Raw genomic sequence first — 111,013 nt, 5'->3', positions numbered from 1 at the left:
AAATACAAAAATGGGCTGGGGATGTGGCTCAGTAGTTAAGAAACCCTGAGTTCAATCCTCGATACCAAAAAACAAAATAAAACAAAAAACTAAACACAAAATAAAACATTACCTTACATTTTTTCTTTGTGTTAGCCCTTTGGGTCAATTGAACAGCAGGGAGTTTGGGGATATACTTCCCAAACTACATATGCTTCATTGGTGATTTCATATAGGTCACACTGATGTAGGACAGATGAGGCCTGAGTCCCAAGGAATTTGCAAGATGCAGGTTGATTAGCTTTAGCGGTCCAGAGGAACTAAGGCTGGAAAATCTCTGATCCAGGGTTGACAAATCCTTTGAGATTCAGTGGGTAATTACATGACAGTGGGTGGTTACATAGCAGTAAGTCTTTGTCCCATATTTTCAGGACAGACAGGTTTCATAGGTTTTTCCAAGGAAAACATTATTTGTTTGTATAGCAAGCTCTCTTGAGACAGGGTCTGTTACAACAAACCTGGCATTTACAAGAAAGATAAAGCTTTTGGGGTTACATTAGCACTTTGATAATCATCTGGATAATATTCAGGATATATTGGTTTATGTCATTACAATCAATTTCACCTGTTTTAATTTTTTAATGTGAATATTAGGAAATTTTAAGTGACCCTTGTGCTTCACATAGGATTTTCATTGGCCATTGCTGCCTTACGGGATTGCTTCCCAGGCCAAGCTGCAGACTCACACGACGAGAGAGCAGGAAAGTTAAATGAAATTGCACAGTAATTGTCATTATATTATTTCCACTCGTGAATATTATGCAGACATATAAGGTGAAGTCACCTTGTATGCCAGGTTCATCGCACATGTCCTCTGGCAGTGCTAGATCACTCTTCTAAGAGGAAACTTTGCCTTTGATTAGCTGTAGCCTTAGGCCCTCTTGTCCAATTCGCAGATCTGCGGAGGAAAAGTAAAAGCTGTCACCAGGAACCTGTCATTCTGGCCTCACTGATTCCTAGGGCTCTCTGGGCTCAGCCTGCGGGGCGGGTCTGCAGCACTGTGCAGTGGAGAGCACTCGGGGAGAACCGTCCAATCCCGGCACAGCCGGGGCAGCTTCCGCGTCTGGCCGGGCCCTTTCCTTCTGAGCCGCCCTTCTCGCGATTCCGGCTTCCGTCGCCAGCCCTGGGGTCTGGCTGGCTTTGCCCTGTGGGTGCTGAAGATCCCTGGTGGCCGCCTGGCTCCCGAGCGCAGGAAATGGTGAGTGTGGCGGGGCCTCTTGAGCCCGGGGAAGGAGGTCGCTGGAACCGCGGGACTGGCTGCGGTGGGGCCAGGAGCTGCTGGGGACTCTGGGGTCCGCGGCCTGAGCCCTCCTCCTGGCAGCGTCCCCTCAGTCCCCCTGGCCAGCCAGGTGGGGAGCGTGTCGGCAGCGGAGCTCCTGCCCAGCCTGCTGCACCCCTCAGATGGCCCTAGAGCGCCAGCAGCCCGGTCTTCCCAGGTGGGTGGTGATTGACAGGTGGACAGCGGTCTGGGAAGTCTCTCCACGTGGGATTTTCCTGCAGGAGAGGAGCCGTGGCTCCGGGGCCTCGCTGCTGCCGTCCTCCTAAGCTAGCTGGCTGTCTTGCTTTTTCTCCCTCCTTCCCAACCTTCCTTCCGCAGGGTGCTTTACAGGAGCTCCATCCCTGGTTCTGATGTAGGGCGGAGGGGGCGGCACCTGAGGAATTCGCGGGCAGCAGGTTTACTTAAGTTGCAGCCTCCAGAGGGAGTAATGCGGTGACCCTGGTAGGGAACTTCTCTGAGATTTATAGTCAGTGTGTGGTTACAGGGCAGCTACTCCTTGTCCCATATTTGAAGGTGACACAGGTTGTTACCAAGGGAAACAAAAGCGAAGCTTCTGTTCAGCAACTCCCTGAGAAGTCTCTGACATCTGTCTGCAAACTTGGCTTTTACAAGAAAGAGCAAGCTCAACCCACAGTGAGCGCTCTGGAGGAAAAATACTGCTGACATTCTTTGTAACAATCTTGCTGACAAGAAGAGAAGCTTAATTTTGCTAGTGGTTGTTTTGGGGCTACATGAGTACTTTTTGTTTTTTATTTTGAGACAGGGTGTAGCTAAGTTGCTGAGACTGGCCTACGTATGGTCGAATTTATACAGACGATTCTATTGAACTTAAGAATACAAATTTCAGCCAGGTGTGGTGGGGTGGTGCATACCTATAATCCCAGCGGCCCGGGAGGCTGAGACTGGAGGATTGGGAATTCAAAGTCAGCCTCAGAAACTTAGCGAGGCCCTAAGCAACTCAGTGAGACCGTATCTTTAAATGAAATACAAAAAAAAAAAAAAGGCTGGAGATGTGGCTCAGTGGTTAATCGCCCCTGCGTTTAATCATATATATATATATTCATCTGCATAGTTTGTTTATACTCTGATTCTTTGATCATTATGGTAATATTATAGTTTCATAATATACACTGCCTAGTAATGATAGCTACTTCTTTTGCTCTTATAATTAAAAGGTTTCTTGGCTAAGTTAACATATATTAAACCTTGTGGATAAATTTTATAAACTAATTCTTGGTTCCTTATTCCATTAAAAATAAAGCATTCTGGGGCTGGGGTTGTGGAACAAGTGGTAGTGTGCTCACCTAGCATGTGTGAGGCACTGGGTTTGATTCTCAGCACCACGTAAAAATAAAATAAAGATATTGTGTCCTAAAACTAAAAAATAAATATAAAAAATAAATAATTCTGAATTTTTATTAGTACATTATAGATATATATCGTGTTGGGATTCATTAGACATAATCATACAAGCATGAGTATAATTTGCTTCATTTCAGTAGTATTTCCCCTTTCCCTTTCCTCCTAGCTTCCCATTCCCCCTCCTCTCCTGGTCTTCCTTCTATTTATTTATAGTTTTAAACTACTGCTTTATAGATAAACAAAGAGGTGAAATTCATTGTGATATATTTATATATGAACATAGCAGTTTTGATGAGATAATATTATAGATTAATTTGGGGGAAATGGTTATTCTTGTAATGATGACTTTTGTCATCTGCACATTGGGGTGTGTAATTGAGCCTTTCTTTAAAATACTTTTTTTTCAGTTGTTGATAGACCTTTATTTTATTTATATGTGGTACTGGCAATCGAACCCAGTGCCTCACACATGCCATTTAGTTGCATTATCACTGAGCCCCAGCCCCAGCCTTATAATTGAGTCTTTTATGGACTACTGTATATTTTAGTTTCTCATAAATCCTACACATTTCTCTTAATGAACATGTTCCCATGTGAAATACAACATTCGTGTAAATCTGTTTGAAACTCATGTGGTGCTGGGCTCAGTGGCCCTGAGTTTGTTACAACAGTTTGTAATTCCAGTGGCTCAGGAGGCTGAGGCAGGAGCATCCTGAGATCCATCAACCTCAGCAACTTAGCAAGGCCCTAAGCAACTCAGTGAGACCCTGTGTCTAAATAAAATACAAAAAAAAAAAAAAAAAGTTGGGGATGTGGCTCAGGGGTTGAGTGCCCCTGGGTTTAAATCCCTGGGTTTAATCCCTGAAGACAATCTCACATGGTGTAAACTTGTGTGTGTCTGTCCTAACCTTGTCAAAATGACTTTCCCCTATGTAGACTTTATGACACTGGATTCTCATTATCCCCTCTGATATTTTCCTGATCCCATGTTTCAGAATTGCTTGATGCGAGGATCCCACAGCTGGCCTAAGTTCTCTTGGAGTGTCCCATGAACATCAGTACCTGGGTCTTAACCTATTAGAAAGCTGTCTGAATTTAGGGGTGTAGTCTCTCAGGAGTAGCTGAGTGTCCTGCAGGTGGGAGGAATCTCCTGGTGCACCCTTTATCCAAAAGACACTTATTTCCTTACCTTGGCTACTGTGTATACTGCCAAGTGAAGATGAGTATGAAGTCTTTTATTAACAGAGGGATTCCAGTTCCTTTGACTGTGTACCCAGTAGTTCTATATTTAGGTTTTAAATAGCTTTCATGCTACTGGTCACAATGTCTTCAGTCTCTATGTGACAACTCCTAGGACTGTACCTTGCTTCTCATTCATATAGAGTCTTAACACCTTTTTGGGTCAGGCAGGCCCAGGGCAGGGGCCTCCTGTCATGAGGCTTTGTTTTAACCTCCCAAAGGCAGCCTTGTCTTTCTGGTGTACAATCATGTTTAATTTCTGTTCCTTTTTGTTCTTCATACAGACATTTAGCTATTTATTTAAAATTAGGGACCCAAATATGGCAGAACCATGACATTCTCAGGAATAACCTGTCTCTTGTTCCTGACTTCATAATATAGCCTGCTTCCAATCTGACATCAAACTCAGGTTCATTTGCTAATTTAATATTTCAGACAGGTGACTTTTTTACAAAACTGAGCCTTAGTAGTGGACACCTCATTTCCACATGAGGTGAGCTTGTTTAGTGCAGCAGTAATATTTCAGAGGAGGTGTTCTTGGTTGTGGTTGGCTCTAAGCAGGTCATCCATATTTTGTGGCATGTTAGAAATAAATCACTTGGTCAGTCTTGAAGTAGGACATGGGACTTTATTTGTTGGTGAGTCAGAATTGCAGAAGGCAAGTCACTTCTGCAACCTTTGTCATATTGCAGAGGTAGTGTGCACTCTTATAGCAAGAAACTGTAAGTCAAAACCATAGGGAGTAGGTCAGAATGACCTGGTACACTCAGGTACATTGCCCCCCCAAAAGGAGAGCAATTTTACATTGTAAAAGAAGAAAAGAAACATTTTCTTTTTTAAAAAAAATTTTTATTTTTTAATTGTAGTTGGACACAATACCTTTATTTCACTTATTTATTTTTATGTGGTGCTGAGGATGGAACCCAGGGTCTCATATGTGTGAGGCAAGCGCTCTACTGCTGAACCAAACCCCAGCCCTAAAAGAAACATTTTCTAAGGCTGTGTGTTTCTAAGCAGGGTGTGCTAAGCTGAATCACGTTCGCAGAGGCAGAGTTTTCTCATGGGAGAAGCATTTCCTATATGAAATGGAGTCTCAGGGTAAAATGGAGTTTGTCTGGTGAAGGCATGTATATACTGGCCCATAACACACACATTTCCAAAGGAGTCCTTTATCCAGCCTTAACCCTAACAGCTAACACTTTTGTTAGACACTCATTCAACAAAATAGAAGAGATTTTAAATCCCTGAGGTAAGACACTCTGGTGATACTGGATATGTTAATTGTATTGAAGTTCTCTCAATCAAAAGCAAACTGTAATTAGGAATTCCTTTTGAGGGGGATACAAAAGAATTCATCTTTTCACTGTATTGTTTTGAACCAGCCATAGTTACCTGGCATTGCAATTAGCAGGGTGTATGAATTAGGTCCTGTGGGCTGAATATCCCAAGTAATGTTAGTTTTAGTTCTTAGGCCCTTTGAAAAAATTGGTGTGCATTAGTGTGAAGTATTGTTGTTGTTGTTTGTTTTAATCAAGCAGGGCTGGAGTACTACAAGGTATTTGACAAAGCCAATTCCATGCCTGTTTTAAGAATTTGTCCACAAGAGGCTGGATCCTTATCAGCACTTCTCTTAAGGGAGTACTGTTTCTTCCTGGGCAGGTGACCTCCTTAAACAGTATTGTGTTTGTGATGACATTGTTCACCTCCTCAGTGTCCCTTTGGCCCTCACAGACTTACTCTCATTTTAGCTGACCTTCAGCCCAGCAGTCTGTCTCCTTTCCTGGATGGCAATGGAGACTGGATCAGGACATGTTCTGGTGTCACTTGCAAGTGGAGTTATGGCTTTTTTTTTTTTTTTTTGGATGAGAAGGTTATCTTTTTATGGTGAAATTGCAGTAAATCACTGGGTCAGTCTTGAAGCAGGTCGTAAGACGTTTATTCACCAACTGGCAGTCCGGATTCACCAGCTGGTGGGGCAGAAGGCAGACTGCAAGCCTACATTCTCTGACTCTTCCAGAAGTTAGAGCAAACCTTTTAAACCACAAGTAAAGTATGTCAGTATATTAATCTTAAGTGGCTGTTGCTATGACTTAAGATAATAAATAAAAGTCATGAGATCTAAAATCATAAGCACAAGGGGAAATAGGTCATTCTGAGTACAAGTTAAAAATGGTTACTAATGTCTACACAAACATTAACATTCTATGTGGTTAGGGTACATTGCCCCCTCCTCCCCAATGGAAACCAAAAAGAGAACAATTTCACATTGTATAAGAATTGCCATTTTGTGTTGCCAAACGTGTTATGCTAAGCAACAATTGATGGGCACAGAAGTGGGGTGTTCCCATGGGAGAAGCATTTCATACATGACATCGAGTCTCAGGGTAAAATGGAATCCATTTGGTCATTGCCAATATGGCCAGGCCCATTACAATTTGAGTACTTATTACAATTTGAGCAGATCTCATCCAGGAGCTGCGTTGGACAACCTGGCATGTACAAATCTCTGCCTTTGTCTTCATTTCCCTGGTGGCATTCTAGGGGTTGGAGCACAGGGTCTGGTTGAGACTGACTGGTCCCTGTTATCATTATCACAATGTCATCAACTTCAGGTGAGTCCCCACTGTCAGTTGTACCCAGGGGTCCTGCTGGGCCTGTTCTCAGTGTGGGCATGTTTTCCATGGAGGCAGGCCCTTCTCATGCTGTCTTTAAGCTCCCTTGATGACCTCTTTGTGGAGGCTGCCAACACAACATGAGGTGGCTTTAGTTTCTGTTCTTTGCAGGCCTTACCTTAAAGACAATGTCAGTTAGCTGTGGGTGGTTTAGGTCAGTTTGCCCCCTCCACCCACTACATTTTTTTTCTCAATGTCCAGGCTACTTTGTCCAGTGAAGGTCACATTAAGCACAGAGACATTTTTGTTGTTGTTGTTGTTATTTATTTATTTATTTAACCAGGGATTGAACCGGGGGTCCTTTAACCACTGAGCCACATTCCCAGCCCTTTTTATTGTTTTATTCTCAGACAGGGTCTCATGAGTTGTTCAGAGCCTTGCTAAGTTCCTTAGGGCCTTGCTAAATTACTGAGGCTGGCCTCAAATGTGCAATCCTTCTCCACCATCCTCCCAAATCACTGGGATTATAAGTGATTTTTTAAAAAAAATAATGTTAGTTGTTTATGGACACACAATATCTTTATTTATTTTTGTGTGGTGCTGAGGATCAAACCCAGTGTGAGGCAAGCACTTTCCCACTGAGCTACAGCCCCAGCCCCATACAGAGATTCTTTAGGGTTCAAGAATTAGGTGCCTGCGTACAGGGGTAAATAGCTCAGGGATTCAAGACACAAGGTGGGGAGCTTGCACTGGAGGCCTTGCCTCTCCTCAGCTGCTCTGGCCTCAGGTGACAGTGCCTGGGAGGTTGGACCTTGGCTCTGAGGCCAGCAGGCTGGTTTTGATTTATTGCCACATGGTACTGGGCCCTGTGCTTGTGGTATGGCTGAGGTGCAGCCTGGGGAGCCCTGGCCTTTGGCCTTTTTGCTAGAACTTAGCTGGTTCTTCTTTTGTCCAGAGCCCATGAGGTTGTAGATCTCTCTCTATTGTAGCCATCTGCTTTCATCCACAGCTGCTTTTCCTTTCTGCAGTTATTTATCCCTTCCATCTTCCTGTACATTTAGGCTGATGGGATACTGTCTTAGGAACAATTGCTCTGCCTCTGTGCTGAGTGTCCCTTGAGCAAATGGAGTGTCCTGTAAATCTTAAACAGGAGATCATCCCTGTCCCCAAGTCATAATCTAGTGGTTCTAACACCCATTGCCATTGTCCTTTTATGTCTCTTTCCCCAGCTTGGGCAAAAGAGGTAGAAGACATTTACTTTTCTAAACCCCAGCAGCTTTTCTGGGATTTTCTTCTGACATAAATAAGGCTGGTTTTCCTGACCCACAGTGGGATCTTCTGAAGCTGCCTGGGACTGGGCTGAGAAACAGTGCTGGGCACACTTCTGTTTTCTGGTGCCTTGCTATCCTTGCACACCATGAACTTTGTCTTTTTACATCATGAACTTCATCTCAGGCCAGTCGGACTCCTTATGCAACTGTGTGGATACCTGCCCAGGTAGGATTTCTTCCACTCACCTACCTCTGACAGACCAATTCCAGTAGCAAGATTATATAACAATTCAGAAAGTGAGTCCCTGGCACGTCTCTTCTCTAGGGCAGCAGCCTATTTTCTGTTTGCCCTCTCTTCCACCTAAGTGTGTGCTACCACCCCATGGAAGATTTGGTGGATATGGACATGAGCCCCTGAGACCCCAGAACTATCTTGTTGACTACTACCATTCTGAGGAGTTTTTAAGTGCATCAAACCTTAATTGTGAAACTCTGTGCCTGACTTTGAAGTTGTGAGCTAAAGGCTGACAAGAAGTGATTCAGTGGATTGATAGAGTAAAACATCAGCTTTTCCTTAGACATATCTATTTAAGGACCTGTTAGCCAGGATTGTTCCCAAGAGATAAATGTAGGATTGCCCACGTGTTAAGGGGCCAGCAACATTTAATAAAAAACCCACAGACTACCAGAGTGAATCCCTCAAACCAGGGCCAACAGAAGAGCTCCTTTAAAACAGACCAGTTGGGGAAACACCTCTTAAGTCCCCTACTACCATGTAAGCACAACTCTGACAGCGATGGTGCTACAGATGTCCAGACAGAGGTACCTGATGCTCCCTTGTAGAGGACCTGATGTGGGGAATCAAGGGTCTCAATGTGCACACAGGAGGAACTTTCCAGATGTCCATGTTGGCATGACTTCACTGCATTCAGTTTCCTTTTTCCTTTTCCTTTTTCACACCATTCAGGGAGAGCAAGAGGCCCCGGAAGCCAAGGGGCTTTGGCAGCTGCTGGGAAGGCCCTCTCAGACTCTCCCTTTACTTACTGGAACAGCTCCTCCAGGACAACCCAAGGCAACTCACCTGTCTGCTAATTCTCCAGGCTCAGCTGTCAGTGAGCTCAGCTGTCAGTGAGCTCAGCTGTCAGTGAGCTCATCAGCCAGCTTGCTCCTCAGTGTGGAAGTGGGGTTGCTCAGAGTGCCAGACCTGCCCAAAAGGGCTGGAGCAGGGCACTCTCAGTTTTCTACCTGGTGACCAAATTTGATCCTGAAAGTTTGATCCTTGACCCCAGTAGTGATCTAATAATAATAACATGGTGTTGAGAAAAAGGAAAATTAAGTTTTATTGCTTGGCTACCAAAAGAGAAACACAGGGAACTCCTGTTTCAGAGGCTGTGATTCTAATTGCTAGTGAACAGAGGGCCTTTAAAATGGTGACTCAAAAACTACCCTCCAGCTGTGCCCTGTCCAGAGTCATAATTCCCTTGTAGCCTCAAGAGAGCTCTTTCTAAAAACTTCTTGTGCAAGCTCTAATGTCTGGATTTCTTGGTTCCTGTGGTGCATGAGCTGAAGGACATGTAACATGACTTAAGTCCTGACTTAATATAGGAAGAAGTTAATCTAATTTTCCCCATGGTTAGGGAGGCATAGAGGGAAAGGTAAAGGATAAAACAAGTCAGTTTTAAGATAAGCCACAGTGGTAGAGCAGCAAGGAGTATGTTCAAAGCATGAAGTGGACCCTGTTACATTTCTAGGGAGAAGCAAATAGAACACCTGGCAGATGGGAATGGGTGGGATTGATGAAGAATAGAAAATTCAGATCCAGCTGGGCATCATGATGGATGCCAGTAATCCCAGAGATTCAGACAGAGGCAAGAAGGTCACAAGTTTAAGGTCAGCCTGGGCAACTTAGTGAAACCAGGAAAGATCAAAACTACAGAAAGAACTGGGGATATAGCTAAGTTGTGAAGTACCTCTGGGTTCAGTCTCCAGGACCATGAAAAAAAAAATCAGAGGTAAGATCAAAGAATCCTTTACCATGCAGCCCACATGTACTTAGGAGGGGACAGGAAAAGTGTATGTGTTGGCTGAGGCTGAGGTGCGTCAGACTCCATGAGGCTTTAGGCAGGAGGAAAATTTAGGCCAATTTTTAGTTAGCAAATATTTTGTGTGGGCCACTAAAAGCAAACTGTTCAGTTCAGTGTTTATGAATGTTTGGATTGTTATAGTTAGTTCAGGAGGACCATCAAAGTCATAATGGGAAGGGTGACTTTTTTCTTTTTTCTTTTTTTTTTCCCCTTTGGATACCAGGGATTGAGCCCAGTTGTGCTTAAACACTGAGCCACACCCCTGGCTTTTAAAACATATTTTATTTATAGAGTCAGGGTTTCACTGAGCTGCTTAGGGCCTTGCTAATTTGCTAAGCCTGGATTTGATCCTGCTGCCTCAGCCTCCCAACCTGCTGGGATTTCAGGTATGTGCCACCATGCCCGGCTTGGGAAGGGTGACTCTTTAGTAAACTGCTATAGAAGAACACTAAGGATGGGACCATATTTTCACTCAGCTCTTCCCTAGGATTACCTGCCTGCTGCATCTTTTTCTGCCACATTCCATACTCTGTCCATCTTTTCTGTGTTAACTTCCTGAGTTATGAGAAGCTGGTATGCATAGTCAGTGTTTTCCTTTATTCTGAGTAGTTATGTCAAATTATTCAACATATTAGGGAGTACTAGGGTTCCTCAACTTATAGGAAATTGATAAGAACTATAGATAATATCCTGGGGCTTGTAACTGGATTCCCAGGAAGATGAAATACTGCAGGTTTGAGCCCCAAGTAAAAATGACATCATCAATATAATCCAAACATAAACTTGAAACAATACAAGATCCACGAAGTAGAGCAATGAGGGGGAACCACTTGGGTAGAACAAAGCCCTGGACGGCAGCACAGCAGTGTTCAAGAGACACAGGCAAATAAATGGTTAAAAAAGGAAAAAAAATACTTTTAACATAATCCTTATGGAATAGTAATGATAACAATAAGTTACAGAAAACTCAAAAGTAACATAACCAAGGAAAACAATGATTCTTACTCTATGATCTTTCTGTTTTGGAATGAGACTACCATGGTCTGAGTCCTCAGAAACTGTGAGCTAAAGTAAATGTTTCTACTTCTAGGTTGTGACTTTTAGCTATTTAGTTCCCAGAAATGAAATGCTCACTACAACAGAAAACTTACTAGTTGGAATGTCCTCTTCCAGTGTCCTATTTTTTCCCTGGTGCTGGATTTCAGAACTGCCTGGGATGACACTTGGTACCCACAGGGGTATTTCTCATAGAATGTCTGAGGACTATCAGCCTCCTGGTCATCTCTTCCTAGAGGACAGACTGAGGATTGGGGTGGAGACTTGGGGTAATAATGGTTGTCCTGGGGCTTAAAGGTGTCTCCTTTTTTTCCATTTCACTGACATTTATAACCCCTTAGAAGACGAATATTTTTCTTATAACCTCCATTTCATGAAGATTTTTGGTGACCTAAAAATTGAATCATGGTGTCAAGGGAGAAATAAGAATTCATTCTCCTCTCTGCATTTTCTCTGAGTTGTGAATAAAAGGAGGATATCCAAAAGTTCAAGGAAAACCCACACCTTTCAAGGTTTACAAAAATCCACACTGTACTTCAGTAAGAATGGGGTGGGAGAAGGTCCAAGGTGTCAGGATGCCTTGACTCTAACGTTGGGTCTGACCTGTCTGTTTTACAGTCAGCTCTGCTCTTCCTGGGCTTGTCACCTTAAAAAGATTTCTTTATTTACTTCAGCTTCAGCTTTTCCCTAACTGTAAAATATGTTTTACTAGTAAAGCTTCAAACATAAGAAAATATATCCAAAGTTACAGGATACAGTTAAATTTTAGAAAAGGAAGTCAGAGTTATGTTACTTTATTTAAATATTTTATTTGCCTTTCTTCTTCTCAGGAATGTTCTCTATGGGATTCTCATGTGCTCTATATTTTGATGGGTGATTTCAAGTGGAATTCCAGGGCTTAGCTTTGGAAATTCTACCAGAAACAATAAACAGGGAAAATCTATCTTCCATTATGGCTGCAGAAAAATGCAGTTTTTAAAAATTGAGTGATAGCTGCCTAGGCAAATTTCAGATTTACCAAGTCATCATCTCCTCATCCATGAAAGCCTGTGACAGTCAATAAGTCATACATCTTATCATCTGGGTATTGAAGCTTAATGCTAAATCATGTGTTTTAAGTTTTGGCAAATCCTAGAATTATTCACATGATATATGTTTTAGCAAATGATTTATTATCATGGTGATAACAACCAAATATTACTTTTATTTTTTTTAAAAAGATGAATGCTTTTGCTTTTCCTCTTGAGGTATGAATGTAAGTACTTTACACATTTGTTGCCTCCTGTGGACATAAACACTGAGTTTGGCCAAGCATGGTGGGTGGTGCGTGCCTGGGATGCCAGCTACTCAGGAGGCTAGTGCAGGAGGATTGAAAGTTTGAGATCAGTCTTGGCAGCTTGGGGAGACCATGTCTCAAAATAAAAAGTAAAAAGGGCTATGGATGTTGTTCAGAGGTAATTCTGCAAACAGATCCTGAATCCAGTCCCTACTACAAAACAAAATCCTACTGAATGAGAATACTTTTACCCAATAAGTTATGGGTCCTTTCTCATTTAAAACTAAATGAATGAAATTGGGAAGCAGAGAGGTTTTTGCTCAATTAATCTTGAGCCTACAATAGAAGGTCCTTTTGCTTCTTGAGACCCGTGTTTTCCAGGAATGGGTTTGAATTGCCCACACTCACTCCTAGAAGAAAGCCTAGAGGAGGAGGAGGTGGAGGTGGTTTCCAGGTGTGTGGCGCATGTCACTGGCAGCTTTGAATTTTCCTCCCACTGCCTTCTATTGGAACATGCAGATCTTTACTTCTCAGCCATTCAGGTTCATGCTTAACATGTGAGCACTTTGCTTCCTTTTCTTCTCACAACCATAAAATTGAACTCTTTAAACACGTGTGCATGTGTATCTTCCCTATCTCAGAAGCCTTCTCTGTTTACACTTTCATCTAACCAGGCCAGCCCTACGTGACCTGTAGGATTGAAAAGATTTTCTTTGTGATAAATGGACATTGGAATGTCTTGGTATCCTGGAGTCCCATTGGAGATGTTTTGGGGTCATTGGATGTTGTTGAAGAAGTGACCTATGCTTTGTTGACTTTCACCTGGATGCTCCATCACCTATAAATACACAAGAGTCAATAAGATGCACATCTGTTGCCCCTAAGAACTTTGTCCTGAAAGAACATAATGATTAGAAGAGACTTAATCTCTAGAACGCTAAGGAAATTCTACTGAAACACCCTATTATGTCATTTGGTTTTGATTTGGCCAGTGTTATCACAGCACTGATTATATGTCCTTTCATGTTGATTGACACTTTGACAACTTGTTCTATTACAGCTGTTGTAAATTTACTTGCTTGGTGTAAATGCTGTCTGCCAGATTTTCCCTATAATGCTATTTTTTTTTCTCCTTGTCTTTAGGCATCTTGGTAGGATTTTCTAAGTAATCTACATAAACATTCCTATTTGATATAGAAACGCTTCTTTCTTAGTGGTTTTTCTTTGTGCTTGCTTTGGGGAATGCAGCCTCTGCCTTTGGTTTGCCAAATTTACTCCTGGACATTGCCTTTACCCCTGGAGCTCCTGAAGCTGACCAAGCCCTGGAGGCTTTCAGTTCATCCCATCTGCAGCTCACAGACATAACCTCATAACCTCCTTGCATTTTCCGTGAAAGAAACAAGCATCACATCTTTCCAAGAGTCTTAAAATTATAAAGTGTACCTCAAAATAAATTTGGAATAACAGGGAAAAAATCAGGACTGTAAAAGCCGAAGTAACTGTGGCTCTTATTTTATTCGCTGTCCTTAAATGTGTGAATCACAATAGTGTCTTCTAAAATAGCATCCAGCCCAAATTGATATATGTGTTTTACAAATGGAATATATGACTCATTTGCATGAAAAACTGTCTACTGTTTCGATGTATAAAGTTGACATTTCTATGTGTGAATACATAAAACACAAATATCATTTGATCAATTTCATCTTGTATATTCTTAATATGTTCCCATTAGTCTTCTCATTTATAATCACTGCCTTGCTCTGAAAATTGATCTAACATGCAAATTTTATCTTGACTTTAATGCACCCTTTCCCCACCCCTGAATTACATGTCAAAAACTTGGGTAAAAATCGCCTCTACCATTTACTGGGTGTTGACAAAATGTCATAAAATATGAAGACCACTACTGCTGTCACTTTCTTTTGATTTTCTGCACTAAGATATGAAAAGCTCTGTTGGAGTCCAGCTCCAACAGGGGATCTCAGGAGACAAATGGATGGTGAGGAGTCGGTGAAAGGGGGTGGAGAAATAACACACAAAAGTGAAGGTGCTGAATCCCGATCTTTACTTGTGAAGTTAATCATATATACTTTTCATTTTGGCAGACTCACAGTACTTTGTAGTTACAAAACAGGAATCATTATTAAAAGAAACAAAATATTACATAGCTACAATTAGATAAGAATGTATCTTGGCTTATGCATAAGCAAGCATTTTTACTTTCAGTTCGCGTTTTGCTTTGAGCTGTTTCTGCTTAGTTAGCTTTTAATAATATTTAGAAATGTCCCAGACTATTGGCCTATACCTTGACTATTCTTTCTTGACTTACTGACTAGAACTGGTGCCACGGTTATGGCAAGTGGTGAACTTGAAAAGAGAGGCTACTAATTTTAATCAAACAAGAGTAAGAGCACAAACTATTGTGCACAGGAGCAAGAACAAGTTGCCCAGTACTAAGCACTAATCTGTCTTCTTAACATTAATTCTTCTTCTCTAGATTTTAATTTAATTTCTCAAAAACTTCCTTGACTGTTTTTCCTACAGGGGGTTTTTCATTAAACATTAACAATTTACGTCCCACAGCTGAATCATTGCATTTAGAGCAAACAGATTTATTCTTTAGAAGTAGTTGAATTAATTGGGAAAGTCATGTTTTTTCCTTCATACTTAATGGTCATATGAGAAGTCGCAACTATACTTATTAAAGGAATACAAAAACAAACCAGCCCATTCCCAGAAACATACTGCGCTCCTCCAGAGGATGGACACCTTGCACCATCCACCTCAGTAGGGCCTTGCCATTGCCTGAGTCAGGGGAGGGGCACAGCAAAGCTCTTAGAGTGAGAAGTATGTATTTTGAAATGGTCAAAAAGGATTGTTGTTTAGTTGCTGTTTTAATAAAAGTGCATAAATACCTTAAAAATTGAACTCAAATTCATCAGTGTTTTTTTCCCTATGGTGGACTATCTCATTGCTGTTCAAGAGTTTCTCTTGGACCACTGCCAGTAGGATCCCTAGATTGGAATCACTGCTACATATCCAGAAAACCAGGTCACAGTTTAGTAAATCTCTGATTCATGGTTGTGCATTTAAAAATTTTAGAATCATCCTTCTTACTCACTATAACTTTCTCCTCTGAAAAAATTGACATTTTATCTTAAATAAAAAATCACAATTAAAATATATATTCTTATGTTGATGCCTTAATTTTACATATTATTTCATAAAAGTGGATCTATACACTTTTTTTGGACATGTGACACTCTTACCTCTGAGTTAGATAATAGAGAATGTCACTGTGTTACAAAGTATTTTCTTGAATAATTAAAGTGACTTACTTCAGAGCAGTTCTACTAACTCTCATTTCATCTTCAGTAGGCTTTCAAGCTCTGTGAATGATCAAATGGTCAATGTGCTGTTAATTGACCTATTCTTATTTCAGGAACTGTTGACATTCAGGGACGTGGCCATTGATTTCTCTCAAGAGGAATGGGAATGCCTGGAGCCTGCTCAGCGGAATTTATACAGAGATGTGATGCTAGAGACCTACAAAAACCTGGTCATCCTGGGTGAGCAGAGCCTCCCTCCAGAATTCCTAATTAATCAGAATTGCTAACTATGTAATTTCCTTCCCCTGCAGAATATCTTTGGGAGCTTCTGCTCTTCATGAATGAATTTCAGATTCTTGCTTTCAAGAAAAAAGCTTGGGCGGCTTTTGTTACTGAGAAGAAATTGTTTTTTTATTAGTTGTTCAAAACATTACATAGCTCTTGACATATCATATTTCATACATTTGATTCATGTGGGTTATGAACTCCCATTTTTTCCCCATATACAGATTGCAGAATCACATCGGTTACACATCCATGTTTTTACATACTGCCATACTAGTGTCTGTTGTATTCTATTGCCCTTCCTATCCTCTACTATCCCCCCTTCGCTCCCCTCCCCTCCAATCTTTTCTCTCTACCCCATCTACTGTAATTCATTTCTCTCTCTTGTTTTTTCCCCTTTCCCCTCACTTCCTCTTATATGTAATTTTGTATAACTATGAGGGTCTCCTTCCATTTCCATGCAATTTCCCTTCTCTCTCCCTTTCCCTCCCACCTCTCGTCCTTGTTTAATGTTAATCTTCTTCTCATGCTCTTCCTCCCTGCTCTGTTCTTAGTTGCTCTCCTTATATCAAAGAAGACATTTGGCATTTTTTTTTTAGGGATTGACTAGCTTCACTTAGCATAATTTGTTCTAGTGCCATCCATTTCCCGGCAAATGCCATGATTTTGCCATTTTTTAGTGCTGAGTAATACTCCATTGTGTATAAATGCCACATTTTTTAAATCAATTCATCTATTGAAGGGCATCTAGGTTGGTTCCACAGTCTAGCTATTGTGAATTGTGCTGCTATGAACATCGATGTAGCAGTATCCCTATAGTACGCTCTTTTAAGGTCTTTAGGGAATAGTCTGAGAAGGGGAATAGCTGGGTCAAATGGTGGTTCCATTCCCAGCTTTCCAAGGAATCTCCATACTGCTTTCCAAATTGGCTGCACCAATTTGCAGTCCCACCAGCAATGTACAAGTGTACTCTTTTCCCCACATCCTCGCCAGCACTTGTTGTTGTTTGACTTCATAATGGCTGCCAATCTTACTGGAGTGAGATGGTATCTTAGGGTGGTTTTGATTTGCATTTCTCTGACTGCTAGAGATGGTGAGCATTTTTTCATGTACTTGTTGATTGATTGAATGTCCTCCTCTGAGAAGTGTCTGTTCAGGTCCTTGGCCCATTTATTGATTGGGTTATTTGTTTTCTTATTGTTTAATTTTTTTGAGTTCTTTGTATACTCTGGATATTAGGGCTCTACCTGAAGTGTGAGGGGTAAAAATTTGTTCCCAGGATGTAGGCTCCCTATTTACCTCTCTTATTGTTTCTCTTGCTGAGAAAAAAATTTTTAGTTTGAGTAAGTCCCATTTGTTGATTCTAGTTTTTAACTCTTGTGCTATGGGTGTCCTATTAAAGAATTTGGAGCCCGACCCCACAGTATGTAGATCAGAGCCAACTTTTTCTTCTATCAGATGCCATGTCTCTGATTTGATATCAAGCTCCTTGATTCATTTTGAGTTAACTTTTGTGCATGGCTAAAGAAAGGGATTCAGTTTCATTTTGTTGCATATGGATTTCTAGTTTTCCCAGCACCATTTGTTGAAGATGCTATCCTTCATCCATTGCATGCTTTTAGCCCCTTTGTCAAAAATAAGATAGTTGTAATTTCGTGGATTGGTCTCTGTGTCCTCTATTCTGTACCATTGGTCCATCCGCCTGTTTTGGTACCAGTACCATGCTGTTTTTGTTACTATTGCTCTGTAGTATAGTTTGAAGTCTGGTATCGCTATACCGCCTGATTCACTCTTCCTGCTTAGAATTGCTTTTGCTATTCTGGATCTTTTATTTTTCCATATGAATTTCATGATTGCTTTATCTATTTCTACAAGAAATGCCATTGGGATTTTGATTGGCATTGCATTAAACCTATAGAGAACTTTTGGTAAAATCGCCATTTTGATGATGTTAGTTCTGCCTATCCATGAACAGGGTATATTTTTCCATCTTCTAACAGAAGAAACTGTTAATGCCATTCTTTTAAGTTAAGCCTCTCCCTTTCTTGAGGTGATATATACCCTTCACTTTATATTAGTGGTACTTACAGTAATTCAGTGATATGGAATGATGTGACCTACATGTCAAAATCCAATTTCTTTTTTTTATGTTACCAGAATAGATATAGTTTTCCTCACATCAGAATAGAAACATCAGTAGTCACAGGGAGAATCCCAAGATTTCATTTTCCAATAAACGCATTGTCTCTAAGCTGTGTTTGAACACCTTCCTCTGGTGCAAAGGAGAGAGCCCTGAGCCATGTATCTAGGTGGATAGAAATTCATGAAGCCAAGGACACAGTTGAGAGGTCCAAAGGTCAAGGAGGAAGCCAAACTTTCAATAGTTGGGGGAGAAGTTGATATGCCACAGAAGTGGTTTTCCAGAAGCTTAGGTTATTTCTCTTGCTGTCCTAAAAGAGCAAGTACTGCCCTATATTTAGCATGGTTTCCTCTTCTTTAGTCTCCTCCTTCTCCTGCAAGATGTTTCAGTACATTGAAATTAATAGCCCAAGTACTCCCCTTTGCTTGTGAGGGTCAGCATGATCTGGTAGCATTTCCATCATTTGGGGGCATCTCAGAAATCTGTGTACATTTCTTGAGACCTCTAGGTGCAACCACTGTAATATATCAGTATCATAAAGAAGTTTCTCTAATATCACTTATGTTTATTCATTGAAATTCTCGTATCAGATCTAATTATAAATACTTACAATGGATTTTCTGTGGAATTTCTTCTGCCATAGTGAATGTCAGTGATTCACAGTGGCTGGTCATTTTGGATGTATAGAAACAGGAGAAAATTGTAGTGATATCAAAGTGTTTGTAAAAATAATACATCCATGGTTATTCAGAAATTTGTTGGTTGAATTTCCCTTTTTTTCCTTTTCTGTATTTTATTTTATAGAGTGAATTTTATCTTGTAGTATAGGTTTCCTCACATCAGTTAATAATATTTTTATTTTTTAGCCTACATTTTATGATTATATGGCATTTTCCAGTATTTCACAGATTAGGGAAATATAAGATGAAAATAAGCTATGCCTGATCCTGTTTCCATTGCCAATCAAATTATATTTGCTTCTACTTTTTTGATTTATTTTTCATTTTTGTTTCTATTGCTAATAAAATAAAATTTGATAAAATAGATGGTAATGCATATAATTTTTTAAAGAATGTTATTCTTATGGTAATTTTTGCCACCCATCTTCTGGTCACTTTTTTATGTAATATCCTTACTTTTTTTTTTTTTGCCTTTATGTTTCTTCCTTAGATTTAGAGTTTCCAGTAGACTGCATACAGTTGTATTTTGTATAAGTTTTCTTTTCTTCTTATATTTCTTTTACTTTCTATTCTTATTACTTTAACTTGTGGTTCACTCATTTTATTCTTTGATTCCTCTTTTGCTTTCATTCATTGTATGTGTATTTTGTCATTTACTTTGGTATTTTCTAAAAATAATTTTAAGCTTAGAATATATCTTAAACTGGCAAGAAATTAATTTTAATTTTAAAACAAAATTCAGTATATTTACATATCTTTTTTAAAGAGAGAGAGAATTTTTTAATATTTATTTTTTAGTTTTCTGTGGACACAACATCTTTATTTTTCTATGTGGTGCTTAGGATCGAACCCAGAGCCGCGCACATGCCAGGCAAGCGCACTACCGCTTGAGCCACATCCCCAGCCCCTATATATATCTTTTTAAAAGTATGTCATTGATGGCACAGTTATTTTTGTATTACATACTCTTTAAGAGGTTTATGGTGATTTTTATGTTTTTGTCTTCTAAATTTAATGAAAAAGTGTTTTATAACTCATCATTCCAGTAAATTGAAATCTATATTGGTATATTACTTTTTCTTATCACATGACTTGTGTTGCTATGCACATTTATTTAATTTTCAGTATGGAGGATCTACTTTAGTATTTTTTGAAGGACAGGTCAAGTAGTTATGTTTGGGTGCATTTATATATATTTAAAATCTTTATGTTTCCTCACCTTTGAAGGTTAGTATTTCTGGTTACAGTATTCTTAGTTGATTCTTTGAACCCTTTGACACTATTGCTTAGTTCCTTTCTGTATTGCAAGGCTTCTACTAAGAAATTGACAATTATATTCAAGTTCTTTTCTCAGTTGCACAGTTTTCTTTTGGTGCTCTCAAGATTCTCTCTTTGTATCCAGGTTCGGTGGCACAGGATGGCGAGTTCAAAGCCAGCGTCAGAAATGGTGAGGTGCTAAGCAACTCAGTGAGATCCTGTCTCTAAATGAAATACAAAATTGGGCTGGGGATGTGGCTCAGTGGTTGACTGCCCCTGAATTCAGTCTGTGGTACCAAAACTGGTTCTCTCTTTGTTAATATTGAAAAATGAAGTAAACTGTACTTTAAGTCTTTTTTTTTTTTTTTTTCTACTTGGAGCTAATTGAGCTTCTTTAATCTTGACTTCTGTTTTTTTTTGCTCATTTATAATTTCTTAGATTTTTTTCAATTGATACTGGGGATTGAACTCAGCTGTTTTCCATGGCCTTTTGCCTCAATCCTTTTCATTTTCAATTTTTGACAGTCTCACTATATTGCTGAGGCTGACCTCAACTTGTGACTCTACTGTCTCGTCCAGTGAGGAGGTCCATAGAACAGTGCAGAGGAGACTGTGGCTGCGGAGTTGCTATTTCAAGCATGTGGCACAGTGCTTCCTGTTTTTCAGGCCTTTACTAACGTCCTATTGTTTTTCAAAATGACTACTAATCTACTATTGTCTGGCTTTTATATGGACAAATCTAAAAGAGTACAGGACACAAGAAAAACGGACACTTGACTAATCAATGGAACAAAATGCAACACTAGGAACTGAACATTAAGAAAGAAGAGTTATGAATTACCCAAAGAACCTAAATAAACATTTGAAATAAGTTTAGTTTAGTGAACTAAACCAGAACACAGAAAACTGAATAAAATTCAAACAAAAATCATTACTAGAACCAAGCAACAATTGTGTACTTGAAGAATTACTTAAGAATAATGTCTGAGAGAGTTGGGAGGGGTGTTATGCACAGCTGTAATCCTAGCAACTTGGGAGTAAAGATGAGAAAAACGGGAACAGCAAGCAAGCAGCTGAAACATCTGGGTGGAAGCCCCTGAGTCAGTCTCACCCTCGCTTAGTGGCAGAATCCTCCTGAGCACTAGGGTCTGCAGTGTCCGCAGTTTGGCATTCCATACAAATGGTTAAAGCAGTCCTGAAATCTTCTTGCAAGGCAGAGGTTGTCTTCACATCTGAGGATGTTGAGGCTGGGGTAGGTTAAGTGCATGGGCTTTCTCTCGTCCAGTGAGGAGGTCCATGGAACAGGGTAGAGGAGAGTGTGGCTGTGGAGTTGCTATTTAAGACCTCCAAAGACCAGGCTGGAAGCAGGTTTGATTTTATTATGCAGTTACCATGTGAATATACTCGGGCAGTAGCTAAGCAGATTACAGGCAGCCACCAATGCAATTTCTTGCCATCTGTCCTGGCAGAGACCAGCTGAGAGCAGGCTGTGGAGCAAGCAGCGGGACAGCAACACCTGGCCTCACACAGAGGACTGTGCCTAAGGGGTAAGGCCTGCCACTCAGGCGCGTAGCAGAGGAGTGGCCTGCACCTCAGGCACCCTTACCAGTCTGCCATGTATGCAGTACTCCATGCACTTGTCCCCACAGTTAAATATGGCTGCAAGTGGTGCAGCCATAGCTCAAGTCTTGTTCCAGGTAGCTCCAAGTCTCCTACACTTACTATGCTGCTTCTTAGGGACAATAATAAAAACAATTGCAGGTTTTGTTTGAACTTCTATGAGAGCATATAACCAGGGAGTGGTGCATTTATCATAGCTTTATAGAGATATAATACATGTAGCATTTAATTCACCCATTAAACTATTTAATTTAGTGCTTAGTATATTTGTACCACTACAATCAATTGTAGAGCATTTTTATCATCCTCAGAAGAAAGCCTATTCCCTTAAAATGAACTCATACTCATTTTCCTGCAGCTCACTCAGCTCCAGACAATTGCTCATCTACTTCCCATCTCTGTGCATTTGCCTGTTTTGGAAATTTCACATAAATGGAGTCGTACAGTGCATGGTGATGGAGTGACTACAACAGGACATTCCAGAAACATTCCTGCTCTATTTTGTATTAACAAGTGAGTTCCTTCTCAGTGGAGACTGGTACATTTCCCTCCACCCTGTGACCACTGCTTACTTCAACCCTCCTCCTTGCCACTGCCCTTGGTAAGGTCTGCACTTTGGGCACCTAGTGGGTATTTTTAGCACTTCATCATTTATCTGTCTTTCTCACTAGTCTAAACCTTTGAAGTCAGAGAAATTGTGTTGTTGATACTTCAGGTACCCAGCATGTGATCTGGCACTAGTAAGCCTTTCAGTTTTTGCTGTGAAAGTCCTCCTGCCTGGTCTTTCGGACCACCTGCTGCTGGTGACTGCCTCCTTGCCCCTGCTTTTATCTTAGGTGCACACATGCCTGCCTCTCCCGGATTCCTCCTTGGCCATCTTCATGTGGATTTGCTGATTGAACTGCTCTCTCCCCACTCTTGCTGTTCTTTCCTGATCTGGTCTTTAACTTGTCTCCTGAGTAGGCCAGGGCTTTAGGCCATGGTAGAATCAAGAAGGTAGTCTAGTTCTGGCAGCTGTGTCCTTGTCACAGAGGTCTGAAAATAAGCGTGTCTCTCTTGGACTGAGATACCAGAGAGTACCTTCTTCCTCACTTGTTGTTGACTGACGCAGTGTGGAAAGAGCATTGGATTTGGCATCAGAAGAGTCTTGGTGAGAGACAGAACTTCCCTACTACTTAGCTCTGTAGCCTTTACAAATTCATTAGTTGATTCTCTTCAACTAGTTTAAAGTAGGACTAGTTTCCTCTTCCATCCCCATAGGGATTTGATGAGGTTCATTTAGGCTGAAGTGTATTGAAATGCTGCCCTCAGTTCTGGTCCTTTTTACACCATTTTACAAACATTTCTGATATATTGACAGAAAGGTCATGTGGCACATTTGCAAATGAGCCTTGCAGGGAATGTGTGCTATAGATCAATGTGGAGCTAGGAGAAGGGAAAGGGTGCTGGATATTTTGAGGACTCTTTATTTAAGGTGTGTTAGGTTTCAGGGAAGCATTTGCTACTGGTGCTTTGATATGTATCGGCAGTATGTTTTCTCTTTAAAGTCGGCCACCCCCATAACATATATGTTCCATTTTTGCTTTTTATTTAGAATTTTTAAATGTGAATAGCCATTTTGGCAGAACTTCAGGAGAGGCATATAAAATAATTGTTCTGTATAACAGGTTTGAATCACAGTATTTTAGAAATATTAAATTGGAACATCACGGGAAGTGTTGATGTTAAAAGCCCATCTCTCCAAGTTGTTTTTTTTAAAGGCCTAAATTATGTCTCATTTCAAATTTTTTTTTCTTGAGTTATTTTTAGAGGACAGTCTTATTACAGGAATGAAGAATTACCACCTTGTTGGGATCTCTAGCAGTTAGTGGACCGAGCAGTGAGCATTCTCTGTATATAAAGTGCAGATTTGTTTATTACCATCCATCATGGAGACCTGGATTGAGAAGAAGGTTTTCCTCAGAGGCACAAGGTTGGGAGGAATGAGAGCAAGAGGACAGCAGTTTGAAAAAGTAAGTTGGAAGCAATCAGATGCAGATTAACAATGCTGTATTATCCACCAAGGTGTCCCTGAGTGTTTTTGGAGCCTAGGAGTTATTTTGAGTTGCTTTTTTCTCCCTCACTCCTCACACCCATTTGTTCATCATCAGGCAGTATTCCCACGGATCTTCATCTCTTTATCCCACGGTAGCCAGAATCACTGCTAGCCTTCTTTTTGCCTATAATAATGGTTTTCAATTTTTTTTAACTAAGACCCACAGTAAGAGGTAGCATTTTATTTGATAGCCTAATCCACCGAAACTTACAAACTGTGTCGCAGTTTTTATAAGCAATATTTGATATTTCAAGCATAATGATCTCCGATATTTTCCTATTTCTGTTGCATTTTATCCACTCCCCTCTTATTACTTTTTTTAAAAAGGAGGGAAATGAAATCCACTAAGTGGATTTTATGACACACAAATAACAACAGTAGCTAGAAAAGCAACCCTTGGCCTGCATAGGAACAGAAAGTCATGAGGTCTTCCCATTAGAGTCTGTTTGTATTGCATGTTGGAAAGTTAGATTAGAGGGACAGCTCTGCTGCTTACTCTCCTGTGTGACTTTGCATAGTTATTTTGCTTTCAAGTTTGGTATCCCTGTTTATGGGGATTATTTAAGGAACAAGTAAAAAAATGCTTAGTAAACCATGCATTTAAAATATTAATAGTATGAGATGGACTTCCTAGGCCCTTGCTCAGAGGTGACATGATCCTCTTGGATTTCCTCAATAGCAACCTCCTGAACTTCCTGAGGACTCAGCATTGTCCACAGCTGTACTGGACAATACATGAAACAAGAAACAAGCATCTTTGCTGGTTTTAATTATTGTATGTGCCATTGTTACATAAAATTATAGGCTAGTCTGTAATAAATTATCAAATAGCAGCAAAAAAACCATTAATAGTATGATTAGTAACATGCATTTTTTTGTTGAGGTATGGTTTACATACAATGTATTGTACCAGTTTTGAGGGTGCAATCTGAATTTTGACGAATATATGCAGTTATGTATATGCTACAGTCATGACAGGAAGCATTTCATCACCCTAGTTGTTTCCTCTATGCTCTTTGCAGTTGGTTCTCCTTATGGCGCTTGACAGTCCCTTTTCTGCACTATAGTTCAGTTTCCAGAATTTCATATAAAGGGGCTCACACAGTATCTTATCTGTATCTGTATCATTACTTGGTAGAACTACCATTGGTTGGGGCTTTTATGAATGTAGTTACTGAGAACATTTTTATTTCAAGGAATTTCTTCTTTATTTCATCTGTGTTGTTGAATTTGTGGACATAAAGGCATTTGTAATATTTCTCTATCTTTTTAACATTTGGTCTGTATTGGTGACCTCTTTTTCAAAGTTGATATAGATACTTTGTGGATTTTAGTTTTTTCTTGTTTTAGCTGACTAGCATCATGTCAATTTTATTGATCTTTCAAAGACCCAGCTAATTAAAAAAAAGATTTTAGTTATAGAAGGACACTTTCTTTTTATTTATTTTTTTATGTGATGCTGAGGATTAAACCCAGAGCCTCGCATGTGCTAGGCAAGTGCTCTACCACTGAGCTACAGCCCCAGCCCCAGCCCCAGATAGCTTTTATTAATTTTATATATAGTTATTTTTTTCCCTTTTATTTATTTTATCTTAATTATTTTATTCCTTCTGGGTTTTTTTTCCTGGAGTTTGAAGATAGAAGCTTTAAACATTGATTTGAACTTCCACTAATGAAGACTTATTGCACAATGTACTTATAGAGAGAGCTGCTGTAGCTTTGTCTCACAAATTATGTGATGTCTTCATTTTTGTTCACTTGAAAATATTTTTTCTGTGATTTCTTCTCTGATCTCTGGTGATATGTTTTGGTGTATATTGTTTTATTCTCAAATATTTGGGATTTTTCTGCTGTCTTTCCTTATCTGTTTGCAGTTCCTTTGTGGTCAGACTGTGATTTGTATGATTTCAGTCCTTCCCAGCATAAGTCTTGCTATATGTCCAGAATGTTGCTTGTCTTGGTTAATGAGCTCTGTGTTTCTGCTTTTGTTGGAATGAATTTGGAGATAATAAAGAGGTCATGATGTTTGGTAGTGTTCACATTTCCTATATTGTTATTGATTTTTTTGTCTCCACTTCTAATTATTATTAAGAGAGCAGGATTAACATCTCCAGCTATAATTTTGCATCTTATTTATGTCTCCTTTCAGTTCTACCAGTTTTTGCTTCATGTATTTTGAAACTTTACAGTGACAAGCATATAGTTGCCCCTTGGTCTCCATGGGGTATTGGTTTTAGGATCCCAAATTGTAAGAGCATAACTAAGGGTGATCCTGGAGGAGGCTGGGCATCCACAGTATTAGGCTAGGGGCTCTGGAGCCTCTCCTCTGGAACATGTGTGGCCAGTAAGCTGCTGGTGCAGAAGCAGGCTTGGCTTGTGCCATTTTCTGGACTTTATGCTACCTGAAGCTCTCCCTGTATAGTACAGAAGTCTGAGTCTCCTGACCATAGGAGAAGAAGCCCAGGCAAGGACCCATGAATGGTGGATTCTAGAGTCCTCCATAATATTATTTTAAAGGACATAAGGAGAGCAAGAGTTCTATTGTACCACATGGTGAGCATTATGTTCTTTATTGGTGTGGTATACCAAGTATTGAACATAGAAGCACTTAGCCACTAAGCCACATCCCGAGCCCTTTTACTATTTTTTATTTTGATACAGGGTCTCACTATGTTACTTTGGCCTCACTAAGTTGCTCAGGCTGGCTTGAGATCCTCCTGCCTCAGCCTCACACATTGTGGGGTTTCAGGGCTTGTACCACTACACTGGAATTTACTGTATTCTTGATGAATGCTAATAGGTAAATGCCATGTTTTCTAAGCACTAAAATGATAATTATATGAAATAATGTATTTGTTCATTAGCTGGATTTAGTCATTTCACCATATATTTATATTTTAAAATACCCTGAAATACTTCATAAATATATAAAATTTGGCAATGAAATGAATCAGTAAGTAACCAAAGTTATAAAAATTATAATGCAAGTAATTTTTCTTGATTGCTGTGTTTTGACTTCATTCAGGTAACACTGACATAGGCTGTGTGTGTGTGTGTGTGTGTTTACCATTAAAAATATTTGTCCATATTTCTCCTTAGAGACCATAGGCTCTTTGCCCCGTTTTGTATATCTGTAATTGTCATCCAAAAATCTGTTATATCAAGGACTCTGCCACAGTAGACAGAAAGTGGTCTTCAGACAGTCCCAAGAAAGCCAGAAATGTTCATATTTTACATTTCCCTTTTCCTAATTAGAGAAAAGAAGGGAGTTGGTGGATTTATTCTGGAGGAGAAAGGCCTGTAGTGGATCAATATAATACACTTTCATTTCCTCTGCTATATCACTCTCCTAATGGTCTATTCCTCTTGGACACTGTGAACTTTCAGATGGTTTGGGTAATTCTAACAAAGTAATTTTGTCTGTCCATTGTTATTTAGCTCATATATTTATGGAGAACTGATGGCCTTGGATGTACTATTCTGCCACCCTGCTGATGTCCTGACTGCTATAATTTCATGTTATATTTGCAAAGTAAATTCCCAGTCTAGAATGTAAAATCATTGTCATTTTCATTTATTTCAGCCATGACCTCTCATCATACTCAGGAAATTTCACCAGAATCTGGCATAGAACATTTATTTTAAAAAGTGATAAAGAGAAGATATGGAAATTGTGACCTCAATTATTTACAACAAAAAAATGGAGACTATGTAGGTAAGAGTGAAGGTCAGAAATCAGGAATCATCTTGTCAGTACAAGACAAATTAGTACTGACTATGCATAATGAAAATTTTACCATGAACATACCTCAAGAACATTTAGTGCCTCAGAAAAGCATTGAACTTATAACTGAAGGACAAGTTTATAAAAGGGATTATTTTGAATGTTTCTTGACAAACTGCAATAAACAAAAAATTTCTTCTTGTGCTCAAATGTACACTTTTAATGATTGTGGGAAGGCCCCTATGTACTCCATACTGCTTAATCAAAATTCAGATATAGATTACTGGAAAGTGTGTAACACACATAATGAAACAAGCAAGACCTTCAGCCAGGTCTCTACTCTAAGCAACCAGTGCACTTAATTGGAGAAAACAATCACAAATGTAGCAAAACACAGAAGAACTCCAGCTCTGGTTCCAATATGAGAGAACATCAGTATGCTCATTGTACACAGAACTTTTACAGAGATGACAAATGTGGGAATGTCTGTCTTTGGTGCTCAAAGCTGATGACCCATCCAAGTACTCAGGGCCAAAAGACGCCTTGCACATGTGAGAAATGTGAGAGAGCTGCTAACTCAGCTGCTAGCCTTCCTCAATACAGTGGAGCTCATCCTGGAAGGGAGTCCCCCAAATTTAAGGAATGTGTCCAAGCATGGAGTTGCTCACCCCTTTCTAAACACCACAAGTACCATAGCAGTGATCAACACTACAAATTCAAAGATTGTGGCAAAACTTTTAATCGAGGACCTCCCCCTGTTAAGCACCACAGAACTCATAGTGGAGAGAAACCCTACAAATGTGACGAATGTGGCAAATCCTTTAAACATCACTCCTTCCTTTCTAAATACCTAAGATGGCACAGCAGTGAGAAAACCTACAAATGTAAGGAATATGAAAATCTTCTTAAGAATTTTTCAATCCTAACTCAAAATCAAAGGATTCATACAGTAGAGAAATTCTACAAATGCGAAAAATGTTGCAAAGGTTTTACTCAAAGAACAGGCCTTACTAAACACCAGGAAATTCATACTGGAGAGAAGCCCTACAAATGTAAGGACTGTAGCAAAGCTTTTAGGTATAATTCATCTTTTTACCAAACACCAGATAATTCATACTGGAGAAAAACCCTACAAATGTGAAGAATGTGGGAAAGGCTTTATTCAAAGAGAACACCTCACTCAAAACCAGAGAATTCACCCTGGAGAGAAGCCCTACAAATGTGAAGAATGTGGTAAAGGTTTTACTCAAAGAACAGGACTTACTCAACACCGGGGAATTCATGCTGTAGAGAAGCCTTACATATGTAATGAATATGTGAAAGCCTTTAGGTATAATTCATGCCTTATAAAACACCAGATAATTCATACTGGAGAAAAGCCCTACAAATGTGCAGAATGTGGGAAAGGGTTTAATCAAAGATCACACCTTGCTGGACACAAGAGAAATCATAATGGGGAGAGATAAATACAAGTGTAAAAACTGTTGCAGACTTGTCAGCAATCACTCAAACATTGTTAATCACTGGAGAATTCACAGTGGAGAGAAACCCCAAACAAGGTAAATACTGGCCAAATCTTTATTCAAATTTCAAATTTTCTTTATCTTTAGAAACCTAGTACCTACAGAAAATGTGGAAAGACATTTGCCTGACATATATGCCTTAAATAACAGCAAAATATCTATCATGAAGAAAACACCATGAGAAATATAAAAAATATAGCAAAGTCCTTGTCTTTACCTCCTATCTTGATGTGTGTGTGAGAGGAAAATGAGGAATTGCCTTTAACTTTTGCTTAAAATTTGTTAAAGATCGTTAGTGTAGAAAACTTGTCTCGGTAAGGATACAAATTTATTGTAAACCAAAGATTTTTCAATATTTTAACTTTTCAAAACTGGAGGAAATAATTCTTAGATCCTTTTATCAGAAGACTTGTTCCTGAGAGCTGTTATTTTTGAGACTTTCCAGTGAATTTTATTCCCATTATGTATGAATTTGTTTATTAAATAAAAGTAAAATTTGTTAATGTGTTAACATTGTTATTTATTGAATCATGGTCATATGTGACAGGTAACACATTGTTCTTCTTTACTAAAGGTTCTACATAAAATATCTCCATTAATCCTTTTAGAACTGTCAACTCACATGGAGAATAGTAGTCCCATCAATCCAATATTTATTTATTCTGTTTGTAATTATGGAGATTTTAAGATAGTTGTAGGTAAGATATAAGAACATGAAATTGAGCCCAGATTTCTCTATCTTGAATTAGTACTTTCAAATTTTACCCTATAGGTGCTGGGCCCAGTGGTGGACACCTTTAATTCCAGGAACTCAGGAGGCTGAGGCAAGAGGATCCCAAAATTGAAGCCACCCTCACTAACTTAGTGAAATCCCAAACAACTTAGTGAGACCTTATCTCAAAAAAAAAAAAAAAAAAAAAAAAAAAAGAACTAGGGATGTGACTCAGTGTTTAAGAACCCCTGGATTTAATCCCTGGTGCAAAATAGAATGACAGTACTCTTAAGGACCTTGCAATTTTGGAGAGCAACACAACTTCCCAGGGATTTTTGAATACCCCAGAAACCAGGAGTCATCAGTGCATATTTTGTGAAAAGGGGGGCCATTGGAGACAGAGATTCCCAATGCTTGCCCAGGAAGCCTTGTGGTCAGCTGGACACTGGCCCATGTGTAGTAGAAAACAAAAAAGGTGAAGACCCAAGCAGTTCTCATGAAGTACCCAAGAGTAGCCCTGAGGAGACTTGGTTCACATCAAAAAGTTTAGAAAAACATTTGCCCAATATCAAAGACCTCTTCAGTCTTGGACACCCAGCAGGGAAGTGTAACCAGAAACAAGTGCCAATAATGAGGGAAAAGACAGAGCCGTACTCAGGGAGCATTTAATGCTCCCACATGATTTATGTAATTATATATCTTTTGGGCTGGGGATGTGGCTCAAGTGGTAGCACGCTTGCCTGGCATGCGTGCGACCTGGGTTCGATCCTCAGCACCACATACAAACAAAGATATTGTGTCTGCCGAGAACTGAAAAATAAATATTAAAAAATTCTCTCTCTCTCTCCCTCTTTCTTTAAAAAAAATCTTTAAAAAAATTATATATCTTTTGACTTTTGACTTTGACTTTGGCTACCTTTTATTCTATGATCTATCATGGTAATTATACATTGAGGATTGAAGGCTAGAGTGAGTATATGGCACAGGCTTCTGAGATTTCTCTGCCACTGAGTCCTTGTGAGATACTCCAGATTACACCTGTCCCTTTTTAGGTCTTAACAGGAACAGGAACACTTGTCACCACACAGAGAGAAAAACAAACATCTTATTCAGAGGAGACACTGGAGTTCCTGCAAGTCATGTTCAGAAGCCAAATAAAAAAGAAAACACAACTATATATATATATATATATTTGTGTGTGTTAGCCCTTTGGATCCAAGGAAGACCCACAATCATTGATTTGATTGAAATTGATTGGGATATGTAACAATTGGAAGGTCATGATCAATTTTAGGCCCAAGAGATGTGGAAGCAGTGCGTGTCTGGAGATCCGGGGGTTTCAGGGTCAGCTACAGTCATCAGCTGCTCTTCATCCCAAGGCTGATTGATTGCTCTACTGTTTCTGCTTGTCTCCACCCCAGGTCGGCTCACACGGGAGACTGCCTGGTTCTGATGACTCACTTAAAAGTTTTCTAAGGCAAGTTAAATTGTAACTTGGGAGTGAATGGGGAGTTACTGCAATTATTAAGAATATTTGCAGTTTTAGGAAGACACAAGGTCTTTATTTTATGTATTTATTATTATTTTTTTTTGTGGTACTGAGGACCAAACCCAGTGCCTCACACATGCTAGGCAAGCGCTCTACCACTGAGTTATACCTGCAGCCCAAGTTATAGCATTTTTGGAATAATTTTCAATTTATGTGTAAGAATTGTTATTATTGAGTCCTGAGGGAAGTTTCAATACATGTACGTATTATATGATCCAATTAATAATTCACAAAGCTTTCACTCACATGTTTTGCATCATTATGGGAAAAACACTGAGAATGTTTCTTCTCATTTTTGAATGCACCACACATTAATACCTATAGTCTCCCTATATATTGGACCCTAGAGCCCTAGGACTTATTTTTTTTCATAAAACTGTGTTTATAGACCCATCATTCATTTTCAACAGATAACCAGAAGTGGGATACCTGATTCACAACCTTATAAATTTTTAAGAAAAGATCAGTCACTCCTAATGGCTTCCTCTTTTTGCATTGGCATGTGTTCCTATCTTAGGCACCATGATTCCAAATGCCACCATATGTGCTCATCAACAAGTCATGACAGCAGGCTTTGAAATGGGAAGTTTATATTTCATTTTTAAATGTGTTGGGTGTATATAGTGTGTTTCATTTATTTGCCTCACTACAATTGTGAGATACAGCATGAGTCCTTCACTTTCTAAACACACACACACACATACAACATACAGTATATTTACAACTCCCCCTAATTTTCCTTGTTTTCATGAAGAATAATCAGTTTCCCAAATGAATTAGAACATACCTACTTCAAGATGGTGAGTCTTGAGCCCAGTTGTCTATGAGAATCTTATAGTTATTCTCCTTTAATAGAGAAGGGAGACTGCTAAGCAGATGGGACAGGTCAAGTGCAATTAGCATGATTACCCTATTTCTGTTTTACCTAGGGTGACACAGAATATTGGTGGTATTTTTTTAAGACCTATGTGTAAAAAAGTATTGCAGTAAAAAGCACTTCATTTTTATTTATTTATATTTATTTATTTTATTACAGAGATTAAACCCATAGCTGATATACCACTGAGCAACGTCTCTGCTCTTCAGTTATTTATTTTGAGAAAGGGACTTGCTAAGTTGCTGAGGCTGGCTTTAGAAAAGCACTTCTCCTGCCTCAGCCTCCTCAGTCACTGGGATTACAGGCATGTGCCACTGTGCCTTGAGGGGAAAAAAAACAGCAGATTTGAAATGTTCAGGGAAAGAAGTTTTCTTATTCACTTGAATTATCACAAACCCCATGAGTTTTAGAGTATTTCTAATACACCCAACAACTTCCTCATGTTTGCCTGTTCTCAAAATGGAATGAATAATAGTCAAAGTAAAACCATCAACTGAATATTAAAATATTTTGGGGGAGGCACTGGGGATTGAACAAAGAGATGCTTGGCCCCTGAGCCACATCTCTAGACCTTTTAATATTTTATTTAGAGACAGTCTCATTGAGTTGCTGAGGCTGGCTTTGAACATGGAATCCTCCTACTTCGGCCTGAGCCACTGGGACTACAGGTGTGCACCACTACACCTGATTTAAATGACCTTAAAGGGAGTCTCACAACACCCTTCCAGCCCAGTAGGCAGAGCAGAGGACTGTAGGTGTTTGTCCATGGGGATGTGTAGGTTACTATCTCAAATGTGACCAAAGGTGTTGCCTTAAGGAAACTTGGAGGTCAGGTAACATCTGCATGACTCCCACAGCATCCCCAGGTGCTTTGCAAAGGAAACTGCTAACAAAGTTTGCTTCACTGACAATCAACTGAGTTGCTGGAGGAAGATCACTTCTCACGAAGTTGAGGACTTATAGGAAGGGAGAGCACCCTGTACTAATGTTTCCCTTTTAACCTTTTTTTTTTTTTTAAAAAAAATAGATTTGATGCCCTTTAGAATCTTCTGTAATATTGGTACTTGCTGTGAATAAGCATGTTATTAATGACTATTTGAAGCACTCACAAAGTAGATAATATATCCTCAAGTGATGCCATTTAGGTTGTGCTAGCAGAGTGGCACTGTTCATTATCTGCTCCCCAGGCACAAGCCCCTCATTCCTGGGCTCCTGTTCCTCACACAGGCTCTGACTTTACTCATTTTTGCATTTGAAACCATCAGCGTTAAGATCCTCAGTCTGCTCCTCTCATCACACTCCGTATAGAGAAGGAACGGGGCAACTGGCCAGAGTTCTCTGCAGTGGAACTGATGAGGGGCATGCAAGCACTCCAGGATTTGTTATTACCATTTCAGACACTCCCAGAAAGTGTGTAGGCCCTGAAGATTCAGAAATCATTCTGGCTTCTTGGGCAAATCTCATTCCACTATAGTTGTGGGTGGACTTGCCCACCTAGGTCTTCTGCAGAGGAAAGGAAATGTCAAGCTGCAGGAAAGATTGGCTTGTATTGGGCACCCCTGAGCTTGTGGGTACCTCTCCAGAGGGCAAGGAACTCCCTGGGTGCCATCTTGGTAATGAGGGTTCATGACTGAGCATGAAGTCAGAGAGGTTCTGTGACAGCCTGGTAGGTGCCCAGGGCTGCAAGGGGGTGCAAAGTGAGCCCAACTGATGGTGCAAGTTGGCATCTCAGTGCAGGCAGGGAAAGCACAGCAAGCATGCTGCAAGGGCTGCATTGTGTGTGCGTCTGACACATGTGCAGTGTATACAAAGGTGTTTAAACTGGATGATTTGGGTGTATTTGGAAGATTCATCTATACACATGCAGAAGAGGGGCCAGCAAGTTCCTTGAGAAAAGAGCTATACTATCTTTAAATTTTAAAAACATTCACAATGTCCAATTTTAACAGCCAAATTAAAGCAAACAACTTAAGTTTTTGGAAATTAATTGCACTTAAATTTCCAAAAGTAAATTTACAAACCTAAACCACATTTTCAAATTTTTATTTTTAAAACATTCAAAACTACAAGTTAACTTTTCACAAAAAAATTGAAACTTCAAAACACATTGTTTTCCTTTTAAAATTGAAATCTATTAGCTTTAAAAGTGAGTAAAAGGTTAACGTTGCTCACTTCTGGATCCTTGAAGAAAACACTATTTTGGTTACGAGAAGTCAGAAATAGATCGAACTCAGGGCTGCACACATGCTAGACAAGTGCTCTACCACTGAGCCACATCCTCAGCCCTCTTTGTTTCAAGATAGAGTCTCATTAATTTGTCCAGGCTTCCCTTGAACTTGTGGTCCTCCTGCCTCAGCCTCTGGAGTCACTGGGATTGCGGGAATGCAGTACTGCACCAAGCAAGGCAATATAGCCTTTTTTATTTTTAATTTTAATTGCCGAGGATGCAGCTTGGTGGTAAAGTACCTGCTTAGCAAATGCAGGAGCCTGGGTTCAATCCCCAGTACACACACACACACACACACACACACACACACACTCATATGACTGTTATCAGCCAAGCTTGGTAGCACATGCCTATCATTCCAGTGACTCAGCCAGCCTATCTCTGTGTGAGTGTGTGTGTGTGTGTGTGTGTGTGTGTGTGTGTGTGTGTGAGTGTGTTTGGTACACATACATATAGTACTGGATATTGAACCCAGTGGTAAACTCACTTTACCATTTAGTGCTCCATCCCTCTATTTTGAGACAAGGTCTTGCTAAATTGCTCAAACTATAAATATATATATTTGCTACAGGGAAATTGACTCAGGATCCCTTAACCACTAAGCCACATCCCCATCCCTGGTTCAGGTTTTATTTTGAGACAGGATGTCACTAATTCCTTAGGGTCTCATTAAGTTGCCCAGGCTACCATTATACTTGTGTCCCCTGCTTCAGCTTCCTGAGCAGCTGGGATTACAGATGTGTGCCAGTGTCCTGGCTAAGGCAATATATTTGATTGATTGATTGATTGATACCAGGGATTAAACCCAGGGGTACTTAACAACAGTGCCACATTCTCAGTCCTTTTTAATGTTTTATTTATTTATTTTGTTTAAGTAAAGTTTATTTTTTTAAAATGTGTTTATTTTTGCAATGCCATGTTTAGGCTTTATGAAGAGGTAATATAATTTCCTTTTCCTTAACCATGGTTTTTTATTTTCAATCTTTTGCACAAAGATTAATGTTTTTGTTAATCTCAAAGTTAATGATATAAAACAAAGATCAGCAAACTTTCTCCAATGGTCTAGATAGTAAATATTTTAGGTTTTATGGCCATGACATGGTCTTTACCATGTGTTCTTTATCTTATAACCTCTGAAAATGTAAAAACCATTTTTAGATTATATCACACTAAAAAAAGATGGCCAAATTTTCCCTGCAGTTGGTAATTTGCTGACTCATGGTATAAAATATCTACTTTGTCTTATCAGAGAAAATGCTCTCTTTAGGCTTCTTCTTCTTCTTTTTTTTTTTGGTGGTGCTGAGGATAGAACCTGGGTCCTGCCCGTGCTAGAGGAGCGCTCTACCGCTGAGCCACAATCCCAGCTCTTCTTTAGGCTTCTTGACAATCTACTATTGCCTGAAGTTAAGTAGAGAAAAGCCTTATTTATAATTAAGTGTGGCTTGTGAAAAAGGTAGAAATGGGGAGTTCTTGCTCACTTTTGACTCTCCCAGGCAGTTTTTCCGTTCATTCATTCAATAGATCTGCAAAGTACCTCAAGTTTTCTAGTATTTCTTTTCTTTAAAAGGACAATTTCTTCAGTTTCTCTAAATCAGGAATTACCAGGTCTTCATACTAGCATTTTTAGGAAAAATTGGGATTAAAATTTGTACTGGCATTCAAGAGAATTCATGATTATAAAAAAACAAATCTAGCTTAACAATACTATGTTGCCCTCAAAATTGACACATCCTTCTTAACATTACAGCCTAAATGAGGAAAATATGTAACTATCTTTACCTAAAAAGATACTTTTTTTCCTCCCATAGGTTGAAACTTTCTTTAAAAAAAAAAAAGATCTCAGATCTTGAACACATTCCAACTAATTTCTTCCCACTTTCCTACTTTGCTGTCATGTAACATAAAATCTGGATTCAGGTAGGGTTCACATTAGTTTTTTGTTTGTTTGTTTGTTTGGCAGCACTGGGGAATGAACTCAGTGGTGCTCTACCACTCAGGTAAGTCTCCAGGCTCCCTACTTTTTTTTTTTTCTTTGGACTGGTCTCACTAAGTTACCCAAGCTGGCCTCAAACTTGTGATCCTCCTGCCTCAGCCTCCCCAGGATCTGGTATTACAGGTGTGCACTGCCCCAACTGGCTCCATATTAGCTTTTTGTGTCATCCACAAAACTATAGATTTACAAGTAAATATTGTCCCTGAAGCAATTTGTACTTGTACCCTTTGTTTCAGAAATGATCATATTTCTTCTCCCAGATGAAAATTCTGTTAGCTTTCTTAATCTTGCTATTTATCCAAGGTGAGGGAAGACATTTTATAAAAGAGAAAAAAAAGGAGCCAAAAGGAGCACAGGGCTTCAATAATTAAAATATAAAGATTGCCCCAACTGCAGCTCTTCGGCACAGACATCAACTGTAATAACCTGATCACCGGCATCACCAAAATATGGCACATGTTGTAATTAGAAGTGGTTGTGATTTTCCTTTTAATCATGTAAACAAAAGGGGAAGTCCTTTGGAAAATCACTGTGCAGTGTTCTCTCATTTCTCTTAAATATACATATGTACAACCAGTTTTCCCTTTCATCAGGTTCTTGAAACAGGGGAAGAACTGAACAGCCCAGGGTCACCACTTTTGCTCTCCTCTCGATGTCCTTTTCTTCACATTCATGCTTGGCTAGTTTTTGTCTCTCCCTCTACAGCTTGCCCTATTCCTTCGTCCTTGGGGGTTCATCCTGAAGGACTTTCTCTCCGATGTCTGGGCATTGAGGACATCTTCCACATTGGTGTTTCGAAACAGACTTATCAGAACCAACGTTCATCTTGTACCTACTAGGAACCCTCTTTCTCATGGGCCTCATCCTCTCCATCTCTTCCATTAGATACCGGGCCAGCAGCTGTTCTGCTTGTCTTCTTCTAATGCCACCATAGGCTTCCCCACAATCTGTGCCTGCTTCTCCATGAGGGTACCAATGGCCTGTATCTCATCTTCTTTTTTCACTTCAGGTGACAACATTCTGAGTTTCAGATGATGGTTCACAATCTCCTTGAGGATATCAAGGAGGGAATCTTCTTCGAGAAAAGCGGATAGGATACCCTGCAGAGTGTCCAACTTCTCTATTCTTCCTCCTCCTGAAGGACACCAAGGATGTAGGAATTGTAAATGGCTTGGACCACTCCCAGCGCCTCCAACCAGCTGTCCAGTCAGGATCCAAAACCCCCACCCTGCTGTCACTTTCCCTAGAGGCTGCCACGGCCACTTCACAGGGTGCCACCATCTAGGGGTTCCTTTTTATGTTTTCTTTTTCTTTTTTATTATGTTTTATTTTGAGACAGGGCCTCACTCAGTTGATTAGGGCCTTGTGCTAAGTTGCTAAGGCTGGCTTTGAACTCCTGATCTTCTTGCCTCAGTATCCGGAGCCAATGGGATTACAGGCTTGGCTACCACATCCAGCTGTTGAGTGAACTCAAATGCAAATAAAAATACAATTGCTTAGGTCTTGGATGATGTAATAGAAGTTAGTGGTAAAATAAGTTTGATTATAGTTATAAATGTGTAAAGTCAAACTTTAAAACTTTTAGAAGAAAACATAGGCAAAAAATCTTTTCATGACCTGGCATTAGGCAAGAATTCTTAGACCATATACCAAAAGAATGATCTAAAAAATTTGAACTTCATCAAAATAAAAAACCTCTTTTCTGCAAAAGACACAATTAAGAAAATGAACAGACAAGCTACAGATGGGGACAAATGTTTGCACATCACACATGTGATAAGGACTCATATCCAGGATATATAAAAAATTCAAGCCAAGCATAGCAGGGATGTCTGTAGTCCCAATGACATGGGAGGCTGAGGCAGGAGGGTCCGAAGTTCACAGCCAGGCTCTGCAACTCAGTTAGATCCTATCCCAAAATAAAAAATAAAAAGGGCTGGGGGTGTGGCTCAATAGTAGAGCATCTCTGGGTTCAACAAAAAAATCAATTCAGTCATAAGACAGGAATCAATAATGACCCACTTAATATATGAGCAAAGTAGGCATTTCACCAAAGAACATGTAAAATGACTAATAAGCTTATATATTATGAGCTAGGCTACATGGGCAATGACAAACAGACTCCATTTTGCCCTGAGACTCCATGTCATGTAAGAAATGCGTCTCCCATGGGAACACCCCACACTGTACCCATAAATAGTTGCTTAGCATAACAAGTTTGGCAACACAAAATGGCAATTCTTATACAATGTAAAATTATTCTCTCTTTGGTTCCCATTTTTCTTGGGCCATGTACCTTGTCAGAGAACAATTGTCTAGATGTTAGAAACCATTCTTTAACTTGTGCTTGACTGGGGTCGTTTTGACCCACTTCCCCTTCTGCTTATTATTTTAGATCTCATGACATTTGTTTATGGTCTTAAATTATAGCAATAGCCACTTATGATTAATATGGTGGGGGCAGAGGGTGTAGACTAGCAGCCTGCCCCTTGGCCTGCCTGCTGGTAGGTCTGGACTGTCGGCTGGTGAATAAAGATGGTTCTGTCTCCTGCTTTAAGAATGGCTCAGGGATTTATTACAATCTTGCCATAACACATATGGGTGATCCACATCATTGGTCAACTTGGAAAAGCAAACTGAAAACACCTTGAGATACTACCACACACAGACTCAAATTTCTAATAATTAAAATAATTCTAGATTTTAAGCCAATTATCCAAATCTCTACTCTGAAAGCGCATTGGGGAACTGGGGAATGGCTATTGAGTAGGCACAAGACTCAGGGGACCTGCTCTGAACAGAACTTGGTCTCATACTCTCCTCCCCTAGATGCTCTAGAGAAGCAGGGACCATGACACATTTTGGTCTCAGGTTATCAGTGTCAGTAGGAGTCGGTGTCCACCCAGGCTCAATGTATTTGGGCATTTTCATTTTCTCAGAGTCCAGTTACCCACGGGAGTGAGCAGAGCTTCCTGGGGAGAGATGGGAGGGACACAGTGTGGGGTCACGTCAGCGCCTAGAAAGCCGCTGCTCCTGGGGGCGAGATAAGGAGGACCTCAAGGCACTAGACCAGGAGGCAAGGAGAGGAGAACTGGCCACTTGCTTGACTCCAGACCTGGACGGGGATCAAGCAGCGCCCTAGGTTGTGCAGTAAAGGGCCTCCTCTAACACCTGAAGAGCTGCCCCTGTGCAGCGGGCACACGCCCTGTTCTGAGTGTCCCCGCTTGCAGGTGCGCTGGGGACCCTTCACTTTGTCCAAGCTCACCGCAGTGGAGGAATGCTGAGTAATAAAGTGTCCAGAGCCTCTGCGTCTAGTCCTCCAAGCTCACAAGACCTTGGTCTTCTGCAGCCCTGGGGTCACAGTCAGGATTCCTTCTGCAGTTGCGGCCTCTTCAATCAGGTTCTGGGTTTGAAACTGACTCTTAGGAATTGGGCAAGGACTGAACTGAGGTGTTGGAGGCGCACTAGCCCAGCCTGTGCAAGCCCTGGGTTCCATCCCCAGCATCTCCCCAACTAGCGGGGAAAGGCGGGCAGGGGGCGTGGCTTCGAGTGGGCGTGGTCAAAGCCGCCCAGGGCCTTTTGGCTGGTTCAGATCCTGCAGACCCTTGCTGGCCACCAGCAGGTGCGCCCCTCGCAGGCCAGGTCCTACCAGCCATCTCTACCAGTCTTTCTTCCTGGCCTGCGAGCTGCGCCTCAGCCTGGCTCACTGGGATCATCATACCCCTGGCTCTTCAGTTAGGTGCTGTCACAGCCTTGGCCACTTAGACCCTGGCCCACTCCTGGCTGAGTCCCTTCTCAGAGGAGAGGAGAGGTCAGGGAGGGAGCAGGAGTGGTGCGCACTTCCCTCAGATCTCACAGCCAGAGAATGAGAGAGGTGGCTTCAGAACCGGACCCCTGGTCCCAGAGAGGCTTTTACCCAGTTCCCATGGCCGCCTGTGAAATCCATAGACGGGAGAGGCTGGGGCTCCACTGCCCCCACGTGGCCACTCTCCAAACTTCATCCTTGTTTGCTCCCAAACTATTCCACTCATTGCGGTGGAAACACCCCCGCCCCCGCCTACCTCAGACAGCAATCCGTGAGCTGGGACAGGATGCTTGTCCTCCTGGGCCTCACCTGCATTCGCTTAAAAATAAGATGATTCCAGGTGAATTGAAATGATGAGGTAAAATAATCCATCTAAATTCCCTTTTACCCCCCTCTGGTACTGGGGATTGATCCTCGGGGTGCTTAACCACTGAACCACATCCCCAGCCCTGTTTTATGTTTTATTTTCAGACAGGATCTCTGTAAGTTGCTTAGGGCCTTGCTAAGTTTCTGAGGCTGGCCTCAAACTTGAGATCCTTCTGCTTCAGCCTCCAGAGTCACTGGGATGAGTGGCCCGTGCCACCGCACCCAGCCCATCTACCTTTCCTGATTGAACTAAGGGCCTATAAATGTTAGCTCTGGTGCTGTCCATCTCAGACCCTTTCTGTCTGAAGCAGGTGGCATTGTTGTCCCCTTACTTTGCCATAATGAGTGAGTCAAAGGCAGCTGCAGATGCCAGGAAGGCTGCCCAGCACCAGGCCACAGCCCTTCCAAGCTTCTTGAGCCAAGTTTTGCACCCCCTTAGCCCAGACGGCATGAGGGTGGAAGGCAGGCATTGCTGAGACAAGAGGGGCCTGGCCCTGCATGTTCCCTACTCAGGCTCAAGACCACTCAGAAGGGACGTCCCTTACCTGACGAGGCTCTGCTGCCACTAAAGTTGGGAGGGCAGAGGGAGTTCCTCAGGGTGGGGGCATGGGAGTGTGTTCCCCAGACCCCTCTTGCCTGGACAGGGGCTGGCACTACCTGAAGTGAGGCTGCCAGGAGCCGTCTGGGACATGTCTGCTCATTGACAGCCAGCTGGCACTCAGGAGGCAGGAGCAAGGCTCCCAGATGAGCTGGGCCAACCTCAGCAGAGGACTGGGCTTGCTCTGGGATTTGTTCCCAGGTCTGGAGATTGCTATGCCTGGTCCTGTGTCACCAGAGCAGCCTCTTAACAGCATGGAGCTGCTTTATGGTGCTGATCCCCAGCCTCACAGAACAAGGAAGGGAACAAGACCCCGCCCTGTACAATCCTCCCTGCACATCCCTCCCTGCACACCCCTCCTTCACACTTCTCCTTGCACCCCCCTCCCTGCACAACCCTTCCCTGCACTCCCCTCCCTGCACACCCCTTCCTGCACCTTCCCTCCCTGCACACCCCTCCCTGCAGAACCATCCCCTGCACACCCTCCTTATACACCCCCTCCCTGCACCTCCCTCCCTGTACCCCCTCCCTGCACAACCCCTCATTACACAACCACCCCCTGCACACCCTCCCTGCACACGTCTTCCTGCACAACCTCCCCAAACACCCCTCCTTGCACACCTCTCCCTGCACACCTCTTCCTGCACACCCTCCTTCCCACCTCTCCTTGCACACCCTCCCTGCACACCCTCCTTCACACCTCTCCTTGCACCCCCCTCCCTGAACAACCCCTCCCTGCACACCCTCCCTGCACACCCCTCCATTGCACACCCTGCCATCACTGAAGCATGTCTTCCACCACAAATGGAAGTGGAGGCTTCTCAGGGTCTGCTGCTCTGGTTCCCAGGAATGAGTCAGCTTGTCATCTTGACAGAAGAGGTGCTATAAGGTCAGCTGGGTGAGGTGCCACATTCCAGTGTCCCTTATGAAGGAGGGCTTCCTGCCTCAAGTATCCCAGTGATCATCTTGGAGACAGCATTCCAATACAGCCTAACCCCACCAGCTTTATTTCCAATCCTGTGAAGAAATTTGTGCAAATTCTTCTCCACTGCATCTGAGGTCTTTGGTGCTTCTTTGAGAATCCGACCCAGAAGTTCCCCGGGGACCACTGTCCTTAGGCCTGCAGGACGCTTCTGAGAGCTTTGACTGCTTGGAATCTGTTGTAGTGAAGGTGAGGCAGACCTTTGGGAGGGGTCAGAGCAAGCACTAGAATAAACCGGGAATGGCCTTCACTTTCAGTTCCTGTCCTATCAGATAACAGCTTGGGTCAGACCACTGGCCACAGGACATGGCTCCAGCAGTAGTGGGACCTGGAGACATGGATTTCTCTCTGCATCACCTGTTAAGTGTTCCCACGGCAGCTGTATGATGGCCTTGGGGGCTGTGGGGAGCACCTGGCACCAGCCACTGACCAGTGGTGTGCCACAAGGTTAGCTGTGAGGGGTTGTCTCGCCACATGGATTCAGACAGGTTGTCACATACACAGGGCACAAAAGCAGTGAGCAGTAAGCATGGTGTCCTCGTCCACATGATGACACAAGCTGGGGTCCAGACACAGATGGCACAGGAGCAGGTGGCTCTGCAGGCAGGGGTTGACCCCCTACTGTGGCCAAGCAGCAGCTTGGACCTCGCTGGAGCTATAGACCATGGTGCAGAGGCAGGCGAGGATCAGAGGGCTGCTGTCTACAAAAGCAGAGGGGACGGAGGAGTAATGGCCTGGGGGCAGCATAAGCTTGGGGCAGCTGGGAGGCCTCCTGGCACGAGGCTGCTCAGCATCCCTGCTGCAGAGGACACTGGGTTCCTCCAGGACTGGGAGGCAGGCTGGCCAAGCTCTGCTTATGCTGCCATGGTGTAAATGGGCAGGTTGCTGGGCATCAAGGCTGAGCAGTTCCCTAAAGTTTGTCTATATCTGTGAAATGGAGTCACCAAGAACACTGATCACAAGGTTTCTTTCTTTCTTTCTTTCTTTCTTTCTTTCTTTCTTTCTTTCCTTCCTTCCTTCCTTCCTTCCTTCCTTCCTTCCTTCCTTCCTTCCTTCCTTCCTTCTTTCTTTCTTTCTTTCTTTCTTTCTTTCTTTCTTTCTTTCTTTCTTTCTTTCTTTCAACTGGGGTTGAACCCAGGGACCTTAACCACTGAGCCACCTCCCCAGCCCATTTGTATTTTTATTTTGAGACAGGGTCTCACTAAGTTGCTTATGGCCTTGGTAAGTTGCTGAGGTTGGCTTTGAACTTACAATTGTCCTGCCTCAGCCTCCCAAGTTGCCAGGATAACAGGCATGTGGTTCCACACCCTGCTTTGTTTTTCATATAAACTTCAGGTAAAGGTCACCATTCCTATTGTGTTGAAGTGTATGACTTGGGGTGCTCAGTATTCTCAGGGAGCTGCAGGACCACTGCTCTTACTCTGGGGCACTTCCTCACCCAAGAGCAGCAAACCCTGTACCCTGGGCAGTCCGTTCTCCCTGCCCTCAGCTGCTGGACACGTTAATCCACTCTCTCTCTCTTTGTGCCTCTGCCTATTCTGGGCAGGTCACTTGAATGGAGTTAATCAGTCTACTATTGGGACTGGCTTCTTGCACTCAGCAGGTTTTAATGCCTTTGTGTCTCAGTGCTGGGGTGGAACCAGGGCCCTCAGGTGCTAGGCAAGTGCTCTGTCCCTGAGCTACACCCCAGCCTTCCCTTAGGGTACTTTCCAGGTGATCCAATTTGCTCTGTGTATCAGGGCTTCCTTTTCAAGATCCAATGCTGTTCCATTTCTTGAATACATCACATTTTTTGATCTTTTTGTCCACTGATGGAGATGTGGGCTGTTCCATCTCTTGGTCATTGTTAATAATGATGCTCTAGACACTGATGCTGAGTTTTGTGTGAAGGTACATTTCCACTTTCCTGGAGGTACCTAGACAGGAATTGCTGGGTCATGTGGTTGTCCTGGTTAATATTTTAAGGCACGGCCACACTGTTTCCACAGAGACTAAGTATACATTTTATCTCAGAATGTGGTTTTTAAGTAATAAAAACCATTCTCAACAAAGCCTGGCCCACAAGACTTATGCTTCCATTCCATGGGTATTTATGGAGAACATACTGTGTGTATTTTTTAAAAAACATGGCAGTGGAATGCATCACAATTCTCATCACACATATAGAACACAATTTTTCATATCTCTGTATATAAAGTATGTTCACACCAATTCATGTCTTCATTCATGTACTTTGGATAATAATGTCCATCACATTCCACTGACATTGCTACCCCCCTGCTCCTCCCTTCCCCTCCCACCCCTCTGCCCTATCTAGAGAAAAACTTTTGAAGGCTAGAGTGAGGTCCTCGATCAGTGAGATCCTAATGGCTTGATAGTGGGAACAGGAGGGTAAGAAATGATCCATTGTAATGGCCTTATGGGATGGGGTTAGCTAGAAGCCCAAATAAGTGGTTGTGGGAAGAGAGAGCTGAACCTTAGAGGGGGAGATGGGATATCCTCATAAGGCCGTGTGGGCTTTACTGTGGTACAGTAAAGGAAGGGACTGCAGAGAAGGAAGGTCAAGCACATACTGGAGGAGGAGTGACAGTGACAATGATAGGTGGAGAGGTCTTGGGCCAAAGATTGTCCAAAAAGGTGGGGGCCATCTCTAAATCCCCGAGGAAGGACTGGCCATGCAAAGTGAGTAGATATCTGGGTATCTGGGTCAGTCCAGGTAAAAGCAAAGAATCTTGGTGTAAGAGAATGGAGGAGGAGACATCCTCAATCTCTAGGACAGAAAAGTGTGTGGTGGAGTCGGGGACGGAGGACCAGTGAGTGCATGGATGTGGAACCATGGGGTGTAAAGGACCACTGCTGCGTTGACTACACGGAGGTCTTGGACCAGATGGAAGGTGCCTGAGGACTTTTTGATGGTGAGAATGGGTGTGTTATGAGGGAAGTCTGCAGGACACAATAGGTCTTTGGCTAGGAGGTCAGAAATGATTGTCTGAGTCCCCTAAGGCTGTTTAGAGGTAGTGAGTATTGGGATTGGGATGGAAAGAGAGATGGGGTTTTGAGTGTGATGTGGATGGGATCTTGGTGTGTGGCTACAGAGGGGTTGTATATGTCCCATGCCTGGAGATTGACCAAGCACCAGGGCAAGGGTACTGATAAAGGGGTAGTTGTAGGTGATAGAAGAAAGAAGAGTGGGAATGAGGATGAGTCTGGGAGAGAGGCCCACATGGGAAAATGATGAGCCGAATTTACTCAGGAGATCTCTGCCTAGCAAGGAAGTGGGGCATTGGGGAATAATGAGGAAAGAGTGGGAGAAAGGGATCTCATGAATGGAACATGTAAGAAGAGGGGTTCTTAGTGGTTGATATAGTTTGCCTTCCACCCCAACAATGGAGGTTGTGGAGGTAGAGGTGGGTCCCCCAAATTGGACAAGTATTGAGAATGTAGCCCAGGTAACCAAAACGAAAGAGATAGGCCTACCTGTTACCACAATGGTTACCTTGAGTTCCAGCCTTGTGATGGTGGTCATTGGGTGCTGGGATCCTGGGCACCGTCAGTCATTTATAGCTAGTCCCAGAAGGTCTGCCTGCAGTGTGGTGGGCTGGATGACCTCCCGCCTCACTGGGCAAGAGGGCAATGAACAGCCCAATGGCCTGTCTGGTGGCATTTAGGACAGGGACCAGGAGGAGGCGAGGATTAGGGCAGGATCCAACCCAATGACCCAACTGACCACACTTGTAGCCTGCTCCAGGAGATCTTCTGAGGGTTGCAAGGGTAGTGATTGGAGTGGCAGGTTGTTGAAATGCTTTGGCTACCATTTGATATTGAGCCTGAGAGGCCTTTTCATCTCTACCAGTGCACACCTCGAAGGCCACCTCAAGCACGGGAGCCTGTGGGGTGAGGGGACCTCGCTCCAACCTTTTAAGTTTAGCTTCAAAATGTCAGGGAAGCTTTGGGAGAAAAAGTAGGTCATGAGTGAGTTTTGACCACCAGGTGACTCAGGATCTAAACTGTGTATTGGAGTAGGGCCTGAGTCAGGCGGTTTAGAAAGGAAGGGGGTTTTCAATTCACTCTAGGATGAAGACAAGGAGGTGCTTCTGGATGCCAAGCTGATGCCAGTGGTCCCTGGGCAGCCAAATTCCAGAACCCTGGAACGCAGCAACCCCACAGAGGTCCAGACCCCAGGGCACTGCTGGCCGCCATGCTGCTCTAGGGAAGTTTAGAAGCCATGTCTAAGAGCCAAGGCTTCAGGTCCTCTCTGAGGATGTTGATTGGGGTGTGCTGGCACCAGGAGGGACACGTGGCAGTCGTGTTACTCTCCTGGCCATCAGGAGGCTCTGAGACCAAGTTCACGCTGGCAGCTTCAGGATGGAGCTGCAGAAGCTGGCAAGGTTACTCTGGGCATGTAGGTGATCTCCTGGGTGCTGAGATAGGAGCTGCAGTCGAGTTGGTCACGGGATTTGGAGTGGGAACTGCTGCTGCTGAGCTCTGTGGTGGGGGCCTGGAGGCTGGATGGAAGAGCCAGCTTCCTTGAGGGCCCTCCGTGAGGACAGCTTCCACCTGGCCCCTGACTGCAGTCTAGGATTAGGCACAGTGCCAGGTGCCCAGTCAGTCCCCTGGGTAGCCCTGGCCCTTTGAGGGGTTGTTTATTATCATATGTGTCATGGAGGAGGAAACTGAAGCACAGAGAGGTGAGGTGACTTTCCCCAGTCGTGGGCTTCCCAGCACTGGGTTTGGGTGTTAGATCCAGCCTGCCCACACTCAGTCTGAGGCTTCTCTGGCCCACCTGGATCCCGGCTCTACTTCCTCCAGCACTTGACCATGATCCTCATGACACCCATGATCCTCAGTCTTCTGGGTGTCACCACATGTTGTGGATGCAGGCTTCAGCTCTTCCGACTGTATAGTTCATGGGTGAGGTCTGTATAGTTCATGGTGAGGCCACTAGGAGATGCACTTAGGCCTCCACAGAACCTGGAAGCTGGTGTTCCAGCCATCACCAGGCTCCAGGTGCAATTCTGAGCCTGGGCTCCAGATTCAGATACTCCAGAGCTGGTTCTGGGGACATCCCACCCTCACTGTCCACAGCCTCACCTCTGGGCTTCACTGAGCTATACTGAGGCCCGGAGGCAGGCACTAAAGTGCTCCTCTGGCAGCGTGCCATGCTGTTGCAGGCCCTCTGCAGCAGCTTGATCAGGAAATCTCTTCAAATTCCTGGGCCTGAGGGTACCAATGGGTGAGCAGGATTCAGTGCAAATACCTCCCTCACTGATTTCCAATGCAGTCATCATAGAGATGATGGGCAGTGCACTGGGCACTCAGAAGTCAAGTTTGATGCATACAGTATTACTGCATCTTTCAGTACAGGTGACTGGTAAACTGCAACCAAATGGATGGGACTCATAACGAGAAAAATCTCTTGGTACTCTGTGGAGTATTGTGCAGATTTACACTGCCTAATAAATCTGAAAGATAATGAAACGCTGGGGTCTGTTTTTCTCTTTCCCACTAAAAGGATATCCTAGACCTCTTATTGAGCTCTTTGGGTGCTGAGGACAATACCTGATCTTTCTGGGAATTTCACTTGGTATTTTTACTGGCCGGCCACAAATTGGTATCATTTAAGTGGGATACAATACAAAAGGCTTCCGGGAATTTGAGTAGCTGTGGTTACTCACTGTTTTGGGGGCACTCTACACCCCTCACTGCCACTTTGAGTTACAAGTCTCCATGATTGAGGGTTTTATTGATGAGAACGTCTGGTGAAGGGAGGCAGCCTCCTCCTGGATGTGCCCTTGGTGGGTGCCACTCATTGCCTGCCTGGCATGGATATCAGTTGGAAAAGCACCTTTCAGCTTGCTGCAGAGCTCTCTTCAAATTGGAACGTCTGAGTTTTGAAAGCCTTTGAAACACCACCATGAGATTCCTATTATTAGGTGGCTCAACTCAGATTCTGTGATTGTCAATGTGAAAAATAAAATGGTACACTCAAGAATGCAGCTGGCCTGTCCTCATAAGCTTCATGCCACCAAAAAATGGCATCTCTATGCTGAAACATCCCCCTCCCATTTGAGCAGTATTAGTGATTTTGTTTCACACTGGGGCCTTCTGGGTAGTTGAGACAGCATGAACATCTCCCTTCAAACACTGATTCTTGTGATCAATTCAGAACTACTTCAAAAATGTTGTGGAGAGTAATAAGCACAAATTTATTAGAAAGGATAGGAAAGGGGGAAGAAGCCACTCTCAAGGGAATATGACTTCTCTGAGAGCTGTTTTTAATTTTTTAGTGCGATTGATAGAAAGTCACAATTACACTTGTGACTCACAATTTGTTTGTGTTGGACATTGTTTGCTGCCTTAGAGAGCAGAAAAATTAAATAAAATTTAAAGTAATGGTTATTATATATTATATAATTTAAATTCATAAAATAAATACACAAATGATTAATAAAGTGATATGATCAAAGTTAATATGAGACATGGTTCAATGCAAATATCTTTCTGGATAGTCTAAATATTGCTATTCAGCAGAACATTAAAACAGCTGCTGTTTGAAGATCTGGATTCAAAGTACAGAACCTCAAATAAAAAGAAAATAGGCATGGTAGGGCATAACTGAAATACCCCGAATTCCAAGTTAGAGGCCAGCCTAGGCAACTTAGAAAGCCCTTATCTCAAAAGAAAAAAAAAAAAAAAAAAGTGAAAGGACTGTGGGTGTCAGTTGCTCAGTGATAAGTGTCCCTGGGCTAAAATCCTACTAGGGGGAGTAAAGAAAACGTCGCCAAGAACTTGCCATTCCGTTCTCATTCATCCTTGGTTGGATGCAATCTACTGTCACTCAGAGCGTTGGCTCAATGGGCTCCGTTTCAGGGGGCGGGCACTGAAGTTCTGTCCAATCAGAGGCGTGACATTGAGATCTGTCCAGCGCAGAGCCCGTGAGGAGGAGGCGGGTTTCTGCCATCCTGGGCGGCTGCTGTACCGATCTGTCTTTACGTTCGCTCCGCTGTGCTCCTGCTGTCCGGGTCACTGTACTACGGAGGCGCTGGGAACCCACAGGAGAGCGCTGCGCTCCCGACCACCGGGAAATGGTGAGTTAGCGCGGCGCGTCTGGAGCCCGGGCCCGCTGCGTGGAACTGGCAGGACTGGCGCGGCGGGAACCTGAGACGGTGGGTGGGACACCCCGTCCTCTCCAGTCTGCAGCCCCGAGTCCTCCTCGGGGCAGCGCCGCCCTCAGCCGCCCTGGCCGTCCTAGCGGAGCGCAGGTCCGCCGCGGCGGGGACCCAGTCCCCTCTCGGGTCACTGTGTGGTCGCCTCAGCCCTAACTGAAGCCCTGTCTGGGCAGCAGCCAGCCAGCAGCCCGGCCTCGCCCCAGCTGTGCGGTGAGACCAGGGACCATCCTCAGGAAGGGTCCAGCTCTGTGCGTTGTGTCCCTGCGTGAGAATAGCTGGGGTCTGCGGGGACCTCAGCTCCCCTACCTCCTGGGCCTTCCGAATTTGCTGGAAGCAGCATGTCCAACCCAGAGGAGCCTGTCCTGCAGCCTGGCTCTTTATAAATGCCTAAGTTATAGATAAACCCCTAGGTTTCTAGCTCCCTGTCCGCATTGCAATGCCGAATTCTCCTCTCCAGGTTGTGAACTATTTGTCTCCCATGAGCACTCTACCGCTGAGCCACAACCCCAGCCCCCAATTTCTTTAAATATGTACCCAGAATTCTTGTTACTGGATCATATGGTAGTTCTATTTTTTTTTTTTAGTTTTTTGAAGAATCTTATTTTATTTATACACACACACACACACACACACACACACACACACAATGAAATTTATATTCTAACCAACATTCTACAAGAGTTTTCTTTTTTCCATATGACTGTACTCTGGAGAACTTGTTGTCTTGCAACTTTTTGATAGTAACCATTTTAATAGCTTAGTTCAGGCTGCAGGGGGTTTGCTATTTGATTGGTGCATTATTAAGTCCCTGATACAAGTTAGATTCCAGTGCTTCCACCACCTGTGGCCAAACTTGTGGTACTGGTGAAGGGCGATGGGGAATTAGGAAAGATTCACACATACAGATTATGAAGATAAATAGTTTGAATCATGTGGAGCACTCCTTTCTGATGGAGAAGCAGACCTAAAGAGTTACACCAGCAATCTTTATTTATATATGTCTCCTTATCAGGTTAAGGAGTATGCAAGCATTATTCTTTGTACTAAGGAAAGTTTCAAAATTAGAAACATCTGCAGCTTTTCTACAGTTTCAATGTGAAATGTTAGGAGCTTTGTGTAGCGCTCAAGGAGGTCCATTGTTTGAAGTTACTGAGCAGCAGAGCTGGTGAAACATTGTGGTTGTCTGGCAGGAGAATTTCTGTATTCCTGGGAGCTATGTTCCTGAGATCAAGGTCAAAGCTGATAAGACTTGCACAGAGCCTCCTTGGGCAGGGCTTTACCATAGCAGCAAGGCATCCTGTGCCTTTGCACAGAAACAATCCCAGGCAGCATATGCACCACAGCCATGAGGTCATCAGAGACCCCCAATGGCAGTCACTGCTCTCCGCAATCTAGCCTGTCAAGTTGCCACTGGAAGAGTGTGCTGTGGCTTTTTCTGAGATCTGTACTTTTGACCCCTTTTCTTCTCTAGTGGTGGGGATTGTGCCCAAGGAAGTACTTGCCCTTCAATATAAAACCACTTGTTTGTGATCTGTGGAGATTTGCACATACTCAGTTACCTTTGTTTGCAGAACTCAGGAGGCTGGGATGGAGACCCAGGAAGAAAGGTGTTGAAGTTGAGGCTCTCAGTGCATGGGCAGACTCCTTCTAGGAAGAGGTGAAGTGGGGGAGAGAGCTCAGGAAGCACCAAACTCCCACTTAGGCTAACAGTGGTGGCCTTTATTTTCCTCTTTAAATTCATGATTCTGGCTAGATAGGAGTTCATTCATCTGCAGCAGCAGTTGGCAGAGAGAGCTGGCAGACCCAGAGCCCTTCTAGGGATAAACTGATACCTATGAGATTTAACCCATTATCTTCCCTGGCCCCAGTTGATGAAGCCAATGGAAGTACTTGCATGTCCATAAAAAATCACTTTTTCCTGTGGTCTTGATACTTGTGTGTTTGTAGTCCCCTCCTCTCTCAGCAGTAGATAAATTAAAATGCGAACCACAGAAGACTTTAGAGTTAGGATATGTAGAGTCCCAATCTTCCTCTCCTAGGTCTCTCAATTTACTTGTGGCATGACTTTGTCTAAGAACTTGAAACATGAGTAGATATTTATTCAGTGTATCTATATATGAAGGGAGAGTCAGGAGTCTCCTATTCTGACGAATTTCCAACATTATCCTCCATTAACATCTGCCTTTTATTGTGGTGCTGGGGTTTGAACCCAGACCTTGCATATTCTGTATGCACCCTCTACCAGTGAGCTGTGCTGCCAGTCCCTGCACCTACCTTTAGATTGGGCTGACCATGCATTGAAGTCTAATGTAATTCTTAATATGCTTGGGTTTACTTTGGCCTTCCTGTTGGTTTTGACAATAGAAAATTCACCTTCATGTGGCTTCACCTATGGATTTTGTGTGTTATGAATCCTTAGTTATTATTAATGTAATATTACAGTTTCATAATATATGTTAGTGGCAGGTAATGATAGCTACTTGTTTTGCTCTTACAAATCAGGGTTTTTTGGCTAATTTTGTATATACTTTACAGATGAGTTGTAGGGTGTTTTGTTTTGCCCCTTCATTCAATAAAAGGAAAGCATCCTGAAATTTTGATGGAAAATGTTACAAATTAACTGGGAGGAAAATCATTGTCTTTGGAAGGATGAGTTTTATCATTGTACACATGGTGTGTGTAATTGAGTCTTTTATTTGCTTCTGTACATTTTAATTTTCTGGTAAATTCTACATATTTCCTTTGAAAAGCATGCATACACATGAAGTATCACAGGGTTGAAATGGCTCTCTAATACTAATCTGATGTTTTCTATGGTTAAACTGAGTGTAATATGACAAAAGATGTGAGTGGGCCCTAGAAACCATTGTTTTCCCACTTTTTTATTTGTGTCTTCTTGAATGTACACCCTCTTTCCCCCCCTTTGGATTTCAGTTGTTTGGACCAATATTGCTGTGTCCTCATGTGTTTTCATGGTTCACACATGCAGTGATTTCTACAAATCTGTGCTGATGGTGTATCGTGTATCTTCATAGATTTCCATAAATATAGAACAACAGCTTACATTTCATCTTTCATTCATTATAATTCATTTTTTCCATATATTTTCAGTATTGTTTAATTTTATCTATCTGATGTTATTTTATTTTACATTTCTCTAATTTCCTAAGATTTGGATTGTTTTCATGATTATTGGCTGTTGAGTTATCTTCTGTGTAAATTGCTCAAGCCTGCTTTTTTTGGTGTCCCTGAATTTTCCTTTGCTATTAAAAAGTTTTGGTTATATGTGAGGGAATTATTTTCTTCCACTGTGTCACTTCTCTTTTTACCTTTTAATGTTAGCATTTGATGAATAAAATTTTTGTTTTAATGTTGCCCAATTTTTTTATTTTTTTAACATGTTGTTTAGTATAACTTTGAAAAGAACTCCTTTTTTTGTGGTTCTTAGAATTGAAACCAAAGGAACCCTCCCACTGAGCTACATTCTGGCCATATTTGAAATTTTATTTTAAGATAGGGTCTCACTAAGTTGCCCAGGCTGGCATAGAAATTTCCATTCTCCTGCCTTAGCTTTCTAGGAAGTTAGTATTGCAGGTGTGTACCACCATGTCCACCCTGTAACTAACTCCCTTTTTATAATAATTTGTGAATGTTTTATGGTTTGCTTTTATCTTTAATTATGTATTACCTCTGACAATGATTTATGATGTGATACTATAACAGCACTTATGGTTCACCCAGATATCCCATTTTCCCAGCAGCTTTCTTTGGAATAGATGCAATTTTTCTATTTTCCTCCAGTGCAAACTTTTGTCATTTATCATTGTCTAAATAGCAGGTGTCTTTTTAAAAGTTCTGTCTTTGTATCAACAGATCTATTTATTCATTTTATTGTGAGGTGTACATAACTACTGTGACTTTATAGCATATGACCATGTGTGGCCTAGTGATTTTTTGGTTGGTGATGGACCGCATGTACAGTGACAGTTATCACAGCCTAGGTGTGTCATAGTGAACCATCAAGGTATCAGTGCTCTGGTGATGACCGCAAAATGAAGAATCACTTTACAGAGATTTACAGCATTATCATCTACACATGGTGTAACTGAGTCTTTTATTATATTTAATTTTAATTTTTTAAATAAATTATATGTATTTCCCTTTGTTTTAGTTGTAGATGGACATAGTACCTTTATTCATTTATTTTTGTGTGATGATTGAACCTAGAGACTTACATGTGTTAGGCAAGCACTACACCATGAGCCACAACCCCAGCCCTACATTTTCCTTTTAAAGTATGCATACACATAATTTACAGAGATTTACAGCTTTTCCCTGAATGTATATCCAACATTAAGTTAGGCATGTATATGTATATTCTAATTTATTTATAATGTTTCCTTCTAAAATATAACCAGAGTTTTTTCTATCTTATTTTTCTTTTAGTAGCATGAACATTTGACATGCTAATACTGTGGAAATGTTCATTTTCAATATCTTTAAATTTTACTCTTTTCCCTAGGACTATCTTTCTATACTCCTAAAATTTGCTTTCTCCAAACTATTGAGATTGATGATTAACTAATGAATTCTTAGGCTCTTTATTAGTTCAACTATTGAACAATGTGTTTTCTTTTTTTACTTCAGCTTTAGATACATCCCATTTTTATAGCTTTATTGTGGGGATATAGCTCAGTTGGTAGAGTACTTGCCTCACATGTACAAGGTCCTGGGTTCAATCCTTGGCACTGCCAGAAAACAAAACAAAACAAAACAATATATATATATATATATATATATATATATATATATATATATATATTGTTTTGTTTTGTTTTGTTTATATATATATATATATATTCATATATGAATATATATATATATATATATATATATATATATATATATATATATTCATTCTCCATCCATGAAACTAGCACCACAGTCAACATAGTTAATATAGCCATTACACTAATGTGCTCCCTGGTCCTCTTTTTTTTTTAATATATTTTTTTTTAAAGAGAGAGAGAGAATTTTTTTTTTTAATATTTATTTTTTAGTTTTCGGCAGACACAACATCTTTGTTTGTATGTGATGCTGAGGATTGAACCCGGGCTGCATGCATGCCAGGCGAGCGTGCTACCGCTTGAGCCACATCCCCAGTGTCCCCCCCCACCCAGGTCCTCTTTTATAATCCTTTTTTTCTGCTCTTCTCCACCACATTTAAAAATTAATTTGATCTTATTGGGCAAAGCCAAAAATAGGATTAGTTTCAAAATTCTATACATCAATGAATTATCACGAATGGGACACCTCATATAGCTACTGTCCTCCTCAATAATCTGAACTTTGCTGGGCATGATGGTACAGACCTGGAATCCCTAGATTCACCTAGAGTCAGGCATTATTGTGTTCAACTCAGCAGTGCCCCCTCCCTGAGTTTGTCAATTTGGAAAAAAATTAAAAATGTTCACTAATTTCAAGCTCAGAATTTCTTAAAGTTACAGGTTGTTTGTTTGTTTTGGGTACTGAAGGAGCTTAACCACTGAAGCCCATTCCTAGCCCTTTTTTGTTTTCTTTAGAGACAGGATCCTTCTGAGTTGCTTAGGGCCTCACTAAGTTGCTGAGGCTGGCCTGCAACTTGTGATCCTCCTGCCTCAGCCTCCCAAGCCACTGGGATTACAGGTATGCACCATGGGCTCATCCAAGCTATGTATTTTATCAATAGAATTTGAAAGGCACAAAAATAATTCCTAAGAGGCAAGATTTAGGTGGGTTTCAGCCAGCATACAAACAAACAAACCAAAACAAAGAAACAAAACGAAACAAAAAGCAAAGAAATTGTATGCTAGGCCAGCTTTTGAGCCCATAAAATGATATTATTCAGGGCCCAATTCTTTCTAAGGAGCCTCCCCTGCTGCTGTCACATCTGCCCCCATCAAGCATAGAAGGGTCTTTTACATTGAGAGCTTCAGAGCACTGGGAAACGGGGGACTCAAGTGCAGTTGTGTTTCTAATGTTGTTGGAATGGAGACTTTAATGGAGACTTTAATTTAACTTTAAATTATACCCCTTTCTGAGGGTATAATTTTTAGTGAGGCTTTTTGTACACTGTCATCTGTGTCAAATTCAGATTTAGGTCGCAAGTAACTTTATTTTAAAGAAGCATTGACAGACTGGGAAAGCAGACATCTATCTCCATGTTGACTAGAGAAGCACTTGTTTTCTGTCCTTGTCCCACTGCTGATCCCATAATAGGACAAGGATTTGAGAAAATGAAAAAAATAGTTTTCTTGCTGTGCTAGTGAAGGAGATACCAAGAGGACTTCTGTCTCAGAGGCTGGGATTCTAACTTCCCTGGGGAACAATGGGCCTTTGGTGATAAGGCTGAGCTCTAGCTGTGCCCTGACAGGAGTTTTCATTTACTTGTATCCTATACAGATAGCCATTTCTTTAATCTCCTGGTGCCAGCCTTGAAGTCTTGATTTTTTCATTTCTATGTGCAAGAGCTGAAGGAGAGATAATTAGCCAAGGACAGGAAGAAGGTTAATCTTCCTCCTCCCATGGTTAGGAAGAGGGAGAGGGAGAAAAGGAAGGCAGGGGGAGTAAGTTTTAAAATAAGTCACAGTGGCAGAGTACTGAGGGTTATTTTCATTTTCCCCACAGTTAATTTTTATGGAAAAATGGGTGACTACATCTCTAAGCTGCTTCCTGTGCAACCTGGGTGATGCCTGTTGTTGTAATGTTTTCTTTTGGATTTTTACTAGAATGGACAGAGAGGCAATTCCAGCCTTGGTGATGACCTGGAAGAAGCACACTCTTGTAGAGAAGTTTCTTTGATTGTTCTACATGGTATTTTAACTAGATTTTGTTGGGGGTGGAATTGCTTTTGACATATTTTCCCCTCTGCCACCATGATAAAAGGAATGGTCCCTAAAATATTGTTTCTTTGTGGGCTCAGTTTAATCTTGCTACTGTGGGTCCCCCTTTGGAGGCATTTGACAGACACCTGTTCTCACTGCAAGAGGGTCTCTTGGCATAATTAGCCACCATCTTTTTAAAGGTGTGGTTTCCCTTTTCTGTTTTCCCTGTACATTGGCGTCACCAAAAAGCATGTAACTTCCCCGTTGGATATACAATGTTTTGCTTACTTGTTGGGCCATTTCTGCAGTGACAAATATTTGGCTGTCACTCTGCATTGAGGAAGGGATGTCTTAGGATCATCTCCTTCCAGGGGACTCTAGTTATTTCTGAAGCTTTTTCTATTCTGGTAGAATAAGCCTAACTCGTACAGAAATGGTGTCTACCAATACAAGCAAATACCTGCAAGTTTCTACCACAGGACATTTCTGTACTGGTGAATCATAGAAAGGTTACATTTTTACATATTGAATTTATGGTAGGCTGCCTCTTAGTCTTTGGATTGTTTGAGTGCAAAAGACACAGTTCTGAATTCCTTGCTGATGAGTCCATTGCAGGCACGACCCTCACTGGTGGGGCTTGAAGAAATTGACCAAGCCACCCTCCCCACAGCGAGCTGTCTTGTGAAAGCGTTTTTATCAAGAGCAGGCCATTGTTTCATGCAGAAGTGTGAACACTGCACTTTGCAGTGTTATCCTAGAAGTCAAGATTTTCTTTACCCCTTATCTTCTCATCAGTATGAAAAGACGTGAATCGGTCTGATTCAAGCTGAGGTTCAAGGCCCCGATAAAGAGTTTGTTCTTTCTTGCCATTTAGGTTGCTCTGTCAGCAGCCTAATTTCTCCTGGTCACTTAGATGTCAATCTTCAGATGACTAGGATAGTGCTTAGTTGCCACCTGCTTTGGTATGACCGTGGTCTATGTTAATGCCAATATTTTCAAGGGCATGCTTAATGCCATTGTTCTTAGCTGCAAGGACTCTTCTTCCCTTCCACATAGTTTCAATGCTTACCTTCTTTCCTTTGACCTGTGAGAGCTCTTGTCAGAGTAATTAGCTTGACTTTCTGGGTTGAAGTTTTAGGAGCAAAGCCTCAGCTTTCAATCTGTCTTATTTCTTGACTGCAGAGTATACAGCTACCCACTGGCCATTGTCCATGAACTTGCTTTTATCACTGAAGAGGCCCATTCTGGCTCAGTGATAGACTATTGAAGAAAAAACACTTTCTGAAGAGTCTCTAAGCTCTCTGAGCAGTCATACCATCTGCTGGCATGAGGGTTGTTTGATTTAAGGTGGGCGTGGTTTCTCTTGAGATTGACATTGAAGGGTCTCAGAGGATAGTCTGGAATCTCCCTATCCTCCCAGCAGTCAGTTGACACCAGTAATTCTGTTCCAGTACTTCTGTTTGAGCCGCATCAGGACTTGATGAGGAACATGTAGAGTAGTGGGTTGTCCTAGAAGGGTTTCTCAACCGCTTGTAGTAAATCACAAACAGCTCTCATGACATGAAGGCAGGAGGACCTTTCTTTTTCTGTGAGGTCAAGTTGTCTTGACAGATAGGCTACTGGTCACAGTATGTCTCCAGTGCCTGTATGAGAACTCCAAGGACTGTACCTTGTTTCTCATTTAGTCTTAACTCCTTTGTGAGTCAGGCAGGCCTAGGGCAGGGCTGTCATGAGGCTTTCTGGTGTACAAGTCAAATGTTTGATTTCTGTTCCTTTTAGAGCTTCCTAAAAGACAGACATTTAGCTATTAGTCTAAAATTACAGACATTTAGCTATTAGTCTAAAATTAGGGACCCAAATGTGGCAGAAACATGACATTCCCAGGAACATATATTTCTGTCTCTTGTTCCTGACTTCTTAATATAGCCTGCTTTTAATCTGACATTCAGGCTCATTTGGAATTCCAGATAGATGACTATTTTACAAAACTGAGCCTTTTTGTGGACACCCCACCACATGAGGTGGGATGGTTTAGTGCAGCAGTAGTATTTGAGAGGCAGTGTTCTTGGTTACGGTTGGCTGTAAGCAGGTCATCCACATAATGCAAAAGGAGTCCTTTGTCCAGCTCTAACTCTCTCAGCTACAACTTATGATAACCTCATTGAACAATATAGAAGAGAGTTTAAATCCCTGTGGTGATGTGTTATTTTCATATTGAATTCCTGTCACTCAAGAGCAAATGGTAATTAGGCATTTCTTTTCAGTGGGATGTAAAGAATTCATCTTTTCATTGTGGTGCTATGAACCAGCCACAGTTACTTGGCATTGCAGTTAGCAATAAATTATGTTCTGTGGGCTGAATATTCTAAACAATGTTAGTTATAGCTCCTAGGTTTTCTTGTACAAGTTGGTATTCATCACTGTGAGTTTTTTTCCCCTTTTGTTTTTTTTTGAACAAGCAGGGCTGGAGTACTACAGGGTATTTGATAAAGCCAATTCCATACTTATTGTAAGAATTTGTCCACAAGAGGCTGGATTCCTATGAGCACTTCTCTTAAGGGGGTACTGTTTCTTCATGGGCAGGTGACCTCCTTCTTCAACAACATCATGTTTGTGATGACTTTGATCATCCTCCTCATTGTCCCTTTGACCTACACAGCCTTACTCTCATTTTAGCTGACTTCCAGCAGAGTAGGCTGTCTCCTTTTCTGGATGGCAAGTGGAGACTGGATCAGGACATGATCTGGTGGCACTTGTAAGTGGAGTCATGGCTTTTTGGGTGAGAAGGTCATCTGAATACTTAATTTACACAGCAGATCTCATCCAGGAACTGCATTGGACAACCTGGCACTGTACAAAACTCTGCCTTAGTCTTCATATCCCAAGTTGCAATCAAGGGATTGGAGCACAGGATGTGGTTGAGCCTGACATGTCACTGTTATGATTATCACAATGTCTTCAATTTCAGACGAGTCCCCACTCTCAGTTGCACCCAGGGGCTCCTGCTGAGCCTCCTCTCAGTATGGACATATTTTCCATGAAGGGAGACCATTCCCATGCTGTCTTTAGGCTCCCTTCATGACCTCTTTGTGGGGGCTGCCAACACAACAATAGCTGGCTTTAGTTTCTGTTTTCCCAGGCCATACCTTAAAGGTAAGATCAATTAGCTGAGACGGGTGTATTCAGTTTGCCCCCTCCACCCATTGGAGATTTTTCTATGGCCAGGGTAGTCTGTCCAATGAAGTTCACTGTTGTTATAAAGAGATTTTTAATTTTTTCTGTACCAGGGATTGACCCAGGTTCCCTTCACCACCGAGTCATGTTGCCAGCTATTTTTATGTTTTGTTTAGAGGCAAGGTATCCCTAGGTTGTTTAGAGCTTATCTAGATTCCATAGGGGCTTGCAGAGTTGCTGAGGCTTGTCTCAAACTTGTAATCCTCCTTCCTTAACCTCCCAACTTTCTGGGATTTCAAACATTCACGACCACACCTAGTCCATACAGAGATGTTTAGGGGCCCCCTTCTATAAAAACCAGCGGAACCAAGAAGCAGGTGCCTGTATTCATAGGGACTCCAGGAGGCCATTATACCTGCTGAGCTCTGAGCAGAAGGTAGGACTCCATTCAGAGCCACCTGCTTTCAAGCAAATGTTCAGAGGTTCAGGACACTAAAGGTGGGGGAGCTTGCACTGGAGGCTTGGTCTCTCCTCAGCTACTCTGACCTTGGTGGACAGTCAGGGCCTGGGTGGTTGGACCTGGCTCTGAGGCCAGACTGGTGCCCTATTTATCTCCACATGGTCATGAGCCCTGCTGGTTGTGGTGCAGCTGCAATGCAGCCTGGGAAGCCCAGGGCCTTTGGCATTTTTAGTCAGAACTTAGCTGCGTTTTTGTCCAGAGCCTGTGAGGTTGCAGATCTCTCATTACTTTGGCCATCTGCTTTTATCCGCAGCTGTTTTTCCTTTTGCAGTTGTTTATCCCCTCCATCTTCCTGTACATTTAGGCTGATAGGATACTGTCTTAGGAACAATTTCTCTGCCCCTGTGCTGAGTGTCCCTGGGCAAATGGGTGTCGTGTAAATCTTAAAAGGAGACCATCCCTTCCTTAAGTCCCAGTCTAGCTGTTCCACCACCAGCTGCCATGTTCTTTGTGGCTCTCTCCAGGTTGGGCAAGGGAAGTGGAAGGCAGGGCAGAGCGGGGTCCTCTTCACTTACCTCTCTAATCCCCAGCAACTTTTCTGGGATTTTCTTCTGACATAGGGCTGGTTTTCCTGACCCACAGTGGGATGATCTGCAGCTGCCTGGGATTGGGCTGAGAAACAGTGCTAGCCCAGCTTTCATTTTCTGGTGTCTTTCTATCCTTGCAAGAAGCAGTGCCTTTTTACACCATCAATTTAGTCTCAGGCCATTTGGGCTCCTCATGCAATTACATGAATATCTGCACATGTAGAATTTCTTCCATTTACCTACCTCTGACACCCGATTCCAATAGCAAGATTATAATAGTTAAGGAAGTCATTCAGTGGCCTGATTGTTACGGTTAAATATCATCTTTTTAAAGACAGACTCATACTTGGCTCTCTTAGCCAGGATTATTCTGAAGAGTCTATAGATGGGATCAATGCAGAATTGCCCATGTGTCAAAGGGCCAGCAACATTCAATAAAAAACAGAGTGAACCAGAGTGGATCCTCCAAACCAGGACCAACTGAAAGGACCCTTTAAAACAGACCAGATGGGGGCACATTTCATAGATCCCCAACTGCTACTTAAGCACAACTCTGACACCAATGGTGCCATAGATGCCCACAGAAAGAGGGACCTGGTGCTCCCCTGTAGCAGACCTGATATGTGGAATCCAGGGTTGCAGTGTGCACACAGGGGGAGCTTGCCAGATGTCCATGTTGGCATGACTTCACTGCATTCCTTTTCCCAGAATAGGCCCATGGTGGAGCCCCACACCATTCAGGGAGAGAAGACAAGAGGTTCTTGAAGCCAAGGGGCCTTGGCAGCTGCTGGGAACGCCCCTCAGACTCTCCCTTTACTTACAGGAACAGCTCCTCCAGGACAACCTGAGACAATCACCTGTCTCCTAATTCTCCAGGCTCAGCTATCAATGAGCTCATCAGCCAGCTTGCTCTTCAGGGTGGAAGTGGGGTTGCTCAGAGCACCAGACCCATCCAAGAGGGCTGGAGCAGGACACTCTCGGTTTTCTTCACAGTGACCAAATTTGGCACTGATAGCTTGGTCCTTGTTCTCAATACTCATCCAATACTGAAATCAAGGTTTTGAAGAAAAGGAAAAGGTAGTTTTGTTGCTTTTCTACCAAAAGAGAAATACAGGGGACTCCGGTCCCAAAGGCTGTGATTCTAATTATAAGGTGAACAGAAGTCCTTTTAAAGTGATAACTCAAAGACTACCCTCCAGCTGAGCCCTGTCCAGCATCATAATTCCCTTGAAGCCTTGAGAGACCTATTTCTTAGATCTTCTTGTGCCATCCCTAAAGTCTGGATTTCTTGATTCCCACAGTGCATGAGCTCAAGGACATATAACCTGGTTTAAGTTCTGACTGAAGACATGAAGAAGGTTAATCTAATTTTCCCCATGGTTAGGGAGGCATAGATGGAAAAGAGAAAGAAAAAAAACAAGTCAGTTGTAAAATAAGCCACAGTGGAACAGCAGCAAGGGTTATGTTCAAACCATGAAATAGATCCTGACACATTCCTAGGGAGAAGCAAATAGAACACCTGCCAGGTGGGAGTGTCTGGGGTTGATGAAGAATAGAAAATTCAGAACCTGCTGATCATTGTGGTAGATGACAGTCTTCATATGGCCTCAGTATGGGGCACTTAGTGAAACCACGAGAGGTCAGAACAACAGAAAGAACTGGGGATGTAGTTCAGTTGTAAAATGCTACTGGGTTCAGTCCCCAGTATCCGCTCCCCCCAAAATGCAGATGTATGATCAAATAATCCTTTACTGAAAAGCCAGCATATACTTAGGAAGGGACAGGAAAAGACTGTGTTTGGGCTGAGGTGGAGGTGGGTCAGACTCCATGGGAGTAGGCAGGAGGGAAATTTCAGCAATTTTACTTAATAAATATTTTATTTATCCTCAAACATTCATGTTTCACATTGGGGAAAAAACAGTGGATTGTGTTTTATGCATGCATTCAGATTTACTAGGAAATGTCAGTGAAATGTGCCAATCATCTGGGCAAGCATGCGTGTTTGTTCCTCATGAACATTTACCCTTACTTATTTTGATGTCATTTTATATTACTTTTGTTGATAATCTATGGCATTGAACACTTTTCTTATGTGGTTTTTAAATCTAAAAATAATTTCCATCATTTTGTTACATTTAATTTTTGTGTTAATAACTTCTTCCTGTTTTACATATTTTACTGAGAATATTCTTCCATTTATATTTCTTTCATACAGATAATTTCTCAGGTAAGATAGTCTCTTTTTGCCCCATGCTACATTCTTATGGACTGCTCTACCTTTTAATGGAGTATAATTTATCAATCTGTCCTTTGGACTTGCTTGATTTTCTTATATAGAATTCTTATCATCCAGGAGCAGGTGTTGAACTCCCAGAGTTAAACCCTTCAATTAAAGCCTCACCTCCAGAAACTGATTATTTCTGGAGATACATATTATCCATCAGTCTGGCTCTAGAGCTTATGAACATGTTTATTCCATTGAAAACAGGTTTTCTTTTTAAAATGTGAGACAACCAAACTCCTCACATGATGTTTGTTTTCTTTCTTTTAACTCTTTTGAAAAAAAATTACTGCTCTGTAACTCTCATTTTAAATGTGTTTAATAATTACATTACTTTTTGGGCACCTTTTGTTTGCTAAGATGTAACAGACTAGGAAAGAATTGTCCAAAGCCTCAGTAATGCAGGCACTAGTCTCCCTGGCTCCCTTCCTGGTGCAGCCAGGCCTGGCTTGTGTGGTTCTCCTGTGCTGAGGGCAGAGTTGGCTTGCTGGAGCCACTGAGTTGTAGTATGACACACACACTGTGGCTCCATGTCTAGGAGGAGTGGGAGTAGCTCAGTAAAGAAAGGGAAACACAAGTCTGCCAGTGCCCAAAGGCCAGAGTGAAACTGCCAAAATGCAAAACTCCCTTATGAGTATGAAACTGGCTGAGAGGAGCTGCAGCCCACAGTGTGTCACTCTGACATCATTCAGCCAGAGTTTGGATGTACCTCCTGGCACTCTATGCCTGTGTGAGGCCTGATAACACTCCCCAGTCATGGATTCTGGGTGGGAACTGCAGTTAGAAAGGAGGGGGTGTCCTTCCACAATTGTATAAGACTTTGTCATGATTCTTGAGCTCTGGAGTGTCTTCTACTTGTGAGGCCCAGGTGGCTTTGCTGGGCTTGTGTCACCCACTGAACTGCAGGTCATGCAAGAACTCTAGGAAGGGTGCTAAAGTACCTAGAATGTGAGAAAATAGAGAAATCTGCAGATTTTAGGCAAAAGGGAGAACCAGCCGTGGAGGGACTTTGTTCTGCCTAAAATTAGCTCCAGTTACAGCTAAGTTTGCTACTGTGGCAATATGGCCCTATCACCCACTGGATGGTGGGGTGGTAGATCAGTCTGCAGCTGGAACCATCATTGGTTACAAAGAGCCACCATTGGACATCTCTGGGTCTCCACAGTTTGTGCAGAGTACACAAAATGTAATCCTGGGAGAAGCCACCTTGGTGGATGTGGTTCCTGTGTAGGAGGTGCCTTGTTGACAGTAGACATCAGCATTTTCTTTCTCCCCAGGGTTATTCATTTTCTGTGCTTCTCCCACAATATGAGAGACAGGATCTCAAAACATAGACCCTGTTCTCTCTATAGCTGCTCACAGGAATGACAACAAATCCTTCATTTTTGAGTTTCCTCCAGATTCAAAAATATCAATTTTCCTTTTACAATTCATAGGATTATTAATATTTTTACCCATGCAATATTTGAAACTGACAGAGTATTTTAATTGTCATATACCCCTAAGTAGTAGATGATGCTTTTGAAAATGCTTGTTTTTAGGAGGTTAATATTTCACATTGGTGGAGAGCAAATTATTACCAGACTCTTTTCAAAACCTTAGTGCCTTCTTTTTTCTTCCTTAGGCACAGTCACCTTATCACCATATTTTTGACAAGTATTGTGGTTTATATCTGGGATGTCTCCAAAATCTCACATGTTGAAATATGGTGCCCAGTTGCATCAAGGTAGAGAGATGGGCTTTTGGGCCATGATTGGATTATGAGGGTTCTGACTTTTGTGGACTAGCCCATTAACAACTGAATAGACTGGGAGGGGAACTAGTTGGAGGAGGTGGGTCATTGGAGCAGCCCTGACCAGGATCATCTTCTCCCAGCATCTTCCTCCTTCTCTGCTGCCTGGCTGCCATGAGCTGAACAGCTTTTCTCCCTGCTCTTCTTCCATGATGTTTCTGTCTTGGAGTGAGACTACCATGGCCTGAGTGCTCTGAAACTGTGAGCTGAAATAAATGTTTCCACTTCTAAGTTGTGACTTTTAGCTATTTATGTCACAGAAATGAAAAGTTCAGTACAAACGTTATTAGGTGGCATGTTCTTACTCAGTTTTTCCATGGTGCTGGATTTCAGAACTATCTGGGTATGACACTTGGTATCCACAGGGGTATTTCTCTTAGAATGTCTGTAGACCATCAGCCTCCTGATTATCTCTTCCCAGAGGACAGACTTATGATTGGAGTGGAGACTTGGGGGAAAACTGGTTGACTTGGGGTTTAGCGGCATCTCATTTTTTCTATTTTGTCTATATCTGTAACCCCTTGGAACTTGAATGTGTTTGCCATAACCTTCATTGCATGAAGATTTTGTTGGCCTACAAATTGGATCATAGTGTTGAGGGGGAAACACAAATTATTCTCCTCTCTGTATTTTCTCTGAGTTGTGAATACAAGGAGAATATCCCAGAGTTCAAAGAACACCACACACTTCAGGGTGTGTAAGAATCCACAGTGTACTTTAGTGTGTAAGAATAGGAAGAATGTCCAAAATGTCAGGATGTTTTGACTTTAACCTTGGGTCTGACATGTCTATATTACAGTCAGCTTTGCAATTCCTGGGCTCATCACCTTCAAAAGATTTCTTACTTCAGCTTCAACTTTTCCCTAGCTTTAAAATGTATTTTATTAGTAGAGCTTCAAACAAGAGAAAATATATTCAAAGCCACAGGATACAGTTGGATTTTAGAAAAGGAGTTCAGCCTTATGTTATTTTAATTAAACGTTTTATTTGCCTTTCTTCTTCTCCCAAAGTGTTCTTTGTGGGTTTCTCATGTGCAAGAAGAGAAGGGGCTGCTCCTCCCAGCAGCCATGTTTCTTATCTCACAGGTTACCTAGCCCGCCATTACCCTGACCACATTGTAACTTAGTATTCCTTTAATCTCGAGTGCTAGCTAACTGAGCTAAGGTCTAGGTTAATACAGTCACAGAGCCCTTTTCTCCAAGAACATCACTATAGAAACTAGATAGTGCGCCTGCATAGTTATCTTAGTAGGTTCAAGGGGAAACTGCTGGGCATTCCAAGTGTGGGAAACAGTTTCCTCGTGAAGAACACTCAGCCAGGCATCCTATGCTTTTGCACAGGCATTTCCTAGTAGCTAGGCATTCATGTCTTTGCACAGAAACTTCCTAGCAGCCAAGCATTTTGTGTCTTTGCACACAAACTACCCAATCACCAAGCATGCCACAATCATGAGGTTTGTTAGAGACCCCAATCCCAAACACAGAACCCTTACATATTTTTTGAAAAAAAAAATGGATGCTTTTGTTATTCCTCTTGAGGTATGAATGTAAGTGCTTTATATATTTGTTGCCTCCTGTAGACATAAATACTAAGTTTGGCCAGCATGGTGGGTGGTACATGCCTGAGATGCCAGCTACTCAGGAGGCTAGTTCAGGAGGATTTTATGTTTGAGATCAGCCTTCACAAATTAGGGACAACATGTATTTTTTTTTTAATTTTTATTGTTGGTTGTTCAAAACATTACATAGTTCTTGATATATCATATTTCACATTTTGATTCAAGTGGGTTATGAACTCCCCTTTTTACCCCGTACACAGATTGGAGAATCACATCGGTTACACATCCACTGATTTACATATTGCCATACTAGTGTCTGTTGTATTCTGCTGCCTTTCCTATCCTCTACTATCCTGCTCCCCTCCCCTCCCCTCTCCTCTCTCTACCCCATCTACTGTAATTCATTTCTCCCCCTTGTTATTTTTTTCCCTTTCCCCTCACTTCCTCTTGTATGTAATTTTGTATAACCCTGAGGGTCTCCTTCCATTTCCATGCAATTTCCCTTCTCTCTCCCTTTCCCTCCCTCCTCTCATCCCTGTTTAATGTTAATCTTCTTCTCATGCTCTTCCTCCCTACTCTGTTCTTAGTTACTCTCCTTATATCAAAGAAGACATTTGGCATTTGTTTTTTAGGGATTGGCTAGCTTCACTTAGCATAATCTGCTCTAATGCCATCCATTTCCCTGCAAATTCTATGATTTTGTCATTTTTTAATGCAGAGTAATACTCCATTGTGTATAAATGCCACATTTTTTTTTTTTTATCCATTCATCCATTGAAGGGCATCTGGGTTGGTTCCACAGTCTAGCTATTGTGAATTGTGCTGCTATGAACATTGATGTGGCAGTATCCCTGTACGCTCTTTTAAGGTCTTCAGGGAATAGTCTGAGAAGGGCAATAGCTGGATCAAATGGTGGTTCCATTCCCAGATTTCCCAGGAATCTCCATACTGCCTTCCAAATTGGCCGAACCAATTTGCAGTCCCACCAGCAATGTACAAGAGTACCCTTTTCCCCACATCCTCGCCAGCACTTGTTGTTGTTTGACTTCCTAATGGCTGCCAATCTTACTGGAGTGAGATGGTATCTTAGGGTGGTTTTGATTTGCATTTCTCTGACTGCTAGAGATGGTGAGCATTTTTTCATGTACTTGTTGATTGATTGTATGTCCTCCTCTGAGAAGTGTCTGTTCAGGTCCTTGGCCCATTTGTTGATTGGGTTATTTGTTTTCTTATTGTCTAATTTTTTGAGTTCTTTGTATACTCTGGATATTAGGGCTGTATCTGAAGTGTGAGGAGTAAAGATTTGTTCCCAGGATGTAGGCTCGCTATTTACCTCTCTTATTGTTTCTTTTGCTGAGAAAAACCTTTTTAGTTTGAGTAAGTCCCATTTGTTGATTCTAGTTATTAACTCTTATGCTATGGGTGTCCTATTGAGGAATTTGGAGCCCGACCCCACAGTATGTAGATCGTAGCCAACTTTTTCTTCTATCAGACGCCGTGTCTCTGATTTGATATCAAGCTCCTTGATCCATTTTGAGTTAACTTTTGTGCATGGCGAGAGAAAGGGATTCAGTTTCATTTTGTTGCATATGGATTTCCAGTTTTCCCAGCACCATTTGTTGAAGATGCTATCCTTCCTCCATTGCACGCTTTTACCCCTTTATCAAATATAAGATAGTTGTAATATTGTGGATTGGTTTCTGTGTCCTCTATTCTGTACCATTGGTCCACCCGCCTGTTTTGGTACCAGTACCATGCTGGTTTTGTTACTATTGCTCTGTAGTATAGTTTGAAGTCTGGTATTGCTATACCGCCTGATTCACACTTCCTGCTTAGAATTATTTTTGCTATTCTGGGTCTTTTATTTTTCCATATGAATTTCATGATTGCTTTATCTATTTCTACAAGAAATGCCATTGGGATTTTGATTGACATTGCATTAAACCTATAGAGAACTTTTGGTAATATCACCATTTTGATGATGTTAGTTCTGCCTATCCATGAACAGGGTATACTTTTCCATCTTCTAAGATCTTCTTCTATTTCTCTCTTTAGGGTTCTGTAGTTTTCATTGTATAAGTCTTTCACCTCTTTTGTTAGGTTGATTCCCAAGTATTTTATTTTTTTTTTTTTGAGGATATTGTCAATGCAGTGGTTGTCCTCATTTCCATTTCAGAGGATTTGTCACTGATATACAGGAATGCCTTTGATTTATGCGTGTTGATTTTATATCCTGCCACTTTGCTGAATTCATTTATTAGCTCTAATAGTTTCTTTGTAGACCCTTTTGGGTCTGCTAGGTATAGAATCATATCATCTGCAAATAGTGATAATTTGAGTTCTTCTTTTCCTATTTTTATGCCTTTAATTTCTTTCGTCTGTCTAATTGCTCTGGCCAGTGATTCGAGAACTATGTTGAACAGAAGTGGTGAGAGAGGGCATCCCTGGCTTGTTCCAGATTTTAGAGGGAATGCCTTCAGTTTTTCTCCATTCAGAATGATGCTAGCCTGAGGCTTAGCATAGATTGCTTTTACAATATTGAGGTATGTTCCTGTTATCCCTAGTTTTTCTAGAGTTTTTAACATAAAGGGATGCTGTACTTTGTTGAATGCTTTTTTGCATCTATGGAGATGATCATATGGTTCTTATCTTTAAGTCTATTGATGTGGTGAATAACATTTATTGATTTCCGTATATTGAACCAGCTTTGCATCCCAGGGATGAATCCTACTTGATCATGGTGCACATTTTTTTTTTTGATATGTTTTTGTATTCAATTCGCCAGAATTTTATTGAGGATTTTTGCATCTAGATTCATTAGAGATATTGGTCTGTAGTTTTCTTTCTTTGAAGTATCTTTGTCTGGTTTAGGAATCAGGGTGATGTTGGCCTCGTAGAATGAATTTGGAAGTTCTCCCTCTTTTTCTATTTCCTGGAATAGCTTGAAAAGTATTGGTGTTAGTTCTTCTTTAAAGGTTTTGTAAAACTCTGCTGTATACCCATCCGGTCCTGGGCTTTTCTTAGTTGGTAGTCTTTTGATGGCTTCTTCTATTTCCTCAATTGATATTGGTCTGTTTAGGTTGTCTATATCCTCCTGACTCCATCTGGGTAGATCATATGACTTAAGAAATTTATCGATGCCTTCACTATCTTCTATTTTATTGGAGGTATAAGGATTCAAAATAATTTCTAATTATCTTCTGTATTTCTGAAGTGTCTGTTGTGATATTGCCTTTTTTCATGCCGTATGCTAGTAATTTGAGCTCTCTCTTCTTCTCTTCGTTAGCATGGCTAAGGGTCTGTCGATCTTATTTATTTTTTCAAAGAACCAACTTTTAGTTTTGTCAATTTTTTCAATTGTTTCTTTTGTTTCTATTTCATTAATTTCAGCTCTGATTTTAATTATTTCTTGCCTTCTACTTCTTTTGCTGTTGTTTTGCTCTTCTTTTTCTAGGATTTTGAGATGAAGTGTGAGATCATTTATTTGTTGGTTTTTCCTTTTTTTAAGGAATGAACTCCACGCAATGAATTTTCCTTTTAGAACTGCTTTCATTGTGTCCCATGGATTCCAATATGTTGTGTCTGTGTTTTCATTTATCTCTAAGAATTTTTAAATTTCCTCCTTGATTTCTTCTATAACCCATTGGTCATTCAGTAACCTATTGTTCATTCTCCAAGTGATGCATGATTTTTCCTTCCTTCTTTTATCGTTGATTTCCAGTTTCATTCCATTATGATCAGATAAGATGCTTGGTGTTATCTCTACTCCTTTATAATGTCTAAGAGTTGCCCTGTGACATAATAAATGATCAATTTTGGGGAAGGATTCATGTGCTGCTGAGAAAAAAGTGTAACTGCTTGATGTTGGGTGGTATATTCTATATATGTCAATTAAGTCTAGGTTATTAATGTATTATTGATTTCTATAGTTTCTTTATTCAACTTTTGTTTGGAAGATCTGTCCAGTGGTGAGAGAGGTGTGTTGAAGTCTCCCATAATTATTGTATGGTGGTCTATTAGACTCTTGAACTTGAGAAGAGTTTGTTTGATGAACATAGCTGCACCATTGTTTGGAGCATATATATTTATGATTGTTATGTCTTGTTGGTGTATGGTTCCCTTGAGCAGTATGTAGTGTCCCTCTTTATCCCTTTTGATTAACTTTGGCTTGAAATCTATTTTATTTGATATGAGTGTGGACACTCCTGCTTGTTTCTGAAGTCCATATGAGTGATATGATTTTTCCCAACCTTTCACCTTCAGTCTATGTATGTCTTTTCCTATCAAATGCGTCTCTTGTAGGCAGCATATTGTTGGATCTTTTTTTTTTTTTTGATCCACTCTACTATCCTGTGTCTCTTAATTGGTGAGTTTAAGCCATTAACATTTAGGGTCATTATTGAGATATGGATTGTTCTTCCAGCCATATTTGTTTATTTATGTTACTTAACATGGTTTGTTTTTCCTCTTTGATTATTTTTTCCCTTTACTGTATTACCTCCCACTGTTGGTTTTCATTGTTATTTTTCATTTCCTCTTCCTGTAATGTTTTGCCGAGGATGTTTTGAAGAGATGGTTTTCTAGCTGCAAATTCTTTTAGCTTTTGTTTATCGTGGAAGGTTTTGATTTCATCTTCCATCCTGAAGCTTAATTTCGCTGGATACACAATGCTTGGTTGGAACCCATTTTCTTTCAGCGTTTGAAATATGTTGTTCCAGAATCTTCTAGCTTTCAGAGTCTGTGTTGAAATTCACCTGTTATCCTGATTGGTTTACCCCTAAATGTAATCTGCTTTTTTTCTCTTGAAGCTTTTAAAATTCTCTCCTTATTCCGTATGTTGGGCATCTTCATTATAATGTGTCTAGGTGTGGATCTCTTATGATTTTGCATGTTCGGCATCCTGTAGGCTTCTAGGATTTGGGATTCTGTCTCATTCTTCAAGTCTGGGAAGTTTTCTCTTATTATTTCGTTGAACAGATTGCTCATTCCTTTGGAATGGACCTCTATACCTTCCTGTATCCCAATGACTCTTAAGTTTGGTCTCTTTATGTTATCCCATATTTCTTGGATGTTCTGCTCAAGGTTTCTTAAGAGTCTCGCTGAGCTGTCTATGTTCTTTTCAAGTTGAAATACTTTGTCTTCATTGTCTGATGTTCTATCTTCTAAGTGTTCTACTCTGCTGGTAGTATTCTCATTTGAGTTTTTAAGTTGGTTTATTGCTTCCTGAATTTCTAGGATTTCTGTTTGTTTGTTTTTTATAACCTGTATCTCCCTGTATAGTTGATCTTTTGCTTCTTGGATTTGTTTATGTAATTCATTGTTGAAGTGATCTTTCATTGTCTGATTTTGCTGTTTAATGTGTTCTTTGAGACTCCAGATCATCTGAAGCATGTAAATCCTGAATTCTTTATCTGACATTCCATCTGCTGCAGCTATTACCTCTTCTAAGGTTGAGTTGACCTGCATTGCTTGTGGTCCTTTCTTTCCTTGTCTTTTCATACTGCTCGCGTTTCTTTCTGCTTGGTGAAACTGTTGTGTTATTGAATTTTCCTCCCTATATATTTATATTGCTCTTGTATTGCAGGGGCAGTCAGCGGCTGTGCTCCTTCTCCAATTGAGGTGATCTATCACGCTGGCGGGCCGCTGGGCCCCTTCTCCAGGTCGCGTGGTCTGCCTACCTTGCGGGCAACGGCTGGGCCCCTCCTCCAATAGGGGTGATCTATCTACCACGCTGGCGGGCCGCTGGGCCTGTTCTCCAGGTTGCAGGTCTGCCTACCTTGCAGGCGCGGTCGGCGGCTCTGCCCCTCCTCCAATTGGGGGTGACATGTCTACCACGCCAGCGGCCTGCTGGGCCTCTTCTGCCGGTCAGTCGTAGGTCTGCCTACCTTGCAGCGTGGGCAGCAGCTCTGCTCTGCCCCTCCTCCAATTGGGGTGATGTGTCTACCACGCCGGCAGGCCGGTGGGCCTGTTCTGCTGGTCAGTCGCAGGTCTGCCTACCTTGCAGTCATGGGCAGTGGGCGGCGGTCTGCTCTGCGCCTCCTCCAATTGGGGTGACGTGTCTACCATGCCGGCAGGCCGCTGATCCTACCATGTCTTAAAATATAAAATAAAATGGGCTATAGATGTTGCTCAGTGGTAAATCTATATATAGTCCCTGGATTCAATCCCTACTGCAAAACAAAATCCCACTGAGTGTGAATACTTTTTCCAATTGAGTTGTGGGTCCTTTCTCATTTAAAACTAAATTAATAAAATTGGGAAGCAGAGAGGTCAAAGGTCAGTGACTTGTTATTAAGTAAATCTTGAGCCTACAAAAGAAGGTCCTTGGGAACCATATTTTTTGTTTCTTGAGACTCATGTTTTCCAGATATGGGTTTGAATTATAGGCAGTCACTTCTGAGAAGGAAGCCTAGAGAAGGAGGAGGAAGATGTAGTTGGTTTCCAGGTGTGTAGCCCAGGTAAGGGATGGCTTTGCCTTTTCCTTTTAAACTACCTTATATTTGGAATGGGTAGACCTTTATATTTCTACATTTCAGGTTTGTGCTTTACATGTTTTAGCTGCTGAGCATTCTTTCTTCTTAGAATAGTCAACTGTAACTCTTTAAATATATATGCCCAGATATACCCCCTAGGCTGGGGCCTTTGTTCTTACATGTTCACCTAAACCAGGCCAGGCATATATGAACTGCAGGATTGACAGGATTTGATAAATGGGTATCAGAATGTTTTGGTGTCCTAGATTCCCACTGAGGATGTATGTATGAGTCATTAGATATTGCTGAAGAAGTGTACCATGCTTTGTTTATGTTCCATCTGGATGCTCCATCATCTATAAATGCACTATAGTTAATGAAACACTCATTCATTATCCCTTAGTACGTCCTGAAAGAACAGAACAATTAAAAGTGACTCAATCATTAGAATGCCAAGGAAAGTCTACTGAAATACCCTATTATATCATTTAGTTTTGATTTGGCCACTAATGATGTGTCCTTTTATGTCGATTGGCACATGGTAACAATTTATTCTATTATAGCTATTTTATCCTTATTTGCTTTGTATAAATGCTATCTGCCTGATTTTCCCCATACAGTAATTTTTGTCTCTTTGTCTTCATGTGTATTGATAGACTTTTTCTTAATAATCTACATAAACCATCATATTTGATACAGAAACTCTACTTTCTTAGTAATTTTTCTTTGTGTTTTGCTTTGGGGAATGCAGCCTCTGCCTTTGGTTTACCAGGGATACTTTATTGCTGGAGGTTCTGAAGTAGACCACAGACTTTCATTTTATTCCACCTGCAGCTGACAGACATGCACCTCATAATCTCCTTGCATTTTCCATAAATGGAAAAAATTATATCTTTCCAAGTGCCTGAAAATTATAAAGTACCTCAAAATAAAATTTGATTCACAGGGAAAAAATGAACATTGTGGATCTTATTTTATTCTCTATCCTTACATATGTGTATCTCAATAGTGTCTTTTAAAATAGCATCCACCCCAAATTGATTTATATTTCACAAGTAACTTATTTTCATTTGCGTGAAAAATTGTCTATTGGTTCAGCGTATAAAGTTGACATTTCTATGTGTCTCTACGTGAAACTTAAATATAATTTGATCAATCTGATCTTGTTTCTTCCTAACATGTTTGCATTACTCTTCTTATTTATGATCATTGCCATACTCTAAAAATTCTTTTAACATTCCCATTTCATCTCAACTTTAATGCTCCCCTGCATTTTTTTTTTCTGAATTGCAACTCAAATAAACGTGGGTAAAAATCAGGATCTACCATTTTTTACCAGTGTTTGGCAAATGTCACAAAAGATTGATACAATTACTGCCATCACATTCTTTTGGTTATCTGCACTAAGACATGGAAAATATTTAGAGTGAGAAGAATATATTTGAAATGTTCAAAAAGGATTGTCATTGATAGTTGTTATTTTAATAAAGAACATAAATCTCTTAAAATACTTGAACTCAGATCCTTCAATGTTTTTTTCTTATAGTGGTCTACCTCACTGCTATTGAAGAGTTTCTCTTAGACCACTGGCACTAGGATCACCAAATTGGAATCATTGCTAAATATTCAGAAAACCATTTCCAGTCTCAGACCCACTGAACTAGGGTCTGTATTTTAGTAAATCTCTGATTTGTGGCTGTGCATTTAAAATTTGAGAACCATCCTTCTTACTCACTATAACTTTCTCTTCTGAGAAATAGATGATTTATCTTATTCTATATAAATTGGAATTAAAGTGTATATTACTATAATATAATGCCTTAATTTTACTTTTTATGTAATTGTAGTATATATACTTTTTAAAAACTTATGACACTCTTTTCTCTGAGTTAGATAATAGAGAATATCACTGTGTTTCAAAGTATTTTCCTGAATAATTAAAGTGACTCAATTATTTGAGAGCCAAGTCTACTAACTCTCATTTCATCTTCAGTCAACTTACAAGCTCTGTGAATTGTCAAATGGTCAATGTGCTGTTAATTTACCTATTCTTATTTCAGGAACTGTTGACATTCAGGGACGTGGCCATTGATTTCTCTGAAGAGGAATGGGAATGCCTGGAGCCTGCTCAGCGGAATTTATACAGAGATGTGATGCTAGAGACCTCCAGAAACCTGGTCTTCCTGGGTGAGCAGAGCTTCCCTTCAGAGTTCCTAATTAATCAGAATTCCTAATTGTACAATTTCCTTCCCTTGATGAATATCTATTGGACACTTCTGTTCTTCATGAATGAGTCTCAGATTCTTGCTTTCAAGATGAAGAAAGGTTTGGGCAGTTTTTGTTACAGAGAAGAAAATGTTAATGCCATTTCTTTCAGTCCTTGGTTTCTCCCTTTCTTGGGTTGATATATACCGTTCACTTTAGATTAGTGGTACTTACGGTAATTCAGTGATATGGAATGATGTGACCTACATGTCGAAGTCCAATTTATTCCCTTTATGGTACCAGAATAGAAGTATCAGTAGTCACATGGAGAATCCCAACAAGTAATCATTTCATTTTCCAATGAACACATCTTATTACTAGATTGTATTTGAGCACCTTCCTCTGGAGCAAAGGAGAGAGCCCTGAGTCATGTACCCAGATGGATAGAAATTCATGAATCAGATGATGTAGTTGAGAGGCCCAAAGATCAAGGAAGAAACCAAACTTCCAAATGTTGGTGGAAAATTATCATGCCACAGAAATGGTTTTCCAGAAGCTTATTTCCTTTTCTGTCCTAGAAGGACAGGTAATGCCCTATTTTTAGCATGTATTCAACTTCTTTAGTCTCCTCCTTCTCCTGTGGTGATATTCCAGTACATTCAAATTAACAACCCAAACACTTTTCCTTGTGAGGGTGAGTGTGATTTGACAGCATTTCCACTATTGGGGGGTGTCTCAAAAATCTGCACATTCATGGAGACCACTAGGTGAAGGCATTGTAATATATTAGTGTCATAAAGCAGTTTCTTTAATATAACTTATATACTTATTCATTGAAATACCCTGTCACAGCCTCGTTTGACTCACATGTGGAAACCAAAAGTTCAGAGTAAGATGGTTACCAGCTACTGCTGTGTTTTGGGGAATGTTGGCCAAAGTCTGCAAAATATTATTTTAATGGGCATCAGAAAGTCAAAAGTTGTTTTGTACTATATAGTGAGTATCATGTATTATATTCTTTTTGGGGGGAGTTACCAAGTATTGAACCCCAAAGCACTACTGAGCCACATCCCCAGCCCTCTTATATTTTTCAGTTTGAAATGGGGTCTTTCTAACTTGCTTATGGCCTCACTCTATTATTGCAGATGGTTTGAAACTTGGGATCCTCCTACTTCAGCCTCCTGAGTTGTGGGAATTCCAGGCTTGTGTCACTATACCAGCTAATGTACTGTATTCTTGACAAAGGGTTATAGAGTGAATGCAGTGTTTTGTAAGCAGTAACATGATAATTATATGAAATAATTATTTTAAATTATTTTTAAAATAATTTAAAAATACCATGAAATACTTGGTAAATAAATGACATTGAATTTGTTAATGAAGTGAATCAGTAAATGAACAAAATTATAAAAATTAAATCAAGTCATTTGTCTTGATCACCATGTAGTAAGTTTATCCAGGTAACACTGACATTGTGTGTGTGTGTGTGTGTTTACCATTAAAAAGGTTTGTCTAAATCTCTAATGAGAGATCAGAGGCTCTTTACCCTCTTTTGAATATTTGTGTTATTGTTATCCAAAATCTCTCTGACATCCAGGTTTGTGTCATGATAATAGAAAGTGGTTTTCAGACAATTCCCAAAAAAAGCCAGAACTGTTCAAGGTTCACATTATCCTTTTTCTATTGAGAGAGAAGAAGGTAGTGGGTGGATTTTTCCTAATTGTACAATGGTATATTCTCAAGGAGAAGACCTGTAGTGTATAAAACTACTACGCTTTTCTTTTCTCTACCACATTATTCTTCTTAATGACATACTCATGATGAATACTGTGAACTCTCACCATGGTTTGGGTAATTCTCACAAAGTAATTTTGTCTATCCATTGTTATTTAGTCTATATATTTACAGAGTAACTGTGGCCTTTAATGTTACTATTCTACCACCCTGCTAATGTCCTGACTGCTATAATTTCATGTTGTATTAGCAAGAGATATTTCAAGTATAATATGTAAACTAATTGTTATTTCTTTCAGCCATGATCTCTCATCATACTCAGGAAATATCACCAGAGCCTGGCTTAGAACATTTATTGAAGAAAGTGATAAAGAGAAGATATGGATATTGTAACCTTGACTATTTACAACAACAAAAAAATGGAGACTATGTAGGTAAGAGTGAAGGTCATAAATCATATTATAAAGGACAAGACGAATTAGTACTGACTATGCATAATGAAAATTTTACCATCAGCAGACCTCAAGAACATTTAACAGCTCAGAAAAATATTCAATGCATAACTGAAGGACAAGTTTCTAAAAGGGATCATTTTGAAAGTTTCTTTATGAACTGTCCATTATTCTGCAATGAACAAAAAGTTCCTTCTTGTTCCCAAACGTACACTTTTAATGATTGTGGGAAGGCCACAATGTACTCATTACCGCTTAATCAAAATTCAGATATAGATTACTGGAAAGTGTGTAACACATGTGATGAAACAAGCAATACCTTCAGCCAGGTCTCTACTCTAATAAACCAGTGTACTTACATTGGAGAAAACAATTACAAATGTAGCAAAACACAGAAGAACTCCAGCTCTGGTTGCAATATGAGAGAACATCAATGTGGCCATTGTGCACAGAACTCTTACAGAGATGACGAATGTGGAAACGCCTTTCCTCAGTGCTCAAAACTGATGACCCATCCAAGTACTCAGGGCCAAGAGGTGCCTTGCAAATGTGAGGAATGTGAGAGAGCTTCTAACCCAGCGGCTAGCCTTCCTCAATACAGTGGAGCTTATCCTGGAAGGGAGCCCCCCAAATTTAAGGAATGTGTCCAAACATGGAGTTGCTCACCCCTTTCTAAACACATGTACCATAGCAGTGATCAACACTGCAAATTTAAAGAATGTGACAAAACTTTTAATCTAAGACCTCCCCCTGTTAAACACCACAGAACTCATAGTGGAGAGAAACCCTACAAATGTGAAGAATGTGGCATATCCTTTAATAATTGCTCAACTCTTTCTAAACACCTGAGATGGCATAGCAATGAGGAAACCTACAAATGTAAAGAATGTGAAAAAGTTTTAAAGAATTTTTCAGTCCTAACTCAACACCAAAGTATTCATACAGGAGAGAAGCCCCACAGGTGTGAACAATGTGGGAAATGTTTTACTCAAAAAGTATACCTTACTGAACACCAGAGAATTCATGCAGGAGAGAAGCCCTACAAATGTCAGGAATGTAACAAAGCTTTCAAGGATCATTCAACCTTTACCAAACACCAGAGAATTCACATAGGAGAGAAGCCCTACAAATGTGAGACATGTGGCAAAGCTTTTACTTTCAGATCAAGCCTTATTAAACATCAGAGACTTCATACTGGAAAGCATCCCTACAAATGTGAAGAATGTGGGAAAGTTTTAACAAAAAGAGGTTACCTTTCTGAACACCAGAGACTTCATACTGGAGAGAAGCCCTACAAATGTGAAGAATGTGGGAAAGGCTTTCATCGAAGAGCACACCTCACTGAACACCGGAGAATTCATACTGGAGAGAAGCCCTACAAATGTAAGAAATGTAGCAAAGCTTTTAATGCTCATTCAGCCTTTTCCACACATCAGAAAATTCACACAGGAGAGAAGCCCTACAAATGTGAAACATGTGGCAAAGCTTTTAATCGAAGAGCACACCTTACTCGACACCAGGGAATTCATCATGGAGAGAAGACCTACAAATGTAAGGAATGTAGCAAAGCTTTTAGGGATCATTCATCCCTTACCAAACACCAGAGAATTCATACCGGAGAGAAGCCCTACAAATGTAATGAGTGTGGGAAAGATTTTACTCAAAGCTCAACCCTTACTCAGCACCAGAGAATTCATACAGGAGAGACACCCTACAAATGTAAAGAATGTGGGAAAAGTTTTGCTCAAAGAACATGCCTTACTCAACACCAGAGAATCCATGCAGGAGAGAAGCCCTACAAATGTGAAGGGTGTGGGAAAGGTTTTACTCAAAGATCACACCTAACTCAGCACCAGAAAATTCATGCAGGAGAGAAGCCCTACAAATGTGAAGAATGTGGGAAAAGTTTTACTCAAAGACCACATCTTACTCAACACCAGAAAATTCACACTGGAGAGAAGCCCTACAAATGTAATGAATGTGGGAAAGGTTTTCCTCAGAGTTCAGGCCTTATTCAACACCAAAGAATTCATGAAGGAGAGAAACTCTACAAATGTAATGAGTGTGGAAAAGGTTTTACTCAAAGCTCACACCGTACTCAACATCAGAGAATTCATGCAGGAGAGAAGCCCTATAAATGTAATGAGTGTGGGAAAGCTTTTAATCTAAGAGCATACCTTACTCAACACCAGAGAATTCATACCGGAGAGAAGCCCTATAAATGTAGTGATTGTGGGAAAAGTTTTACTCAAAGCTCACAACTTACTCGACACCAGAGAATTCATGCAGGAGAGAAACCCTATAAATGTGAAGAATGTGGCAAAGGTTTTAATCAAAGAGCATACTTTACACAACACCAGAGAATCCATACTGGAGAGATGCCCTACAAATGTGAAGAATGTGGAAGAAGTTTTACTCAAAAAACATGCCTTACTCGACACCAGAGAATTCATGCAGGAGAGAAGCCCTACAAATGTAAAGAGTGTGGCAAAGGTTTTACTCAAAGCTCACATCGTACTCAACACCAGAGAATTCATGCAGGTGAGAAGCCCTACAAATGTGAAGAATGTGGGAAAGGTTTTACTCAAAAACCACATCTTACTCAACACCAGAAAATTCATACTGGAGAAAAGCCCTTCAAATGTAATGAATGTGGGAAAAGTTTTACTCAAAGCTCAAACCTTACTCAACATCAGAGAATTCATGCTGGAGAGAAGCCCTACACATGTGAAGAATGTGGAAAAATTTTTACTCAAAGACCACACCTTACTGAACATCAGAAAATTCATACTAGAGAGAAGTCCTACAAATGTTAACATTTTGCTAAAGACTTTAAAAATGGTTCAACTCTTATTACACACTACATGAATAATAGGAGAGTGAAATTATACAAAGATCCAAATGTGACAATGTGTCTATAGTTGTTAATTCCTTACTCACTGAAGCATTGAGTAATGGGGAGAGATAATACAAGTGTAAAAACTGTTGCAGACCTCAGCAATTTCTCAAACATTGCTTATCACTGGAGAATTCATAATGCATAGAAACCCTACAACAATTTAAATACCATGTCCAAGTCTTTACTCAAATTTCAAACATTCTTTAATATTAGAAACCTGATATCTATAGAAAATGTAGAAAGACATTTGCCTGAAATAAAATGCCTTATATTTGGATATAAGGCCAATTGATAACAGCAAAATATCTATACTGAATAAATCCCTTGAAAAATATTTTAAAATATGGCAAAGCCCTTATCTGTAACTCATAACTTGAAGTGAGAAGAAAATGAGGAATTGCCTTTAGCTTTAAAAAAATGTTTTTAGTAATAGATGGACACAACATCTTTATTTTTATTTATTCATTTTTATGTGGTGCTGAGGATTGAATCCAGTGCCTCACACTTCTGAGGAAAGTGCTCTATCACTGCACTTCAGCCCCAGCCCTGCCTTTAACTTTTGCATAAAATTTATTAAATATTCTTGGCTGATGTAATATAAAAAAGAAATTCTCTCAAATAATCATAGAATAGTGTATAAAACTTGTCTCAAAAATTACTCAATATCTTCACTTTTGAAAACTAGAGAAAACAATCGTAACATAGATCTTTTTATCAGAAGATTTGTTCCTGAGAGTTGTTAATCTATATTTTCGAGACTTTACAGTGGATTTTGAAACACTTTATTCAGATTATGTATGGATTTTGTTACTAAATAAAAGTAAAAAGTGTTAATGTGTTAACATTGTTTTGTATTGAATCATGGTATTATGTCAGAGGTATCACACTGTTCCTCTTTACTAAGAGTTGCACATAACAGATAATAAAAACATTAATCTTTTTAGAAATAGCAACTTATTTGGAGAATAGTTTTCTCATAAATCAGATCTATATTTATTTCTTCTGTTTTTAATTATGGAGAAATTGATACAGGTATAGATAAGGTATAAGAACATGAAAATAAGCCCCAGAGTTCTTTATTTTGATTTAGTACTCTAAAATTTTATACTACAGGTGTCAGTCTCAGTGTTGAATATTTTTAATTCCAGCAACTCAAGAAGCTGGGGCAGGAGGATCCAAGTTCAAAGCCAATCTCAGCTACTTAGACCCTGTCTCAAAATATTATACAAAAAGAACTGGGGATGTGACTCTTAAGCACTAGTGGATTCAATTTCTGGTATCAGTTTTTTTAACTTTTATTTTATTTTTTAATATATTTTTTTCACTTTCTACGGAAAGTTAAATTGTAATTTGGGAGTGACTGAGGTGTTATTGCATTTTTTTAAAATATTTTTTTTTATCAAACATGATACATTTATTTATTTATTTGTCTATACATTTATTAATTTACTGGTGAGGATCAAACTCAGTGTAGGCAGGTGCTCTACCACTAAGTTAGAACCCCAGCCTGAGTTATTGAAAAATTTTGAATAATTTTCAACTTACAGGGAAGAATTGTAAATATTGGGTTTAGAGGAAAGTTTCAACACATGTACATATCCCATGATCAAATCAGTAATTCACATAACTTTCACACATCACAAAGTTTTCATCACTATGGGGAAAACATTGAGAGTGTTTCTTCTCATCTTTGAATGCACCACACATTAATAGCTGTAGTTACCCTACTGTATAATTGAACCCTAGAGCCCTAGTACTTGTTTTTCCCCCTAACACTGTGCTTATGAACCCCTCATTTACTTTCAGCACATAACCAGAAGTGGAATACCTGAATCACAAATTTATAAATTCTAAAGAAAAGGTCCAGTCACTCATTATGACTTCCTCCTTTTTCCAGTGGCATGTGGTTCTATTTTGAGCACTGTGACCCCAAATGCCACCTTATGTGCTTGTCAACAAGTCTGGACAGCAGGCTTTGAAATGGGAAGTTCACATTTCTTTTTTTTAAAGTGAGGGGTGTATGTGGTGTGTTTCATTTATTTGCCCCACCATAAGTAGTATAGTAGTATAGCATAAGCCACTCACTTAAAAAATTATATATATATATATATATTTACATCTCCCCCTAATTTTTCTTGTTTTCATGAAAGATAATCAGAGTTTCCCAAACAAAAAAGGAAATAACTGCTTCCAGATGGTAAGTCTTGAGCCCAGTCATCTATGAGAATTTTATAACCAGTCACCTTCAATACAGAAGGGAGACTGCTAAACCGATCAAACAAGAGATCAAGTGCAATAAGGGTGATTACCCTATCTCTACTTAACCTAAATTAACATGGAATACTGGTATTTTTTAAGACCTATATGTGAAACAGTATCACAATAAAAGGCACTTTATTTTTTGGTACTGGGAATTGAACCCAGGGTTGCTATACCAGTGAGCAACATTTCTACTTTATTTTTTATTTGAGAAAATAATGAATTTTTTATTTGAGAAAGGATCTTGCTAAGTTGCTGAGGCTGGCTTCAGAATTGCACTTCTCTTGCCTTAGCCTCCTGAGACCCTGGGATTACAGGCATGTGCCACTGTGCCTTGAAAGAAATATATACCCATACAAATCTTAAATGTTCAGTGAGAGAAGTTGGGTTTTTTGTTTGTTTGTTTTTTGTTTTTTAAGAGACAGTCTAGCTGAGTTGCTTAGGGCCTTGCTAAGTTGCTGATGCTGGCTTTGAACTCTTTATCCTCCTGCTTTATCCTCTTGAGCCACTGGGATTACAGGTGTGTGCCATTGTTCCTGGCTTAAATGATCTTAAGAGAGTTCCCAGCAGACTTCCAAAGCCCTATAGGGAGAGCAAAGATGGTAGGTGTTTTTCCATGGGAACACATAGGTTGCTGTCTCAAAAGTCACTCAAGGGACTTGCCTTTGAACGGTTCTATTTTCTGGTTGCTACATTCTTAAAGAAACTTGGAGAACAGAGTGAGCACTATCATTTGAACATATACATGACTTGTACAGCATCCCCAAGTGCTGTGCCAAGGAAAGTGCTAACAAAGGTTGATTCACTGGCAGTCAATAGAGTTGAAGATCCCTTCTCACTGTTATGGGCCCAGCTATGGGCAATGACCAAACAGACTCCACTTTATCCTGAGACTCCATGTCATGTAAGAAATGCTTCTTCCATGAAACCCCCCCCCCCATCATACTGATTATGCTTAGCACACCCTGCTTAGAAATACAAAAGTTTCTGTTCTTATACCATGTACAATTGTTGTTTGTTTCCATTTTTCTTGGGTAATGTACCATGTCAGAGAGTGTTTGTGTAGATGTTGGTGACCATTCTTCAACTTGTACTCAACTAAGGTCATTTTGACACATTTTCCTCTCACACATGTCCCATGCGGGCAGTGGAATTTGAGATTCCTCTGTGTGGAGCAGGCTGGCTGTGGAATAAAAGCTAAGGCCAAAAAAAAAAAAAAAACAGCATAGAAACCACAGGAAATAGTAAGCAATTTTATAAAGGGAGGGCAAGATGGCTCTGTGATCTTAGGGATCAAACTTCCAAGTTGGAAAGAGAGAGCAAGAACCTATGTTTGCTTTATATAAGGAAAACATAAAAGGTTTCCCCTAGAATTTTCTTCACCAATTAAGATAGGAGGTGGGCTGTGAGCTGTCCAGTTTCCAATGGTTTATGCTCAACTCCAGAGCTACAAAAGTGGTCTCCCTAGCTGAGTGAAGACAGAGGTCACTGATATTGCATAACCCATTAAGTGGGAGGAGCCACAAAATAGTTTTCAGTGCCAAATCTAAATCTCCCTGGCTCAAGGCTGAGTGAAGATAATCTCAAATAATTTATAGGTGATGTACCACACTTACCCTTCTGCTTATGATTTTGGATCTCCTGATATTTGTGGTCTTAACTCATAGTGACAGCCACATATGATTTAATAAATTGGCATGTTTAAAAGGTGTCCTCTATCCCGTGAAGGGGTTGAAGGTGTAGACTTGCACCCCTTGGCCCACCAGCTGGTGAATAAAGATGGTTCTGCCTCCTGCCTTAAGATTGACTCAGTGACTTATGGCAGTCTTGCCATATCATCACCAACTTGAGAAATCATGGCACCCTGCACTAAGATTTCCCTTTTAATTTTTCTTTTTGGGATTTGATGCCCTTTAGATCCTCTGTCATATTGGTACTTGCTGTCAATAAGCATCTTATAATGACAATTTCAAACACACACAAAGTAGACAAGGTACTGTGAAGTGCTGCCATTGAGCATTGTGCTTGCAGAGTGGCATTCTTCTTTATCTGCTCCCAGGCACAAGCCCCTCACTCTTGGGCTCCTGCTCCGCACATGTGCTCTCACTTCATTCATTTTTGCATTTGAAACCATAAGTGTTAAGGTTGTCAGTCTGTTCCTCCCATCACACTCCTCACAAAGAAGCAACAGGGCAACTGGCTGGAGTTCTCTGCAGTGGAACTGATGAGGGGCATGCAAGCACTCCAGGATTTGTTATTACCACTTCAGACACTCCTAGAAGATGTGGGTCTTGAAGATTCAGAAGTCACTCAGGCCTCTTGGGAAAACACTCATTCTAGCTCATTGAAACACTCATGAAAACACTCATTGTAGCTGTGGACACATCAGTCCACCTGGATCCTCTGGAGGGAAAAGAAATTGTTAGGCTGCAGCAAATATCTGTTTGTAATTGAGGGCTCCTGAGGCTGTGGGCACTTCTCCAGAGGACAAGGGACTTCCTCTGTGCCATCTGGGTAAGGAGGTCCATGGCTGAGCATAAAGCAATAGACAGGGCCTGGAGGAGCCCAGTGCTGCGGGGATATGTGGAGTGAGCCTGATCGTTGGTGCAAGTGGGTGTCTCAGCGCAGGCAGGAAAAGCACAGCAAGCAAGGCTGCATGGTGTGTGCATCTGATACGTGTGCAGTGTATACAAAGGCTGTGTGGATTTGGATGATATGTGTGTACACAGGCATGGTAGGGGCCAACAAGTTCTTTAAGAAAACAATTGTCATGCCTTTAAATTTTACAAACATTCACAATGTCCAATTTTAACTGCTAAATTAAAGCAAACAAATTTTCATAAATTAAATGCACTTAAATTTACAAAAGTTACAAATGTAAATTACAGTTTCAAATTCTTATTTTAAAACATCCAAAACTGTAAGTTTGAGAAATAATTAAAACTTCAAAACACATTGTTTTTCTTTTAAAATTGAAATAATTGTCAATTGTCATCTACAGCTGTCAGTAAGAGAACTTCCTTGGAATGAATATATATATAGTTCTTACTTCTACTAATGGTGATGGTTAATTGCCAAAGAAAAGCATCCCCTCTCAGTCTTCTGCAAAGGGCTCAGAGGAGCTCTCTGTCCTTTCTTAATTTGTAGCCCCTATAACGGGTTTCTAGCAGATTCTAGAAGGAGTTCAGGAGGCAGGAGAAATGCTCTGGCAGGATGGGCTTTGCACCCATGGAACTGGGGTGGACAGTATTGTTTGCTCTCCAGAGGAGATGGAACATCTGGCCTCCATCACTTCCACCCCTCCCTGAGACAATGATTGCAGAACATTGCAGAACAGTCACAGCTGGTGAAGAACCCTAAGGGCTCCTGGAAAGTGACTGTGGACTATGGTGAACTGAGTAAAATGGAGCCTTCTCTGCACACAGCAGTTCCCACAATGCATGGGTTGGATAGGTGTAGCCCAGACATCTCCCCCAGCAAAATGTGACGTATATTTGGGACAAAGGAGTGATTTGTGCACTAGTCCTTATCCCATGAGCTCCAAAATAATGTAGGGCCAGTGCTGTATTCACCTGAAGAAGATTCTTCTGATGAATGTGAGCTGACAGCCATTGTCCTTCAAAGAAAGAGCAGCCCTCATGAGCGACAGTACACTGACTGGTCCAGCAGAGGCCCTTAGGCCATTGACCTGCCATCGCTCCACAGCCCTCCATAAACACCTTGTGGTGTGATGCTGGGATGGGGTAGAGCAGTCAAGGTCTATTCCATGCCAAAGTTCTAGTGATACAGGGGTCCTGGGCACCCCAGGACACAAAAACAAACAAAAACACTCAGAAACTAATCAACTCTGTTGGCAGGGCAAAAATTTTACTTGATGCACAGATGTTTAAAATAAGTGTTCATTGCTGTTAATGTTTTTCTTGGCAGGAAAAAGATGACTTTAAAGGTTAACTAGGTTTTTTTAATATCTTGGTTTTCATGAGTAACATAAAATGAAGAATTAAAAATAGAGGTCTCTGGAAAATTTTCTGGAACTCCCAATGAAACTGAAGGGCAAGAGGAGTGCACTATCCTTGTTTGTGGGAGGAGCCACTGCCTCTTTTTCTCCATTTTCCTACTTTTTTTTTTTTTTGGTAGCAGGTATTGAACCCAGGGGTGCTACTGACTGCACAACAACCTTAGCCTGTCTTATATTTTATTTTGAGACACGAGTTTCACTGAGTTGCTTAGGACTTTGCTAAGTTGCTGAGGCTGGCCTTGAATTTGAAATCCTTCTGCCTCAGCCTCTCAAGCTGCTGGATTACAGGTATGTGCCACTCTATTTGCCTTTTCTATCCCTTTTAATAAACTCTTCTATTGTCCTAGTAGGTTCCATGTCTTGCCTGGAGTCCTTTCAAGCAAGAACGCAAGAGTCAGGGATGGGGACCTTCAAAAGCAGCTCACTCTGTCTCCACAGGTACTCTTCTTTGCAGCACAGTCATCCCTGATTCTTGCCTTTCATTTTAAACAGGAGGAAACTGACTGAGGGGGGATCACATGGCCAATTAAAGACAGCTGAAGCCAGAGTATTTCAAGACTCCTGCCCCGTGTCCTGTCACATGCCTGGAGTTCTCTGGCAATAGGTCAACCAAATGTTCCCCTTTCCATCTCTCAGCATTACAAAAGTAATAATGGCTGCAATTATCCCAGACTCAGAAATCCCTTAGGAATAATTTTCTTCTCCCTGCAGTTGCTCATTACCCTTTGCTAACATCTTTTCTTCTCTTTGACTGAGTTCTTATCAGCTACCCATCCAATGGGATATCTAGGGTAAGAGGAGTAGGTAACTCTGCCCCTATAAAGAAGTCACATTCTGAATACCACATTTCCTCTCCTGAAAGTTGGTAACAAGGGGGATCCATAACCCTAGGGTATAGACCAGGAGGAAAGGTATTAAAGTCAGAGCAGCTGCTTCTACCATTGCTTGGCATAGCCTTTGCAGGTGGGAAGAAAGTGAAAATGTAAAGGGCACCCTTTCACCTCTGCCACCCCTGTGGATGGCTCCTCAACTTCATCTTCCTGTCACTCAAGTCATACAGCCCCACCAAGCTCCACCTCTCGACTTCTGAATGACATCAGGATTGCTTCAAACTTTCAAGTCCCCATGAAAAGATTTTATTACTGTTGCACTAAAGAACTTGTTGTAAAGATTTTATGGTTGGGGGCAATTAACCTATCTCCCCCAGTTTTGAAATCTGCTTTGTGAAAGGGTCACACCATTGCCCAGCCTAACTTGTGTTCTTATCTGAACAATATAAATCTCTATCTAGATAACTATAGAGAATATTCTGCCCAACAAAGTAGAAGAGACATTTTTCTCAAGTGTTTAAGGGATACTGTTCAGGACATGTCATATTATGGCCATAAAAATGTTAATAAATTAAAAGCACTGAAATCAGGACATGTATTTTTTTTGTAGCAACAATGAAATTAAGCTAGAAAAGATAAGGCTGTGGCTGTGGCTTGGTGGCAGAATTCTTGCCCTGCACATGTGAGGTACTGGGATCAATCCTCAGCACCACCTAAAAATAAAGATATTAAAAAAGAAGGAAAGAAATTAATCTAGAAAAGAAAATAACAGAAGTAAAACTTAAAAATTAACAAATATGTTTAAATTACATAATGTACTCATTAAGAAGAAAAAAGTCAAATAGAAAATAATTTAGAATGGATGAAAATGAAAACACAACATGCCAAAACTTGTGAGTGGCAGCAAAAGTAGTCCTCAGAAAGAGGTACACTCACACATTGCTTTTGGAGTGCAAATGGGTATAACCATTATGGAAAGCAATATGGAGATTCCTCAGAAAACTTGAAATGGAACCACCATTTAATCCAGCTATACCACACCTCAGCATATATTCAAAGGACTTAAAATCAGCATACGATAGTGACATAGTCACATTAATATTTATAGCAGTTCAATTCACAGTAGCTAAGTTATGGAATCAACCTAGGTGCCCTTCAACAAATGAATCAATATATGGTATATATACACAATGGAATATTACTCAGCCATAAAGGAGAATAGAATCATGGCATTTGCTGTTAAGTGGACAGAACTGAAAACTATCATGTAAGTGAAATAAGACATTAAAAAATGGCTGGATGTTCTCTCTGACATGTAGATGCTCTCACACAATAAAGGGGGGAATAGAATTTCACTGGATTAGACAACAGAAATTTAAGGAAAAGAAGTGAGGATGGGAATAAGTAGAATGATTCAGACATACATTTCTTATGTACATATATGAATACAGGACCAGGGTAGCACCACATCATGTACAACCAGAAGGATGGGAAGTTAGAATGTACTTTGACATATCATACATACTGTCATGTATAACTAAAAAGAATAACAAAAAATTTAAAAAAAACAGGAGTCCTTCCTCAAAGGGAAATTCATAGCTATAAAACCCTACACTATGAAACAAAAGTTACCAAACAAGAACTTAAATTTACATGTTAAGTAACTAGAAAAAAAAAACACAAGCAAGCCATATTCAAATGTAGCAGGAGGTAAAAATAATGAAGAACAAGGCAACAATAAAAGACATAAAGAATAGAAAATACCGTCAAGGAAACTGAATGTTGATTGTTTAATAAAGTTACAATATTGATTGTTAGACTAACAAAGAAAATAGAATAAAATAATCAAAATTTCGAAATGAAAGTAGAAACAACACAGGATTTACAAAAATAAAGGAAATTTTATGCATAACTAAATGTCAACAAATAGCCTAGATGAGACCGGAGAGGTCCAACCCACTGGTGGCCCCTCTGGAGAGGAATGCCCTGTCTGCATTGAGAGGAGCGGCACTCGGGTTCCCTATTCACCAATAGGTGGCTCCCCTCAACCGCCTCCATCTTGGGACATGGCAGCCACTGCTGTAGCCCTCCCCACATGGTAATCTCCACTGTGGGACATCGCACAGGGCCAGGAGGTAGCTGCCTGATGCAGCACCACACACCACACAGCAGCATCACAAAACAGGCCAACCAATGTCATCTTATAGCCCCTCCTTCCAGCTCCAATTCTGAAAGCAGTTGCCTCTAATTTATGACACCTTCACTGCCATCTTGTGTTACCTCCACTGCCACCTCTGCCATACTTAGCTGGGGCAGATTTCACCTTGGGACCCTGACTGGGGCCTGGAAGCCCAACTTTAATATACCTACAGGCTTGATACTAATGTCACTACCAACCAGGGACATGGCTGCTTCCAACTAAGGACAACAACCTGGGAAATCATCACCAAGGTCCCATGGGCCTGGTTGCACCAGAGGTCTCTCCTCTAGGTGTTCCAACAGTCACCATCCTGTTAAAGAGGCAACAGGGAGCCTTGCATGGGGTCACTTCTCTCCCTTTTCTCCTGCTAACAGCAAACTTCCTTTGATTAAACCTTTACTAGTCCTGTAATCTAATATCTCTATATTCTCACATTCTAACTTTTAAACATCAGCATCCCTCTCTGTCTACCATTTGAAACTGTAAACCCTTATGCAAACTTGCTGGCTACATGATAGAAAATAAACAAACTCATCATTTCTGTTTATAGTGACAAAACTGTAAATGCCAAACTAGAAGCTAATTGATTTATGGCTGCATATTGGTTGCATTGAGTGTTATTAATGTCCTCCTTAATGGTGAGGTATTGATAACCTGCATGGACTGCACAGGATTATAAGATAGAAGCTGCAGTATCTCCTATCTGCACTGCAAGAGAGAAAGACACATAGACAACATGAAAAAACAAGGGAGGAAAGTGCCCCAAACAAACCAAGATATCACAATAATAGAAACCTCTGATAAAGCATTAATCTCTAGAATATATAAAGAACTCAAAAAATTTAACACCAAAATAAATAAATAAATAACTCAATCAATAAATGGGCTAAGGAACTGAACAGATACTTCACAGAAGAAGAAATACAATCAATCAACAAATATATGAAAAAAAGTGTTCAACATCTCTAGCAATTAGAAAAATGCAAATCAAAACTACTCTAAGATTTTATATCACTCCTGTCAGAATGGCAATCATCAAGAATACAGGCAACAATAAATATTGGTGAGGATGTGGTGTAAAAGTTACACTCATATATTGCTGGTGGGACTACAAATTGGTGCAACCACTATAGAAAGCAGTATGGAGGTTCCTTAGAAAACTTGGAATGGGACCACCATTTGACCCAGCAATCCCACTTCATGGTTTATACCTAAAGAACTACAAATCAGCATACTACAGTGATACAGCCACATAAATGTTTATAGCAACTCAATTCACAATAGCTAGACTATGGAACCAACCTAGGTATCCCTCAATAGATGAATGGATAAAGAAAATGTGGTATATATACACAATGGAATATTACTCAGCTTTAAAGAAGAGTGAAATTATGGCATTTGCCAGTAAATGGTTGGAGTTGGAAAATATTGTGCTAAGCAAAATAAGCCAATCCCACAAAACCAATGACCAAATGTTTTCTCTAATATGCAATGCTAATTCACAATAAGGCAGGGGCACTAGGGAAGTATAGTGCTACCTTAGATTAGGTAGAGGGAAGTGGTGGGAGGGGAGGGGAGGGGATGTGGGGATAGGAAAAATAGTAGAATGAAACAGACATTATTACAGTATGTAAATATGTGACTACATGACCAATACAATTCGGCAACATGTACACTCAGAAAAATGAGAAATTATATCCTATCTATGTATGATATATCAAAGTGAATAAATGCATTCTACTGTCATGTATAACTAATTAAAACAAATAAAAAATTTTTAAAAAGAATTTGCTGACAGTGCAGTAAATGAAATGTCAGAGAAGGATATATATAATTAAAATGATCTGCAAATTAAAGAATGACCTAAGTCAGGAAATGCAGGCAAAAATTGATCATTCCAAAAAAGAGATAAGAGAGCAAATAAAGGTAGTGAAAGATTACTTCAAAAAGAGAGAGATTCGAGAACAGGCCCAGCGGCCCGCTGGAGTCGTAGACATGTCACCCCAATTGGAGGAGGGGCAGAGCCGCCGACCGCGCCTGCAAGGTAGGCAGACCTGCAACCTGGAGAACAGGCCCAGTGGCCTGCCAGCATGATAGACAGATCACCCCTATTGGAGGAGGGGCCCAGCTGTTGCCCACAAGGTAGGCAGACCACGCGACCTGGAGAAGGGGCCCAGCGGCCCGCCAGCATGATAGACAGGTCACCGTAATTGGAGGATGAGCACAGCCGCTGCCCGTCCCTGCAAGGGAGACTTTGCAACTATACAAGAGCAATATAAATATATAGGGGGAAAAATCAATAACACAACAGTTTCACCAAGCAGGAAGAAATGCGAGCAGTATGAAAAGACAAGGAAAGAAAGGACCACAAGCAATGCAGGTCAACTCAACCTTAGAAGAGGTAATAGCTGCAGCAGATGGAATGTCAGATAAAGAATTCAGGATTTACATGCTTCAGATGATCTGGAGTCTCAAGGAAGACATTAGACAGCAAAATCAGACAATGAAAGATCACTTCAACAATGAATTACATAAACAAATCCAAGAAGCAAAAGATCAACTATACAGGGAGGTAGAGGTTATAAAAAACAAACAAGAAGAAATCCTAGAAATGCAGGAAGCAATAAACCAACTTAAAACTCAAATGAGAATACTACCAGCAGAGTAGAACACTTAGAAGATAGAACATCAGACAATGAAGACAAAGTATTTCAACTTGAAAAGAACATAGACAGCTCAGCAAGACTCTCTTAAGAAACCATGAGCAGAACATCCAAGAAATATGGGATAACATAAAGAGATCAAACTTAAGAGTCATTGGGATACAGGAAGGTATAGAGGTCCAAACCAAAGGAATGAGCAATCTGTTCAACGAAATAATACGAGAAAACTTCCCAGACTTGAAGAATGAGACAGAATCCCAAATCCTAGAAGCCTACAGGACGCCGAACATGCAAAATCATAAGAGATCCACACCTAGACACATTATAATGAAGATGCCCAACATACAGAATAAGGAGAGAATTTTAAAAGCTTCAAGAGAAAAAAAGCAGATTACATTTAGGGGTAAACCAATCAGGATAACATCTGATCTTTCAACACAGACTCTGAAAGCTAGAAGATTCTGGAACAACATATTTCAAACGCTGAAAGAAAATGGTTTCCAACCAAGCATTGTGTATCCAGCGAAATTAAGCTTCAGGATGGAAGATGAAATCAAAACCTTCCACGATAAACAAAAGCTAAAAGAATTTGCAGCTAGAAAACCATCTCTTCAAAACATCCTCGGCAAAACATTACAGGAAGAGGAAATGGAAAATAACAATGAAAACAAACAGTGAGAGGTAATACAGTAAAGGCAAAAATAATCAAAGAGGAAAAACAAACCATGTTAAGTAACATAAATAAACAAATATGGCTGGAAAAACAATCCATATCTCAATAATGACCTTAAATGTTAATGGCTTAAACTCACCAATTAAGAGACACAGGCTAGTAGAGTGGATCAAAAAAAAAAAAAAAGATCCAACAATATGCTGCCTACAGAAGATGCATTTGATAGGAAAAGACATACATAGACTGAAGGTGAAAGGTTGGGAAAAATCATATCACTCATATGGACTTCAGAAACAAGCAGGAGTGTCCACACTCATATCAAATAAAATAGATTTCAAGCCAAAGTTAATCAAAAGGGATAAAGAGGAACACTACATACTGCTCAAGGGAACCATACACCAACAAGACATAACAATCATAAATATATATGCTCCAAAAAATGGTGCAGCTATGTTCATCAAACAAACTCTTCTCAAGTTCAAGAGTCTAATAGACCACCATACAATAATTATGGGAGACTTCAACACACCTCTCTCAACAGGGAACAGATCTTCCAAACAAAAGTTGAATAAAGAAACTATAGAAATCAATAATACAATTAATAACCTAGACTTAATTGACATATATAGAATATACTACCCAACATCAAGCAGTTACAGTTTTTTCTCAGCAGCACATGGATCCTTCTCAAAAATAGATCATATATTATGTCACAGGGCAACTCTTAGACATTATAAAGGAGTAGAGATAATACCATGCATCTTATCTGATCATAATGGAATGAAACTGGAAATCAACGATAAAAGATGGAAGGAAAAATCATGCATCACTTGGAGAATGAACAATAGGTTACTGAATGATCAGTGGGTTATAGAAGACATCAAGGAGGAAATTAAAAAATTCTTAGAGATAAATGAAAACACAGACACAACATATCGGAATCTATGGGACACAATGAAAGCAGTTCTAAGAGGAAAATTCATTGCGTGGAGTTCATTCCTTAAAAAAAGGAAAAACCAACAAATAAATAATCTCACACTTCATCTCAAAATCCTAGAAAAAGAAGAGCAAAACAACAGCAAAAGAAGTAGAAGGCAAGAAATAATTAAAATCAGAGCTGAAATTAATGAAATCAAAACAAAAGAAACAATTGAAAAAATTGACAAAACTAAAAGTTGGTTCTTTGAAAAAATAAATAAGATCGACAGACCCGTAGCCATGCTAATGAAGAGAAGAAGAGAGAGAACTCAAATGACTAGCATACTGGATGAAAAAGGCAATATCACAAAAGACACTTCAGAAATACAGAAGATAGTTAGAAATTATTTTGAATCCTTATACTCCAATAAAATAGAAGTTAGTGAAGGCATCGATAAATTTCTTAAGTCATATGATCTACCCAGATTGAGTCAGGAGGATATAGACAACCTAAACAGACCAATATCAATTGAGGAAATAGAAGAAGCCATCAAAAGACTACCAAATAAGAAAAGCCCAGGACCGGATGGGTATACAGTGGAGTTTTACAAAACCTTTAAAGAAGAACTAATACCAATACTTTTCAAGCTATTCCAGGAAATAGAAAAAGAGGGAGAACTTCCAAATTCATTCTACGAGGCCAACATCACCCTGATTCCTAAACCAGACAAAGATACTTCAAAGAAAGAAAACTACAGACCAATATCTAATGAATCTAGATGCAAAAATCCTCAATAAAATTCTGGCGAATTGGATACAAAAACATATCAAAAAAAATGTGCACCATGATCAAGTAGGATTCATCCCTGGGATACAAGGCTGGTTCAATATACGGAAATCAATAAATGTTATTCACCACATCAATAGACTTAAAGATAAGAACCATATGATCATCTCCATAGATGCAGAAAAAGCATTCGACAAAGTACAGCATCCCTTTATGTTCAAAACTCTAGAAAAACTAGGGATAACAGGAACATACCTCAATATTGTAAAAGCTATCTGTGCTAAGCCTCAGGCTGGCATCATTCTGAATGGAGAAAAATTGAAGGCATTCCCTCTAAAATCTGGAACAAGACAGGGATGCCCTCTCTCACCACTTCTGTTCAACATAGTTCTCGAAACACTGGCCAGAGCAATTAGACAGACGAAAGAAATTAAAGGCATAAAAATAGGAAAAGAAGAACTTAAATTATCACTATTTGCAGATGACATGATTCTATACCTAGCAGACCCAAAAGGGTCTACAAAGAAACTATTAGAGCTAATAAATGAATTCAGCAAAGTAGCAGGATATAAAATCAACACGCATAAATGAAAGGCATTCCTGTATATTAGTGACAAATCCTCTGAAATGGAAATGAGGACAACCACTGCATTCACAGTATCCTCCAAAAAATAAATAAATAAATAAAATACTTGGGAATCAACCTAACAAAAGAGGTGAAAGACTTATACAATGAAAACTACAGGACCCTAAAGAGAGAAATAGAAGAAGATCTTAGAAGATGCAAAAATATACCCTGTTCATGGATAGGCAGAACTAATATCATCAAAATGGTGATATTACCAAAAGTTCTCTATAGGTTTAATGCAATGCCAATCAAAATCCCAATGGCATTTCTTGTAGAAATAGATAAAGCAATCATGAAATTCATATGGAAAAATAAAAGACCCAGAATAGCAAAAATAATTCTAAGCAGGAAGTGTGAATCAGGCGGTATAGCAATACCAGACTTCAAACTATACTACAGAGCAATAGTAACAAAACCAGCATGGTACTGGTACCAAAACAGGTGGGTGGACCAATGGTACAGAATAGAGGACACAGAAACCAATCCACAATATTACAACTATCTTATATTTGATAAAGGGGTAAAAGAGTGCAATGGAGGAAGGATAGCATCTTCAACAAATGGTGCTGGGAAAACTGGAAATCCATATGCAACAAAATGAAACTGAATCCCTTTCTCTTGCCATGCACAAAAGTTAACTCAAAATGGATCAAGAAGCTTGATATCAAATCAGAGACATGGCGTCTGATAGAAAAAAAAGTTGGCTACGATCTACATACTGTGGGGTCAGGCTCCAATAGGACACCCATAGCACAAGAGTTAATAACTAGAATCAACAAATGGGACTTACTCGAACTAAAAAGTTTTTTCTCATCAAAAGAAACAATAAGAGAGGTAAATAGCGAGCCTACATCCTGAGAACAAATCTTTACTCCTCACACTTCAGATAGAGCCCTAATATCCAGAGTATACAAAGAACTTTAAATATTAAACAATAAGATAACAAATAACCCAATCAAAAAATGGGCCAAGGACCTGAACAGACACTTCTCAGAGGAGGACATACAATCAATCAACAAGTACATGAAAAAATGCTCTCCATCTCTAGCAGTCAGAGAAATGCAAATCAAAACCACCCTAAGATACCACCTCAGTCCAGTAAGATTGGCAGCCATTATGAAGTCAAACAACAACAAGTGCTGGCGAGGATGTGGGGAAAAGGGTACTCTTGTACATTGCTGGTGGGACTGCAAATTGGTGCGGCCAATTTGGAAAGCAGTATGGAGATTTCTTGGAATGCTGGGAATGGAACCACCATTTGACCGAGCTATTCCCCTTCTCAGTCTCTTCCCTAAAAACCTAAAAAGAGCATACTACAGGGACACTGCTACATCGATGTTCATAGCAAGACTGTGGAACCAACCTAGATGCCCTTCATTAGATGAATGGATAAAAAAAAATGTGGCATTTATACACAATGGAGTATTACTCTGCATTAAAAAATGACAAAATCATAGAATTTGCAGGGAAATGGATGGCATTAGAGCAGATTATGCTAAGTGAAGCTAGCCAATCCCTAAAAAACAAATGCCAAATGTCTTCTTTGATATAAGGAGAGTAACTAAGAACAGAGTAGGGAGGAAGAGCATGAGAAGAAGATTGACATTAAACAGGGATGAGAGGAGGGAGGGAAAGGGAGAGAGAAGGGAAATTGCATGGACATGGAAGGAGACCCTCAGGGTTATACAAAATTACATATAAGAGGAAGTGAGGGGAAAGGGAAAAAAATTACAAGGGGGAGAAATGAATTACAGTAGATGGGATAGAGAGAGAAGAGGGGAGGGGAGGGGAGGGGAGGGGAGGGGGATATTAGAGGATAGGAAAGGCAGCAGAATACAACAGACACTAGTATGGCAATATGTAAATCAGTGGATGTGTAACCGATGTGATTCTGCAATCTGTGTACGGGGTAAAAGGGGGAGTTCATAACCCACTTGAATTAAATTGTGAAATATGATATATCAAGAACTATGTAATGTTTTGAACAACCAACAATAAACATTTTTAAAAAAGAGATTCTGAAAAAAACACTAAACAGAAATGCTTGAAATGAAGGAAACAATAAACCAAATAAAAAACTCACTAGAAAGCATTACCTATAGACTAGATCACTTGGAAGAGAGAACCTCAGACAATATGACAAAATATACAATCTTGAAAATAGAATTGACCAACAGTGAAGATGATAAGAAACTATGAAATGAACATGTAAGAATTATGAGATATGATATGTCAAGAGCTTTGTAGGGTTTTGAACAACCAATAAAAAAAGAAAGAAAGAAAAAGAATTATGAGATAACATAAAAAGAACAAATCTAAGATTTATCATGCTAGATGAGGGCACAGAGATTCAAACCTAAGAAATGCACAATTTATTTAATGAAATAATATCAGAAAATTTCCCAAACATGAAGAATGAATTGGAAAATCAAATACAAGAGGCTTACAGGACACCAAATGTACAAAACTACAACAGATGTACACAGAAACACATTATAATGAAAATGAGTAGCATAAAAAGTAAGAATAGATTTTAAAGGTCACAAGAGAGGAATCAGATTACATATATGGGACGACCAATTTGGATCTCAGCATATTTTTCAACCCAGGTCCTCAATGCCAGGAGATCGTGGAACAACATATACCAAGCTCTGAAAGAAAATGGATGTCTTCCAAGAATCTGATGTCTAGCAAAATTAAGCTCCAGATTTGATGATGAGATGATGAGATGAAAACCTTACATGATAAACAAAAGTTAAAGGAATTTATGGCAAGAAACCCTGAAGTACAGAACATTCTTAGCAAAATATTCCATGAAGAAGAAATGAAGAAGAAATGAAAAATAATGAAAATCTGCAAAGGGAAGAACTAGAGTAAACAAAAGGCCAATCAAAGGAGAATCCAAGTCAAGTTAAAAACCAAAAATTAACCAAAATGACCAGAAATACAAACAAAGTCTCAATAACAACCCTGAGTGTTAATGGCCTAAACTTATCAATTAAAAGACATGGATTGACAGATTGGATTGAAAAAAAAAAGACCCAACAATATGCTTCTTTCAAGAGACTCATCTCACAGGAAAAGACATCCAGACACGGAAGTGAAAGGATGGGGAAAAATGTATCACTTACATGAACTGTGTAAACAAGCAGGGGTTTCCACCCTCATATCAGATAAAGTGGACATCAAACCAAAGCTAGTGAAAAGGGATAAAAAAGGTCATTTCACACTGAAAGGAATCATACATTAACAAGACATAACAACCATAAATATCTATGCTTCAAACAATGGGGCATCTATGTATATCAAACAAACCCTTCTAAACTTCAAGAATCAAATAGACCATAACACAAAGAATACTAGGTGAATTTAACATACCTCTCTCACCACTGGATAGATTTTCCAAACAAAAACTAAACAAAGAAACTATAGAACTCAATTCAAAATCAATAATTTAGACTTAACAGACATTATAGAATATTCCATCCATCAACAAGTGAATACACTTTTTTTTTCCTCAGCAGCACATGGTTACTTCTTCAAAATATACCATATGTTATGACACAAAGCTATTCTTGGCAAATAAAAAAAAATAGACACTACCCTCCATTATATCTGACCATAATGGAATGAAACTAGAAATCAATGATAAAATAAAAAATAGAAGTTATTCCAATGCCTGGAGACCAAATAATATGTTATTAAATTATGCATGGATAACAGAAGACATCAGGGAGGAGATGAAAATTCTTAGAGGTAAAAGACAACTCTAATACAACATACCAAAGTCTCTGGGTCACTATGAAGCCAGTACTAAGAGGAAAGTTCATTGCATTAAACTCATTCATTAAAAGAAGAAAAAGTCGACAAATAAATGACCTGACATTACATCTGAAAGCCCTAGAAAAAGAGAAACAAACACCAAAAGAAGTAGAAGATAGAAAATAAGTAAAATTAGAGCTGAAATCAATGAAATTGAAACAAAAGAAACAATTCAACAAATTGACAAAACAAACAACTGGTTCTTTGAAAAAATAAATAAAATTGACATACCCTTAGTCACACTAATGAAAAGACAGAGAGAGAAAACTCAAATTACTAAAATTTGTGATGAAAAAGGAAATATCAGAGACAAACACTATTGAAATACCAAAGATAATTAGAAAGTATTTTGAAAATATATACTCCAGTAAAATAGAAAACCTATAAGACACTGACAAATTTCTAGAGGCATATGATCTACCCATACTGAACAAGGAGGACATACACAACTTAAACAGATCAATTTCAAGCAAGGAGGTAGAAGACACCCAGGACCAGATGGATTCTCAGCTGAGTTCTACAGCTGAGAAGGATTAATACCAATACTCCTCTAATTATTCCATGAATTAGAAAATGTGGGAATCCTTCCAAACTCATTCTACAAGGCTAGTTATCACCCTGATGCCAAAATTGGACAGAGACACATTAAAAAAGAGAAAAAGGGAGAGAGAGAGAGAGAGAGAGAGAGAGAGAGAGAGAGAGAGAGAATCCCATACTAATATCTCTGAGGAACATAGATGCAAAAATTCTCAATAAAATTTTGGCAAATTGCATATAAAAACGTTTAAAAAATAGTGCACCATGATCAAGTGGATTTTAGTCCAAGGATGCAAGTTTGGTTTAACATGGTAATCAATAAACATAATTCATCACATCAATAGACTTAAAGATAAGAATCATTTGATTATATTGATTGGTACAGAGAAAGCATTTGACAAAATACAGCACCTTTTCATGTTCAAAACACTAGGAAAACTAGGGATAGTAGGAACATACCTCAACATTGTAAAAGCTATCTATGCTAAACACAAGGCCAACATTGTTCTAATGGAGAAATATTGGAAGCATTCCCTTTAAAAACCAGAACAAGAGAGGGATGCCCTGTTTCACCACTTCTATTCAACATAGTCCTTGAAACTCTAGCCAGAACAATTAGACAGACTAGTTACTAAGCAACTCAGTGAGACTCTGTCTCTAAATAAAATAAAATAAAAATAAGGCCAGTGATGTGGTGTTTAGGGTTACATTAATTTACCAGCAAATGTCCTAATTTCATTCTTCTTTATGGCTGGCACAACCCCATCATGTAGATGTGCCACATTTTCTTTATTCATTTGAGTCTTGATGTACCCATGGGCTGATTCCATGAGTTGGCTGTTGTGGAATGTGCTGCTCTAATTGCAGAAATGCATGGAAAGTCTGTTTCTCTTAATCCCAGCCATGGATTGTAGGTCCTGCCATTTGATAAAAGAACATCATCATCTTCCCTCTTTCTCCCAGGGGAGGGAGGCAAGAAATGTCTGCAGTCCTGGTGTCACATCCACAGCCCAGTTATGCTAGGGCGGTGGAGCACACCATACAAAGTCAAAGAAAGTGCCTGGAGAGAGCATGGAAGATGTGTGCCTTATTGGAGAAAGCTTGTGGGAGGTTAGGGATGCTCCAAGGAGAGTTCAGTAGTCATAGGCTGACAGGGAATTCCTCCAACACTCACAGTGCTTGGCCAAATGTGTATTCCTTCTTCATGGCATTTTGTACAGTGCTGGCTGGGGGATAGCTGACAAGTATCTTTTCTACTATGTCCTTAGTTCTACATCCACCCCACTCAGAGAGAGAGAGAGGTCTTCTAAGTGATGACAACAGCAGCATTATCTTGCTAGGTTTGCTTGTCTGATCAGCATCCCACGGAGCAGCTATCCTGGTGTACATGCCCAATAGAGGCTTATACAGGCCACACTAGCCTGCCCTTGTTCCCAGTGTGCACAGAAGAAAACCCAAGTTCTTCCAGATAACATGTATCTGGATTTCCCAGCCCAGGCCTGCTGTTACTGTTCCTTTAACTTGGTGAGGTATTTTGAGAACAGAAAAGGGGGCATTCAGGGACATGATGTTTTACAGTACCCTTTTCTTAGAGAAGATACACCAGGAATTCTAATTCTTGTTCTGTAGTAATTGATAGGGTAAATGTTCGAGTTAGGCATTGTCATTTTTTTCTTGGACCTGAAATACACAATTATGTTGTTTATTTGGGATTTTACTGATTTAGAATTAGACATTCATAGCTAAAAACTTTCCTATCAGAACTACAGAGATTCTGGTATGTTGTATTCTTTTTTAAGAATATTTTAGTTTTGGGTTTGGGATATAGCTCAGAGATAGAGCACTTTCCTAGCATGAGTGAAGCCTTAGCTCTACTCCTCAATAATACACACACACACACACACACACACACACACACACACAGAGAGAGAGAGAGAGAGAGAGAGAGAGAGAGATGCAATTCTTCTCTAATTTCTCCTATAATCTACTCATTCTATAGTGCATTTTTTTGGTATCCATGTCTTTACATAGTTTCTGTGGCTTTACTTGCTCTTGACCTCTAACTGAATTCCTTTCTGACTTATTAAGATCAAAGGAATTGTATTAACTTTATGGTATTCTCTAAGACTTGTTTTGTGGCCTAAAATATGGTCTATTTTAGAGAAGGTTTCATGAACAGCTGAAAAAAAAAAGTGTATTAAGCTATTGTTGAATAAAACATTCTGTAGGTACCTGTTCCTTCCATTAGATTTAAAATATTTTGTAGGTTTGAGGTGTCTTTGCTAATTTTGTGTTGAATGGCATATCTATTGGTGAGAGAGTTATGCTGAAATTATTCAATACTATTGTGCCAGAATATCTGAGTTTTTATGTTTGTTTATGGGATTAGATGCATTGATATTTGGTACATAAACATTTTCTATTGTTTACCTTCTTGATAAATCTATCCCATTACCATTATCTGGTGACCTTCTTCATTCCTTCTGATTGATTTTGATTTGAAGTCTGCTTTGTTGGATATGAGGGTCACTACTCTTGCTCATTTTTAGACTCTGTTTAATGAAAATTCACTTTCTATCCTTTCACTTTTAGTTCATGGATGTCTGTGCCTGTTTGTGTGTCTCTTGCAAGCAAGACATAGTGGTTTTTTTTTTTTTTGTAATTCAATAAACCAGTATGTCCTTTACTTGGAAAGTTGAGATCATTTACATTCGGTGTTATTATAGAAATATTCAACTGAATTTTTTTTACTTATTGAGTCTTCATTTCTAATATTTATATTAGATTCTTCTCTTTGGGGAGGGTCCTGGGGCACTAGACCACTGAGCCACATCTTTGGCCTTATTTTTTATTTTATTTAGAGACAGAGTCTCACTGAGTTGCTTAGTAACTAGATTTTGCTGAGGTTGGTTTTGAACTCATGATCCTTCTGCCTCAGTCTATGGAGCTGCTGAGATTAAGGTGTGTGCCACCATGCACTGTGCATACATCAGGTTGTTTTTCAGAATCTTTATTGAAATGCTGTTTTACATTCTGTGTTTTCTCCCTTTCTTTATTTATTAAATCTTCTTTCAATTTATTAATCCTTTTGATAATCAACTTTTAAAATCATTGGGGATTCAGTCATTTCAATAACTATGGATTTCAGCTACTGGGTGGCTTCAGACTTTTGGAGGCATCTTGTTGACCTGTTTCACTATACATTCTGAGGTCCTATATTTGCACACCTTTTTACAATGGGTGTATTTTTCTTTTATGTATGGGTCTTTGTGATTAGTTATTTATTTTTATAACAAACCCTGGGCTGAGAATATATCTTAGCATCAACACAGGATCAGCATAATCAAAGTATCACTTTAACAGAAAGGAGGAACAACCAGTAGCAGTGGTAATTTAGGAGCAACTTCTGTATCAATACATAGTAACAAAGTTACTGCTAATGAGCTCTATAACTCTGTCATCCAAAGAGGAAAGTGTTTGAGAAATGACAGGTATTTTACCTTTTAAGTGCCATAATCAAAATACCCAAGAAGAACGACTTAGAAGAGGAAAAGTTTATTTTGTCTCACTATGTCAGAGGATGAGTCGTGGTTGGCTGACTTCATAGCTCTGGGCCTGAGATGAGACAGAGCATTGTAGTAGAAGGGCATAGCAGAATTAAACAGCTCAGAACATGGCAACCAGGGAGAGAGAGAGTTCTGCTCACCAAGGACAAAATATAGCCCCCAAAGAGACATCCCAGTGATCTACATTCCCCAGCCATAGTCTGCCAGTCTAGAGTTACTGCCCAGTTAAACTGCTCATGTGGATTAATCCAATAATTAGTTTACACCTTTGAGAATCTGATTAGTTCATTCTGATGTTTTTGCATTATTTTATTTATGAGTTTGGGGGGACACTAGCTATCCAAAATATAACATTCTGCTCCTGGCCCCCAAAAGCTCATGCCTGCCATGACTAAAATGGCCAAAGTAGTAGGTTCCAGTGAAGGGTGAAGGGAGATTAGAAAAATGAAGACTCACATATGCAGATTTTTTAATTGGTTGTTCAAAACCTTACAAAGCTCTTGACATATCATATTTCATACATTAGCATACATTAGCTTCAAGTGAGTTATGAACTCCCATTTTTACCCCAAATACAGATTGGAGAATCACATGGGTTACACATCCACATTTTTACATAATGCCATACTAGTAAGTGTTGTATTCTGCTACCTTTCCTATCCTCTACTATCCCCCCTCCCCTCCCCTCTCATCTTCTCTCTCTTCCCCATCTACTGTAATTCATTTCTCACCTTGTTTATTTTCCCATTCCACTCACAACTTCTTATATGTAATTTAGTATAACAATGAGGGTCTCCCTCTGTTTCCATGCAATTCCCCTTTTCTCTCCCTTTCCCTCCCACCTCATGTCTCTGTTTAATGTTAATCTTTTCTTCCTGCTCTTCCTCTCTGCTCTATTCTTAGTTGCTCTCATTATATCAAAGAAGACATTTGGTATTTGTTTTTTAGGGATTGGCTAGCTTCCCTAAGCATAATCTGCTCTAGTGCCATCCATTTCCCTGCAAATTCCATAATTTTGTCATTTTTGACAAAATGACAAAATGCTGCTCCATGGTATATAGATGCCACATTTTTTAATCCATTCATCCATTGAAGGGCATCTGGGTTGGTTCCACAGTCTAGGTATTGTGAATTGTGCTGCTATGAACATCGATGTGGCAGTATCCCTGTACGCTCTTTTAAGGTTTTCAGGGAATAGTCCGAGAAGGGCAATAGCTGGATCAAATGGTGGTTCCATTCCCAGCTTTCCCAGGAATCTCCATACTGCTTTCCAAATTGGCTGAACCAACTTGCAGTCCCACCAGCAATGTACAAGAGTACCCTTTTCCCCACATCCTCGCCAGCACTTGTTGTTGTTTGACTTCATAATGGCTGCCAATCTTACTGGAGTGAGATGGTATCTTAGGGTGGTTTTGATTTGCATTTCTCTGACTGCTAGAGATGGAGAGCATTTTTTCATGTACTTGTTGATTGATTGTATGTCCTCCTCTGAGAAGTGTCTGTTAAGGTCCTTGGCCCATTTGTTGATTGGGTTATTTGTTATCTTATTGTCTAATTTTTTGAGTTCTTTGTATATTCTGGATATTAGGGCTCTATCTGAAGTGTGAGGAGTAAAGATTTGTTCCCATGATGTAGGCTTCCTATTTACCTCTCTTATTGTTTCTCTTCCTGAGAAAAAACTTTTTAGTTTAAGTAAGTCCCATTTGTTGATTCTTGCTATTAACTCTTGTGCTATGGGTGTCCTATTAAGGAATTTGGAGCCCAACCCCACTATATGTAGATCGGAGCCAACTTTTTCTTCTATCAGATGCCGTGTCTCTGATTTGATATCAAGGTCCTTGTTCCATTTTGAGTTAACTTTTGTGCATGGTGAGAGGAGGGGGTTCAGTTTCATTTTGTTGCATATGGATTTCCACTTTTCCCAACACCATTTGTTGAAGATGCTATCCTTCCTCCATTGCATGCTTTTAGCCCCTTTATCAAATATAAGATAGTTGTAACTTTGTGGATTGGTCTCTGTGTCCTCTATTCTGTACCATTGGTCCACCCGCCTGTTTTGGTACCAGTACCATGCTGTTTTTGTTACTATTGCTCTGTAATATAGTTTGAAATCTGGTATTGCTATACCGCCTGATTCACACTTCCTGTTTAGAATTGCTTTTGCTATTCTGGGTCTTTTATTTTTCCATATGAATTTCATGATTACTTTATCTATTTCTACAAGCAATGCCTTTGGGATTTTGATTGGCATTGCATTAAACCTATAGAGAACTTTTGGTAATATCGCCATTTTGATGATATAAGTTCTGCCTATCCATGAACAGGGTATATTTTTCCATCTTCTAAGATCTTCTTCTATTTCTCTCTTTAGGGTTCTGTAGTTTTCATTGTATAAATCTTTCACCTCTTTTGTTAGGTTGATTCCCAAGTATTTTATTTTTTTTGAGGATATTGTGAATGGAGTGTTTTTCCTCATTTCCGTTTCAGAAGTTTTGTCGCTGATATACAGGAATGCCTTTGATTTATGCGTGTTGATTTTATATCCTGCCACTTTGCTGAATTCATTTATTAGTTCTAGTAGTTTTTTTGTAGACCCTTTTGGGTCTTCTAGGTATAGAATCATGTCATCCGCAAATAGTGATAATTTAAGTTCTTCTTTTCCTATTTTTTTTTCTTTTATTTATTTATTTATTTATTGGTTTTTAAACACCAAATTCTCTCATCTTATCTATAAACAGGGAGAAAAGTAGACTGAGTACAGAGATGTCTCTTCTTATTATTAATCAGGGAAATGATTGCACCAGACTCAATTTTCTAAGTTGCATTTTTCAAAAGCACTTAGATACAGATCTAGTTACAAATGCACTCTCTGAAGCCTCATCTGAAGTATTTTATCACAATTAGCTCTTGTGTTCATTCACATTATGCAGATAATGACTGAATCTTCATTGAGCTTTTTAATTAAAAAAGTAACTGTAAATGATATATAATGACCAGGCAGTTGACACAGTAATTACATTGTTATCATTGGTTCTCCCAAGATTTTTATAATAGATGCTAAAATGTCCCAAGAACCTACTTTGTAACAGTATGTACAATAAGGATGAATTCAAATAAAAAGAGTTCAACACAGCAATTATTTCCTTTCCAGGGAAATATACATGGCCTTTTAGCTAATGTTTTTAAAATCAGTAATTCTACTAATTATTTTTTTTTCTGTGTTACTCAATAACAATGTACAATAATCTTCTGTTAGAAGTCTTGAGCAAAGATGTTCTAGAGACTTTGGGATCATTTGCAGAATTGCAAAGTTTGATGTTTTTTACAAATAGTTTAGCATCAAATAGTCTTTTAATAACAATCTGAGAAACTCCTTATCCTACTCCCTCCAACATTAATAGATGCATATATAAGTAAACATGCTTACACATATATACACACACATACATACATATATACACAAGTATGTGTCAGAGCTTTAATATGTATGAAATAATATAAAATATGATTTTTTAAAAAATTCAGTTGTCCAGTGATTATACTTTGCCATCTTCAGAGATGGATATTTTAAAATAAAATGTATCATCCATATCAAAAATTTAAGAATTTTCATTTTTAACTCCAGTGCTGGTATAATTTTATTCAACTATTACTTTAATCATGTCATTCCACACTTAATGTATTTAAAGCACCCTAGATGCTATTTGCCGTAACAGAGCATTCAGCCACCAAATGTCTTCTTACCTTAACTTCCTCCTCTCTCATTTCTTTTCTTAATAGTTCTTTCTTAAACTAACTCTGTCTTTCTCTTCAAAGACACACATTTGCTTTGAACAAGGAACACTTTACCATATTCACATTTCACTCAGTCTTCTTTTCCTTCTTGTTATTCTGTATAGTTAATTTTCAAGAGTCAGTTCCTGTCCCAAGTCATTTGTAAAGTGTTCAAAGACCTGTCAACTCCCAGAATGTCCTTTCTATTGAGTATCTCTTTAACATGTTTTACCTTGGCAATGTACTCTTATCTTTTCATGTGTATTTTTTCAATTACATTATGATTACATATAAAGTAGACCCACACGTATCTTCTCAGTCACAAAGTGTAAAAATCCAGATAAAAAAATTTGGTCATGAAAATTTTCCCTTTAGTCTTACATTCAATTTTGCATCTGTGCATAAGAATTGTAAAATTCAATGGTTCTTACAAATAATAGAAACATGGCTTAAAATATCCATAAAAGTAATAGATATTATTCGTAGAACAATTGTTGCAAGAGAATCTTCCTGTTGATATCATTTTTAGTTATAACAATGAAGAACTAGAAATATATTTTTAACATTTTAGGAGTGCTTAAGCAGACAATAATGGTCATTGGGTATGTGGACAAGTTTAGGGTCAGAGCTATGAATCCCCTACTGATTTTCTATATAGATGTGGAAAATGACTAAATTTCACAAAACTTGTATGAGTCACTTCAGGCTACTATCTTTCTGTGTAACTATCTGTCAAATTTTATAAGAGTACATGATGTGTCTTTGTCTGGTTTTGATACAGGGTGATATTAGCCTCATAGAATGAGTTTGGAAGGGTTCCCTTCTTTTCTATTTCATGGAATATTTTGAAGAGTATGGGTGTTAATTCTTCTTTAAAATTTGTTTAGAACTCAATCCTATCTCTGATGTCTCTGGGGATCACCAAACCCAGATCAGCCCTCACAAACCCAGTCTCTATCCCACTGATCTATGCTTCAGATACCTCTGGCTCAGCCACGGTATAGTCCCAATATCTCAGTGCTGCTCCTACTGGCAGAGAGACCACCAGGGATACACTCATGCAAAGGAGCAAACCTGAGATGCAAAAGCAAGACAAGAGCCACCAGCAGTCTTCAGCAGGAAGACCCCAGGATCCTCCAAATCCACAGGTACCTCCATAATGGACCTGCAAGTCCCAGTTGGAGTCTCCAGAGGCTCTTGTGGTGGTAAACCTACTGGCACCTGGGCACCAGAGCCTGGCTGATGTCACAAAATGCATGCAGCCATGTGCAACCAAACATAGAGTCTCCCCCAAAGCAGTCCTCTAGGCGTGGTAGTAGCTGTAGTGGCAGTAGTTGTGGGCAGCAGGCAGCTGGTCAAAATTAGCTGTGGATACAATGGTAGCTGCAACTGCAGCTATGGAGGAGACATCACCAGGAGATCTCCAGGGGTCAGCAGCAGTGTTCGCTTCAGTTGCATCCAGGGCAGCAGTTTCTTCTGTGGCAGCAGCACCCAGACAGAAGACTTCCAGGTGACCTCAGATTGGCAGCAGTGGAATCAGAGGCAACAGCCATGGTGGTAGCAGTGCAGGCCCACTTTTTGTTGTTGTTGTTGTTAATTTCTTATTTGTTTTAATTAGTTATACATGACAGTGGAATACAATTTTATGCACTTTGATATATCATACATAGATGGGATACAATTTCTCATTTTTTCTGAGTGTTATAGAATCATATTAGTCATGCAGTCACATATATACAAAAAGTTTTATCACAAAGGTACAGTTATTTTTTAAATGAGATATGCGTGTTGATTTTATATCCTGCTACTTTGCTGAATTCATTTATTAGTTCTAGTAGTTTTTTTTGTAGACCCTTTTGGGTCTTCTAGGTATATAATCATGTCATCCGCAAATAGTGATAATTTAAGTTCTTCTTTTCCTATTTTTATGCCTTTAATTTCTTTCGTCTGTCTAATTGCTCTGGCCAGTGTTTTGAGAACTATATTGAATAGAAGTGGTGATAGAGGGCATCCCTGTCTTGTTCCAGATTTTAGAGGGAATGCCTTCAATTTTTCTCCATTCAGAATGATGCTAGCCTGAGGCTTAGCATAGATAGCTTTTACAATGTCAAGGTAATTTCCTGTTTTCCCTAGTTTTTCTAATGGTTTGAACATAAAGGAATGCTGTACTTTGTCGAATGCTTTTTCTGTGCCTATCGAGATGATCATATGGTTCTTATCTTTAAGTCTATTGATGTGGTGAATAACATTTATTGATTTCCATATATTGAATCATACTTGCATCCCAGGATTGAATCCTGCTTGATCATGGTGCACAATTTTTTTGATGTGCCTTTGTATCCGATTCTCCAGAATTTTATTGAGGATTTTTGCATCTAGGTTCATTAGGGATATTAGTCTGTAGTTTTCTTTCTTTGAGGTGTCTTTGTCTGGTTTCGGAATCAACGTGATGTTGGCATCATAGAATGAATTTGGAAGAGCTCCCTCTTTTTCTATTTCCTGAAATAACTTGAAAAGTATTGGTATTAATTCTTCTATAAAGGTTTTGTAAAACTCCGCTGTATACCCATTCAGTCCTGGACTTTTCTTGGTAGTCTTTTGATTGCTTCTTCAATTTCATCCATTGATATTGGTCTGTTCAAATTGTGTGTATCCTCCTGACTCAGTCTGGGCAAATCATATGTCTTAAGAAATTTATTGATGTCTTCACTATCTTCTATTTTATTGGAATATAGGTTTTCAAAATAATTTCTAATTGTCTTCTATATTTGTGTAGCATCTGTTGTGATATTGCTTTTTTCATCCCGTATGTTAGTAATTTGAGTTCTCTCTCTTCTTCTCTTCGTTAGCATGGCTAAGGGTCTGTCAATCTTATTTATTTTTTCAAAGAACCAACTTTTAGTTTTGTTAATTTTTTCAATAGTTTCTTTTGTTTCAATTTCATTGATTTCCGCTCTGATTTTAATTATTTCTTGCCTTCTGCTGCATTTGCTTTTGTTTTGTTCTTCCTTTTCTAGGGCTTTGAGATGAAGTGTGAGCTCATTTATTTGTTGGTTTTTCTTTTTTTTGAGGAATGACCTCCAGGCTATGAATTTCCCTTTTAAAACTGCTTTCATTGTGTCCCATAGATTCTGATAAGTTGTGTCTGTATTTTCATTTATCCCTAAGAATTTTTTGATTTCCTCCTTTATGTCTTCTGTAACCCCTTGATCATTCAGTAACATATTGTTCATTTTCCATGTGATATAGGATTTTCCCATCCTTCTTTTATCATTGATTTCCAGTTTCATTCCATTATGATCAGATAAAATGCATGGTATTATCTCCACCCCTTTATATTTACTGAGCGTTGCCCTATGGCATAATATATGGTCTATTTTTGAGAAGGATCCATGTGCTGCTGAGAAAAAAGTATATCCACTTGATGATGGTTGATATATTCTATATATGTCAGTTAAGTCTAGGTTATTGATTGTGATATTGAGATCTATAGTTTCTTTATTCAACTTTTGTTTGGAGGATCTGTCCAATGGTGAGAGAGGTGTGTTGAAGTCACCCATAATTATTGTGTTGTGGTCTATTTGATTCTTGAACTTGAGGAGAATTTGTTTTATGAATGCCACAGCACCATTATTTGGTGCATAAATATTGATAATTGTTATATCTTGTTGGTGAATGGTTCCTTTTAACAGTATATAATGTCCTTCCTTATCCCTTTGGATTAAGTTAGTCTTGAAGTCGATTTTATTCGATATGAGGATGGCCACCCCTGCTTGCTTGCGAGGACCATGTGCGTGGTATATTTTTTCCCAACCTTTCACCTTCAGCCTGTGTATGTCATTTCCAGTCAGATGTGTCTTCTGGAGGCAGCATATTGTTGGATTTGTTTTTTTAATCCATGTTACCAGTCTATGTCGCTTTATTGGAGAGTTTAAACCATTAACATTTAGAGTTACTATTGCTATATGGTTTGTACTTCCAGCCATGTTTGATTATTTGTCTCTCTTTTTTGTTTTAAATTTAGTTTGTTTCTCCATGATTAGCTTTCCCCCCTCTGTCTGTCTTTACTGAGGTACTTCCCACTGTTGGCTTTGGTTATTGTTTTTCATTTCTTCCTCGTGTAGTGTTTTGCTCAAGATGCTTTGCAATGCTCGTTTTCTGGCTGCAAATTCTTTTAGCTTTTGTTTATCATGAAAGATTTTTATTTCATTGTCGTACCTGAAGCTTAATTTTGCTGGATACAGAATTCTTGGTTGGCATCCATTGTCTTTCAGTGTTTGAAATACGTTGTTCCAGGATCTTCTCGCTTTCAGCGTCTGTGATGAAAAATCCGTCGTTAATCTTATTGGTTTACCCCTGAATGTAATCTGCCTCCTTTCTCTTGTAGCTTTTAATATTTTCTCTTTGTTCTGTATATTGGATATCTTCATAACAATGTGTCTTGGCGTTGGTCTACTTTGATTTTGTATGCTCGGTGTCCTGTATGCATCTACAATTTGTATATCTGTTTCCTTTTTTATTTCTGGAAAGTTTTCTGTAATTATTTCATGTAGCAGGTTACTCATTCCCTTGGTTTGAATCTCTGTACCTTCCTCTATCCCGATGACTCTTAAATTTGGTTTTTTAATGTTATCACATATCTCTTGGATGTTTCTCTCGTGATTTTTAACCAGCCTATCAGAGTTGGCTAGACTCTTTTCAAGATGAT

General features: G+C 40.0%; 2 protein-coding genes and 1 pseudogene across 2 annotated transcripts; 2 read left to right on the top strand and 1 right to left on the bottom strand.

Moving 5' to 3' along the window:
- The first annotated feature begins 1,137 nt into the window (after positions 1–1,137).
- On the top strand, positions 1,138–27,763 carry LOC143379914 (zinc finger protein 141-like). Its single transcript, XM_076832655.2, has 5 exons — positions 1,138–1,237; positions 15,664–15,790; positions 20,058–20,102; positions 21,891–23,544; positions 27,211–27,763. The coding sequence occupies exons 1-4, from the start codon at positions 1,235–1,237 to the stop codon at positions 21,962–21,964; spliced, it is 249 nt and encodes an 82-aa protein (XP_076688770.1). The 5' UTR covers positions 1,138–1,234; the 3' UTR covers positions 21,965–23,544; positions 27,211–27,763.
- Positions 27,764–36,721: 8,958 nt separating this feature from the next.
- On the bottom strand, positions 36,722–37,513 carry LOC143380031 (coiled-coil domain-containing protein 43 pseudogene; annotated as a pseudogene).
- An 11,405-nt stretch (positions 37,514–48,918) lies between these two features.
- Positions 48,919–79,802, top strand: LOC143380099 (uncharacterized). Its single transcript, XM_077105162.1, has 4 exons — positions 48,919–49,071; positions 74,401–74,527; positions 76,579–78,426; positions 78,499–79,802. The coding sequence occupies exons 1-4, from the start codon at positions 49,069–49,071 to the stop codon at positions 79,545–79,547; spliced, it is 3,027 nt and encodes a 1,008-aa protein (XP_076961277.1). The 5' UTR covers positions 48,919–49,068; the 3' UTR covers positions 79,548–79,802.
- Positions 79,803–111,013: the final 31,211 nt, after the last annotated feature.

This window comes from Callospermophilus lateralis, chromosome 14, assembly GCF_048772815.1.
Source record: "Callospermophilus lateralis isolate mCalLat2 chromosome 14, mCalLat2.hap1, whole genome shotgun sequence".
NCBI lineage: Eukaryota > Metazoa > Chordata > Mammalia > Rodentia > Sciuridae > Callospermophilus > Callospermophilus lateralis.
This window is presented reverse-complemented; position numbering and strand designations above follow the sequence as displayed.

Bases quoted from the DNA above. Each gene is read 5' to 3' on its own strand.
- LOC143379914 (XM_076832655.2), top strand. The intron at 15,791-20,057 runs GTGAGCAGAGCC...CTTTGTATCCAG, and splicing joins CAAAAACCTGGTCATCCTGG to GTTCGGTGGCACAGGATGGC. The intron at 20,103-21,890 runs GTGAGGTGCTAA...ATTTTCCTGCAG, and splicing joins CAAAGCCAGCGTCAGAAATG to CTCACTCAGCTCCAGACAAT.
- LOC143380099 (XM_077105162.1), top strand. The intron at 74,528-76,578 runs GTGAGCAGAGCT...TATTTCTTTCAG, and splicing joins CAGAAACCTGGTCTTCCTGG to CCATGATCTCTCATCATACT. The intron at 78,427-78,498 runs ATACAGGAGAGA...GCCTTACTCAAC, and splicing joins TACTCAGCACCAGAGAATTC to ACCAGAGAATCCATGCAGGA.